Below are 131,922 nucleotides of genomic sequence, written 5' to 3'. Positions count from 1 at the left end.
TTTTTGCCAGACATACGTGACCCTGAATTTTTGTACCAATAAAATATAGAGTCTCCTCAATCACCCTTTTTTCTGATGTTCAATAATGTTATTGGTCATTATAGACACTTGCCTCACTGGTGAGTGTTCCACGAGTGTGTTTATCTCCTACAGCACCGACCGAAATGATACTTGTGCATATTAACTACGTGACTAACGGTTGTATCATTGTGGAGTCGATTGTTAATACCTGTAGAGAGTGGTGATTTGAGTGGTCACCTTTTCCACAGGGTCATGAATAACCTAATCACACAGATTAGGTCATGCTGCAGAAACCATCCTTTGGAGGGAAATGAATGATATTGGATTCACCACAAATCTGGAATAGTTATTCAGTCAGAGCCAGAATGAACTCTGCTACACTCAGTATTGATCTGGAGTAGTTATTTGGCCTAGGAGTGAGTGAGCGCTTGGGGTTTAACGTCGTACTTAGCCATTTTTTAGCCATATGACGACGAAAGAATCCTTAGAGTGCGTGTAATGTGCCTCCTTGTTGCAGGACAAATTTCCACCGCTCTTTGATGTAGTGCTGCTTCACTGAGGACGACTTAACCGGAAGCAAGTAAGGGGATCCTCCCGAGCCAATATACTTTATATTATAGGATTGACTCTGAATCTACCGCTCCCGAAGCGGACGCTGTACCAACTGAGCTAGCGGGGCCGGCGCTACAACTGGGGAAAGTTGGCAGTGACATCCAGTGGCAATCTGGAATAGTTATATTGACTGTGAGCCATATTGAACGCTATTACATTCAGCACGAGTAATGGAGTTGTTGTCTGGTTGATGAGCCATAAGGAACTCTGTTCTTTCGGCACAGGTATGAAGTACATAGTTATCGGCTTAATGACCCTTAAGGAACGTTGATACATCCAGTGCCAGTGTGGAGTAGTTATCTGGTGATTGCCCTTAACGACTTTGATACATCCAGTGCCAATGCGGAGTAGTTATCTGGTCATTGGTTTTCTTTTATGTGCGTACGAAGTTGTTTGATACACGTACGTACGAGAACCGAAGCACCCGAGGTAAACAACAGGCCTTTGACAAATTTATGACGAATTTTTGCCAAGTGTGACTTACAGGCTACATTCAGTGGAAGAACTTGAATAATCATAAACGAAGGTAACATTGCACAAACCGCCAGACGAGAGTTGTTAGTCGCTTATGGTCACCAGTGGCACACGAAGTGTGAGCAGAGGAAGCTATAGAAAGCCCTACTGAAGGCCGGCACGGAGCTCTCGAGTGCCGGCGACGGGCAGTCGGGCATCTCACATTTACAAGAAAAGACAACAAAAAGAACCCAGGGTTATTGTGGAAGAGGCACGAAAACAGACCTAAACGGGCACGGAAATGTTCTGATGTGTGTGGTAACTCCAGAATAAAACAACTTTTAATAAGGAATTCTTACACTCAAAACATTAAAAAATAATCTTCTGTCATATTCAACATATAAACATCCTGTTAGCCTAATAGAATCTTTATGTTAACTTAATAGGATATGTGTGCCAAAATGAACAGAATAATCTGCTGCAATAGCAGAATACATTCTAGCGCCACCCAGACGACAGACTTTCTGTTAAAATAAACAGATTCCTGTCATGCGCCTTGTCAGAGTAACTGGAAACACGATATCATGTCACTAGTACTCCAGGACAAAGGTGCAAAACAGGATTCGGGTGAGGTAAGCGAAAAAAGATGCAGCGTCGGGATATAGAAGTGAATCTTGATTGGATAAAATTGGTGACGCTTTTGATTGGCCTAAATGTGCGTGATTTTGCTTACCTTAAATTAGCTTGAATCTGGGTTGTACAACATTCAGATAAAAAGTTATGCTTTTTAAACTTCTTGTGAGATACTTCATCGATGCATATATACATTTTGTGTGGTGTTGTCTCTGTTTTAAGCCAGGCCGCGTTCCCAATCGCATTTAAGTTGAACCTAATTTATTGTCATTTCCATAGAAAAGATTAACTGATGAATAATTGGAGCGTGTCACTGCATAACTTCACCGCGACCCTGTAAGTTCAACCCTTTCAAATTCATGTCAGCTTTGAGGAGCCCAGTTACTCAGGATGCTGGAAGTGAAAAGTTCACCCTAGCAAGTATGCCATGACGTCGTCCTGAGAAATTGATAATAACCATCTCGGCTGTTTAGACGAAATGTGCGACAGTCAGCCAAGTTGAAAAAGCACACCCCTTGTGATTCTTTCACAAGCCGAAAGTAGAATAAAAAAATGAATGATAATGGCTTTGACCGACAATAGAAGGATTATCCATGTACTTTTTGTAAGCATAAACGTCTATGTGAGGCGACGAAGTTGAAGGAGAAGGTTAGCGGGGCTTTAGAGTAATCAAACATGGAGATCATGCTTATTGTGTGTTTGTCCTTTCCTTGCTCTAAAACAGTTGCGACCACGTGTACATTTTGTCCTGGTTCTGGCGCTTACCTGAATGTTTTGTGCATGTCCGAGAGTTCTTTCTGGCCATGCTTATTTGCCTTGTGCAGTAATGAATGGATGGGTGTATCGCCACATTTGTAATGTTCCAGATGTATTTGGAGACGGATATTCCGTGCATAAGTTCGCACGATGTTGTAAGAGTTCATGGTCATGCGCCGGGCGAGATTTTCACGGTGTTATGCCCATACGCCAATTTTGGTCCGTGCACCATTTTGACCGCTCATCTCAGGGGCGCAAATTTTAGACTATGTGACTACTAGGAAACTTGTAAGCGCATTGTCCACGACGTAGAACGTGCTGTAATCGGACCGGAAACGGGCCATATCGTGTTGAATAAGATTGTTGAACATATGAGCAGTTGCAATAAAAGTTTAAATGAGATATGGTCCAGGGTTTTGATACTGAGTTGAAATCTATTGACTTCTCTTATCATGAGTCCATCCTACTCTCTAACTTTATATACTGTCTTAGTTCCTTGGTGGTTTGTGTTCAAAATTGCTTTAGAAATTGGCCTTGCGATTATTGACCTCGAACGTCCATTATTGTTGCCGGCTGGAATACCAATGTACATTTCGACGCCTAGATTTACTGTATATTTTAGAGACTTAACGGGTAAAACTGCATGTAATCTTATTCCAGCAGTAATCAACAAATTGAGGTTTGAGGAAACTTCAACCGGAAACGATTCTAGTTAATTGTTTTTGAAAATTATGTGTGAAAAAAACTCTATGTTAGCTTGAAAGGTAATTTGCCACACAGAAAATTTCAGCATAGCCTGGATGTTCTTTGCTGTGGCAGGTTACATGAGATTACCAAGCATATTAATAGTACAAGCAACTACGGCATGACGAAAAAAAGCGAGAGCATCGACAACAGTATGCTTCCAGACAAAATGGTCACGCGTAACCGGTGAATTAAGTACGGCTTGTTAGTATACTACACTTGGAATCTTGTTTTATTGAAGTATTAACTTCCTCTCCGGTCGTTCGTGGGAAGGTCTGCCAGCAACCTACAGCAACATTAACATGACAGCACTACGAAAGGGAGCGGCGAGCGCAATTAACAGCATTCCGCTTTATGCAGGACTTTTGCCAAGAAGTCAACTTTAATAATTTATAAATTTAATCTATTACAGTATAATACAGTAATAAATTATTATACCGTTTCATTAATTCATAATTTCATATTTTATGTTTATTACATATATTTAAGAGCTTTGCTTAACTGCATAATTAAAGTATGTATAAACATGCTTCCTGGAACAACTGGTTTCACAGTTGTGAATGATGTTATCAGAGACGAAAAGGCTTAATAGTTTCAACATATGTGTGATGTCATATTAGTGACTTAATAGTTTGGCCCAATGCCTGTTTCGCGATATCATTTGCCTGGTTAGTCACAGGTACCTGGAAGAAGGCAAGAACAGTTTAATTTCTATTATAAAAGGCGTATGTTATGTGGGTCAGAAACATTCAACAGAGCCTGGAATGAAATTAGACATCATGCTATCCAGCTGAGCCACCAGGACGATGACTTGGCAGCCCTGTTTCTGAGAACATAAAATAGAGAGACTGGCCAAGACATTCCAGTAAAACTGAGGTCACAGTAATAAGCTACAGGTCCATTCCAAGAACACACAGCCATTTATAGTAGTATGCCAATAAAGCTGTAAACGACAGGTGACTCGGCGCATGTATACTTGTACACATTGTTTACCAATAACCATGTTTACATTCACCTCTTCCTCTACATACACTTTTGTTGACATTACGCTGTTCACATTGTTTACCAATAACCATGTTAACATTCACGTCTTCGTCTACTTACACTTTTGTTCACATTACGCTGTTCAAACAATTTACCAATAGCCATGTTTACATTCACGTCTTCCTATACATACACCTTTGTTGACATTACGCTGTTCACTTATTTACCAATAACAATCTTTACATCACATTTTTCCTTTTTCACCTTTTTTACATTACGCTGGTCACACCGTTTGCCATTAACGATGTTTACATGTTTACATTACACTGTTCACGTATAAGCATATTTTGCTGGCTGTGAGTTCAAGTCCAGCTCATGCTGGCTTCCTCTCCGGTCGTAAGTGGGAAGGTCATCAGCAAACTGCGGATGGATACAGGCTTTATCCAGGGTGTTAAGTGAACGTGATTATCCCTTGCCTGGCTGAAAGAGGCGCACTCGGCCTAGCGGGAAACGCTGCTACTGTTAAAACTCAAGTGACGGCTGCATGTTTAGATCACGTCTTCCTTTACTTACACTTTTTGCGACCCAGGAACCTCTCACCAATGCGGTCACTGGGAGTTCAAGTCCAGCTCATGCTGGCTTCCTCTCCGGTCGTAAGTGGGAAGGTCAGTCATCAACCTGCGGATGGCGAAACCGGCGTAAAACACCAATCAAATAAATAACTAAATAAATACTTACACTTTTGTTTACTGACAACCCTATGTTTCTCACAATGTATACCATTTATACCGCACAAACTTTTGCTTTCAATACAGTGGTCACACTGTCATACAATGGTCACACTGTTACACAATGGTCACATGATGGTCACACGGTTATACAGTGTAGCTAGCTACCTGATTATTGTGAAGCGTTTTCCTAAATACACATGTTTTACGTCGTTCTCAAGATTTTTTCACGTATACGATGGTGGCCAGCTTCACGGTGGGAGGAAACCTGATAGAGCCCGATGGAAACCCATGACCATCTGCTGGCTGCTGCTGTCTAGATAAAAGGACACCAGTTAACTTTCCACGTAAAACGTCTGCTCTGTATTACACAGCTTCTCAAATGTCACAGTTTTCCGTAACCCGGCCAGTTGGAGGTTTTTATGAATCCAGCTTCCTGGAATTGTAAATCAGGCTTTATCCAGGGTGTTAAGTGAACGTGATTATCCCTTGCCTGCCTGAAAGAGGCGCACTCGGTCTAGCGGGAAACGCTGCTACCGTTAAAACTCTTCTCGGAAAGGCAAGACCCTCAAGTGACGGCTACAGTCGTCGAGTCGTTCCAGTCTAATTTCCAGTCTAGTGTACCGGGTGAAATGACTCTGACCTTGCCTTCCTGTTAGACATAGAATGTTTTCAGAATGTCGACGAAATCAAATACCGCCCTAGATTTATCGTCTTCGTGTAAAATGTGCATGCTCACACAGAACATTTTCGGGGGTTTTGGTGGGGGAATGGCTGCTCATAATCCCAGTAAACCTTCTCAGTACAGCTTTGGCTCTGCACTTTTAAGTGATAGACTGATCATTATCGGATGGAGTGATGCTGCCAGCAATAGTCAAAGGCTGGGGCTGCAATAATGACCAGGTGATTCCTTATAGGACTAGCAAGTTTCAACTTGGTTGATTGACAGCGCCTAGCTTTATATAGCTTCATTGCGGCAGATCATATATATTAGTCTGTAAAAGTGTGTTTTTGTTGTTGCGTGTTCTGACCAGCAGTTTTGTTATGCTTGTCTTGCCGGGCGTTAATATTTATCCGTGAATTTATCGAGATCCCTAGAATCACAACTTGTTTGTGAAACTTGTTTGTGTTGAAATCAGGACGAGTGTCTTTAATCATTACAGTGTCGGTGGGACGAGAAAATGTCACACGTAGATCTATACCATTTGAAATTGACCATGATTACAGTCTGCCTCTCTTCCAGTAGACCTCTGATTATAACCGACCCATGTGACTATTCCGGTGACCCACAATATCTGACATGCAATAAAAACCTTGTTGTTGCTAGAACCTGTATCATTGAATATTCATCTAACGGCGATATACCCTTCTCTTGGAAAATTAGCGAGAAAAGTGTGGTCATAGTTAATAAAACTCAAAATGCTTGTGGCATACTAGCTTGTGACGGAGTGCAGTTTGATAGGTAGCTACTAGTAATTAGAAAAATAGTTATGGGCTAACAAGCATTGCTTGTCAGAAATTATATCCGGTTTCCTGATATGTTGGCATAAAACAACAATATGGCATCAAATGAATAAAAAATATAACTAATGCTTTATTACAACCTCTCACATCACATTATTCTGGCATAAACGATACTCGCATTTGTGCTCTTCCCGTTATGACACCTCATTGGAGCACGTTGCTCTGGGAAAGGAGATACTCGTATTTGTGCTGCTCTCACAATGACACCGGTTATGACATCTCATTGGAGCATGTTGCTCTGGTAAAGGAGATACTCGTATTTGTGCTGTTCTTACAATGACACTGGTTATGACACATCACTGGAGCACGTTGCTCTGGTAAAGGAGATACTCATATTTGTGCTGTTCTGACAATGACACTGGTTATGACACCTCATTAGAGCACGTTGTTCTGGTAAAGGAGATACTCGTATTTGTGCTGTTCTTACAATGGTACTGGTTATGACACCTCATTGGAGCACATTGCTCTGGTGAAGGAGATACTCGTATTTGTGCTGTTCTTACTATGGCACTGGTTATGACACATCACTGGAGCACGTTGCTCTGGTAAAGGAGATACTCGTATTTGTGCTGTTCTCACAGTGACACTGGTTATGACACCTCATTGGAGCACATTGCTCTGGCGAAGGAAATACTCGTATTTGTGCTTTTCTCGCAATGACACCGGTTATGACACCTCATTAGAGCACCTTAGTCTATTGTTCGCCATTTAGCGCGAGTGAGTTTAAACGTTCTGCAATTCTGCCAAACAGACAGAGACATGTCTTTCTTACCTGTTTGACACACTATAAGACCACATTATTCTGTTACACGTACCTCACCACATTATTCTGTTACACGTCCCTCACCACATTATTCTGTTACACGTACCTCACCACATTATTCTGTTACACGTCCCTCACCACATTATTTTGGCACACAGTTATGACACATCTCTTGCTTTGTTTCCGCATTAGTAACCGTTCTCTGGCTAAAACGAACTTCAGACTCACTACAGCACTGCTCTCGAAGTATCATTCTACCGTATCATACGGCATTTTTTGGAAATTCGACCAATTTGAAAATATGTACGCTCGGTCTTCATCTTTGTGCCGCTTATAACTTGTAGCACATCGGTAAGATTTATTTGTAAGTGTGTCTGTTCTCTTTTCCGCACGCACGGATGCCAGACGTCCACCGTGCAGATGCCAGACAACCTTAACTGGTTAAGGTCATATCTGCAAAGAGTAAAGACAATGCATGAGTAATATAGACTATTTAAACTCGAACACTTGCGTTCTCAACAAATAATTCTTCTATGAATAAAAAAAATCCCAAATTGCATTACCTGATATGTGAATTAAACGCTGTGGAAAATAACAGCTGTATAGCGCACAGTAGGTCCTATCGTCCAGCAGGTTAACAGTGACAGAAAAACATTATTGTTCAAGCTCATTTTATGTATAATCTACATCTTATTCAGAAGAAAATGTATGATTTTGACGGTACAGTTCCTTTCCCCAGAGCTATTCCCACCCTAGATGTTATGGCTTGGCCCTATGTTTAAATATTTGAGGTACTTTAATTAGAAAAGGTCACCAATACAAATGGTCGCCGATAAAATGGCTTAACTGCGTCAGTGACCTCAGCACGTAGTCACGTGATTATAAATAGTTTTAGGTATGCCACGGAGTCAACGACTTCGGAGAGGACACGGGCCTGACAAGTATGTAATGTCAGTCACGTGATCTGTCGCTAACCGCCTACCTAAGCCTACAGTTAGGCTTATTGAATAGGTGGTTACAAAGGCGTGTCCTCAAATAAAATGTACAATTCAGGAATTTATACCCCTCTCTGCTTTTCCGCCAGGTTAGTTCTAGGTGTATAACCTCACAGCTTAACTGTTACACCCCGTCCATCCTCTTCCACCTGGTTAACGGTGAGGGTTCTTGGAAAGATGAGACATACAGTCACATGATTCAGTGGCTACAACCCTCTCCCGCCGCCCTCCCTTCAGCAGGCGGATGGGAAGGGGTTTGGGGCACACGGGACTTATAAACAATCTTTTTTTCAACGATCCCATCCCCGCTCCCACCATCCCACTCCGCAATCCCACAGGAGGCGATTGTTGAGGAGTTTCTGAACAAACAATTCTGGTTTGAGAAGTAATTTTGCGGAAAGCTGATTTGTTCTAAAAAAGACCAGGCTGGTCGCCTTACAGACAGTGATTTTCCTGAACTATTGGCTAGCCATAACACAGAAAGCACCAAGCTGCTGGCCACAAATACATACCGGTGCAGCATGAAAATTAATTTTTCACATTATCTCCCAATGTTCAGAGAGTTGAATGGCATCCTCCTGCTGATTCAAATTTGCATTAAATTTGGTAATATGGGGTTTACATGCATTTGTAACTTACACTGTATCGGAGTTGTATGTATCACGTGTATTGTATATATAGTGGTTGCCTTTAGCCCAGTTGGATGCAAGCTTCAGTTTGGTCACAGAATTCTATACTCTTATGTACATAAAGAGTAGCGTGTCCTCGAGGCGTATGCAGAAGATTTCCTGATATTAAAATCAGCTAATTAACAAACTCAATTAAAATTTATGTTATTGTGTGGTTTCTGGTACAGTGGGCGAATTTGACGTTGAAAATGTGAGGTCTCTTCCGTTTACCTTAATACTTGAAGCATATCTTTCCTGCCAATCATACCCACGTGGCACTGCAGCTCGCCCTCTGCTCTGTATACGGCTTCTGGTTTCTGACCTGCTGCACCTGTGAAGCGGAAAATGAATAATTACAGTCTCATAATATCCATCAAGTACTGATGTAAACATTTTATTTATCAAACGATTTTAATAATCAACCCTGACTACCATGCTCTTCTAATAGGGTGTTAATAATAATAATAATAAGAGGAGATAATAATCAGTCTAAACGGGAACTGTACGCAATGTGCCTGAAGCAATAAACACCACAACATTTTAACTTAATTTAACTTGCATAAACAATGCGCGATTAAGTGTCACCTGTAGGTGGATGACATCTGGAAAATGTCACTTACAAGTGTGTCACACAGCACGGTACTTCCGCGACCTCACCCTTGACTATCAGTGAGTCAGGGTGTATACAAAATAGAACATGGGCTTCCCAGAACGAGACTCATGTAATAAAAATAACAAGTAACACCCTATTGCATGGATCAGATATACAAGACATCATTTAATTTTTTATAATAAACCAAGCCAAAGAATACTTAAATGCTTTTTATTAATTCAGAGTGAAATGATACATTCTACTACAAATCTAACTGAAGTTCAGTTTACAAAAATATGTAGATTATTCGTTATTTTGAAATATGAAAAATGTTTTTCGAATGACATCCGTTAAATTGGATTCCGAGTAAAACAACAATTACAATACTCCTTCAGGATCTTGACTTCTTGCAAAGATGGCCGTAGTCAGACAGAGGACTGGGTCATGTTTTATTTTTGCTTTCAGTGTTAAATATATATCCAATATATCCTTTCTTCTGCAAAAATAAACTACTCTAAACTTTGGAGTAAAGTTGTAGGTAATGATTAATATTTGTTCACTGGTGGATTATATGGGATTATCTAGGCACAGGTACGCCAATACAACATCATGAAGACTTCAGAGCAACCTGCTATGTACAACTCAATTAGGGACCAATCTCATGCATGCATTTCATTTCAAGAGCTAGATGTCCTTTTGTGAATCTACCTCCTCTCCCGCCATGCGTTGGAAGATCTGCCATCCCACTATAACGCTTTACGTCGTCGAATAAGAGAAATATGTTAGAGTACGGCGTAAAGCACCAATCAAATAAATGAAGTAAGCCTTGTGAAGCCATTATTCGCGAGAAACCGCTAATACACATGAAACCAGTTGTCACCAGGTGATAACTGCAAGGGTTTTCCGAGAAGCGTGTACATTGTCTGAATATCTCTCAGTGGTTACAGTGATCAGGTTTTCCGGGAAGCGCGTATATTGTTTGAAGATCTCTCATTGGTTACAGTGATCAGGTTTTCCGGGAAGCGTGTGCATTGTTTGAAGATCTCTCAGTGGTTACAGTGATCAGGTTTTCCGGGAAGCGTGTATATTGTCTGAATATCTCTCAGTGGTTACAGTGATCAGGTTTTCCGGGAAGCGCGTATATTGTCTGAAGATCTCTCAGTGGTTACAGTGATCAGGTTTTCCGGGAAGCGTGTATATTGTTTGAAGATCTCTCAGTGGTTACAGTGATCAGGTTTTCCGGGAAGTGTGTATATTGTTTGAAGATCTCTCAGTGGTTACAGTGATCAGGTTTTCCGGGAAGCGTGTATATTGTTTGAAGATCTCTCAGTCGTTACAGTGATCAGGTTTTCCGGGAAGCGTGTATATTGTTTGAAGATCTCTCAGTGGTTACAGTGATCAGGTTTTCCGGGAAGCGTGTACATTGTTTGAAGATCTCTCAGTGGTTACAGTGATCAGGTTTTCCGGGAAGCGTGTACATTGTTTGAAGATCTCTCAGCGGCTACAGTGATAATCCTGGTAAACATCCATTTTAATGGAGGAACATTTTCTCAGGTAACTACGCAGAAAAGACCCAGCCATCTGCTGTCAGCACATTCAACTACGACCATATAACTTTGTGTGAAACAAAATATGGGGAAATTACTTATGTAAGGAAATAATCTGAAATGAAACAAAATAAACAACACAGACAATGAAAAACAGAAATCGAGGAAGATGTTTTGACCTTTCAAGAATTCTTGCATGCTTTGTCAGTTTGCCATTTCAAATTAAATGTGTAGTGTAAAGACTAGACTGCTGCCAAGCCACTGCAGACATCGAGCATGTTAAGCTATTACAGACATCGGTCAAACCAAGCTATTACAGACACCGATGATGCAACCTATTACAGATATCGATAATGCCAATCTATTACAGACATTGGTCATTTTACAGATGAACGTTCCAACGCCTTATGTACAAATATACATGTCATGTTGGTGACCTTCAATGAACGTTAGAAAAGTGTCGTCGACTGCTCCTCAGTATTACGATACATCATGGTCAACTCTATATTCCAGTATTCTTTGTGGTAGACAAAAATGCGGATAAAACAATTGTTTAGTTGCTTTATCTCCATTCTGAAAATATAATATGAAATAAAGCAAATACTACAATACGTTTTGTTGGCGGGACAATTTTGACTTATGAGCAACACAGATCATTTAACGGCTTTATGGGGCTTTTTGAGTTAGAAATGCATGGTTTTCTCTTCGGCTGAATGCTGGGTTACATTTCACAATCTAGCAAATTACAACTTTGTTTTTCAGTTTGCATTTTTCTACTTCAAAAGTATCGTGGAAGGTGGGGGAGACGCAAAGCTGCACACACTTTTGAAAGTTCGGGAGATGTCGCTCATGCATGCCAAAGACCCCAGGGAAAATGCTTTTGTATAAGTTTAGCTGTACTTTGGAAGCTTTCGATGCAAAGAGTACAAAATTATTCCGTCATTACCCGAGATGAAACCATCATCCAATTTAATGAAACATTTTTTGTGTAAAAAAATTTAATGAGATTTAATACATTGACGGCCAGAACATGATTTTTAACTAAAAAAACATGCAACTCACCTCAAAAATGTGCTCGAGTGCGGTGTAAAACGCCATTCAAATAATTAAATCAAATAATTACACGCTGAACCAGTCACCCCCACGGTAACCTATGTATGTTACAAACTGGGCTAATCACCTGCAAGACAACGTATGTATGTTACAAACTGGGCCAGTCAACCCGAGATGACGTACATGTATGTATGTTACAAGCTGGGCCAATCACCCGCAAGGCAACCTATGTATGTTACAAGCTAAGCTAGTCACCCGCAAGATAACGTATGTTTGTTACAAACTGGGCCAATCACCCATAAGATAACGTATGTATGTTACAAACTGGGCCAGTCAGCCGCAAGATAACGTATGTGTGTTACAAACTGGACCAGTCACCCCCAAGGTAACCTATGTATGTTACAAGAAGAAACAGACACATCCTAGGTACCTATGTATGTTACAAACTGAACCAGTTACCCTCAAGTTAAGCTATGTATCTTACGTGTGTTACAAGCTGATCCAGTCACTGTTGCAAACTTCGATATAACTCATGTCTTTCAAATGCAGAGCCAGTCTTCAAGATGCCAAATATGTGTTAGAAGCGATTCCATCCACGGTGACATAGCAATCACCAGGGAGAGAGCGCTATGGCCGAGTGGTTCAAATTGCTTGCTTTTCAATTACTAGAAAACAAGAGGTGTGGATTTAACTGAGTTTGTAGGGCGCTCTGTCTACAAATCTCGACTGTGGACTGGGTCGGGTCATACCAAAGACTTTGAAAAAGCACCTCTTACAAGTATGGTAATTACATATAACGTACACAGTCTCCAACATTACACATCCCTGTCTGTATCTGTTTGTTTAACTAATTATGGCCAACACCATACTTAGTATAATTTTTCTCTTATGTGGGTTTATAGGTGGAGGAAACAGGTGCCAATCACCGCCTTTCACCAAATACCTCAAGTGTACGTCGTGACTTACGGCCGGAACCGAAGCTGATAAAGCTGGATTTGAACACCTATCAACTGTATCAGCAACGTCCGCGTTACATGCATGGAACAAACATGGAACAGTAGCTCGACAGGCATACATATATGCCGACTACATATTAGATACATCTAGAATGTGCTGTCACACTTAACTACCAGGGGCATAGAGCTACTTAGACTCTATGCAGAACCCATAAAGCAGCTGTGTTTTCCTCCCTGATATTATTAGCCCATGAGTTTGTAAAGGTGCGTGTTCAAGATACATAGGCGTATTTAAACAGGCCGTTGACTTCATAATATCAGTATGGTATTTGAACTCAGGGTGTGGTTTTAATGTAAGTATAATATCCAGTCAGCAAAATCTTTAAGTTTAACCTGCCTAACCATTAGACTGTATTTGTTGATTGGTGATGGGATAGGGATGGTGATGGGATAAGGATGGTGATGGGATAGGGATGGTGATGGGATAGGGATGGTGATGGGAAAGGGATGTATTTAAGGCACAGAAGCCCCGGGACAGAAGCCTGGATGCATTCACTGGATAGGGGAAAGTGTCACAGATATATTAGTTTTATATAAAATTGGCAGACGGTGGAGATTTAACTATTTAACTTGGTTATTTTTACAAAAATAGAGCTGACGTGTTTGTCTAATATCCAGCTGGCTTTGTACCTTCACACGAACCAAACTGTTGGCCTACAATTTACCATAAAAGGGAAACTCTTTATCTCAACCTTGCAAGTGGGACTACGCATACGTTGAGAAAACATTAGATTTCTTCACTGTTTGTCTGTCTAGTTTGAAAAGATGAAGCATTGCCGCGAAGTCAGTGTCAACATTTCAAGTAGGCCTATATATGGCCAGAGGTTTCGTGTACATGGCGACGAGCCTTACAAAACCGGTTCTCTGACAATGTCACGTGACATGTCTCAACCTCTTTCAATAATGTTTTGCAAACATGTTCTGTAGGTTGAAGAGCTTCACCATGACAAGTTATAAATGAAGTTCGAGTTTCGGACACCTATGTCCTAACAAAGTTTACGAGAACCTAGTATTGAATTGGAGCTTGGCGCACTCCTTTGTCCAGTTTAGTCAACATTATGGCCTTTTTTGTACAAACATTTTCCCAGATTGTTTCAAAACGTTTCATCAAGACGAAGTAAACATGGAACATGGTTTCACCTTATCTAGCTACAGATCATTCCGGAGTTGCAGATCCCTGCGTCCAGTTTGGACACATTTTGTCCAAAGAGTTTTCCTGACATTTTCTCAAAACTGTCCATCATATAGAAATACAATTTTGTACATGACTTTACCATACCAAGTTACAGATCAAGTTCGATGTCCGACCCTTACGTCCAGTTTACATACCGCATGACAGTGTCAGTCAGGTAAACGTAAGCATGGCTGCATTGCAGTGTCAGATAGGTAAAGGTAAACATGGCTGAGTCGCGGTGTCAGTCAGGTAAACGTAAGCAGGACCGCATCGCAATGTCAGTCAGGCAGACGTACGCATAGCTGCATCGCAGTGTCAGTCAGGTAAACGTAAGCATACCGCATGACAGTGTCAATCAGGTAAACGTAAGCACGGCTGCATCGCAGTGTCAGTCAGGTAAACATAAGCATGGCCGCATTGAGGTGCCAGCCAGGCAAACATAAATATAGCCGCATCGCAGTATCAGTCAGGTAAACGTAAGGATAGCCGCATGGCTGTGTCAGTCAGGTAAACGTAAGCTTGGCTGCATCGCAGTGTCTGTCAGGTAAAAGTAAGCATGGCCGGATTGCAGTGTCAGTCAGGCAGACCATAGAATGGCTGCATCGCAGTGTCAGTCTGGTAAACATAAGCATGGCCGCATGGCAGCGTAAATCAGGTAAACGTAAGCATGGCCGCATGACAGTATCAGTCAGGTAAACGTACGCATAGCCGCATGGCCGTGTCAGTCAGGTAAACGTACGCATAGCCGCATGGCCGTGTCAGTCAGGTAAACATAAGTATGGCCGGATTGCAGTGTCAGTCTGGTAAACGTAAATGTGGCGACATCACACGGTCAGACAGGTAAACGTAAGTATGGCGACATCACAGGGTCAGTCAGGTAAACGTAAGTATAGCGACATCACAGTGTCAGTCAGGTAAACGTAAGTATAGAGACATCACAGTGTCAGTCAGGTAGTGGCATCACAGTGTACATCACAGTGTTAAACTTTTGTAACGGAATAATTATTTCAAGAAACATTATTTCAATATGTTTACCAGACTGACACTGCGAGGCGGTCATGCTTACGTTTACCTGACTGACACAGCCATGCGGCTATGCTTACATTTACTTGACTGACACAGCCATGCGGCTATGCTTACGTTTACCTGACTGACACTGCCACGCTTACGTTTACCTGACACTGCCATGCGGCCATGCTTATGTTTACCTGACTGACACTGCGATGTGGTTATACTTACGTTTACCTGACTGACACCTCGAGGCAGCCATACTTACGTTTACCTGACTGACACTGCTTCGCGGCTATGCTTACGTTTACCTGACTGAAACTGCGATGTGGCTATATGTTGTAATGTAATGCGATGCACTGTAATGCCAGCATCTGATATGTGAAAGTAAACAGTTTATGATTATTTCTTGTGTTTGTGTTCAATTTTTTTGACAGAAATTTGCTTCAGGCATGCACAGAGTATGTGCACAGAGACGTTCAGATTCAGAAAAGAAAACTGAAGCTTTTTGCATCAAACTGTTGAGCTTGTGTACCCTTGTCTGCACCGGCTGTAACACCTTGAGAATCCGGAGTTATTCTACTTGTGTTTTCCTGAATGACACTGGCGGGACATAAGCAACATAGTGGGTCATTAAATCATGTGGATCATTTCTTCACATTTCAGCACACATGTTTCTGGCAACTGAATTACCATAATAAATGTGCATGTCATGTTAGCAACGAAGCAAAGAGCAGGCGCCGACGCTGTCGGGAGAACGGGTCTGAGTTATGACGCTCAAACCCCATTTCACCATTCGTTTACCCAATTTGCTTCTTCTGCCAGAGAAGAAAGGGTTAGCTGGGATGGGTTTGAAAAGGAGGGGGTGGGGGGTTATAGGGGCTTGTGAGTGCACCCTAATTAGAACGGGATGTGCTTGTGCACAGCGTCTCATCAGATATAATCCTATTCAACAAATAACTTTACCAAACGCAAATCTTCAGAATTCTGTCAGATTCGGTACGTTACCCCTTATGGGAAGGACAACAAAACACGCTACAGCAGACTTTACAAATACATTATAACAGGCGCTTCCATGGGTATGGTTGTGTGACGGATATATCTAGGGCTGGGACATGCCTGCAATAAGCAGCACTGGTAACCTCGAGCGGATCCACAGAGGAAGAGCACCAACTTTTCACCAATACAGGAGTTCCATCAACATGAGGTGGTGACTTGTCAAGTATAGCCTACATTTGTATATCTCAGCACAAGATCAGTATAACGTGGTGACTTGCCACGCGTACATCGGTGTATATCAGTACATCAACATGACGTGGTGACTTGTCACGTGTACATCTGTATGTCTCAGCACAGCATTGGTATAAAGTGGTGACTAGCCACGTGTACATCTATATATCTCAGCACAACATGTACACGTGTACACCTGTATGTCTCAGCACGGCAGCTACATGGCGTGGTGACTAGTCACGTGTACATCTGTATATCTTACTACAATAGCTACATTTATATGCACATCTACATGATCTGATGATCGCTTCTGTGACCTAATGGTTACAGCATCCACCTCTAAATCCGAAGACCCCCGAATCAGGCCCTTTGTCCAGTTTTCTCCCACCGTAATGCTGGCCGTCGTCGTATAAGTGAAATATTACTGAGTACGGCGTAAAACACCAAGCAAATAAAAGCATACATACATGACGCGGTGACAAGGCCCACATTTAACTGCAAATTGTAAATTCGGCTGTAAACAAGGTATAATGTCTTAAAATTGTAAACTCAACGACAGCATACAAAAAGCAAAAGTGTTCACGAAAAGGTAAAAGACAACTAGCAATCCCGTACACACACACACACAAAAGCAACATAACTTGTAGAACTGTAAATCCAAAAACATCTCATAACTACCGAGACAGTAAGCTCACAAAAACGCAACTAGTAAAACCGAAAAGCGATTGTGGGGCCAACGTGGCCACGGTGGTTAGCGTGCCAGAACTTCGCAATGACAAGTCCGGGTCGTGCTGGCTTCCACTACCGCCGTTCGTGGGAAGGTCTGTCAGCCATCTGCGGAGTGTAGAGGGAGTATAGAGTAACACACGATTAGACAAACTGCAAGTACATTGTACAAAGAGCACACAGCTGACTATCCTGTCAACACAAATATAACATACGCACAGCTAATAAAACTGTTAAGGAAAGGGTAACGATAATAGTAAAAGTGTAAAGGCAAGGGTAACGATAATAGTAAAAGTGTAAAGGCAAGGGTAACAATAATAGTAAAACTGTAAAGGCAAGGGTAACGATAATAGTAAAACTGTACATTCAACGCAGCACACAAATAGTAAAACTACAAACGCAACATGAAATCTCAAAACACAGAAATAGCAAAACTGAAAAGCAAAATAAACATAGAGTTAGTAAAACTTTAAACACAAAGGCAACGCATAAACACTGTAAAGTATAGAAATTGAGAGCGCAAAGGTAGCTCGTTACTAGTAACGCTGCAAGCACAAAGGCAAGGCACAACTGATAAAACTGCAAACTGTACAGGTAATTTCTATACGTTTAGGCCTACTGCAAACTAATATGTTCACCTCATGACTACATTAGTAGTAAAACTGTAGTCTACCTATAAAGAAAATAAACTATGGGTCAGTTGAAATTTCTTCCGAATAGGAAATGGCGTCCAAAAACTGTACAATGAGCTACTTCAAATTGTACCTGTAAACGCAACATCGATAACTGTAGCGTATGGCAGATTAAAGTGTCTGACAATACTTAGTTTACAAATAAGAATGACTGAAGGCTCGGTTGAGCAATACATGCTCAGATAACCGTACACTGATCTACGCCTACATACGTCAAGTGTGCACTTAACCTAGAAATGTATTCATGCATAACATATATATACCGGTACACCAGGCGGCATCCTTCCACGTTATACAATCGTAACAGTTGTAGTTCTGACAAAGGCATTGCCCCGTGAGTACTCAGAAACCTATATACAACATTCCGGTATCACAAAACATTACAAAAGAACATACATATACTTTACTTATACAGTCCAAACTCTAGCCTAACTGCTTACTTAGCCCAAATCCTAGCCTTGAACACCAGACTAACTTACACACATACAGGTTTAATCAAACTGATCGTAAGCCTATTGTTTCATTTTGCATATATGTATATATATACAGCGTACATATGTATGTGCATGTACGTGTACCCCTATCACAGACGCACATAGTGTTAGCGCAGGTGACGTGTGTATTATGAAACGCTTGTATTGCCCCCACATAAAAGTACATAGGCCTACTGACTTATAAAGTTTACGTATATGGAAGTGAACTGAATGGGTAAGATACATAACAATGTAGACAGAATGGCATTTCCAGGAATGATTACCCCGTCCGAATATACAGAGGTACATGTGCTGCATTAGTACTTGTCATGGGAGAGTAGATTTACATGCTTGATCAGGTTTAATTCTACCTGCCTATACATGACATATATATAAACAGTAGATTTCCTGTAATTTAGGGGCTTCCGTGGCTCAGTCGGTTAGCGCGCTAGCGCAGCGTAATGACCCAGGAGCCTCTCACCAATGCGGTCGCTGTGAGTTCAAGTCCAGCTCATGCTGGCTTCCTCTCCGGCCGTAAGTGGGAAGGTCTGCCAGCAACCTGCAGATGGTCGTGGGTTTCCCCCGGGATCTGTATTAAATAGGCTACCTTATAAGGTCACGTCATTTAAGACTACGAATGAAACAAATTGTGAAAAGGTTTTCCGAAAGTGTCCAAGTAACAGAATTCCTGGGACAGAATTCACAAATTCATTTTGGTCCAAAGTTCAGAATACTAATCTTCTTACAAAACAAAATATTTGAAGCTGGATGCTCGAGCTCGGCTATGGTTGTACTACCACCGCATTTCATGAGTAGTAAAAAATGTAATCGATTTGCTGCATATGTAAGTTTTATTTGGGTTACAACTTTAGGCTAGACCCTGAAATCGCCAAAATGCCACCCACAGACTGGTTAACGACAAATCCTGTTAAACACACGCCTTTACACGCTTCATGTGTATGTACTCAAACGCGGTCATCTGCGTTAACAATACTTCAGTAGGCCTACGGAAGAAAACAATATAGTTAATCAAATAAACGCATATATAATATTTTCCACAAAGCACTAACAATACGCCAACGGGCGTGTTTGCGAGAGTTGCTACTTTCTTCTGACGTATGGGTGTATTTGTCAGAGAATGTGGTTTTCCTAGGAATATTCCCTGTGTATCCCGTGCGGCGAATGAGGCCATATATAGTGTTCAATGTTACCATGTAATAAAACACAAAACCGCTTCACTGCTGAAGGCGATCGACCAATCAGAAAGGTTTCAATTTTGTTAAGGCGTTAACTAGACTGGCCCGCATATAAGATGATGTAATGAATGGTTGTAAGAATGCGTACACAGCATAGTCACATCTGGAGTGACGTCGGATAAGGGATAGGCCTCTGTGAATATCATTGTTATGTTGCACCAGGTGACAGCCACTTGATAAGTGCTTAACTGGGGCTTTCCCTTGTGTTTACCACACTACCATATATGTAATCATGACACCCAAATTTATGCTGTAGCCTAATACTTAATGTATATCATTTTTTCATATCACTTCCGCCATTTTATTGGAAATAGTTCCGTAAGAGCACAGCGATTGACATCCGTATATGCACACGTCAGAGCCGGTTTAATGCACGATGGCGCACATATTGCTACTAACTAAAGTATAGAGCCACTCCAGATTGACTTGAAGAAGAGACGTCTGTCTATAGACTAGGAACAGGGTCCAGATGTGGCCAATCACCGGTTTCTCGGACACATTGGCTACCATGGCTACCATGTCTACCATGGCTACCTCAGTCAATGACATTTGTTTTACAGATTTTTACGCCACAGTCAATTGTCCCCACTACTCTTAACGGCACGAGCACGAAATATGTGTTGACATTTGCAAACGCCTTTTCTCCTGTATATGAACAGTTTGAAGGTGCCGAGCAATCATACAATCAGCTGACGAGTATATGAGTAACACCGCCCAAAATAATAGTAGGCTACTAGGCCCTAATAATAATAGCAAAGTATCATAACCACGCCTTTTTAAGGGTGGGGTGGAGCCAAAAAACATGTCGTTTCGTCATTTTGTTTTTAAAAAGATGAAGCTAACCTAACATAAAGTGTAAATACTCTTTGACAACATGTCATTACATTAAATATAGTGTTACATATACACAAGAAAACTGTATGCGTCGTCTCCAATGCCCTCCTCTCCATCTAAATCCTAACACGACATACAGAGGGTGATGTGTAATATAATTCTCTGCCCCACCCCCGTCACTGACATACCACATACACTCGCATCTTCAACCAGCGCCCGTGTACACATCAGGAAAGGATCAGCTGACAAAATGTTTCTCTTGTTTTTGGTCTATGCCTTATACATAGCAGGGTTTGACAGCACTGTTGTTTCATCCGCGTGTTCTTAACTTTACGTACAACCGTCCTGTGACCGTGAAATTGTCAAGGAACTGCCCTTTTAACGCGGGACTTTGTCTTCATGTACAGCCGACCCTTGATCGTAAACTTTGTCTTCGTATACAACCGATCATCTACCGTAAAACTTTGCTTTCGTCGACAACCGGCGTTTAAGAGAAAAACTTTGTCTTCGTTGAGAACCATCTTTTAGCGTGAAACTTTGTCTTCATGTACAACAGTCCCTCGAACGTCAAACTTTGTCTTCATATAAATTTGACCACTACGACACCACAGCAAACTTATTCAAATATATTTTATTTTTAAAAAATGATTAAAGCCTTCTCTACACACCACACCATCCCTTCCAGCCTTCTATGCACACTACACAATCCCCTCTCTTCCCAGTCTTCTCTAAACACAACGCCATCCCTTTTAGCCAGGCCTTGTCTATGCACCACACCATCGATCCCAGCCTAACGTACACATCGCACCATCCCTCCCACCCTTGCCTACATTCCACGCCATCCCTTTTAGCCAGGTCGGGACCGGTAGATCCAGGATCAATCCTTGATCGAGTCACACCTAAGACTTTAAAAGAGGAAGTTGTAACTTCCTCGCTTGGCGTTCAGCATGAAGGGGATAGTGCAACGACTGGTTGACCCGTATCAGTATAATGGCTCGGGCGGGGCGTCTTACTTGCCTTCGGTAAGTCGTCTCAGTGAAGCAGCACTAAATAAAAGAGCGGTGGAAATCCGTCCTGCATCAAGGAGGCACATTACACGTACATGCACCCTAATGATTCCTTCGTCGTCATATGACTGAAAAATTGTTGAGTACGACGTTAAACCCCAAGCACTCACTCACTCACCCCCTTTTAGCCAGGTCTTGTCTATGCACCATAGCATCCCTCTCAACAAGGTCTTGTCTATGCACCGCACCATCCATCCCAGAAATGTCTACACGCCAAACCATCTCTTCCAGACTTGTCTATGCACGACACCATCCCTCCCAGCCTTGTCTGTGTAATCATACAGGAGAACTGAGCACTACCAAACTTCCTTGTCTGTGTAATCATACAGGAGAACTGAGCACCACCAAACTCCCTTGTCTGTGTAATCATACACTAGAACTGAGCACAACCAAACTCTCATGTCTGGTTAGCCATATCAGAGAACTTGGCACAACCAAACTCTCGTGTCTGGTTAGCCATATCAGAAAACTTGGCACAACCAAACTCTCATGTCTGGGTAGCCATATCAGCGAATTTGGCACAACCAAACTCTCGTGTCTGGGTAGCCATATCAGAGAACTTGACTCAACCAAACTCTCATGTCTGGATAACCATATCAGAAAACTTGGCACAACCAAACTCTCATGTCTGGGTAACCATATCAGAGAGCTTGGCAGAACCAAACTCTCATGTCTGGGTAATGAAATCCGAGAATGGCACAACCAAACTCTTGTGCCTGGGTAACGAAATCCAAGAATGGCACAACCTAACTCTCATGTGTGAGTAACCATATCAGACAATGGCACAACCAAACTCTAATGTCTGGGTAACCATATCAGAGAACTTGGTACAACCAAACTCTCATGTCTGAGTAACCATATCAGAGAACTTGGCACAACCAAACTCTCGTCTCTGCTTAGCCATATCAGAGAACTTGGCACAACCAAACTCTTGTGTCTGGGTAACCATATCAGAGAACGGTACAACCAAACTCTCATGTCTGGGTAACCATATCAGAGACTGGCACAACCAAACTCTCATGTCTGGGTAATCATATCAGAGAATGGCACAACCAAACTCTCATGTCTGGGTAATCATATCAGAGAAACGGCACAACCAAACCCTCATGTCTGGGTAACCATATCAGAGACTGGCACAACCAAACTCTCATGTCTGGGTAACCATATCAGAGAACCTGGCACAAAATCTCATGTCTATGTATCATACAAGAGAACACGTACATATATACTTGAACTGAGCACTACTAAAGTCAAATATTTGTGTCATAATATATTAGAATGGGGTTCTACCAAAGTCACATATTTGTGTAATAATATATTACAACTGGGTACCACCAAAGTCACATATTTGTGTAATAATATATTACAACTGGGTACCACCAAAGTCACATATTTGTGTAATAATATATTACAACTGGGTACCACCAAAGTCACATATTTGTGTAATAATAGTTTAGAACTGGGCACTACTGTACCTAAGCTTGGCACTACTAAAACATGCAAGGCCAAACATTTAGGAGAACTTTGCACTACATAATTCCCATGTATGGCCAAGCATATAGGACAACTTGGCACTACTTAATTCCCATGTATGGCCAAGCATATAAGACAACTTGGCACTACTTAATTCCCATGTATGGCCAAGCATATAGGACAACTTGGCATAATTCCCATGTATGGCCAAGCATATAGGACAACTTGGCATAATTCCCATGTATGGCCAAGCATATAGGAGAGCTTGGCACTACTTAATTCCCATGTATGGCCAAGCATATAGGACAACTTGGCATAATTCCCATGTATGGCCAAGCATATAGGAGAGCTTGGCACTACTTAATTCTCATGTATGGCCAAACATATAGGACAACTTGGCATAATTCCCATGTATGGCCAAGCATATAGGAGAGCTTGGCACTACTTAATTCTCATGTATGGCCAAACATATAGGACAACTTGGCATAATTCCCATGTATGGCCAAGCATATAGGACAACTTGACACTACTTAATTCCCATGTATGGTCAAGGATATAGGACAACTTGGCACTACCTATTTCCAATGTATGTGGATGCATACACAAGAACTTGGCTCTACGCTCCCTTTAAGAATCATTAAATTCAAGTACAAACCTTGATAGTTGGAGATTAATGGATGTTTTGTTTGGTAATGTATTTATTTGGCTCAATTCTTGTGGGTTAACGAGGGTTCCCCCCCCCCCACCCCTCCCGGGTTAAGCTGGCTAGTCTCCCACCATAATGCTCTCTGTCATTATGTAAAGGAAATGAGTACACCAGTCAAATAAATATCAGTTCATTTCAAACATATTAATGCAACAAGATATTTAGCATTGAAAAATCAAGTACTTTCAAGGACTTATCCTGAAATAAAATCTTTCTCAAGGACTTTCAAGGCCTCTTAGCTCTTTCAACAAAATCCAAGCACTTTCACAGACATCAAGGGCCATTCTACAGCTGAGATTGTGCGTGCTTGAGGAGATGTTCCTGTTTGTTTGCCCTCAGTGCTGTGTAATGTGGAACCCATTGGACATAGGAAATAGAGTATAAATCCTGTCACATACAGACAGAAATCTGTTCCCTATTAAATAATAAGGGAACTAATAAATTGTTAATATGACTTGTAACTCATCCTTGCAAGGCGTTCTTTTAGACTGTTGAAGTGCTGGGCAGCTCAGTGCACCTGACAATCCCTTTACCTACAACATGGCAGGTTTGATTTCAGCTCTACCTGCTGTGATCAACAGTGCCTGTTTGTCAGTACTTCACTCTGTGTACTCACTAAATCCACAACCCTGACTACTCTCATACATGTAACATGGGAAATATCCTCCAGTGTGGGCTTACACACCAATCAAATAAATAAACAAGTACATTACTTTTTTTTCCAGCATTAAACATCTGTGTCATGAAAATGAAACACTGGCATCAGAAAAAATACACTGCACGCTGAAATCCATGGCTTGGCAGACACTATTTACATATGGGCCTACTTGTTACATATGTAGTGTTATTCCCCTAGGGGTAACAGAACAGTTACAGATATTGTACCATTACACCACAACACAGGGGTCAGCTGTAGCACAATCAAACCCTGGTTCAATGCCAGCCTTGCAGGAAAGGTCACTTAAAAATGACAGAAGTTATTAAAGTCATTAAAGTTATTACTGTCACTTGACCGAGACCTATCTATAACTTGTTTCTCTGCACACTGAGCCTCCCATAGCATTCAACACTGAGAGGTTACAGTAAGGAAACAGGACTGGTTGGCTCGGTGTCCGTACGTGACTGCATGGGATGTCATGTCTGGTGTCTTCGTCATAATACTTCATTGGTGGCAGCACCTTGGCACCATGGACTCGCCCTGCCACAAGAAGATGCAGTGTATGTACACACACATAATAACTCCTTGTCGTCATGTGACTTTAACTCATGGGAAGGTCTGGCAGCAACCTGTGGATGGCCTCTGCCCGGCTTCCACCCACCATAATGCTGGCAGCCATCATATAGGTGAAATATTCTTCAGCACAGCGTAAAAACCAATCAGATAAATGTGACTGAAATGTATTAAGTATGACATTAAAACCTAAGCAAACATATATGTTCCTATAAGGGAAAGACAGGTCAGCATCATCGGATTATGATCTGACTGCAGGACAGGATTCGCCGCAAGGAAGAAAAAAGTACAGACACTGAATTGAAATGCAAGTTAGCTGCTTTTAAAACAACTGGTTGAATACATTCACTGTTATTTAAGTACATGTAGATAAACTAGATAGAACAAAATATGGCAGGTAATTCTACATGGCCATCATCAGAAAGTGTTGTCAGTTTGCATGTACATTACAAGTACATGTAGCCATCTATAAGTCAATACAGACACCCTGAGAATCTGGCTTACCAGAAATAAAATAGGTATTATAAATAAATACACTTTATTAGAGGTCATAGGTCATGAATTTGAGGCAGCAATCTGCACCTCAGTTATATCACATGTTGTGCTCATATTATCTAATAACTGTCTTGCCTGTTGTGATGTGTCCCAATATGAGAACCCAGATAGTAAGCCAATCCTGTCACAAAGAAGCTCATACAGTTTGTATAACACAGACTTCACACAGGTCTATAACACTGGAACCTCACACAATTCTATAACACTGGAACCTCACACAATTCTATAACACTGGAACCTCACACAATTCTATAACACAGATCACGCATTCATGTACTTGTATAACACACTGTTATACAAATATAGCTCAGGCATGGTTATCACACATAAGTACATGTTACACGTGGGATTTGACCTGCTCAGTGTCTGTATGGGTACTCTGACAGGTAACGCTTGAGACTATTAGGTAAGGGAAGTTCATGCAGTTTACCCACTGATGGCACCACAGTGTTTACTGTTACTCTACACAAATGTTGTAATGAGGGAGGCGACAACATCCTAGGTCTGGTCAGTTTGACTGGTACGTCCCGCCTCCCTGAGCTCTCCAACCAGCGACACTGTTTAGAGGCTTCACTTTGACTAAGCTTCACATAATGATCAATCAGCTGCATCACTGTCATGAAGCGGGGCATTTTACTACGTAATCGATCTTCACAATCTAAACGAAATGTTCCGTGGGAATATTCTATCCTGACACTGGTAGTACCTCGTTCTGTCTTCAGGCTCAATGAGTACAGGTATTTGGGGTCAGAGCTGTCACGTATTAAGAAGGTGCCCACTTTGGAATGGTGCAGTAACAGCTTTGCCTGAGGACTACTCAAACCACCATAATAGTAACAACACATGTTCAGCTCCTCCCAGTTACTGGTAATCCTTTCGATGTCTTTATCTGTGGTGTACTGATGATATGAATCATCTGACTGATCTGTCCGAACACACTGACCAGAGGATGGTAAAGGCGAGCCCAGCATCCTTAACGGATCACCCCGCCCACTCTTTGGCTCCTCACAATCCCCAGGGACGGGCCGATAGAAGGCGGTGACGACAACAACAACAGGCGTAAGTTTACAAGGGCACCCCTCTCCCCAGTGCGACTGGTCCTGAACACACATATGGAAGCAGGGAGGGAACCTTCGAGCTGCTAACTTCCACTGACTCTGACCCCCCGGGCAATGGCCACATGGATCATGTGATATCTCCACAAATGTACAGCTGGTCCCTTCTAATTGTTACGTTCAGTCACCAACTCATGTCCATCGGCTTGGCAGTGCAAAATTTCGTTGTAAACTTCTATGCTCTAATGGTCTTGAACATTCCATCACGGAGGTTACCGACAGAACTGCCTGTGTACTACTGCTCGCCCACTTATAAACCTTAATCATGTTTTGCTTTTCTACGAACTCCCATTCCTGGAACCAGGCGGTGTTGTTAACGGTAATAGCCTACATACTGAGCACCTAGCCTAGGCAGTTCCGAGAAATGAAAGCCAGTGACACAGAAATCGAACGCGTGACCGACTTTATTTTCGGGGAATCCCCCTACTGGTCATGTGACGTACTTGCATATTACTTCTATGACGCGGTATCTCTGATGGGCCAATTGTGCGAACGGCCCGTTGAAGCCACGTAGAGACTTGCGTAAGTTCTTACCTGGCGTGATGAACAGAAGAAAAAAAAAAGACACGTGGCATTAACTCCATTCATATGTTCACGGAGATGAATAAGTTCAATATCTCAAGTACATTGGCTTTGGCCTATATACCAGAATGATCACATATATTTATTTGTTTTAAGCCTTTGACGTTTTTCACTGAACTTACATATAGGCTGTAACATGTCTGTTACTGTACGAGAAATAAAGTGTCTGAAAACGTAATTATTCTCTCCATATGATTATATGGGTAAAATATAAATCCTTCGTGGTGTGATTGAGCGGTATGTTAAATAAAACCAAAGTGGTTGTTATCGATAAAGGCCTACCAGTTTGTTGAAAACGGCTCACTGTACATTTCAGGACGTTAACCCTTATAAAAATCACCAAAGTTTATTTCAATTTACACACATATATAAGGATGGAAATACTGATATTTTCAAGAAATATTACGCGCCTGTACAGTACGTACTTTATGCAATCATAACATAACTTGTATGTATCCAATTTAACAAAAGCAGAAGATTTCCACAATTAAATATGTCAACATTTTCAGACGGGATTTCTTGAACTCGGCCTATACGTACGCAGTTCCTTACTTTTTTGCGTAATTAAAGGAAAGTTTTTTTTGGGGGGGGGAGGGGGGGGGTGAATTTATCCGTTTTTTTTGTTTGGTATGCGTGCATGATAAAATGTCACATTTTCATTTTGATGTCACTCCCAACAACTTATAGCGGATGTAGGTCTATAAAACCTTCTTTCCGTGATTTTTCTAGTTTCCGCATGTACTTGTAAAGATAGATTCAAGTTACCTGATTACGTTTATTTCTTCAAAACACTGAACAGATCAGAAATGAAAGCTAATGTTAAAGCACGGTAACCAGTAATATTCACTTCCTATGGATCCTTATATAGATATAAAACTGACTTCTCAGTTATACACCCTTGTTTCTGCACATGCGGGATGAAGGATTGCCCCGTACAGGCACCCCGCTATTTACACACATATCCGATTTTCGAAATTCGTAGAATTTTTTTTCTTTTTTTTTTGTTGTTGTGGTTTTTCTTTAAATTTCCGATGGATCACCATTTTTTTCATTTTTATCACTAAATTATTTCGCAACAGGTCTCATTGCTTTTTCCTTTCAGAAAAGTAGAACCGCATAAAGGGAAGCGAGGTGTGGCCTTGCATCCTTAACTGTTCGCCTTTACACTTATCAAGCCAATAGTAAATTTTAATGTGAATTAAATTACTAGTATAACCGATATACATACATACATAACTTCTACCATGGCATTTAGAAGATGTGTGGAGGACAAACATTTTATGTAGAGCCATTATAAAGACAATATAACGTGATGACTAAGCCTGTGTAGGACTCGGCTTTATATGTCCATGTAATTACAAGCAGAGGCATTGAAACATCCCATTAATACATAAAGAAGTGGTCATATACAAAGTTAATCAAGTTTTTTCTCGTGATTTAACATGTATGTGGAGTATATAAGCATTTGTATACACAGTTAATAGGCCTACCGGTAATAGGCCTGTGGACTTTCCGGGTTATTAATTTCAAGACAAAGGACATTATCAAAATTCAGAGATTAAATCTGCATTGAGTAGATACAGTAGTTAAAGCAAGTACTTTCGATTTTCACAATTACCAGAATCAGATCAACCTACACTATTGCTGGGAATTTCTGATACGTGGCTCTTCGACCTATTATTCGTACCGTTAGAAGGCCTACTTGGCGTTAACGGACATGTGTCGTCCTGTGTCTGGCTATACCTCAGGTACAGAGGAACTGAACGTGCAGGGTTTTTCATGTCAAACGAGTTAACAGGAACAGGGAAGATAGGAAATCACGCCTGCACTCAAAATCAGCGGCACCAGTAGGCCTATAAAGATATATATATACTGCTCTTTATAAATACAATTCCGAAGATGCACAAATGTAGCCTAAACACAGTCCTACATGTAGCTTCCAAGGAAGGGGGTTTACTCTCAAAACATAGTCGTTGAATTTAACAGAAAGTCTTTTGTTTGAGTATTGCTAGAATATACTCTGCTATCGCAACATATTAATCTGTGATTGCTGCATATTAGGTCTAGTTTGTCAAGTAGGCTATACAAAGTACACATATTCTTTAAATTCAACAGAAATATTGTATTATACTAAAATAGAATATGTCCAATATCACACAGTCCTTATGTTATAATATATATTCTAGCACCACACAGACAACAGATTAACTTTCTGTTCAAATGAACACATTATAATCTTCGTGACTAATATATATATATATATATATAAACATTCTAAAAATAGATACAAGTATATAATAGACAAAAATAAAGATTTTTTTACAATTTTTCAAACCGAAAGTGAAACAGCTTTGGTCTGGTTATTTCTTCGAAATAACCTACTAACCTGGGAATGTCTTGTGTCGTTCCAAACTCATTAAATATGCAGGCAGACAAATATTAGCTGAGCTATAAATCGCCGTTAATACAGTGAAACTATCCACATATAGGTCTACCGACAGCTCCCAGTAGTACAACAGAACTGAGAAAACATAATTATTTTCCGGGGCGTACATACACTGAAAGAATAGTAATGCTTAAACCTAATTCGGTATGCAAATTTTTCTCAAAAGCATACGTGTTTAACACAAGTAACAGTTTACTGAGGGCTTCCAGGTTGGCTTGTCCATGTACAGCCATTCCTGTATAGTAATCCTGTTTATAGGCTTTACCCATTCAGTGAGATATATAGTAAGTATATCCGTGTACTTCTGTAGTGTGCGAAAAGTTTAACCCTGTCCAGAAGATGTCTATACGTACACTTATTCTAATTACCGAGTAATTATCAGTGAAATAATGCTGATGTGTCGCAAAGCTGTTATCATCCATTCTATTGAAAAGACAATGTTCAGGACAACTTTGTAACGAACAAAATTCCCTGAAAGTTAGTACAAGTGCGGTTTGTACAAAGACACACTGGCACCCAAATATGGCTTTTTGGTCAGCCGGTATCTCGAAATACAGCCAACCAATCATTCCTCACGGTCCTGCATGGAAACCGAATATAATATCCGCATTGCATATCCTTGAGAATTGGGGCAAGGCGATATCGTACACGGATTGCAGGGAGTGTGTTGCATGACGCTCCCAGAAGCGGAACAAAGCGGTAACTGGTACTATCAATGCGTAGATATCGGACCAGCTGCTCAGTGAATGACCATGTACTGCGTCACATAATAGACTGTCTAACACATGTCATTTCTTGTTTGTTCAATGAACTAAAGGGGGGTGAAGTAAATTCTTTTCTATACATGTATATAACCCGCCCAGTTCATGATACTTTATTTTACTGATGTATTACGGCCATATAATCAGTTTTACATTTCTACTATGGTTGTCAGTTTTATGAGTGGTGATAACCAGAGCGTCCGGGGGTTAACCATGCACCGACGTTTGGGTATTTACTTAGAAAAGATATGCACACCATATCGGCGTCGGACAAGTGGTCTTCAACGAACGTCATGCTTCGGAAGACACCACGAACGGTAAAAGGAGAATCCGTGCTTCGCGTGTCTTTGCGATTGAACACAAAGCAGTTTTAACCACTCGGCCAACACCCGCTCCCTTCCCCATAATTAATGCCCAACCTGCACCATTCCCATTGATAGAAGTGTGAATTTGGGGGGGAGGGGGGGGGGGGGGCAGTAAAAGAGCACAACAAATGTATCGTATACGATTTCCACTCAGTGGTAATTTATTTTCTCCTGCATTGTCGGTAAATCTGCACGAATTACCAGTAATAGAACATTCACGAGAATACATACATACATATAATATATATATATATATATATATTTGTGTGTGTGTGTGTTGTTATGTAAAACTTGAGTGGACGATTCATGATAACCTGGTGTGACTTAATTCCCTGAAATGAACGGTGTAACGACCAGTAAAATTCCTTACTCTTCTGCGAAATCACAATACGGCATTTCAGGAACAAGCATGAAGCCTTATACAGTGACGTTAATGATTACACCATATTGACAAATAAATACTCAGGCTATCAATATTATATAGGATACAACCAAACAAATCGCAGAAAATAGTTAAGATGAAGTAAAATACAACGTAAATTATATACTTTTATGTAACAAACCTTATTGTGTCATGTCACTTGACTTTTCACATCCTGAATTAATGGAATACATTGTGCAAATCCCGACACAAACAGGACTGCCAGGGGTAACCCATACACCAGGGTGTACTGTGTGCTGGCGTTTTATAGACACGTACATATCTGCGTAGAATACAGTGCAAATAAACTTTGGAGAGATCACTGAACCCCAAGGTGTGTGCATGCACAACACAAGCACTATACTGATATGTAGTCCTGTCAATTAAAATAGCCGCCTTCAGCTCACACAAATATATCAGTCAGCCATCCCTTTGCCATCACAGAAGGATAATGAAAGTCACGTCGGTGTCTGACCTGATCAGTGGTCACACAGGTGTATCATCTGACCAGTGGTCACACAGGTGTATCATCTGACCATTGCTCACATAGGTGTGTGTGATCTGATCAGTGGTCGTCAGGTACATGTACATCATCTGATCAGTGGTCACACAGGTGTATCATCTGACCAGTGGTCACACAGGTGTATCATCTGACCATTGCTCACATAGGTGTGTGTGATCTGATCAGTGGTCGTCAGGTACATGTACATCATCTGATCAGTGGTCACACAGGTGTATCATCTGACCAGTGGTCACACAGGTGTGTGTGATCTGATCAGTGGTCGTCAGGTACATGTACATCATCTGACCAGTGGTCACACAGGTGTATCATCTGACCAGTGGTCACACAGGTGTATCATCTGACCATTGCTCACACAGGTGTGTGTGATCTGATCAGTGGTCGTCAGGTACATGTACATCATCTGACCAGTGGTCACGGAAGTGTGTCACTGGACTAGTGGTCACACAAGTGTATGGTCTGACCAGTGCTCATACAGGTGTGTGTGTTATCTGATCAGTGGTCGTCAGGTACATCTGACCAATGGTCACACAGGTGTGTCATCTGACCAGTGCCCACACAGGTGTGTGATGTTATCAGTGGCTGTCAGGTACATGTATATCATCTGACCAGTGGTCACGCAAGTGAATCATTGGACCAGTGGACACACAAGTGTGTCATCTGACCAGTGGTCATACAGGTGTGTCATCTGACCAGAGGTCACACAAATGTACCATCTGACCAGCTGTTGCACAGGTGTGTTATCCAACCAGCCGTTACACAAGTAAGTTAGTTGACCAATGCCCACACTCCTGTTTCACCTGACCAGTGGTCTTTTACCTGGGTCCACTTTCAAGAAACTTTGTGAATCATTTTAGTAAGATTTTTTGCACATCATGCTGCCTATTGGCGCTTTAACCCACAGACTTTTCCAATTACACAAAAGTTAGCAGAAATCTGAGTAACCAAGTTCTATGAAAGCAGCCCCAAAGCACATCTTAAATTAAACAAAAATTCAAATTTCGAACACAGATGTCGCAATGCAAGTGTATAAACATATTTTTGATATTGCAAGGGTCAATTAAAATATCAAATCAGAATCACATTTTTCAACTAAATCTCCTTGTCAAAATAATATTGTTCATTTCTCATAAATATCACTTAGTAATATCATAATTGATCAATTAAAAACTTACTCATAAACTGTCATGACTGTCATAACAGATCAATTCTAATACCGTTCCAGGATTGATTACCACTTCCCTGTCATATCTGGCTGTAAATTCCACCCCCCCCCCTCCCACAAAAAAAATCCTGCATTTATAACTACACATTCTGTACCCCCTTCGGGTTACTGGCTGCCAACACCAGCTGCATTTCCTGGTCTCTGAGCTGATAACGCCGTTATCTACAGCATCTACAGCCCATGATTCCCAGAGAACAGTTTCAAGAACATGATATCAAAATCACGTACAAGGGACAATATTGATAAAAATCTGGTAAATCACTGTTAAAAAATAATCCTGGGGAGTTTTGTTCTTAACAAATACATCATTAAGAACTAAAATTCATAAAACTCTTTTGTATCATTCAAAGATAGCGCAACCACTTCGCCCACACCTACAAAATATAACTTTGATTTTCTTATTGCATTTACACATTAATAAAAGGCAATATCTAAAAAAAGAGCATTTGAGAGTGTGTCTCATTTTGTGGACACAAATTTCAAGAGAAATTTGTCCACCAACAGTGGAACAACTTTTTAAAAGAAAGTAACATTCATTTCACATATTAAGAACCCATTTACATCAGAAATTTGACTGGCTCATTAATATGAGGTAACTTTAGCCCCATTTCTCAGTAATCATTGACTGATTAATACCCTAAGCCATTATCAGGTACTCAGGTGTTTTAAAATCACAAAATCTGGCTTACATGTGCTCGTTTGTAGGTATTATAGACCTCTTGGTAACAAATGATTACAAGAGACCTACAAACAGCAGACCTTATGCAACAGCATACTTGCAGTCATGTGTAATCATACAATAAAACCACAACTACATATAAATGTAAGTGAATGCATAAATAAATACATGTAGATAACAATCAGATCTACATATGTGGACCATATGAGTCATGGTAAAACGACAGCACAATGCTGGACATGTGTAAACACAGTGAACGAATCAGATCCAACTTGAGTGCATCCAACATGGCACTCCTGACAAACTAGGTGTTAATGTATTAACAACTCGCAAAATATAAACAACTGATAAAACACAGGGGGCAAATACAGGTTTAGAATTTGAATACCAGGCTAAGGTCCATTTTCTTCACTCAATTTGCAACAAAAACACCATTGACCTTACATACAAAAGGGAGTTCCTGCAGAAGCCCGTTATCTCTCCCAAATGCCCAACATTAAAACACTCATAACAACATTATTGTGACATCAGATTTGTGAACATCTCTTTGGATAAAACCTTTGGCTACAAGACTGGATAAAAAAAATACATACAGAATATGTATATGTATATGCATATAAAATGAAAAGTGGTCTATAACAAAGAATTGGAAATAGTTTAAAGTAACATGAAATATAAAACATGTACAATGAAAATATATCACACATAGCTGTCATGTTGTCAGTGAGGATCACATCTGATCATCAGGCAGACTACCAGGTAGTTCATGGATCTCTGCTGTCCCTGTACCGATCCATAGCTGTCATGTTGTCAGTGAGGATCACATCTGATCATCAGGCAGACTACCAGGTAGTTCATGGATCTCTACTGTCCCTGTACTGATCCATAGTTGTCATGTTGTCAGTGAGGATCACATCTGATCATCAGGCAGACTACCAGGTAGTTCATGGATCTCTGCTGTCCCTGTACTGATCCATAGCTGTCATGTTGTCAGTGAGGATCACATCTGATCATCAGGCAGACTACCAGGTAGTTCATGGATCTCTACTGTCCCTGTACTGATCCATAGTTGTCATGTTGTCAGTGAGGATCACATCTGATCATCAGGCAGACTACCAGGTAGTTCATGGATCTCTACTGTCCCTGTACTGGCAGACTGTTGGGGTGTTGTCCAGCCCGTTTGTTGACCTCCTGAAGGTTGTCTGGACATACTGACCAGCAGAGTTAGTACACTGTCCAGTCTCTCAGATTGTATGTTCAGCTGATCACTGACCTGGTTCACTCGTCTACTCAGCTTCCCAATTTCTTCTTGAACCCTGGGATGCTCAACACTGTCAAAAATGTCAACAAACGCAATCAGAAAAAACACAAGCTTTAAAGCTTTACTCGGGGTTTCCATTCTACTATCAAGAAGCTATATTTAGAAAAATGGCCAAAAACAAATTTTCCTAACTGGATTACCTCATCTTGTCATATAGACATCAGGGATGTTCAATAACTGCAAAGGTCAAACACAGTATTTATTTTCTAATTAAGCAGCTAACCATGTAACTTCCGTTCTGCTGTAAATATATTGTTGGGAATTATGAATACTTATAATACATTACTGATAGAAGGAAAGTTAAGTTTGGTTTACTAGATTTATAATTCGCTTTTAGCCTGTTATATTGTTTCCACAAGTGAACGTTGCATTGAGAGAATCTTTGTGCTGCCTCATTTACGTGGTATCTTGTAAGGCGGACAGCTTAGACCAGTGAGGGATTTCTCCATTCAATTCTTTTAATTAAGATTTTTTGGAAAATATTTGCCAAAGGTGTTTAGTTAGGAGTCAAATGCTACTCATTTTTGTATTTAGCTGAACTAACCAAAAAATTCTGAATTTCTTTCCGCAACATGTGCCTTTAACAAAAAACCCCCATATATGTAGTCAGGAGATACACAAAACATGTAGTCAGAAGAAACAGCAACTGTCAGCGTGTTTCAGCATATCAATGGCAGCTCTTCTTAAAGTAAGATTCAAAACAAGGAAAAAATCAACTTGAAGCCCATCTAACTTTTGCCGATGATTTTTTTAAAAATAGCTCTGACAAAGGGGTATGAAAAGGTATTGAACAGTTGACTAAGATGTCAAACTTAATCAAAAACAATGTTCAACCTGGATGACATGTTGTCTATACAATTCTACAGTGATAAATGTATTTCAGTCTACAGAATTGCACATATGCCTTGAAAGCACAGCATCAAAGGGAACTTCATAAGTACACCCAACGGCTACTATTCCAACCTATACCACACTCTTCTCCCTTCTTCATTTAGTAACCCCACATCCAGGCTCTTCCCTACTCTGCCACTCAACCACACACCCACACTCACCTGTTCAGAGCAGGCACCTCCACAGGTTGGGCGTCTTCCTCTCGCTCACCACTCTCCTGAAGCACCTGGTCCTTGATACTCTCCAGTTCAACCATCACCTGTTCAAGTCTGCAGTAAAGGAAGTATAATCACCAGGAGTTAGTTTTGGAGTAATATTAATACAATTCAATATGCATCACAGCTACAACAGTAAATACCAGTCAACTATAGCCCAATATCATTAACGGTACAATTAATTATAGGTCTACACCTCTGTGACCATACTCGGGCTTGTTATGCTTGGTGATAGATATCAAATCTATGGAGTACACAAAATTTAGACCTCAAGTCCATCCTAAATGTCCTGATAATTTTCGACAGCAACACAAATCCAAGATGGCCGTTGCGGCAAGCAGGAAAAATTACATTATGGATCTGAGCGCCTAGAATATTCTCCCTGCACTCTAACTGTGCCATCTCCCACACAACTGGTCCTCTACCTGCACTCTAACTGTGCCATCGCCTATTCACCTGGTCCTCTACCTACATTCTAACTGTGCCATCGCCTACTCACCTGGTCCTCTACCTGCACTCTAACTGTGCCATCCCTTACTCACCTGGTCCTCTACCTGCACTCTAACTGTGCCATCGCCTACTCACCTGTTCCTCTACCTGCACTCTAACTGTGCCATCCCTTACTCACCTGGTCCTCTACCTGCACTCTAACTGTGCCATCCCTTACTCACCTGGTCCTCTACCTGCACTCTAACTGTGCCATCCCCCACACAACTGGTCCTCTACCTGCGCTCTAACTGTGTCATCGTCTACTCACCTGGTCCTCTACCTGCACTCTAACTGTGCCATCCCCCACACAACTGGTCCTCTACCTGCACTCTAACTGTGCCATCCCTTACTCACCTGGTCCTCTACCTGCACTCTAACTGTGCCATCGTCTACTCACCTGGTCCTCTACCTGCACTCTAACTGTGCCATCCCCCCACACAACTGGTCCTCTACCTGCACTCTAACTGTGCCATCCCTTACTCACCTGGTCCTCTACCTGCACTCTAACTGGGCCATCCCTTACTCACCTGGTCCTCTACCTGTACTCTAACTGTGCCATCCCTTACTCACCTGGTCCTCTACCTACATCCTAACAGTGCCATTGTCTACTCACCTAATCCTCTACCTGCAATCTAACTGTGCCATCTCCTACACAACTGGTCCTCTACCTCACCTGGTCCTCTACTTACACTCTAACGGTGCCACCTCTCCTACACAACTGATCCTCTACCTGCACTCAAACTGTGCCATCCCCTACACAACTGGTCCTCTATCTACACTCTAACTATGCCATCGCCTATTCACCTGGTCCTCTACCTACACTCTAACTGTGCCATCCCCTACACAACTGGTCCTCTACCTGCACTCTAACTGTGCCATCGCCTATTCACCTGGTCCTCTACCTGTACTCTAACTGTGCAATCCCCTACACAACTGGTCCTCTGCCTACATTCTAACTGTGCCATCATCTACTCACTTGGTCCTCTACCTACATTCTAACTGTGCCATTCGTTACTCACCTGGTCTTCTATACCTACACTCTAACTGTGCCATTCATTACTGGTCCTCTACCTACATTCTAACTGTGCCATCGTCTACTCACCTGGTCCTCTACCTACACTCTAACTGTGCCATTCGTTACTCACCTGGTCTTCTATACCTACACTCTAACTGTGCCATTCTTTACTCACCTGCTCCTCTACCTACATTCTAACTGTGCCATCGTCTACTCACCTGGTCCTCTACCTACACTCTAACTGTGCCATTCCTTACTCACCTGGTCCTCTACCTACATTCTAACTGTACCATCGTCTACTCACCTGGTCCTCTACCTGCACTCTAACTGTGCCATCTCCCACACAACTGATCCTCTACCTGCACTCTAAATGTGCCATCGTCTACTCATCTGGTCCTCTACCTACATTCTAACTGTGCCACTGCCTACTCATCTGGTCATCTACCTACATTCTAACTGTGCCATCGTCTACTCACCTGGTCCTCTACCTGCACTCTAACTGTGCCATCGTCTACTCGCCTAGTCCTCTACCTGCACTCTAACTGTGCCATCTCCTACACACCTGGTCCTCTACCTGCACTCTAACTGTGCTATCCCCTACTCAACTGGTCCTCTACCTGCACTCTAACTGTGCCATCGCCTACTCACCTGGTCCTCTACCAACATTCTAACAGTGCCATCGTCTACTCCCCTGGTCCTCTACCTACATTCTAACAGTGCCATCGCCTACTCACCTGGTCCTCTACCTACACTCTAACTGTGCCATTCCTTACTCACCTGGTCCTCTACCTACATTCTAAATGTATTATCCTCTACTCACCTGGTCCTCCACCTGCAATCTAACTGTGCCATCCCCTACACAACTGATCCTCTACCTGCACTCTAACTGTGCAATCGTCTACTCACCTGGTCCTCTACCTACATTCTAACTGTGCCATCGCCTACTCACCTGGTCCTCTACCTACATTCTAACTGTGCCATCGTCTACTCACCTGGTCCTCTACCTACACTCTAACTGTGCCATCGCCTATTCACCTGGTCCTCTACCTACACTCTAACTGTGCCATCGCCTACTCACCTGGTCCTCTACCTACATTCTAACAGTGCCATCGTCTACTCACCTGGTCCTCTACCTACATTCTAACTGTGCCAACGCCTACTCACCTGGTCCTCTATCTACATTCTAACTGTGCCATCGTCTACTTGCCTTGTCCTCTACCTACATTCTAACTGTGCCATTCGTTACTCACCTGGTCTTCTATACCTACACTCTAACTGTGCCATTCATTACTCACCTGGTCATCTACCTACACTCTAACTGTGCCATCGTCTACTCGCCTGGTCCTCTACCTACATTCTAACAGTGCCATCGTCTACTCACCTGGTCCTCTACCTACATTCTAACTGTGCCATTCGTTACTCACCTGGTCTTCTATACCTACATTCTAACTGTGCCATTCGTTACTCACCTGGTCTTCTATACCTACACTCTAACTGTGCCATTCATTACTCACCTGGTCATCTACCTACACTCTAACTGTGCCATCGTCTACTCGCCTGGTCCTCTACCTACATTCTAACAGTGCCATCGTCTACTCACCTGGTCCTCTACCTACACTCTAACTGTGCCATTCGTTACTCACCTGGTCTTCTATACCTACATTCTAACTGTGCCATTCGTTACTCACCTGGTCTTCTATACCTACACTCTAACTGTGCCATTCGTTACTCACCTGGTCTTCTATACCTACATTCTAACTGTGCCATTCGTTACTCACCTGGTCTTCTATACCTACACTCTAACTGTGCCATTCATTACTCACCTGGTCATCTATCTACACTCTAACTGTGCCACCCCTACTTACCTATCTGCAGTACTCTGAACCATATAATCCATCTTCTCCCTCTCAAACAGCAAGGTTTTGGTTGTAAACTTTTCCACTGCTGCCCTCTCTAAAGCTGTGTACCTCTGATTGTCATCACGACTGAATATCCGCCCTGAAATATCGGAGTCACACCATACATGCAGTTACAATCTAATGCATGGCAAGTCCAAACTACACAAATGTAATCATTGCAGGAAAACAATCACAATTTACATGTACCTAGTACAAAGACAGATAAGTAGAACAGTTAGGACTTACTAAAAGCATCTGCCTTCTTGGGAGAACTGTTCTGTCTCTTGACGAGGAACTTCACAGCCCTGAACAGATGGGTTAGTATGATGAGGGGAGGCACAAATGATGGTCGGTCGTAGTACTCAAAGATCAGAGAGTATCGGTAATACCGCCACACCTTCTCAGAGTTTTCCTGGACACGTTCAAATGTGTAACTGGGAAAAGAGCAAAACATCAGTGAAATACCATCAAACAATAATTAAGTATTCAGAAAGTATTGATTTTGTAAACATGTCTTAGACTGAAAGATTCATGATAACTTTCATAAATGGTCTAAATTGGCTGGAACTGAAAACTAATATGGAGCTTCTTGTGGTGGAATCCAGTACCACACTGCAATTCTGTATGATGAAAAGTGATAATAAAAATGTCTGAAAACTGATGTCAGAAGGACTGATGGAACAGTCAATTCTAGGTATCAGCTGGGGACTCATTACACCATACTACTATGTGTTATTGTACATGAACATTTGTCCATTAAAACAAGCCAATACTATGCAAACATGTGTGTATACATGTATACGTTGGTCTTGAAGCAGTTATACAATGGAAGGTTTACAGGCCATCTTTGAATTAATGTAACATCTGAAAATGGCAATTACATGTAGCACACTGACCAACAGAATGTGTACCTGCTGACTGTATAATACTGTGGCTCACCTGAGCATGGCAATTAGCAGGTTAACCAGCAGAATGTTTACCTGCTGTCTGTGTATCACTGTAGCTCACCTGAGCACAGCAATTAGAAGGTACAAGTAAACCATCAGAATGTTTACCTGCTGTCTGTGTATCACTGTGGCTCACCTGAGCACAGCAATTAGAAGGTACATGTAAACCATCACAATGTTTACCTGTTGTCTGTGTATTATTGTGGCTCACCTGAGCACAGCAATTAGCAGGTTAACCAGCAGAATGTTTACCTGCTGTCTGTGTATCACTGTAGCTCACCTGAGCACAGCAATTAGCATGTTAACCATCAGAATGTTTACCTGCTGTCTGTGTATCACTGTAGCTCACCTGAGCACAGCAATTAGAAGGTACAAGTAAACCATCAGAATGTTTACCTGCTGTCTGTGTATTATTGTGGCTCACCTGAGCACAGCAATTAGCAGGTTAACCAGCAGAATGTTTACCTGCTGTCTGTGTATCACTGTGGCTCACCTGAGCACAGCAATTAGCATGTTACCCATCAGAATGTTTACCTGCTGTCTGTGTATCACTGTGGCTCACCTGAGCACAGCAATTAGAAGGTACAAGTAAACCATCAGAATGTTTACCTGCTGTCTATCACTGTGGCTCACCTGAGCACAGCAATTAGAAGGTACAAGTAAACCATCAGAATGTTTACCTGCTGTCTGTGTATTATTGTAGCTCACCTGAGCACAGCAATTAGAAGGTACAAGTAAACCATCACAATGTTTACCTGCTGTCTGTGTATCACTGTAGCTCACCTGAGCACAGCAATTAGAAGGTACAAGTAAACCATCAGAATGTTTACCTGCTGTCTGTGTATCACTGTGGCTCACCTGAGCACAGCAATTAGCATGTTAACCATCAGAATGTTTACCTGCTGTCTGTGTATCACTGTGGCTCACCTGAGCACAGCAATTAGAAGGTACAAGTCAACCATCACAATGTTTACCTGCTGTCTGTGTATCACTGTGGCTCACCTGAGCACAGCAATTAGAAGGTACAAGTAAACCATCACAATGTTTACTTGCTGTCTGTGTATTATTGTAGCTCACCTGAGCACAGCAATTAGAAGGTACAAGTAAACCATCAGAATGTTTACCTGCTGTCTGTGTATCACTGTGGCTCACCTGAGCACAGCAATTAGAAGGTACAAGTAAACCATCACAATGTTTACTTGCTGCCTGTGTATTATTGTAGCTCACCTGAGCACAGCAATTAGAAGGTACAAGTAAACCATCACAATGTTTACCTGCTGTCTGTGTATCACTGTGGCTCACCTGAGCACAGCAATTAGAAGGTACAAGTAAACCATCACAATGTTTACTTGCTGTCTGTGTATTATTGTAGCTCACCTGAGCACAGCAATTAGAAGGTACAAGTAAACCATCACAATGTTTACCTGCTGTCTGTGTATCACTGTGGCTCACCTGAGCACAGCAATTAGAAGGTACAAGTAAACCATCACAATGTTTATCTGCTGTCTGTGTATCACTGTGGCTCACCTGAGCACAGCAATTAGAAGGTACAAGTAAACCATCAGAATGTTTACCTGCTGTCTGTGTATCACTGTGGCTCACCTGAGCACAGCAATTAGAAGGTACAAGTAAACCATCAGAATGTTTACCTGCTGTCTGTGTATTATTGTGGCTCACCTGAGCACAGCAATTAGCAGGTTAACCATCACAATGTTTACTTGCTGTCTGTGTATTATTGTAGCTCACCTGAGCACAGCAATTAGAAGGTACAAGTAAACCATCACAATGTTTACCTGCTGTCTGTGTATCACTGTGGCTCACCTGAGCACAGCAATTAGAAGGTACAAGTAAACCATCAGAATGTTTACCTGCTGTCTGTGTATTACTGTGGCTCACCTGAGCACAGCAATTAGCAGGTTAACCAGCAGAATGTTTACCTGCTGTCTGTGTATCACTGTGGCTCACCTGAGCACAGCAATTAGCATGTTAACCAGCAGAATGTTTACCTGCTGTCTGTGTATCACTGTAGCTCACCTGAGCACAGCAATTAGAAGGTACAAGTAAACCATCAGAATGTTTACCTGCTGTCTGTGTATTATTGTGGCTCACCTGAGCACAGCAATTAGAAGGTACATGTAAACCATCACAATGTTTACCTGCTGTCTGTGTATTACTATGGCTCACCTGAACATAGCAATTAGCAGGTTAACCAGCAGAATGTTGGTGAGAAGCAGGTATATTGCAGCTAGGACTGGGACGATCCAGGTTTTCTGTGGACACCTTTCTATGTCCTCATCAGAGTGGTAGATCGTGGAATTGTATGAGCATGAACCATCAGGCATGTCACCTGAAAACACAATGGGCTACAGTCAATGGGCTACAGTCACTTGAACATTTCATAATAATTTGAAAAATTTGACCGGAGCTAATGCATACTCAAGAACATTTCACTTATATGGTGGTGGCCAGTATTATGGAAGGAGGAGCAAGGGGATTGGGGAGGAAACCAACAACCATCTGCAGGATGAATGAGGAAGACAGCATGAACTGGACTTGAACTCACAGTGGCTGCATTGCTGTGAGGCTCCTGAGTGGCTGTGATGTGCTCACATGCACGTACATGTATGCTACACTCAGCTGTTTCAATAGTGTTAGCAATTCAGAAAACTTCGAGGAGTATGTAAGTTATATGGCTTCAAACATTTAAAGCATCAGAAACAGAATTTTCCAACTCTTCATGACAATTCTGACAATTCATGACGACTGCATGTATGCATTAGTGTTGTCTCCTTATTAAGCAGCGGTATCAATTCAGTTTTCTTTATAACTGGGTGGAATTGCTGTGGTGGAAGGTTCAACATGCACCAAGCCTGTTTGGGGAAAACGTGCCCATGCTGGCTCTGCTGGTTATTAACAAGGGGAGGCAAGGGAGCTTAGACCGTACCTTCTACATCCTCGAGGAAGAGTTCTCCATACATCTGCCAGTAGGGGAGGTAAACCACGTTCTTTAGCACATTCCAGGAGAGTTCAGAGTTGGGATAGAGGTTGGCCGTGTAGGCAACACCAAAACTGACGACAAACACGATGAGAATGAAGAAGAAAAACATCAGGTCTGTCAACTGCAAGAGGAACAGAAACAAACCAGAGGAATAAGCAGTGGAGAAAAGGTGAGAATCAATTCACCCATGTGTACATACGTATGTCATGTCTATTTTTTCAGTCATATGGTGATGAGGAGTCATTCAGTGCGTGTACAAATACTGTGTCTTCTTGTGGCAGGGCGAGTCCATGCCACAAGACATGGCACCCCATTGAGTCACACTATACTGACACCAGGCCAATCAGTCCTGTTTCCTTGATCTGACCTCTCAGTGCTGAGTGCCATGAAAGGCAGCATCAAGTACCATTTTTAAAGTCTTTGGCAATTCACACATAATAATGTAAAATTAATTATCCTGTGAAAATTTAACGTCACAAAACTATATAGACAGTAGTTACTGGTACATGTATATTCAGTATATGCTCCAAAAATATCTCACTGACATGGTAAAACATGAATGCCTATCAGTGCACCCAAATATCTCACTGACAAATGGTAAAACATGAATGCCTATCAGTGCACCCAAACGTCTCACTGACAAATGGTAAAACATGAATGCCTATCAGTGCACCCAAATATCTCACTGACAAATGGTAAAACATGAATGCCTATCAGTGCACCCAAATATCTCACTGACAAATGGTACAACATGAATGCCTATCAGTGCACCCAAATATCTCCCTGACAAATGGTACAACATGAATGCCTATCAGTGCACCCAAATATCTCACTGACAAATGGTAAAACATGAATGCCTATCAGTGCACCCAAATATCTCACTGACAAATGGTAAAACATGAATGCCTATCAGTGCACCCAAACGTCTCACTGACAAATGGTAAAACATGAATGCCTATCAGTGCACCCAAATATCTCACTGACAAATGGTAAAATATGAATGCCTATCAGTGCACCAAAAAATATCTCACTGACAAATGGTAAAACATGCATACCTATCAGTGCACCCAAATATCTCACTGACAACTGGTAAAACATGAAAGCCTATTGGTGCACCCAAATATCTCACTGACAAATGGTAAAAAATGAATGCCTATCAGTACAACCAAATATCTCACTGACAAATGGTAAAACATGAATGCCTATCAGTACACCCAAATATCTCCCTGACAAATGGTAAAGCATGAATGCCTATCAGTACGACCAAATATCTCACTGCCAAATGGTAAAACATGAATGCCTATCAGTACGACCAAATATCTCACTGACAAATGGTAAAACATGAATGCCTATCAGTGCACCCAAATATCTCACTGACAAATGGTAAAACATGAATGCCCATCAGTGCACCCAAAACATCTTCCTTACAGTATCTATACATAGCTTCTTCTCCAGAAAAATTAACCCCAAATCTCATTACAAATTATGTAATGCACATTTTAAAAAATTAACTGAAAGATATTTCTTCAACTCCATGGACAAATGGCAGGGTTTCCACAGATATTTCAAAACAAAAATCCATGACTTTTTTTTATACAAATTCCTGACTGTTCATGTTTTTTCACGACTGTGACAATCCTAAAAATGTGTTGTATACACTGTACGTCTTAACCACATACCATCTTTTTGATCATGATGACTTTTGGCCCCATGTTTTTGTTGACGTAGAAATACTGCATGGAGCGTAGGAAAAAGAGGGTGATGGTGATAGTGTAGGTAAGGCGTGCCCAAAAAAACGCGCTGCCCCTCAGCACCAGGCGCAGAATAATGGAGAGGATGAGGAATAGGTACATCACCAGGTCAAGGCGATTCCACTCACTCCCAAACCAGCTGGCAATCTTATACTTCAGAGAGCGTGGGTCTCGCGTGAAAATCTGAAACATACATAGCACTCTGTACTGGAATGTCCTGGCTGGTAGGGAACAGAGGCCCAGTGTGAAAATCTAAGACAAACATAACATACTGATCTCTATAACCAACTTACCTGACCCCCTCTATAACAATCTTACCTGTCTGATCTCTATATAAACAGCCTATCTGTCTGATCACAACGACCATCTTACCTGCGTGATCTCTGCAACCATCTCTATAACCATTGTACGTCTGATATCTACAACCTGCTTACCTGTCTAATCCTATAATCACTGGACATGTCTGATCTCTACGACCAGCTTACCTGTCTGATCTCTACAACCAGCTTGCCTGATCTCTATAACCTGCTCACCTGTCTGATCTCTAACCAGCCTACATGAATCTGTCTGATCTCCACAACCAGCTCCCATGTCTGATCTTAATAAATGGTCCATCTGTCTGATGTCCTCTATAACCATCTTACCTGCCTGATCTCCTCTATAACCACCTTACCTGTCTGATCTCCTCTATAACGAGTGTACCTGTCTCACCTCTATAAGCAGCTTACCTGCAGCTGTCTGATCTGGTTTATCAGCTAACATATTTGATCTCTGTAATCAGTTTACCTGTCTGACCCCTATAACCAGCTTACCTGTCTCATCTCTGTAATCAGTTTACCTGTCTGATCTCTATAACCAGCTTACCTGTCTGATCTCCTCTATAACAAGTTTACCTGTCTCACCTCTATAACCAGCTTACCTGCAGCTGTCTGATCTGGTTTATCAGCTAACATATTTGATCTCTGTAATCAGCTTACCTGTCTGACCTCTATAACCAGCTTACCTGTCTCATCTCTGTAATCAGTTTACCTGTCTGATCTCTATAACCAGCTTACCTGTCTGATCTCCTCTACAGCCAATGTGGCTGACCAGCCCCAGGTAATGTACTCCAGTATGGAGGGAGATTGGCTTTCGGTCACTGGCCTCAAGTCAGTAAGAATGAACACAGAGAAGATCCCCAGGAAAGTCAGGTAGGACACCTGTAACAGCAACAACAATGCCATATCAAACAAAGGATGCCACAACGTTGCATAGAAGCAATACAATACTACATATATAACAATACAATAATGGAATAAGTAAGACTTGGTGAAGGGGTTATGTAGAAATAGTACACAGTTTACACAGACTTGAATACCAAGTTACAGTAACACTTGATGACGGGCTGTGCAGAAGTTGTATATAGTGTTTACACAAACATACCAGGTTACAGTCAAACTTGGTCACAGATGCCGTGTAGAATTAATACATAGTGTTTACACAGACGTACGAGGTTACAGTAAAGCTCGGTTACAGAGGCCTTATAGAATTAATACAGTGTTCACACAGGCTTGGTCACAGGGGCCACATAAAATTAGTACAGTGTTTACACAAACATACCACGTTACAGTAAAGCTTGGTCAAAGGGGCCGTCTAGAATTAGTACATCACGTTTACACAGACTTACCAGGTTACAATACAGCTTGGTCAAAGGGGCCGTCTAGAATTAGTACATCACGTTTACACAGACTTACCAGGTTACAATACAGCTTGGTCAAAGGGGCCGTCTAGAATTAGTACATCACGTTTACACAGACTTACCAGGTTACAATACAGCTTGGTCAAAGGGGCCGTCTAGAATTAGTACATAGTGTATACACAGACTTACCAGGTTACAGTAAAGCTGGGTCACAGGGGCCGTGTAGAATTAATACACAGGGTGTACACAGACTTACCAGGTTACAGTTAAGCTTGGCCACAGGAGCCATGTAGAAGTAGTACATAGTGTTTACACAGACTTACCAGGTTACAGTAAAGCTTGGTCACAGGAGCCGTGTAGAAGTAGTACATAGTGTTTACACAGACTTACCAGGTTACAGTAAAGCTGGGTCGCAGAGGCCGTGTAGAATTAGTACATAGTGTGTACACAGACTTACCAGGTTACAGTACAGCTTGGTCACAGGAGCTGTGTAGAAGTAGCACATTGTGTTTACACAGACTCACCAGGTTACAATAAAGCTGGGTCAAAGGGGCCGTGTAGAATTAGTACATAGTGTATACACAGACTTACCAGGTTACAGTAAAGCTTGGTCACAGGGGTCGTCTAGAATTAATACATAGTGTTTACACAGGCTTACCAGGTTACAGTAAAGCTGGGTCACAGGGGCCGTGTAGAATTAGTACATAGTGTATACACAGGCTTACCAGGTTACAGTAAAGCTGGGTCACAGGGGTCGTCTAGAATTAGTACATAGTGTATACACAGACTTACCAGGTTACAGTAAAGCTGGGTCACTGGGGTCGTCTAGAATTAGTACATAGTGTATACACAGACTTACCAGGTTACAGTACAGCTTGGTCACTGGGGTCGTGTAGAATTAGCACATTATGTTTACACAGACATACCAGGTTACAGTACAGCTTGGTCACAGGAGCTGTGTAGAAGTAGCACATTATGTTTACACAGACATACCAGGTTACAGTAAAGCTGGGTCACAGAGGCCGTGTAGAATTAGTACATAGTGTATACACAGGCTTACCAGGTTACAGTACAGCTTGGTCACAGGAGCTGTGTAGCACATTGTGTTTACACAGACTTACCAGGTTACAGTAAAGCTGGGTCAAAGGGGCCGTGTAGAATTAGTACATAGTGTATACACAGACTTACCAGGTTACAGTAAAGCTGGGTCACAGGGGCCGTGTAGAATTAGTACATAGTGTATACACAGACTTACCAGGTTACAGTAAAGCTGGGTCACAGGGGCCGTGTAGAATTAGTACATAGTGTATACACAGACTTACCAGGTTACAGTAAAGCTGGGTCACAGAGGCCGTGTAGAATTAGTACATAGTGTATACACAGACTTACCAGGTTACAGTACAGCTTGGTCACAGGAGCTGTGTAGAAGAAGCACATTGTGTTTACACAGACTTACCAGGTTACAATAAAGCTGGGTCAAAGGGGCCGTGTAGAATTAGTACATAGTGTGTACACAGACTTACCAGGTTACAGTAAAGCTGGGTCACAGGGGTCGTCTAGAATTAGTACATAGTGTATACACAGGCTTACCAGGTTACAGTAAAGCTTGGTCACTGGGGTCGTCTAGAATTAGTACATAGTGTTTACACAGACTTACCAGGTTACAGTAAAGCTTGGTCACTGGGGTCGTCTAGAATTAGAACATAGTGTATACACAGACTTACCAGGTTACAATAAAGCTGGGTCAAAGGGGCCGTGTAGAATTAGTACATAGTGTATACACAGACTTACCAGGTTACAGTAAAGCTTGGTCACTGGGGTCGTCTAGAATTAGTACATAGTGTATACACAGGCTTACCAGGTTACAGTAAAGCTTGGTCAAAGGGGCCGTGTAGAATTAGTACATAGTGTATACACAGACTTACCAGGTTACAGTAAAGCTGGGTCAAAGGGGCTGTGTAGAATTAGTACATAGTGTATACACAGACTTACCAGGTTACAGTAAAGCTTGGTCACTGGGGTCGTCTAGAATTAGTACATAGTGTTTACACAGACTTACCAGGTTACAGTAAAGCTGGGTCACAGGGGCTGTGTAGAATTAGTACATAGTGTATACACAGACTTAACAGGTTACAGTAAAGCTTGGTCACTGGGGTCGTCTAGAATTAGTAATAGTGTATACACAGGCTTACCAGGTTACAGTAAAGCTGGGTCACTGGGGTCGTCTAGAATTAGTACATAGTGTATACACAGACTTACCAGGTTACAGTAAAGCTTGGTCACAGAGGCGTGTAGAATTAGTACATAGTGTATACACAGACTTACCAGGTTACAGTAAAGCTGGGTCACAGAGCCCGTGTAGAATTAGTACATAGTGTATACACAGACTTACCAGGTTACAGTAAAGCTGGGTCACAGAGGCCGTGTAGAATTAGTACATAGTGTATACACAGACTTACCAGGTTACAGTACAGCTTGGTCACAGGAGCTGTGTAGAAGTAGCACATTGTGTTTACACAGACTTACCAGGTTACAATAAAGCTGGGTCAAAGGGGCCGTGTAGAATTAGTACATAGTGTATACACAGACTTACCAGGTTACAGTAAAGCTTGGTCACAGGGGTCGTCTAGAATTAGTACATAGTGTATACACAGGCTTACCAGGTTACAGTAAAGCTTGGTCACTGGGGTCGTCTAGAATTAGTACATAGTGTTTACACAGACTTACCAGGTTACAGTAAAGCTTGGTCACTGGGGTCGTCTAGAATTAGAACATAGTGTATACACAGGCTTACCAAGGTTACAGTAAAGCTTGGTCACAGGGGCCGTGTAGAATAGTACATAGTGTATACACAGACTTACCAGGTTACAGTAAAGCTGGGTCACAGGGGCTGTGTAGAATTAGTAACATAGTGTATACACAGGCTTACCAGGTTACAGTAAAGCTTGGTCACTGGGGTCGTCTAGAATTAGTACATAGTGTTTACACAGACTTACCAGGTTACAGTAAAGCTGGGTCACAGTGGCCGTGTAGAATTAGTACATAGTGTATACACAGACTTAACAGGTTACAGTAAAGCTTGGTCACTGGGGTCGTCTAGAATTAGTACATAGTGTATACACAGGCTTACCAGGTTACAGTAAAGCTTGGTCACTGGGGTCGTCTAGAATTAGTACATAGTGTATACACAGACTTACCAGGTTTACAGTAAAGCTTGGTCACAGAGGCCGTGTAGAATTAGTACATAGTGTATACACAGACTTATCAGGTTACAGTAAAGCTGGGTCACAGAGCCCGTGTAGAATAGTACATAGTGTATACACAGACTTACCAGGTTACAGTAAAGCTGGGTCCACAGGGGCCGTGTAGAATTAGTACATAGTGTATACACAGACTTACCAGGTTACAGTAAAGCTGGGTCACTGGGGTCGTCTAGAATTAGTACATAGTGTATACACAGACTTACCAGGTTACAGTAAAGCTGGGTCACAGGGATCGTCTAGAATTAATACATAGTGTTTACATAGGCTTACCAGGTTACAGTAAAGCTGGGTCACAGGGGTCATCTAGAATTAGTACATAGTGTGTACACAGACTTACCAGGTTACAGTAAAGCTGGGTCACAGGGGCCGTGTAGAATTAGTACATAGTGTATACACAGACTTACCAGGTTACAGTAAAGCTTGGTCACTGGGGTCGTCTAGAATTAGTACATAGTGTATACACAGACTTACCAGGTTACGGTAAAGCTGGGTCACAGGGGCCGTGTAGAATTAGTACATAGTGTATACACAGACTTACCAGGTTACAGTAAAGCTTGGTCACTGGGGTCGTGTAGAATTAGTACATAGTGTATACACAGACTTACCAGGTTACAGTAAAGCTTGGTCACTGGGGTCGTCTAGAATTAGTACATAGTGTTTACACAGGCTTACCAGGTTACAGTAAAGCTGGGTCACAGGGGCCGTGTAGAATTAGTACATAGTGTACACACAGACTTACCAGGTTACAGTAAAGCTTGGTTACAGGGGCCGTGTAGAATTTAGTACATAGTGTTTACACAGACTTACCAGGTTACAGTAAAACTTGGTCACAGGAGCCGTGTAGAAGTAGTACACAGCACTGATGAGACTGATCCCATTGTTGCCATTCTCACCATCACCACCTGGAGTCCCACATGGAAGAACCTCTTCCGCTTGCGCTGCTTACTCCTGGACTTTGACATGGGCAAACTCAACATCGTCCTGAAGGTCATTGGGTGCGACCTTGTTGCAGTGGTGACACTTAACTGAGTGACCCTTGGGTCGGTGTCTATCACCTCTTCCTGAGGCTCATCATCAGGGACATCTTCATCATCATCCAGGTCCTCCATCGGGGAATCGTTGTCAGTGAACTTGATGGCCGGCACAAGCAATGGCATAAACATAGCCACAATGATCTGAAATCACAACCAATCAGGGCGTGGGATACATGCTGCCATGAAGAAAAGGAGATACTATACCCAGAAGAAGACTCCTCAGGTGACCCATATTCAAAGTCATAAAATTTTCTGTAAATCAATTGGCAATCTACATCATGCATTTCATGTGAAATGAACTGTAACATGTTTGGGTCCCATAAAATCTGCATATTTAACTTTTACAACTGCAGAAGTTGTATTATAATTGTATCATAATTAAATGTTTTCAAAATGAAGTACCAATCTTGAAACTTGTGGCCATGCATTCATCATTTATATGGGTTAAAATAATAAGATTCACTACACATAGAAATTTAATTTTGATTAATGCTTTCGCAATAACCATCGATGTGGGAATGTACTGACCTTCCCTAAGGAAGGGTGCTGACATCCATTATGGAATGTACAGACAGTCCATGAAGGAGTGTACTGACTTTTTATGAAAATGTGTAGGCCTACTGACTTTCCATGAGGGAGTGCACTGACCTTCCATGAGGGAGTGTACTGGGCCATACAGCCCTTCCAGATCATGTTGAGTTTGGTCTGGCAGCTGGTGTGCTCCATGAAGTCCATGAGCATTCCCGAGTCAGCGAGGGAGAATAGCGTGGTCTTCCCCCATGAGTCTAGTTCTCGCACCAGTAACATGTGAGCCATACGCTTATCCTTGTTATAGCACTCAGACAAGACGGCCACGGCCAGGGACTCAAAGTGGACTGAAACATAACAATACGCAAAGCCACGATGAACTATCAACTAATGATGTTTGTAGGTAACAGGGGTCTGTTTCCAACTGACTGTGTAATACCATACTCAAGAAGTTTTCACCTCTGCACTGGTAGCCAGTTTTATTGACGGAGGACTCTAGAGTACCTGGGACCTATGGCAAGTTCCCTGAGTAAACAAAATGTGGTCTTACTTGGCATGATCCATGAGGTCCAGAGCCAGCTCTATCTCCTCTTCATCGTCAGCTGCTTTAGACATGTTCTTGAGGAGCGAGGGCCGCCAGTAATGCTCCCCCTGTGGTCAGGTAAGATATACACACATCAAAATGTGACTGAATAGGTTACAGCATTAATATCTCTGTCAGTACAACTGTTGGAAAATCAAACACTGTTCAGATTAAGACCAAGAGTAAAAAAGCCAAAACATTTCTTCATCACTGTTTGAAAAATTAATTGTTCAGACAAAAATTGTTCTAAACTTCAGTTTTTTTCCAGCAGGATATCATCCTGCATTCAAACAAACCCCCAAACACCTTCAAAAGATAAACAGAGCTCTCAGAGTGAGGCAATATGGGTAACTTGGTCATGGATGAAATCTTATGTCATTTACCATTTCCAGGTTCATTACATCAGCCGTTGGCTAGGTCTGCCATCTCTGAAGGAAGATTGATACAGCCTTACCAATGTGATCTTTGCCAAGCTTCCAGAAGAGATTCGCTAACTTCCTGCGATTCAATAATATGGCCCAGATAAACAATTCTCTCTCTGCAAACTCAAAGTCTAGCTTCTGCTTTTTTTTCCCCTGTTTCCTTCGACTGGCATTATGTCGAGAGAAATTACCTGGCGGGAACAAAATAGATCATCATTACAGCAAGAGGAAATATTTGATGGGAACAAATAGATCACCACTATAGCAAGAGGAAATACTTGATGGGAACAAATAGATCACCACTATAGCAAGAGGAAATACTAGACGGAACAAATAGATCACCACTACAGCAAGAGGAAATACTTGATGGGAACAAATAGATCACCGCTATAGCAAGAGGAAATACTTGACGGGAACAAATAGATCACCACTATAGCAAGAGGAAATACTTCACGGGAACAAATAGATCACCACTACAGCAAGAGGAAATACTGGACCGGGAACAAATAGATCACCGCTATAGCAAGAGGAAATACTTCACGGGAACAAATAGATCACCACTATAGCAAGAGGAAATACTTGACAGGAACAAATAGATCACCACTACAGCAAGAGGAAATATTTGATGGGAACAAATACATCACCACTATAGCAAGAGGAAATACTTGACAGAAACAAATAGATCACCACTACAGCAAGAGGAAATACTAGACGGGAACAAATAGATCCACCATTACAGCAAGAGGAAATACTACACGGGAACAAATAGATCACCACTACAGCAAGAGGAAATACTTGACAGGAACAAATAGATCACCACTATAGCAAGAGGAAATATTTGATGGGAACAAATAGATCACCACTATAGCAAGAGGAAATACTTGACGGGAACAAATAGATCACCACTACAGCAAGAGGGAATACTTGACAGGAACAAATAGATCACCACTATAGCAAGAGGAAATACTTCACGGGAACAAATAGATCACCACTACAGCAAGAGGGAATACTTGACAGGAACAAATAGATCACCACTATAGCAAGAGGAAATATTTGATGGGAACAAATAGATCACCACTATAGCAAGAGGAAATACTTGACGGGAACAAATAGATCACCACTACAGCAAGAGGAAATACTAGACGGGAACAAATAGATCACCGCTATAGCAAGAGGAAATACTTCACGGGAACAAATAGATCACCACTATAGCAAGAGGAAATACTTGACAGGAACAAATAGATCACCACTACAGCAAGAGGAAATACTACACGGGAACAAATAGATCACCACTATAGCAAGAGGAAATACTTGACAGGAACAAATAGATCACCACTATAGCAAGAGGAAATATTTGATGGGAACAAATACATCACCACTATAGCAAGAGGAAATACTTGACAGAAACAAATAGATCACCACTACAGCAAGAGGGAATACTTGACGGGAACAAATAGATCACCGCTATAGCAAGAGGAAATACTTGATGGGAACAAATAGATCACCACTACAGCAAGAGGAAATACTAGACGGGAACAAATAGATCACCACTACAGCAAGAGGAAATACTACACGGGAACAAATAGATCACCACTACAGCAAGAGGAAATACTTGACAGGAACAAATAGATCACCACTATAGCAAGAGGAAATATTTGATGGGAACAAATAGATCACCACTATAGCAAGAGGAAATACTTGACGAAAACAAATAGATCACCACTACAGCAAGAGGGAATACTTGACAGGAACAAATAGATCACCACTATAGCAAGAGGAAATATTTGATGGGAACAAATAGATCACCACTATAGCAAGAGGAAATACTTGACGAAAACAAATAGATCACCACTATAGCAAGAGGGAATACTTGATGGGAACAAATAGATCACCACTACAGCAAGAGGAAATACTTGACGGGAACAAATAGATCACCGCTATAGCAAGAGGGAATACTTGACGGGAACAAATAGATCACCACTACAGCAAGAGGAAATACTTGATGGGAACAAATAGATCACCGCTATAGCAAGAGGGAATACTTGACGGGAACAAATAGATCACCACTATAGCAAGAGGAAATACTTGACAGGAACAAATAGATCACCGCTATAGCAAGAGGAAATACTACACGGGAACAAATAGATCACCACTATAGCAAGAGGAAATATTTGATGGGAACAAATAGATCACCACTATAGCAAGAGGAAATACTTGACGAAAACAAATAGATCACCACTACAGCAAGAGGAAATACTTGATGGGAACAAATAGATCACCACTATAGCAAGAGGAAATACTTGAAGGGAACAAATAGATCACCGCTATAGCAAGAGGGAATACTTGACGGGAACAAATAGATCACCACTACAGCAAGAGGAAATACTTGACGGGAACAAATAGATCACCGCTATAGCAAGAGGGAATACTTGACGGGAACAAATAGATCACCACTACAGCAAGAGGAAATACTTGACAGGAACAAATAGATCACCGCTATAGCAAGAGGAAATACTACAAGGGAACAAATAGATCACCACTATAGCAAGAGGAAATATTTGATGGGAACAAATAGATCACCACTATAGCAAGAGGAAATACTTGACGAAAACAAATAGATCACCACTACAGCAAGAGGAAATACTTGATGGGAACAAATAGATCACCACTACAGCAAGAGGAAATACTAGACGGGAACAAATAGATCACCGCTATAGCAAGAGGGAATACTTGACGGGAACAAATAGATCACCACTACAGCAAGAGGAAATACTAGACGGGAACAAATAGATCACCGCTATAGCAAGAGGAAATACTTCAGGGGAACAAATAGATCACCACTATAGCAAAAGGAAATACTTGACAGGAACAAATAGATCACCACTATAGCAAGAGGAAATACTAGACGGGAACAAATAGATCACCACTATAGCAAGAGGAAATACTTGATGGGAACAAATAGATCACCACTATAGCAAGAGGAAATACTTGATGAAAACAAATAGATCACCACTACAGCAAGAGGAAATACTTGATGGGAACAAATAGATCACCACTACAGCAAGAGGAAATACTTGATGGGAACAAATAGATCACCGCTATAGCAAGAGGGAATACTTGACAGGAACAAATAGATCACCACTATAGCAAGAGGAAATACCTGACGGGAACAAATAGATCACCACTACAGCAAGAGGAAATACTAGACGGGAACAAATAGATCACCGCTATAGCAAGAGGAAATACTTCACGGGAACAAATAGATCACCACTATAGCAAGAGGAAATACTTGACAGGAACAAATAGATCACCACTACAGCAAGAGGAAATACTAGACGGGAACAAATAGATCACCACTATAGCAAGAGGAAATATTTGATGGGAACAAATAGATCACCACTATAGCAAGAGGAAATACTTGACGAAAACAAATAGATCACCACTACAGCAAGAGGAAATACTTGATGGGAACAAACAGATCACCACTACAGCAAGAGGAAATACTTGACGGGAACAAATAGATCACCGCTATAGCAAGAGGGAATACTTGACGGGAACAAATAGATCACCACTACAGCAAGAGGAAATACTTGACGGGAACAAATAGATCACCACTATAGCAAGAGGAAATACTTGACGGGAACAAATAGATCACCACTATAGCAAGAGGAAATACTTGATGGGAACAAATAGATCACCACTACAGCAAGAGGGAATACTTGAGGGGAACAAATAGATCACCACTACAGCAAGAGGAAATACTTGACGGGAACAAATAGATCACCGCTATAGCAAGAGGGAATACTTGACGCGAACAAATAGATCACCACTATAGCAAGAGGAAATACTTGACGGGAACAAACTGATCCTCATAACAGTAAGAGAAAACACCATATTGGCCCAAGAAGAGACTAGATGAAAGCATTAAGAGAAAATATGTAGTGGGAGCAGTTGTGTGTAACAAGACCTGAATCTCATCAGAAGTACATATACAGCTATATTTACATTGTATTCCACAATACCAAAAAAATTGTGCCATTGAGAGGTGGAAATGCTACCCCATGAGGCACAAGGCATCAACTGGGTTATCATATCTACCTTTCACAAAACCTTTTTACAGTTTTAATGCTAATGCAATATAGGAATTTACGTAAATTAAGCCTATGAAGAATTTCTACCTCTTTTTTTTGGCAATCTTTACATTAAAAGGAAAAATTTCATTTTACATTAAAGGCAAGGTCAACTGTGAGCCATGGTTCAAGGTCTCCAGCAGGGTAACAGCAAAATGTAATAACAAAAGTGATATCATTTTTATCAGTGAATACTGGGATTTCATTGATGTATAAATAATAAAACCCAAATGTACACAGATCACTACACAAATGATAGGACAAAGGCAAACCAATATTCGACACACACTTTTTACCACCAAAAAGTTTACCTACATCTAGTTAAGTGCTATCAGTGACGGCATTTGTTTATACATATAAATGGGAAAATTATTGTTAAATTATGGTCAATGTATTTGTTGGCATATGACTGTATTCCTTAATAGTGAGTCAGTGCTCAAGGTTTAATGTCGTACTCAACAATTTTTCATATGACGACGAAAATTTGTTTATAAATGGCGGCACTTTCAGACAAAACCAAAAGGTAACTTACCACCATCAGTAGCATCACCTGCGCGTTTTCCTTCCCACTTCAACGAGGGCTTGTGAGAAGAGGTAGTAACAAGAAATCTTCTGCCTGCACAAAGTAACACATTTAAAAAACCTTAAAAAGTATTCTACACTCCGTGTAAAACCAACAACACAATAAAGCCTTAAAGCAGCTTGTAACAGCGTGTGTATGTACATGTAACTTCCCATCAAGTTGGGCGCATCTGTAATTTGCCCGGCAGTTGACATTGTATTCCACAGGTCAAACACTGAACTGACAGATTGGTATGCCACTGCCAGATGGGTATGCCACTGACAGATGGGTATGCCACTGACAGAAGGCACGTCACTGACAGATGGGTATGCCACTGACAGATGGGTATGCCACTGCCAGAAGGCACGCCACTGACAGATGGGTATGCCACTGACAGATGGGTATGCCACTGCCAGATGGGTATGCCACTGACAGATTAGTATGCCACTGACAGATTGGTATGTCACTGCCAGATGGGTATGCCACTGACAGATGGGTATGCCACTGACAGATGGGTATGCCACTGACAGATGGGTATGCCACTGCCAGAAGGCACGCCACTGACAGATGGGTATGCCACTGACAGATTGGTATGCCACTGCCAGATGGGTATGCCACTGACAGATGGGTATGCCACTGACAGATGGGTATGCCACTGACAGATTAGTATGCCACTGACAGATTGGTATGCCACTGACAGATGGGTATGCCACTGCCAGATGGGTATGCCACTGACAGATGGGTATGCCACTGCCAGATGGGTATGCCACTGACAGATTGGTATGCCACTGACAGATGGGTATGCCACTGATAGATTGGTATGCCACTGACAGATTGGTATGCCACTGACAGATGGGTATGCCACTGACAGATGGGTATGCCACTGACAGATGGGTATGTCACGTACAAAAACAGGCTAATCTTGCACTCAAGCAGGACCCTCTTTAAGTACCATGTAAAAATATACCACAGGTTATAAATCAAAATGCATTTTGCACTCACATCAGATAAAGAAGTAGTATAGTAGACATACTATTATTCAATGTTGATAATTAAGCAAATCTCAAGTGTGTGTGTATGTGTATGTGTGTGTGTGTGTGTGTGTGTGTGTGTGTATAATAATTTATACAGGTTACACACATGTATGTACATACATATAATTTGGTTATGAGCATGACAGTCACGTTACCTCCGTATATATTACTGGCCTGTTCTCCCAACAGCTGCTGGATGACTTTACCCACGTCTGCCAGAAGGTCCTTCCCAAACTTTGGCTTTTCTGCAACTCTGCAGCACAGGTAGTCATTCCAACTTTGCTGTTAAAATAAGAAGATCCAAAACAATCAGAGCCATGAGGAATTAGTCCAGGTTGTTTTCTGGACTATTGCTTCTAATTTTTCGGACAGATATTTATAGTGGTGCTTAAAGTAAAGAATTACATTTTAATATCTCCCAGCTTTTCAGAAAAGCAAAGATATGAATATGTTGTTCACTAGATGGACTAACCCTGTGAAAACTAAAAACTAAATGAAACCTAAGAACTAAATGTTCCTGCTACAGTTACACGTATATGTATATTAGCTAAAGAGAGCAGACCACATGTCCCAAGAATTAGGCTATCTGTAATTCTAAAAGTATGGCTTATGCACAAGAAGTTATTATTATTTCTGCCAACATAAAAAGGCTTAAACCATATCTTGGGTAACAGACTAACTCAGCAAAGAGATGTTTTGTTTGCTAAGCAAATGATAAACAAAGTCTGCAGTGGAAAGTCCTGACAAAAGACTTATGTTGTAGTAGGAGATATAAACAGACTTTCATTGTAGTAGGAGATACAAACAGATTTACATTGTAGTAGGAGATACAAACAGATTTACATTGTAGTAGGAGATATAAACAGACTTTCATTGTAGTAGGAGATACAAACAGATTTACATTGTAGTAGGAGATATATAAACAGACTTACATTGTAGTAGGAGATATATAAACAGATTTACACTGTAGTAGGAGATATATAAACAGACTTTCATTGTAGTAGGAGATACAAACAGATTTACATTGTAGTAGGAGATATATAAACAGACTTACATTGTAGTAGGAGATATATAAACAGACTTACATTGTAGTAGGAAATCCAGATGATCAAAAGTTGAGCACAGTTATTTGGGGGGTCCTTCACTGCCTGCAAATTTAATCAGTGATGTAATTTAATCAGTGATCGTCCGATTTAAATCCAGTGACCACTAACACTAAGGTATCACAAAAAGTCATAATCTGTATGTCTGATGCAGCCATTAGCCGGTTTTACTTTTACAAGTCAATTTTTTGCCCCCTCCTTAAAACCATCTCTCTTTATATAACAGCAGCAAGGTTTACACTAACAATGTATTTGTCTGTTTCAGTGGTGTTTTATGCCGTACTCAAGTATATCTCTCTTGGCTGCCAGCATTATGGTGGGACGAAACTGGGCAGACTCTTGGAAAAACCCATGACCATCCACAGATCTTGCTGGCAGATCTTCCCACGTACGTCCAGAGAGAAAGCCAGCATGCACTGGACATGAACTTACAGCAACCGCACTGGTGGGAGGCATTGGGCCGCAATAGCGTGCTAAGCCTCACAGCCACAGAGGCCCCTACCAGATTTGTGAGTTGAGGAATTGGGCAGAGGACAACAACCAGAGTTGTGCTTGAAACCTAGTGAGAATAACAGGCCAATCAATCTGGAAAACAACAGTCAGGGTTTGTTGCTGCTTACCAAAATGAAAAGGGTATATAGCAAAAGAATAGGAAAACATATTTTATACTAGTCAAAATATGAAAACTGTGGAAATGGTGCTGTCTGGCAGGGAGTACCAACTGCAAACAGTCCACGTTCCTATAGAATCCTCTATTGTATACAACAGTGTTATTATGTTAATGTAATACCGTGACAATGGACAGTCAATTTGCTATTTCAATTTAGCATATTTTAAAGAAAATGTTGTGACATGAGAATTCAACAATCCATCTGAAGTCCTGCACCTGCATCTGAAGGCTTGAAACGTGAAATGTCTTTGAATATACTTCGCTTATACAGCAGTTGTCAGCATTATGGTGGAAGGAAACCCTGCAGAGAGTTCACACAGGACACTACCACTGCAGACTAGTATACTTACATTAGCGTACAGGTTCCACAGTGTCACGATGGAGAGACGCTTGAGGTCAACACCATGGTCAATGAACAGCTGCACAAACTCCAAACGGTCCTGCACCAGTGCAGTGAACATTGCATCGTACAGGTTCAGTTTCTACAACAACAACAATCCAAAAACCTGAATCTTTCATCCTTCACAATATGTTCATTTTCAACTTCCCCACCCTACACACATGTGTATCCAACCTAACAAGTTAATCGGATGGCAGGTCATCAAAAGAAAATGTGAAAATCTGGTGTTTCATTAGGCACCAGAACCAGGACAGTGGGACCTGTGAATCTGTCTGGAGATCTTTCCCATATCCTATTGTCAACATGTGTGAAGCTTGAAGATATACAGGTGTGTGACAGGAGACCACTGTATAGGTGTGACATGGGCCGTTGTACAGGTGGATGACAAGAGACTTGTACAGAAGTGTGAAAAGAGACCAATGTACGGGTGTGTGACAGGAGACCTTTGTACGGGTGTGTGACAGGAGACCACTGTACAGGTGTATGACAGGAGACTTGCACAGAAGTGTGACATGAGAACGTTGTACAGGTGTGTGACAGAAGACTTGTACAGAAGTGTGCAAGGAGACCGTTGTACAGGTGTGTAAGACAAGACTGTTGTACAGAGGAGACTGTTGGACAGGTGTTAGAGGAGACTGTTGTATATGTGCATCTGGGTACTGTTGTACAGGTGTTAGAGGAGACGGTTGTACAGGTGTGTTACAGGAGACTGTCATTCAAAAGTTGTCACAAAATAGGTCAATGTAAGGAAGGTGGGACACAGGACACTAAAGCACATACATGTGTCACTGGTAACCTACCTGCCACTGAGCTCGGTTGCCATGGGTGAAGATTTTCTGTCTGGCAATGTCAGACCTATTCCAGGCGAGAGCTAGAGCTAGCTGAGACTGAGGGTTGGCCTTGTTTGCTGAGAAGTAAACCCATTGATATACAGGAGCATCAAAATTCACTAAACACCTTGGTGGCACAGAAGCAACAAACATTAACATTATTATTAATAACAAGTAATTACAATTTAAACACACCTCATTTCAACTGTGTCACAACAGATCCAATCACATTAATATAATAGGTGAAAATGTAATGGTTGTAATATGTTCCAGCTGAAGGAGTGAGTGCTTGGGGTTTAGCATTGTACTTAACTTTTCAGTCATATGACGCGATCCTGATGAAAGAAGTATATAAACTACCCTTGAGCAGAGTGTAAACATTACCTTTGAGCAGAGCATAGAGGATGCACTTGTCAATATCCTTAGAATCAGCATCATCTATATCAAAAACATTGATCTGGGGAGTAAAACAGAAAGTCTATGTCAAACACATTGATATGGGGAGTAAAACAGAACTGTCAATATTAAACACATTGATCTGGAGAGTAAAACAGAAAGTCTATGTCAAACACATTGATATGGGGAGTAAAACAGAACTGTCAATATTAAACACATTGATCTGGAGAGAAAAACAGAACTGTCTACATCAAACACATTGATCAGGGCAGTAAAACAGAAAGTCTATGTCAAACACATTGATATGGGGAGTAAAACAGAGAGTCTATGTCAAACACATTGATATGGAGAGTAAAACAGAACTGTCAATATTAAACACATTGATCTGGAGAGTAAAACAGAACTGTTTATATCAAACACCTTGATCTAGGGAGTAAAACAGGACTGTCTATAACAAATACATTGATCTGGGAAAAAAAATAGACCTGTCTATATCAAACACCTTGATCTGGGGAGCAAAATACAACTGTCTACATCAAACACATTGATCTGGGCAGTAAAACAGAAAGTCTATGTCAAACACATTGATATGGGGAGTAAAACAGAACTGTTAATATTAAACACATTGATCTGGGGAGTAAAACAGAGAGTCTATGTCAAACACATTGATATGGGGAGTAAAACAGAACTGTCAATATTAAACACATTGATCTGGAGAGTAAAACAGAACTGTTTATATCAAACACCTTGATCTAGGGAGTAAAACAGGACTGTCTATAACAAATACATTGATCTGGGGAAAAAAATAGACCTGTCTATATCAAACACCTTGATCTGGGGAGCAAAATACAACTGTCTACATCAAACAACATGATCTGGGGAGTAAAACAGGACTGTTTCTAACAAACATTTATCTGGGAGTAAAACAGTATTGTTGATGGTACACATCTTGATTTGGGGAGCAGAAAGTACTGTGTACATCAAATGGATTCGTCTGGGGAGTAAAACAGTGTTACAGGAATATATAGGAGAAATACTGATTTGGAGAACCTGAGTTTTAGAAATAATGAGGATCAAAAACATGAGGACAATGCTGATAACAATGAATATACTGAATGGTTTTCTCTGATTAGGCAGTACTCCTAAGATATAAGCCAGTACTCCTCTGCTAAAATTTGGAGGAGAACAGTACTGCCATGAAAATATATTTATCTGGAGCACTGCCCACCCCCAAAATACCCATCTCTCGAGAACACATACTGACCAGATGTCGGTCTTTTAATATCTCCGTCAGTTGTTTGACACATTCACCTGCTTCACGCTCTATTGTGGCATCATCTAGATTACCCCACACAAAGTCACGCTTTGTCCGTGCCATGGAAAGTCTTTTAAATGAGGCTGGGAAATGCGACTCATCCTCACTGCAACAAGAACATATGCAAATAGAACACTTCTTCACTGCTGCAACGAGAACATATGCAAATAGAACACTTCTTCACTGCTGCAACAAGAACACATGCAAATAGAACACTTCCTCAATGCAACAAAAACATATGCAAACACAACACTTCCTCACTGCTGCAACAAGAACATATGCAAATAGAACACTTCTTCACAGCTTCAACAAGAACATATCCAAACACAACACTTCCTCACTGCTGCAACAAGAACATATGCAAATAGAACACTTCTTCAGTGCTGCAACAAGAACATATCCAAACACAACACTTCCTCACTGCTGCAACAAGAACATATTTAAATAGAACACTTCTTCACTGCTGCAACAAGAACATATCCAAACACAACACTTCCTCACTACTGCAACAAGAACATATCCAAACACAACACTTCCTCACTGCAATAAGAACATATCCAAACACGACACTTCCTCACTGCAACAAAAACATATCCAAACAGATCACTTCCTCACTGCAACAAGAACATATCCAAACACAACACTTCCTCACTGCAATAAGAACATATCCAAACACAACACTTCCTCACTGCAACAAGAACATATCCAAGTAAAAAGTCTTCTCACATGTATTCTGTGATAATAATCAATGATCTGAGAGTTGATGTCACTTAAAAAAAATGATGGGATGAAAGAATTCATCCCACATCTCTGTGAGAAGGAAGTGATGTCATTTTACAGAGATGAGATATTAAGACAGAATGAAGGACTATGGCTTAATGCCACATCAGAAATATTGCAGCTGTATTGTGGGAAGAGAAGTGAAGATGTAACTACATCAACCATCATTTGTTGCTTTCATTAAAAAAAAATCCAATATTAGATCAACGTAAAATGAATAAAATGGACTTTAATAGGGTAAAAATTAGACAATCTAAGCTATGTTCTATCCTGCAGTGCAGTGGATATATACATGTATCTATTATGTTTTCTGAAGGAGCATAACTTAGATGAAAATACATCTGCTACACTGAAATTACTTTGCTTCTGTATTTTCTACATAGTAAGATCATCCTTAAGATTTAAATATGGACATTTTATATCAGTCATAGAATCATTTTTCACACATCAGCCCTCCATCAGCATTGGCCTGTGGCCCTCTGGCTGATGTGGCTTTGACCGTTACATGTAGCTTCTAAATAACAGAGCCCATGGGAGAGCGCACTCACTTGGAGGGGTTCTTGGTGAGTCTGTATCCCTGGGCTATGATATCAGCAGCCCTGCCGGAGCCCTGGATGACCACTACTGGGGTTTTACGCTGAACAGACTCCCAGACAGTCTTGAGCGTGTTCTGTCCTCCCTCTAGAACCAGCAGTACCACTGGGACATTCACACCTGTAACATACAGCCATGTCATTACTGGTGTCTGTGGTGATTCATAGGGTGGGCAGGATAGACAGGGGGTTTGCATGAAGAGCATACAGCCAGGGCTATTTTGGTCAGTGGGGAAACATACATGTATTATGATTTGGTACATTTGTTTACTAAGATTTACACCTGAAACTTATTGTTACCATATTTCAATTCCTGAACATATTTTATACACTTGAGTCTCTACACTTCAGAGACATTTACATTACCATACAGCTCTAAAATTTCTGTGTTTAATATATGTTATATCTAAAACTATATTAAATCCTATCTTGTTAATGCCACTGTTAATCTCAATGGCACGCTTTAAAAAGAATATAAAGAATTGCAATGTAGAGTGTTATATAATATACTGTATGCTTTATATCATATAAATACACCAAATCTGTTTACAATGAAATGAATAAAGCAGGTCATTGGTTTGGAGAAATCAAGAGTTGAAGTTTGTGGACATCTGGTAACAAAAACTTTTGAATAAGACACCCAAGGCAAAGGTAAGACACTCACTCTGCCCCTCTGCCACACCGGTTTCCACACGGTTACTGATGAAATCCTCCAGTGCTGAGCGGAACTTGATCTCCTGACCAAACTTCCCTTCTGTGCCATTGTCCAAAAGAAGGAAGTGGGTGTGGTTGTGATCCAGGGGAGCCATCCTCCCACGCTCCTTCATATCCTCTATGTTATACACTGCGGGAAACAAGCCCCGGTCCTACAACATAATCATGTCCTCTACATTACATACTGCGAGAAACAAGCCCCAATAATCATATCCTCTATGTTAAACAATGTGGGAATCAAGGTCCGGTCCTACAACAGAATCACATCCTCTACATTACACAATGTGGGAATCAAGCCCCGGTCCTACAACATAATCACACACTTTATGTTACACACTATGGGGAAAAAGCCCCAGTCCTACAACATAATCACATCCTCTATGTTACACAATGTGGGGAACAAGCCCCAGTCCTACAACATAATCACATCCTCTATGTTACACAATGTGGAAAACAAGCCCCGCACCTACAACATAATCACATCCTCTATGTTACATACTGTGGGAAGCAAGCCCCAGTCCTACAACATAATCATGCCCTTTGCGTTACACAATGTATGAAGCAAGCCCCGGTCCTACAACATAATCACACACTTTATGTTACACACTATGGGGAAAAAGCCCCAGTCCTACAACATAATCACATCCTCTATGTTACACAATGTGGGGAACAAGCCCCAGTCCTACAACATAATCACATCCTCTATGTTACACAATGTGGAAAACAAGCCCCGGACCTACAACATAATCACATCCTCTATGTTACATACTGTGGGAAGCAAGCCCCAGTCCTACAACATAATCATGCCCTTTGCGTTACACAATGTATGAAGCAAGGCCCGGTTCTACAACATAATCACATCCTCTACGTTACAAACTGTGGGAATCAAGCCCCGGACCTACAACATAATCACATCCTCTATGTTACACACTGTGGGAATCAAGCCCCAGTCCTACAACATAATCACATCCTCTATGTTACAAACTGTGGGAATCAAGCCCAGGACCTACAACACAATCACATCCTTTATGTTACACACTGTGGGAATCAAGCCCCAGTCCTACAATATAATCACATCCTCTATGTTACACAATGTGGAAAACAAGCCCCGAACCTACAACATAATCACATCCTTTATGTTACACACTGTGGGAATCAAGCCCCAGTCCTACAACATAATCACATCCTCTATGTTACACAATGTGGGGAACAAGCCCCAGTCCTACAACATAATCACATCCTCTATGTTACACAATGTGGAAAACAAGGCCCGGTTCTACAACATAATCACATCCTCTATGTTACATACTGTGGGAAACAAGCCCCAGTCCTACAACATAATCATGCCCTTTGCGTTACACAATGTATGAAGCAAGGCCCGGTTCTACAACATAATCACATCCTCTACGTTACAAACTGTGGGAATCAAGCCCCGGACCTACAACATAATCACATCCTCTATGTTACACACTGTGGAAAACAAGGCCCGTTTCTATAACATAATCACATCCTTTATGTTACACAATGTGGGAAACAAGCCCCAGTCCTACAACATAATCACATCCTTTATGTTACACACTGTGAAAACAAGGCCCGTTTCTATAACATAATCACATCCTTTATGTTACACAATGTGGGAAACAAGCCCCAGTCCTACAACATAATCACATCCTTTATGTTACACAATGTGGAAAACAAGGCCCGGTTCTACAACATAATCACATCCTTTATGTTACACACCGTGGGAAACAAGGCTAGGTTCAATAACATAATCACATCCTCTACATTTCACACTGCGGGAATCAAGCCCCTGTCCTACAAACAGAATCACATCCTTTATGTTACACACTGTGGGAAACAAGCCCCAGTCCTACAACATAATCACATCCTCTATGTTACACACTGTGGAAAACAAGGCCCGTTTCTATAACATAATCACATCCTTTATGTTACACAATGTGGGAAACAAGCCCCAGTCCTACAACATAATCACATCCTTTATGTTACACAATGTGGAAAACAAGCCCCGGACCTACAACATAATCACATCCTCTATGTTACATACTGTGGGAATCAAGCCCCGCACCTACAACATAATCACATCCTTTATGTTACATACTGTGGGAATCAAGCCCCAGTCCTACAACATAATCACATCCTTATGTTACACAATGTGGAAATCAAGGCTCGGTTCTATAACATAATCACATCCTCTACATTTCACACTGCGGGAAACAAGCCCCAGTCCTACAACATAATCACATCCTTTATGTTACACAATGTGGAAAACAAGGCCCGGTTCTACAACATATCACATCCTTTATGTTACACACCGTGGGAAACAAGGCTCGGTTCTATAACATAATCACATCCTCTACATTTCACACTGCGGGAAACAAGCCCCAGTCCTACAACATAATCACATCCTTTATGTTACACACTATGGGGAAAAAAGCCCCAGTCCTACAACATAATCACATCCTCTATGTTACACAATGTGGGGAACAAGCCCCGGACCTACAACATAATCACGTCCTCTATGTTACACACTGTGGGAAACAAGCCCCAGTCCTACAACATAATCACATCCTCTGTGTTACACACTGTGGAAAACAAGGCCCGTTTCTATAACATAATCACATCCTTTATGTTACACAATGTGGAAAACAAGCCCCGGACCTACAACATAATCACATCCTCTATGTTACATACTGTGGGAATCAAGCCCCGCACCTACAACATAATCACATCCTTTATGTTACATACTGTGGGAATCAAGCCCCAGTCCTACAACATAATCACATCCTTTATGTTACACAATGTGGAAAACAAGGCTCGGTTCTATAACATAATCACATCCTCTATGTTACACAATGTGGAAACAAGCCCCAGTCCTACAACATAATCACATCCTTTATGTTACACAATGTGAAAACAAGCCCCGGACCTACAACATAATCACATCCTCTATGTTACATACTGTGGGAATCAAGCCCCGGACCTACAACATAATCACATCCTCTATGTTACATACTGTGGGAATCAAGCCCCAGTCCTACAACATAATCACATCCTCTATGTTACATACTGTGGGAATCAAGCCCCAGTCCTACAACATAATCACATCCTTTATGTTACACAATGTGGAAAACAAGGCTCGGTTCTATAACATAATCACATCCTCTACATTTCACACTGCGGGAAACAAGCCCCAGTCCTACAACATAATCACATCCTTTATGTTACACAATGTGGAAAACAAGGCCGGTTCTACAACATAATCACATCCTTTATGTTACACACCGTGGGAAACAAGGCTCGGTTCTATAACATAATCACATCCTCTACATTTCACACTGCGGGAAACAAGCCCCAGTCCTACAACATAATCACATCCTCTATGTTACACACTATGGGGAAAAAGCCCCAGTCCTACAACATAATCACATCCTCTATGTTACACAATGTGGGGAACAAGCCCCAGTCCTACAACATAATCACATCCTCTATGTTACACAATGTGGGAAACAAGGGCCGGTTCTACAACATAATCACATCCTTTATGTTACACACTTTGGGAATCAAGCCCTGGACCTACAACATAATCACATCCTCTACGTTAAACGCTGTGGGAAACAAGCCCCGGACCTACAACACAAATCATAACAATCCTCTATGTTACACACTACAGGAATCATGCCCTGGGCCTACAACATAATCTCATCCTCTGTTATGCACTATTTGAAACAAGTGCCTGTCCTGCAACATACATTGTATTCACATCCTATATGTTATGCACTGCAGGAAACAAACCACGTCCAACAAGACAATCAAATCCTCTATCTTACAGATTACGAGAAACTCACCCCCTCCCCATCCAAGGCATCCTTGTTAGCGACAACACCCCAGGACACAATGCCCAGGGCTACTAGCTTGGCTTGTTCTGTGGTGTCTGCGGTCAGCAGGTAGTCCCTGACTGCTTCTCCGACCATCTTCATCACACCGGCATTCGTCCCTCCCGTGATGATCCATGCTCCTGACAACAGGTACAACATAGACGTGTGATTTATTTCATTACAGTTAATAAACACATTATTATAATCAATCAAAACTTATTACTGTGTCCTATGAGTTGGCATCCTTACAGTACCTGGGCTGGTCACAATGATTGAATTACCTGTGCCGATTTGTAGTGTGATCAGTAATGACTACATTACCTGTCTTAATTGCTGTGTGGATCAGTAATGACTACATTACCTGTCTTAATTGCTGTGTGGATCAGTAATGACTACATTACCTGTCTTAATTGTTGTGTGGATCAGTAATGACTACATTACCTGTCTTAATTGTAGTGTGGATCAGTAATGACTACATTACCTGTCTTAATTGTAGTGTGTATCAGTAATGACTACATTACCTGTCTTAATTGTAGTGTGGATCAGTAATGACTACATTACCTGTCTTAATTGCTGTGTGGATCAGTAATGATTAAATTACCTATGCTGGCTGTAATGTGGATCAGTAATGATTAAATTACCTATGTTGGCTGTAATGTGGATCAGTAAATATAAATTACCTATGCTGGCTGTAGAGTGGATCAGTAATAATAAATTTCCTAAGCTGGCTGTAGTGTGGATCAGTAATAATAAATTTCCTGTGCTGGCTGACGTGTGGATCAGTAATAAGAAATTACCTGTGCTGGCTGTAGTGTAGATCAGTAATAATGAATTACCTATGCTGGCTGTAGTGTAGATCAGTAATAAGAAATTACCTATGCTGGCTGTAGTGTGGATCAGTAATAATAAATTACATATGCTGGCTGTAATTTGGATCAGTAATACTGAATTACCTATGCTGGCTGTAGTGTAGATCTGTAATAATAAATTACCTAAGCTGGCTGTAGTTTGGATCAGTAATAATGAATTACCTATGCTGGCTGTAGTTTGGATCAGTAATAATGAATTACCTTTGCTGGCTATAGTGTAGATCAGTAATAATAAATTACCTATGCTGGCTGTAGTGTAGATCAGTAATAATGAATTACCTATGCTGGCTGTAGTGTAGATCAGTAATAATAAATTACCTATGCTGGCTGTAGTTTGGATCAGTAATAATGAATTACCTAGGCTGGCTGTAGTGTGGATCAGTAATAATAAATTACCTGTGCTGGTTGCAGCATGTATAAGCCATGCTGGAACACAGTCTGCATGCGAGATTTGAGGTTAAGAGTCTGTGCCCCGCCGGTCACAGATATGAGCAAGGTGGGGTAGGGCAGCATCCAATAGTTGGTCAGCACTGTCCAGACTTTGTCCAGGTCTGTGGAAGGGTCAAGTCTCAGGTACTGTAAACACAACACCAACTCTACATGTACTATCATTGCCGGACCATGGAATGAAACAACCACAGTGAGTGACATCAAAATCCATTTAAACTTTATCTGATGTCCTTCTAAATATGAGAAAAGGCACACGATAACCAGTGTTGATCTACATTTTTTCCCTCTACACAATCTAGCCTTAAGTTTAATCACTGGAAATAATTCTTGAAAATTGCAATAAATACCAAATTAACTAAAAAATTAACTGAACAAATAAATAAAGTCAAGTGAGTAAGAGCCATGTTTGCACTATTAAAATCACGGCTAATCTTGGGGATTCCTAGAAAAAAAAATTGTTTGTCATTGTTTTGTACTTCAATGGAGTTCAACATCACTCTTAAGAATTCTCACTTATTATACGAGAGTAGTATAAAGGTTTAGAAATAAAAAAATGTAACTTTGGTTTCTTAACAGAAAGTGATTTTGACAAGAGAGAGATTCAAAATGTCTTACCGGTGACTCTTTGCTCTCATTCCCAAATCCCTGGAAGCAAATCTCCCCGAATGAGTCGCACGGTATTTTCTCGGTGTGATTCTGTGGATGCCAAAACTCCTTGTGAGAGTTCATGTCCACAGGTAAACCCCTCTCTAGATGCCACGTCATGGCACGTCCGCACTTACAGGAGTCTCTGCAGTCAACAACATCCCAACATTTGTTACGACACTCACTTGTATTGAAGTATTTGTAAATACCACATGTAAAAAATAGGAAGAGCACTTAATATTACTTAGTGAAACAAAAGTTAAACCATGATGAAATTTTACGCCCTTGATTTTTGTACAGGTTACCATACACTACACACATGATCTGAATGACTGTATATCATTAATCAATATGAGAGAAAGAATTTTGCTACCCTTAAGGGCCTTACCTGCCATTCTTGTCTGAGGTCTTGACATAATGGTTACATTCACACTGGAAAATGTTGGACGTCACAAATTCAGCTAAAGCTTTCTGAAACACAGACAAAAAAACACACCAGTCATTTCAATTGTTGAAAACAAAGACATCAAGTATATTGGCACCAAATGTTAATAGGTATTAAATTATATGCATAAGGTGAAACATTCTTGTTCTTGAACGGTGGGTATTAAAATATACTTCACCTCTTGGTAGGGCATCTGTAAGGTGGAAGCTTTTGGTTGTTAATCTGCTGGGCTCAGTTTTCACCAAGCAGTATACAGAATTTTTGTTGAACATTTGTCATAAAGTATTTTGTATGTCACTAATACTACATCATTGTCATACATGAGCAATTATTGTACATCTACGACATATTTAAGAAGTCAAGCCCTGGTTCTAATGCAAAAATTACCAACAGAGAGTTGCATGCGGATAACACTTCAAATTACCAAAACTAACTTGCAATAATACCTAGGCGGACAGGCCACTTGGTTATAATGTTCCATAATCCTCCAAGCCTCACGACATTCAGGTGAAAAGAAAAATATAACAGCTGAACAAATCACTGATTGACACCAACTCTCAGAGCTACTGAATGTTTTTGGCAACACATTATTATTCTGCTGTACAGCTGAAGTGTGAGCGCAGCCTGGTACAGACTTGGATCAAATAAGGCAAAGGCCGTAAATCTGGAGATCGTAAAAATGACAGAGGGTAGAATTCTTTAAGGCACTTTATAAGCAGACATCTCCATAAAAAGCTGAAAACTTTATGTGGTAACAAATTCCTGTCTAACCTAACAACGGCACATATGCCTGTGCTCTACTTCAGTTTACGTACAGCTTGAACAACTACATGTCTATACAGGCATGTATACTACCAAATGTCGAATAAAAAATGTATGTGGTATACATGATGTGAAGTGTCAAGTTTGATCGCTTAACACACCATTCATGTCACTCAAAACAAGAAGTAAATCTGAACTACTCCTTCCCACAAAAACAATACAAACCTAAAGTATATTCATATATGTATAAACCACACTGAATATGACTGGTGACAGAAAATGTCAACTGTCACATTGAAGATAACTGATGTACAATTTACACCTGTACAGTGTCTTTCAGATGTCAAAGCTTCTGTTCGTATAATTACCTGGTTCTGACTGGATTTGACAGCTGACAGCCCTGTGTTGGCCCGGCTCAGCTCTCTCGGAGACTTTTTTTCTTCTTCTTCCATGGAGCTGAGAGGCGAGACATGGAGCTCAGACTTAGCAGCTGAGCACAGCGAGTCACTGCGCGGCACTGTGTATGTCCCGTTACTTTTCACAGATTCGCACTCCAGGCTGTCGGACTTCTCTACAGGGCACATCTGAGTGACGTTTGTGTTTCTTGCGTTTCTTGGAGTGAGACCCACTCAAGGGTTTGCCTGTGGGCTCTGCCTCACAGGCAGAGTTCTCATAGGTCCCAGGCCCCTCTACAACGGTGTAGGTCTCTGTGCTGGCTCCTGTTCCTGGTACAGTTGTCTCTAACTTACTGGCTCTCTTCTTCTTCCTCTTGTTTCTGTGTGTCCTGATGTCTGTGGGAGGCTGTGCTTTGCTCGCCTCTGTATTATCTACTCCATTTCCATCCTCTGTTTGCGCCCTGCTACGACGCAATGCAACTTTCCCTTCACGGCCATCATATGATTCAAGGACACAGATCTGTTCAGACTTACAAGTTTTTTCTTCCAGAGGGAACATACTCTCCCTGAAAGGGGTCCATAGGTGACCATTTGTCAAGCATCTCTTCGTAGTTACTATGACGGCTGACATACCTGGGTGTGCGCACTTCACTTGTCCTGCGCTTGCCCTGCAGCATGGGTGGGCTCCTTTTCTTCCTGCCTCGGGGCGCTACTATCTCTGCTGTCCAGGTTAGGCTCGGTCCTGCCCTCACTGAGTGCCGTGGTTACTGTAGAGTATGTCTCCACATTGTCCACAGGTGAGCTCTGGAACTCTATTCCCCACTGACTCATTTGATGCCTACGCTGGCCTGGCGGGCCGTCAGCTCATTCATCTGTACATGGTCGGAGCTGCTGTGAGACTTGGGCGAGCTTCTCTGAGGAGTTTGGCCAGGGCTAGCCATCATCTCCTCCACTGTGTACAAGGTCGGTCAGCAGTCTGGATCCCAGTCAAGCTGTCCAAGCCCCTCTCTGAGGCCACGTCTAGCTTCCTTCTGTAGTACTGGTCATCACGGACATGACATTTACCAGTCCCTCTTTTCAGCCTAAATCACCGGCAAACAAAATAAAATAAGGAAATCAGACACAAGAAAAAAGTTTACTGAAAATTACTTAAAGGATTAGTGTCCAGATTCAGCTAGTGATCGTAATTATAAAGATTATACTCCCTTTAAACAATTTGTTTCCTGGAGAAATAATGACTTTAAATCCACCAAAAAAATAGCTTTACTGCCCTAGCTGATCCCCAGTGGTCCACGTGGTAAGACTCAGCGGGTGATGTCCCAGGTGGCCAACCCAAATCTAGCCAGCCTACATAACTGGGGAATTTGTATCAAAACGATGTCATTTTCGAGATGGGTTTTAGCCACCCAGAAGCAAATATACTGGCGCATTAATCTGAACCCATGGTGGACGACATTGAAGTTCTGATTTATTATACTGACATCTCTGGCCAGACTTAAGATTCCGCGTTCTCAGATGATGAATTTGATCTTTGTTCAGGTATTTCCAATTGCACTGGCTATAAGGACAGGTATAAGTTATAGCTTTATCCTGTGTTACACTGTGCATTTCGCTTTAATATTCACTTACTATTCTTTAGATCATTCTATTCCCAAAAGGATTCTAGATACCTATATGCAATGACAATGACCGTAAGATGTTATTGTCAGCATTCCATGTAGGGGCCCATAGTTGTGTACAGTATACATGTAAATACATGTATGATATGGACACCAGCATTAGTCTACAGAGATTTACTATTTATTAGTTTTCAGTTCAATTAACAGTATTTTATAACTACTGTGTGCAGGTGCCATTGTGGAAATTCATCTGTATTCCTCTCCTGCCTTTCAGCTACATAACAGTGAAAGCAGATACAGCTGTTCATGGTGGATGCAAAATCCTCCCGTCTTGTGCCGTAAATCCACTCCTTCCTGAGGACCAAATCTTCTGGGAACTTGAAATAACTAACCCTTGTGTTCGTAGATGACATGTTTTTACAACTGTGTGCAGAACATCAAACCATTCTGTGGAGAAATGCGATATGCTTGTTGTCACTGCTGTAGCTTTTTATAACATTGACCTAAATGGTGAAGCTCTGACAGCTGGTAAAGGTTGGACTTGTATGATGTAATTCAGTGGAGACTTCAAAGTGTTGGTGGAAAAAATGCATAAAACCAGCCTCATTATCTAGTGACTTTGAGTGCCAAATAACTCAAGATTAAGGTACCCCTTATCAATATTTTTTACACTGAATTTAATTATATATACAGCAGTACCAAATTTTAAATAAATAGTAAATCTGGGCATTAATCCTTTAAGTTAAACTGAAAAGTCACCTTACACTTATTCTCCCTTTACACTGGACATTTATCTTGAGTCAAGACTTATCTTAACATTACACTTATCCTAAATTTACACTTATCCTAATTTTACACTTGCCCCCACCTTACACTTATCCTCACATTTAGCTTACACTTATCCTTACCTTACGCTTATCTTCCTTTTGCTGTAGTAAAACACTGCTGTGGCTTCAGTACAAATTTTATCTCTTGTGTCTGGTATCCTCCCCTAAAATTATGTCCAACTGATCAAATATCATCACTATACTTCACAGCTTATTGCTCTGGGAATTGATCAAATATCATCACTATACTTCACAACTTATTGCTCTGGGAATTGATCAAATATCATCACTATACTTCACAGCTTATTGCTCTGGGAATTGATCAAATACCATCACTATACTTCACAGCTTATTGCTCTGGGAATTGATCAAATATCATCACTATACTTCACAACTTATTGCTCTGGGAATTGATCAAATATCATCACTATACTTCACAGCTTATTGCTCTGGGAATTGATCAAATATCATCACTATACTTCACAGCTTATTGCTCTGGGTATTGATCAAATATCATCACTATACTTCACAACTTATTGCTCTGGGAATTGATCAAATATCATCACTATACTTCACAACTTATTGCTCTGGGAACTGATCAAATATCATCACTATACTTCACAACTTATTGCTCTGGGAATTGATCAAATATCATCACTATACTTCACAACTTATTGCTCTGGGAATTGATCAAATATCATCACTATACTTCACAGCTTATTGCTCTGGGAATTGATCAAATACCATCACTATACTTCACAGCTTATTGCTCTGGGAATTGATCAAATACCATCACTATACTTCACAACTTATTGCTCTGGGAATTGATCAAATACCATCACTATACTTCACAGCTTATTGCTCTGGGAATTGATCAAATATCATCACTATACTTCACAGCTTATTGCTCTGGGAATTGATCAAATACCATCACTATACTTCACAGCTTATTGCTCTGGGAATTGATCAAATACCATCACTATACTTCACAGCTTATTGCTCTGGGAATTGATCAAATATCATCACTATACTTCACAGCTTATTGCTCTGGAAATTGATCAAATATCATCACTATACTTCACAACTTATTGCTCTGGGAATTGATCAAATACCATCACTATACTTCACAGCTTATTGCTCTGGGAATTGATCAAATATCATCATTATACTTAACAGCTTATTGCTCTGGGAATTGATCAAATATCATCACTATACTTCACAACTTATTGCTCTGGGAATTGATCAAATATCATCACTATACTTCACAACTTATTGCTCTGGGAATTGATCAAATATCATCACTATACTTCACAACTTATTGCTCTGGGAATTGATCAAATATCATCACTATACTTCACAACTTATTGCTCTGGGAATTGATTTCATAGTTAAACACTGTTTATGGGCAGTGTGAAATATTTGAAAGTGACTGTTAAAACACAGGGGGATAAAAATTTGAACTGAAGCAGGTGCAGCATCTTGGTGCAAACCACAGCTTTGTTTGGACAGCTAAATATCAAAATAATGCTTTTTGCCTATAAATAAATAGCCATTTTAATGGAACAGTGCAAGTGGCTCAATGCAAACTCGCTTTCCACTCTACTGAAGGATAGGGTGGTCGCAATTGTCAGAGTATTCTGTAAATTTGAGACGGCACACTTTCTTGCGACAGCGGCTAAGTGATGAAGCGGCAAAAGATACCACAAGAAGGTACAGGGAAATGAACAATAATGGATATTTTGAGAGCTACCTGGAATCCATGAAAATAAGCAGAATTACAGAATGCTGGACAATGCTTAAATAAACTGTAAATGTCAATAAGGTGTAGCTTTGGACAGTGAAACAGAGTTTTGTATAAATGTCCATGTTATTTAGACAATAATTTCACCCCCATAGCTTTGCAGGGAAATACGCAATGTCTGACTGTGGTCTCAACTGTATGCTGTAGTTAAACACTAATCCGAGGCCGCTAACATCCGGGCACTTCACTCGTATGAGGTGCCGACAAGCAGACCATGAGGTAGAGATAACATGATAACAGGTATAGGGAAAAGAGTGAGTGAGTGAGTGCTTGGGGTTTAACGTCGTTCTCAACAATTTTTCAGTCATATGACGACGAAGGAATCATTAGGGTGCATGTACGTGTAATGTGCCTCCTTGTTGCAGGACGGATTTCCACCGCTCTTTTATTTAGTGCTGCCTCACTGAGACGACTTACCGAAGGCAAGCAAGCCGCCCCGCCCGAGCCATTATACTGATACAGGTCAACCAGTCGTTGCACTATCCTCTTCATGCTGAACGCCAAGCGAGGAAGTTACAACTTCCTCTTTTAAAGTCTTAGGTGTGACTCGATCAAGGATTGATCCTGGATCTACCAGTCCCGAAGTGGACGCTCTACCGACTGTGCTATCCGGGCCAGTTATATAGGGAAAAGAGCACTGCATTATATTCCCGAATACAATACTGTACCCAGGCCAGAGTCTCTGGTGTACGAACATACACACTCCTACACAATGATAGGCTATGGTAATAATTATAATGACTGAGCTAGAAAGGTCAAAAACTAGAATTTATCAAAATGTGGTGTAACAGATAGCCAGAAGCCATCATGTAGGCCTACATGAACCTAAATTATTAAGTTGTGACAGGCCTCTGGTGTCAACGGAGAATATTCAACAAATCCACAAAGGCTATTTTTCCCATGTTACATTACATTACCCTATTCCTGCACATTCTGCAGTGGGGGGTAAGCTTAACAGCTCTGCAGCCCTGTCACAGCACGCGGATTCGTGTTGTCAAGTTCCACAAAATACTCGGCAGACACCAATGTCTGTCCTCTAGTAACACGTTACGTAAGTCTCATAACCGATCAAATTACCAGAACCAAAACGCCCCTGTATGCTATACGTGTCCCCGAGTTTGGATACATGCCTGACACAATTTGCAAACTGAACACCTACTGGAATAGCGTCAAGGGGTACCAGCTCATCGTTGTTTGTTGATCACCAACCATGCTGTATCTCGGCGCACAGCACACCACGCGGCAAACAGGTGAACTGATCTTTCAAGTGGGATAACTCTTGCCGACGAAGACCATACAGGCTGGTCACTGTGCAATCATGATTACTGCAACTTGATTTATTACTATAGTTAAAGTACAGGAATATGAAAAATGTTGATAGCCCTACGAATGTATCACTTTTCGATTATTATACAATGTATGTGTTTAAGCGTAACAAAGAAAGATAAAAGCAGAATAGCAGTTCAATTTTCTCAAAACCATGATGACTTTTATTTACACTTGATAGCTGATGCCAGATGGTACATGTACATGCCAAACAATTACCAGAGTGACAAAAAAAGACCACTGTTTAAACACTGCACTACAATTCTGACAGAAAATGTGAGACTCTGAAACCTCCGAAACATGTGAATTAACACTGGATAAATTCAGACTTCTGGAATTATAGATGACCAAGCCTTGCTTGTGGTCAGAAATTCTGAAAATACATTCTGAACACTGTCTGCATTAGCTATTACAAATAACAACTGTAATTGCATTCTGAAATTCTGATACCAATGTGTAGTACAATTACACTTAGTGATACACCATACTGAACATCACTGTGACTAATTTCATTGCTGCTCAACGCAATACACAAGAATTTTCACTTTAAGCCTGGTTCTCATACACCTAGTGGATGAGCACTGGTAACCTGCAGCTGTCCACTAGAACCAACGACTTGAGTGCTCTCATACACCCAGTGGATGAGCACTGGTGGCCTGTAGATTGCTAGAACCAGCAACTTCAGTGCTCTCATAGAACTAGTGGATGAGTACTGATGGCCTGCGTTTGTCAGCTAGAACCAGCAACTTGAGTGCTCTCATAGAACTAGTGGATGAGCACTGGTGGCCTGTAGTTTGCTAGAACCAACGACTTGAGTGCTCTCATACACCCAGTGGATGAGCACTGGTGGCCTGTAGTTTGCTAGAACCAGTGACTTGAGTGCTCTCATAGAACTAGTGGATGAGTACTGATGGCCTGCGTTTGTCAGCTAGAACCAGCGACTTGAGTGCTCTAACAGAACTAGTGGATGAGTACGGGTGGCCTGCAGTTGTCAGCTAGAACCAGCGACTTGAGTGCTCTCATAGAACTAGTGGATGAGTACTAGTGGCCTGCAGTTGTCAGCTAGAACCAGAGACTTGAGTGCTCTAATAGAACTAGTGGATGAGTACTGGTGGCCTGCAGTTGTCAGCTAGAACCAGCGACTTGAGTGTTCTCATAGAACTAGTGGATGAGTACTAGTGGCCTGCAGTTGTCAGCTAGAACCAACGACTTGAGTGCTCTAATAGAACTAGTGGATGAGCACTGGTGGCCTGTAGTTTGCTAGAACCAGCGACTTGAGTGCTCTCATAGAACTAGTGGATGAGTACTGGTGGCCTGCGTTTGTCAGCTAGAGCCAGCAACTTGAGTGCTCTCATAGAACTAGTGGATGAGCACTGGTGGCCTGCAGTTGTCAGCTAGAACCAACGACTTGAGTGCTCTCATACACCCAGTGGATGAGCACTGGTGGCCTGTAGTTTGCTAGAACCAGTGACTTGAGTGCTCTCATAGAACTAGTGGATGAGTACTGATGGCCTGCGTTTGTCAGCTAGAACCAGCGACTTGAGTGCTCTAATAGAACTAGTGGATGAGTACGGGTGGCCTGCAGTTGTCAGCTAGAACCAGCGACTTGAGTGCTCTCATAGAACTAGTGGATGAGTACTGGTGGCCTGCGTTTGTCAGCTAGAACCAGAGACTTGAGTGCTCTAATAGAACTAGTGGATGAGTACTGGTGACCTGCGGTTGTCAGCTAGAACCAGCGACTTGAGTGCTCTAATAGAACTAGTGGATGAGTACTGGTGACCTGCGGTTGTCAGCTAGAACCAGCGACTTGAGTGCTCTAATAGAACTAGTGGATGAGTACTGGTGGCCTGCGTTTGTCAGCTCGAACCAGCGACTTGAGTGCTCTAATAGAACTAGTGGATGAGTACTGGTGGCCTGCGTTTGTCAGCTAGAACCAACGACTTGAGTGCTCTCATAGAACTAGTGGATGAGTACTGGTGGCCTGCAGTTGTCAGCTAGAACCAACGACTTGAGTGCTCTCATACACCCAGTGGATGAGCACTGGTGGCCTGTAGTTTGCTAGAACCAGCGACTTGAGTGCTCTCATAGAACTAGTGGATGAGCACTGGTGGCCTGCGTTTGTCAGCTAGAACCAGCAACTTGAGTGCTCTCATAGAACTAGTGGATGAGCACTGGTGGCCTGTAGTTTGCTAGAACCAACGACTTGAGTGCTCTCATACACCCAGTGGATGAGCACTGGTGGCCTGTAGTTTGCTAGAACCAGTGACTTGAGTGCTCTCATAGAACTAGTGGATGAGTACTGATGGCCTGCGTTTGTCAGCTAGAACCAGCGACTTGAGTGCTCTAATAGAACTAGTGGATGAGTACGGGTGGCCTGCAGTTGTCAGCTAGAACCAGCGACTCGAGTGCTCTAATAGAACTAGTGGATGAGTACTGGTGGCCTGCAGTTGTCAGCTAGAACCAGAGACTTGAGTGCTCTCATAGTTAGTGGATGAGTACTGGTGACCTACGTTTGTCAGCTAGAACCAGCGACTTGAGTGCTCTAATAGAACTAGTGGATGAGTACTAGTGGCCTGCAGTTGTCAGCTAGAACCAACGACTTGAGTGCTCTCATACACCCAGTGGATGAGCACTGGTGGCCTGTAGTTTGCGAGAACCAGCGACTTGAGTGCTCTCATAGAACTAGTGGATGAGTACTGGTGGCCTGCAGTTGTCAGCTAGAACCAGCGACTTGAGTGCTCTCATAGAACTAGTGGATGAGTACTGGTGGCCTGCAGTTGTCAGCTAGAACCAGCGACTTGAGTGCTCTCATAGAACTAGTGGATGAGTACTGATGGCCTGCAGTTGTCAGCTAGAACCAGTGACTTGAGTGCTCTCATAGAACTAGTGGATGAGTACTGATGGCCTGCGGTTGTCAGCTAGAACCAGCGACTTGAGTGCTCTAATAGAACTAGTGGACGAGTACTAGTGGCCTGCAGTTGTCAGCTAGAACCAGCAACTTGAGTGCTCTCATGGCATTGCATACTGCCGGTGACTGGGTGAGTTGAGCACATTTCAACTTCACTGGTGCTGCCCTGCTAAATTATCTTCAGCGGTAGAATTAGGCTTAATACCATTGCAGCCAGTTTTATGCGTGAAGTAAACCAGAGTGCCCAGAGTAAGTCACTGATCACACGTGAGGTACAGATAAGCACACCCAATTGGTTCAAAATGGGTTGTCTGAACACTGCATGCCAAAACCAACTACATGACCACAGTCAACTGCTTATTTGTCACCATGGCCCACAAGCACTGAGAGCGAGGGAATCTACAAATTCCCCTGTCCAAGACCAGGTTTAACCAACACCTCATGTGGGCATAGAAAGGCAAGCCCATGGCCAATACACACTGCCAGTAATACAACTAAGACCTGTGATATGTATATATGTACGTATGTTTGGATTTTGATGTCATCCTTAGAAATTTTTCAATAATATGATGAGGAGGAGTGTATGTAAACATACGTGTTCTTGTGGCATGGTGAGTCCATGTCACTAAAGTGCTGCAGCCACAGAAGTATCATGCCGAAGACTCCACACATGACACCCCACCCAGTCACATTATTCTGACACCAGGTCAACCAGTCATGTTTCCTTGATCTAACCTCTGAGTGCTAAGCGCCAAGCAAGGCAGCAACAAGTACCACTTTTAATGTCTTTGGTAAGACCCGATCTGGGTTTCATCCTGGGTATCCCTAATGACATTGTGACATAACATTACACAAGATGAGTCATACAATTACATTCTTTTATACTTTACAACATTATACATGATCTTACACACAAGAATACAAACTGTGAATAGTATAATGAAAGACTGTGACATATTATACATGCTATGTGCAAAAGGAAAAACTGTCACAGCTGTGTCAAAAAGTGATGCAGAATTAGACAACAGCATCTGGTAAGATTGTAACAACATCTGTGGCTCTGATGTGGCAAATACATAGTGTAGTCCTAACAAAAGCATAAGACCCACTGTTAGCCAATTATTTCTAATGACCCTTTGGCACGTTTCAAACAAAATAAGTACTGTACATGCAAGATCAGCATATCACAACAGACGATTCACATATTTTGCTTGAAAACGAATAATTATCACAATCAGTATGATTGCTTTCTAAGCTTTTTTCATGAGAAACTATGGATAAATTAAAAATGGTCTAAATATTTAAGCAGTTATATGGTTTCTCCTTTGGCATTAACTTCAGAAGACCATTCTGTTAAATTTCACATTGGCATGCTTCAGAATATGAGCAAAACTGTAGTCCAGTTGTGTGGACTGTAACTTTTGGCTGGACACAACAGCTTATATTACACAAATGCACACAATTAACATCTAAAACTCAGAGAGATAGCAGATGTCCATGAAGCAGAACTGTGTCTCATTTCTAACATTATTTGGCCAATTTTTCCATCTCTTTCCTAGTTTCCGCACCACTCTCCTTTGCTTCCTTCACCATGTTATCATATGTTTTTGTCTGAAGTGCAAAAGAAAAGAAAAAAAGAAATTACGAGTACAATATCTTGTGGAGGACCGAATACTTTGGAATGATAAACAACCTCAAAATGGGAGATAATTTAACAAATATAACAAACATACAAACTCCACCACAGTATCTTCTGACAGTAGAGGGGAACTGAAATGAATGGAAAGAAATACTTGCCCTTCTAAAATCAAACACACATGTACATGAACAGGTTTTGCTTTGGTGAAACACCACAGAATCAGCCTTCCATGACCACTAATGCTTCCCAGCAAGAGCCATGTTTGTAAACCTCTTTTCGGGCCCTAATTTGAACAGGCAAAAGATTTTTGAAACATGTCTGCAGAGCAGACATGAATTCTTGGTATCCTCTGACAATACACTGTCACCAAATCTAATTCAGTTCTGTCACCTGAATCTGGTCCACCATTAATCTCACACACAAGCGATCGGCATTTTTCTCTTACAGTCACATGTGCCTTTAAAGCTTGAACAACTGAATGACCATTTAAAACATTAACCAGACACGGAGATCTACTCACTACATTTTCTGACCAATCTGCTGAGTGAGTTTGTCACACTGGATTATGGTATTGATTCATTTATGTGATAGGTGTTTTTATGTCACTCTCAAGAATGTTTCACTTTTATGACGGCAGCCAGCATTATGGTTGGAGGAAACCAGGCAGAGTCCGCAGGAAACCCACAACCATCCCCAGCTGCCAGACCTATACAGGCTCTTGGGTCACTGTGCCGCGCCAGCATGTGAACAACTAGGCCACGGAGGCCCCATTACGTATTTGAAAGTTCATGCCACCTAAATTATTGAAAATAACTTACAGCATATATTTTTTGTATTGCAACTGTTAAGTGTAAAAAGTCCTCCACTGGTAATTTTTCTACAGGTTTGTCATAGTTCAGAAATGGACAGGATGGAGAGTGGCTCTTGTGCTCTTTCCTGAAATAACATCAAAACAAGCCTGGAAAATAAGCAGCCAGACAAAGACAGTGTCCTGCACCAAACAGTATTTTGACAGGGGCCAAATGTTTGATACAGGACAAAACTGCCATGTTAATAACATTGTAACTTTTTAATAAACGTTGCAGCTGGAAAATTTGCCAGTTATTTCCAGTGCCAACTGTATTTTTAGACTTGTACAAGAACACTTCATTTTACAGTCTTGTTTGTGGTAAAAATATTTTGATTTATTTATTATGCAAGCCTGACTGAAATGCTGTGGTTATGTAAATGCACCTGAGCTGACTTTAAACATAAAGGGTGTACAGACTCTTCAATGAATTTTCCAACGTACAGCTGTTATGGCATTCCCAAACCTTACATTGGAGTCAGTCTTTCTTGATTCAACTATTAACATGCAAAAAGACAAATGCACCAACCAAGAAAGTACAATATCACAGTATATTATATATCTTTTTGAGTTTTCTCACACCTCTATGGGCATAAAGATTAAAATTAAAAACAGGACAGCATAAAGCATAGCTACCAAGGGTCATCGTCAGGTTCCCAGCCATCCAATTCTTTTCCACACACAAAACATTTGACAGCATCAGGTTCCTGCTCTGTTGGGCAATGGAAAAAGCCAGCCTCTGCCATCTGCAATAGTATACAATAGCAAGTCTAGATCAAACAAGAACGGTGGTAGCTTTGGGTGAAAAGTAATATACTTTGTACAGATAATGTTGCGGGTATTGCGTTAATCTTGAAGTAGGTACATATCCTGACAAGCAGTCAGGAGAATCCTGAGATCCAACGTATATGTATCACATGGAAGACGATCCTATGAATGAGATTTAAAAAATGCTTTCTCCTGATAATGTATAAATAAAGTGTCATGGATAATGCAGTGTTTATTCATGTTGCAACCAATCTGTTCATCGATACTAATCCGAATATTTCTCAATGTACCGGTCAGTGTACTCGGACTATAAACTGAACGATCACATTCGGCAGCCAATGCGTAAACAAGTTTGACACCCGTTTCCTGGCCGTGGCAAGGGAAAAATTAAGCGTAGTTGTTGTTGCTACATATCCGAACGAATGTCAAAAACTGGTAGAAGTTGACACTAACCTTGTCTGGAGTACAAGAGCAGCCTTCCTGATATGGCCAATTATGAAAGGACGCTAGTCGCTTCTCCGTTAAATGCATAAAATAATCTTCCATTGTTGTCATTCTGCAGTCCAATTCTGAAAACTTTATGCTGTGTTTTTTCAAATCCTGGCGGGATGTCACGCGCCTGCGACCAATTTAGAAGAGTGTGTTAAGGGGACGTCACTCTAGATGTAGAACTCGTAGATGACAGCATGTACTTATTTATTTGATTGGTGTTTTTCACTTATATTGTGTCGGCCAGCATCATGGTACGAAGAACCGGGCAGACCCCAGAGGGGAAGCCAGCATGAGCATGTGCCCTGTTTATGGTCAGGGAACACCATAACAAGTATCTTATCAACTTGTGCCCTTGTTTATGGTTAGTGGTCAGGGAACACCCATCATACCATAACAAGTACCTGATCAACATGTACCCTTGTTCATGGTTATTGGTCAGGGATCACCCATTATACCATAATAAGTACCTGATCAACATGTACCCTTGTTTATGATTAGTGGTCAGGGAACACCCATCATACCATAACAAGTACCTGATCAACATGTACCCTTGTTTATGGTTATTGGTCAGGGATCACCCATTATACCATAATAAGTACCTGATCAACATGTACCCTTGTTTATGGTTATTGGTCAGGGAACACCCATCATACCATAATAAGTACCTGATCAACATGTACCCTTGTTTATGGTTATTGGTCAGGGGTCACCCATCATACCATAACAAGTACCTGATCAACTTGTACCCTTGTTTATGGTTAGTGGTCAGGAAACACACATCATACCATAATAAGTATCTGACCAACTTATGCCCTTGTTTATGGTTAGTGGTCAGGGAACACCCATCATACCATAACAAGTACCTGATCAACATGTACCCTTGTTTATGGTTATTGGTCAGGGATCACCCATCATACCATAATAAGTACCTGATCAACATGTACCCTTGTTTATGATTAGTGGTCAGGGAACACCCATCATACCATAACAAGTACCTGATCAACATGTGCCCTTGTTTCTGGTTAGTGGTCAGGGAACATACATCGTACCATAATAAGTACCTGATCAACATGTACCCTTGTTTATGGTTATTGGTCAGGGGTCACCCATCATACCATAACAAGTACCTGATCAACATGTACCCTTGTTTATGATTAGTGGTCAGGGAACACCCATCATACCATAACAAGTACCTGATCAACATGTACCCTTGTTTATGGTTAGTGGTCAGGAAACACACATCATACCATAATAAGTATCTGACCAACTTATGCCCTTGTTTATGGTTAGTGGTCAGGGAACACCCATCATACCATAACAAACAGCTGATCGACATGTGCCCTTGTTCATGGTTACTGGTCAGGGATCACCCGTCATGCCATAACGAATACTTAATCAAGATGTGTCCCTGTTTATGGTTTATTATATAGTAGGTCAGGGTACACCTATCATACCATAACCAGTACCTGATCAACACGTGTTCTTGTTTACGGTTAGTGACAAGGAAACACCCATCATACCATAACAAGTACCTGATCAACTTGCGCCCTTGTTTATGGTCAGTGGTTGTGGGACACCCATCATACCATAACAAGGACCTGATCAACATGTACCCTTGTTTATGGTTTGTGGTCAGGGAACACATATCATACCATAATAAGTACCTGATCAACTTGTGCCCTTGTTTATGGTCAGTGGTTGTGGGACACCCATCATACCATAACAAATAGCTGATCGACACTGTATATGTAGAGTGCTTTTTGGCCCTGGTATCTAATACAGGAATTTTTGGCCCTGGAATCAAATACAAGACTTTTTGGCCTATAGGATGATGAAGGAAGCAGGAGCGTGTGGAATAAAGCATCTAGCCCTTTGGCATATTACTGATGGCCACACAAGTACTGCTTATTTTCACCAAGGCCCTGGTATGTAATACTTCCTGGTCCAAAAGCCTAGATTAAAGCCGAAACTTGTGTGCATTCTAGCCAGGAGTTGTGTACCTTACTCAATGAGCTACACCCCTAACACCAGACAGGGTTTTTCCTGCATGATTCGGAAGAGATGGAACTCTGTCCAGAAGACTATTGTTCCTTGGCTCTGTGAATTGGTCATTTCTGGTAATCATGGTAAATATTTTTAAAACAAGACACAATTTGGTCCTAATAAAATATTATTTATGTACTGTTACACAGACTGAAATGAATCAGGTTTATAGAAGCCCCCATACACATGGAGCAGTACAGTCATTATTGGTCTTTCGCTAACCTGACACAGATAATGTTCTTTCCATTGTTTATCATATCCCATGTGCAGAATATAACATTGTATAATTCTTATCAAAAAATTTTATAACTATTTGTTTGGGGGTTTGTGTCAGCATTGCGTACATTCCAAAACAAGCAATAAAAAGACAGTTGTTGCTGTTTTTGAGAGTTCTAGCAAGTCCCATTCTTCATCACCTCATATGCAGCGACGGTCTGGCTGGCAGATTGGATTTCCTCAGGTGTTTGTTACATGATGCAGTCAGGCGATTGTCAGGTTGTACTATACTGGTGTGTCGCCTCAACAACCCAGTGGACATGGCATTTCTGGATGGTGCAGGAGCAAACTTTGTCTGACCTTTGGATAATATAGTTTCCCACTTAAAGAACTGACAGCCTGCAGACTTTTTACTCTGTACCAAATCTGGCCTTCTGCCGGAAGGACAGCTGTAAAAACATCGTCCTTGGTTTGGTCCTGGTGACTGGACAAGGCGCCGCTTGGACCGCTTCCCACAGAGGCACAGCGGTGGGGTGATGCTAGCAGAGCTCCAGCATTTGAGTGACTCGCCCAGAGGCCTTGTGGCAGCCACTGGGGTGACCATACCCATCTGATGAGCCTTGTACAGAGGACTTGGAGTCCTGTTTCTGTTAACAGAAGTCGAGTTGACACAAGATGGGCTTGGTTGTTTAAGGCTTGGTACCTGATTTTCCTTGTCAAGCTCTAGGCAGGATGTAGAGCCTGAAGTCTTACATCCAGGAGTATTTACCAATTTTGCATTCAACAACATGTTCTTGGATTTCAAATCCGCTACTGACCTTGGTTCAGAGTATTGTTTTGTTATCCTGTTGAGGAGTACATTGTCGCTACCAGATGTATTTGAAACTGGTGCTTTATTTGTGAATATTTTGTTTCCTGATCTACTTGATACAGCACATGCTGGTTTAGCGAATACTGTTTCCCCTGATCTATTTGACATGGAACATGCTGGTTTTTTGAATACTGCATTCTCTGATCTACTCAGCACAGTGCTTGCTGGTTTAGTGAAAACTGCATTAACTGATCTACTTGACACAGCGTTTGCTGGTTTAGAGAATGCTGCATTTTCTGAACACCTAGGCACAGAGCTTGACACAGTACTTGCTTGTTTAGTGAATACCGCATTCCCGGATCTACTTGACATGGCACTTGCTGGTTTAGTGAATACCGTATTATCGGGCCTGTGTAACACTGTACTAGTTGTCTTAGTGAATGGCATGTTAACGGGTTTGCTGGATACAGGAGATTTGGGTTTTTTGAAGACTGTACTTTCAGATATTCTGGACTCTTCTGAAGATAGTGTTGATACCGTGAACCTGCCAATTTCTGCACGTCTATCACATTTGACTGATGTAGCTCCGATGTCGGAGTCTGTCGAAGATTTTGACAAAGAGTTTGGTATGACTCTGGGCTGTTTTCGTACTGGGGATCTGAGAGATGGGGAGGTTAGACAGGAGGTAACTGGGGGTAATGGCCTTTTGAACAGCTGCAGTACTGAGGTATCCTGCATGTCGTCAGCTGGCTGCAAGTCACTGGTTCTGCCTGGACTCTTTTCCTGTGCGCTCACTGACAACCCCACACTGGACCCTCTGCCCAGCTCCTGAAGAAAGAGTAATAAAACTGAGTAAACAAACAACTCTTACATCCTTGATAAAAGTGGTTTATTACAAGAATTTTTACATCCATAAAGCACCATCAGATGAGTACAAAAAGTGTTTGCTAAGTTTAAGTTTGTGATAATATCAGGTAAAACAATATAAGCTATTTTATTTCTAACAATGACACAGCACAAAGTATTAAAGGTTAACTGAGGAAATAAAGTTATAAAGATGATTGCTCAAGATGGTATTCACCCCATGTACACAAAACATGACAAGTTTGTACATATCACAGTGCTGTAGAACTACATTTCTGTTCATGTCTAACAACAAAAGTAGCACAATAAATAACTGTAGTCACGGCAGACAGTTTGCGAGACTATCTCCTCTGGTTGGCTAGCAAAGCTTCCTTTGATGTATTACCACCTTTGCTATCCTACCTTTATAGTTTTCTGGTTGGCTAGCAAAGCTTCCTTTGATGTATTACCACCTTTGCTATCCTACCTTTATAGTTTTCTGGTTGGCTAGCAAAGCTTCCTTTGATGTATTACCACCTTTGCTATCCTACCTTTATAGTTCTCTGGTTGGCTAGCAAAGCTTCCTTTGATGTATTACCACCTTTGCTATCCTACCTTTATAGTTCTCTGGTTGGCTAGCAAAGCTTCCTTTGATGTATTACCACCTTTGCTATCCTACCTTTATAGTTCTCTGGTTGGCTAGCAAAGCTTCCTTTGATGTATTACCACCTTTGCTATCCTACCTTTATAGTTTTAGTGACATTCAGGATGCAGCCATCACGCATCATGCGCCAGGCAAGGTGTGCTGTGTTTCGAGCATCGTCTACACCTACAAAACATGACATACTTACTGTACTCGTAACAAATATCTTCTTTGGTCATAAAAAATCTCAATGAAAAATGCATAACCTTTGGAAAACAATTAAATAATTTCTTTCGTGAGACATATTATTGGTGTAGGCTTTTTCAACAATGATGGACAGTAAAAATAAGATACAAAGAATTTCAACAGATTCAGTTTTCGGCTCTCTTCCAAATGACCACATTGTAGATGCAAAAATAAACAAAAGGGACATTATTTTTTTTTTTACTGCAGTCGAGGAATGAAGTTTACCAGATTACATGCAACAACAACAGACGGCTTGTTGGCATACTGAAGTACAGACACATATTGAAGACAGACAGAAGATGGCCCCAAACCTGAGTGCTGCCTTCCTGAAAACTCAATCCCCAAGTCCTGCAGGGCTCCATTCAATCCATTTGGTTTACGGCTGTAGAAATTCTGATAACATACATTGAAACCTCTGTGTATTACAGATTTGCTGCTGGGCTTCAATGACAAACACAGAATAATACTACTCAATAGTCAGCTAAGAACTATTTATAAGCACATAACCACGTATTTGTTTTCAAATTCTGATCATCATGCTCCATACACCATACATGCACCATTTAGTATACATGCACCACGTACTATTCATGCTCCATTTACTAGACATGCACCATTTAGTATACATGCACCACGTACTATTCATGCTCCATACACCATACATGCACCATTTAGTATACATGCACCACGTACTATTCATGCTCCATTTACTAGACATGCACCATTTAGTATACATGCACCACGTACTATTCATGCTCCATACACCATACACGCACCATTTAGTATACATGCACCACGTACTATTCATGCTCCATTTACTAGACATGCACCATTTAGTATACATGCACCACGTACTATTCGTACTCCATTTACTAGACATGCAACATTTAGTATACATGCACCATTTAATGTCGGCACATTGTTTCCTTTTTCAAAGTTTACTCTGCTTCACAATATTCAACCAGAAAACAATCCTACACAGAATTCAAATAAAATAGTCTGTGCACTTTAACAAAAACTGGAAAAAAACAAAACAGATTGCAACAGCAGATCTCACTTTAGGCAAATGTCCTATAAGTTCGTTCGCATGTTGCAGCCCAGTCATTTTCATATTGAAATTTGATAAAGCACTGTTAATGCAAGTCTGTTGCCTTGTAATCAAGTTCGTTGTTTTAAAACTTTCAGGCTTCTATTACATGTTCAGTCATTGTTATGTTGAAATTACATGTAGAAAACACACTGTTAACACGTCTGTCACATTGTCATCAAATTAGTTACTGGATACATTAAAACCTTGTGCTTTCTTGCACTAAGCTGAGGAGATGGGTGGTCTGTTATTTCTCAATTACCTCTAAGTCTTTAATATCATATGCTACACCCTGGTCTTAATATGTTAGCACCACAAATAAAGAACAAACTAATATAATCCAGTTTAGAGGTCAGTAATTAATCCTCAAAGGATTGACATTAATGGGATTAAGGTGGATTAAGGCAGATTAGGGCATGCTAAATCCTGCAGGTGAGTACTTATCTAACAGTACATTATCCTCTAGCCTAATCCCCCCCTCCCCTTCCCCATTAACTCCCACCCCCACCCAACCCAAGCAGACCAGGAAATACTATCCTGATCTCTACTCAGGCCTAAAATCCCCCCTGCTGAATGTCATGACCAGTATATAAGCCACAGGACAAGTCATCTGCTACATTTTCCCTGACACACCAAACAATTACTTAGTAGTCATGGAGAACCACAGCCTAGAGGATCAGCTACACAAAGCTGAGCTCCGCTTCAACCATGCCTATGCCCAGATCGTATGTCTCAACCAGAAGCTGGATGTCTATGAGAATAGCTTCAGTACAGCCTGCCCTAAGACACAGAAGTCATTTCGTTACAATCTCCGTCTGCAGGCTGGCGTGACACTAGGGGTGAGGGGGCTACTTATAGAATACGCTTGTACCATGGCTGACCTGGTGGCTGATCTAAGGTATCAGCTTTATGGAATTGAAGCTCTGGAGGACATGCTAACTGCCTAGCAACAACAAATAGCCTGCAGAAGTGGACCACAATGGCTCTTCTAAGAGCCAACCTCAACCTGCCGAAAGGGCACTTTCTAAGAGCACCAAAAGAACTTGGAGCCAAACTAAAAGAACTTGGAGCCAAATAGGGCATCTTTATGGATTGAGGAATTGCCTAATTTTGTCTTCTTTAATCAAACAAATCAGAATCTATCAGAGAATAATTCAGTACTCTTACAATACAGATAACCAGTCTCAGGAGAAACTCTGAGTGAAATCTCGCCCACAGTTACCAACCTTACCCTGTATGTGGCTCTCAGGTCAATCCAGCTGTTCAGATAGGCAGGTTTCATTATCTGCTTCCTCTTACACTCATACTGTAAACATACGCTGAGATCCCAGTCTGTAACATCAGATACACCAGGACACTGGCTTTTGTTACTGAACACTTACTTTACTTATTTACGTACTTATTATAATGTTCCACCTATATTACAACTGTCAGTTTTATGGTGGAAGAAACCAGAGTGCCTCAGGGGAGACCATTGGTAAGTTACTGGTGTTTTTCCATTCCCATAGAAAACAGGGCAATAGAGGAGTTCTGAGATCAGATTCTTTTGTCATTTCAGATAAAAAAAGTCCTATTGAGTCATACAACTTGTCAAAAGAGTTACTGATCCTCTGTCCTGGGGTGTTTGGCAGGCACAAATGACAACCCTTTTCCATCAGGAACTTTATACAAGTAATTCACCAACATTCCGCTCCTCAATTTTCTTCATCGTTCATCTACTCCAAAACATTTTCATGAAACATCAGTCTCCAATGTTACACTAGGATTTCTATAACTTTTAGCAATAAAAGAATTCAAACTCGAAACTCATCCACTCTGGGATGAAACCATCACACCATGAAACAGTTCCTGATATACCTGCTTTCAACTCGTTTTGGATACAGTTTATAGCTGGCTACCCTTCTCTCAAGATGACACCAGGTACCACAGAGCATGTCAGTTTGCTTGACTAGCATGTAACATCTGAATGTTTTTTTTAAATAGCTTACCTGACCAGGTAACAAATGTCCCCTTCACAGGATGAGGTGTCCCAGGGTTAAACAACACATTCTTCTCTCGGTTCAGTTTCTCTATCCAATGCCCAAACTTCTTCATACACAAAGACAGAGGAATACCATCCTCAACCTGGGCCTGATCAGGTATGAGAACAAGATTATAAGTCAAATACCAGTATATAACACCCGACTCTCTCGACTTTCCACATGTAGTCCCGTTAAAACTGGGAACCACATAGCATTTTTTCTCTTCATCAATTCCTGCACATTGAAATTTTGATTATTTATCCACCTTATTGCTACATGTATTCAAACTCCATGCACATGAATGTACATTTGAAATACTTCTCAAGTGATGTAAAGCCATCATGTCGTGACATTCTTTATAGGATGGAGTTCAGATTATGTATGAATGGAAGTAATCAAGAGGCCCACACTAAAGAAAGACTTTCAACAAGTAAAAGACAAGATTTCTAATATGTGACACAGATATTTACATCTGCAGGTTATGTGATTTCTAACATGTGACACAGATATTTACATCTGCAGGTTATGTGATCTCTAACATGTGACACAGATATTTACATCTGCAGGTTATGTGATTTCTAACATGTGACACAGATATTTACATCTGCAGGTTATGTGATTTCTAACATGAGACACAGATATTTACATCTGCAGGTTATGTGGTTTCTAACATGTGACACAGATATTTACATCTGCAGGTTATGTGGTTTCTAACATGTGACACAGATATGTACATCCACAGGTTATGTGATTTCTAACATATAACAGAGATATGTACATCTGCAGGTTATGTGAGTTCTAACATGTGAAACAGATATGTACATTCACAGGTTATGTGATTTCTAACATGTGGCAGATATTTACATCTGCAGGTTATGTGATCTCCCAAAAACTTCATGTAACACCTCACCTTAGTCTTATAAGCATTGTTGACTACTTCCTTTCAAGCCAAGGAACTCTCAAGTATCAAAATTTTGTAGTGTCATTTACTGATGCCTTGTTCCTTTGTACTTTCTCACTGTTTACAGAAGTCACTCAGCACACAGACCTTACCTGGGTGATACCAGTCAGGTACTTACAGAAGTCACTCAGCACACAGACCTTACCTGGGTGATGCCAGTCAGGTACTTACAGAAGTTACTAAGCACACAGATCTTACCTGGGTGATGCCAGTCAGGTACTTACAGAAGTCACAACACACAGACCTTACCTGGGTGATGCCAGTCAGGTACTTACAGAAGTCACTAAGTGCACAGACCTTACCTGGGTGATGCCTGTCAGCTGCTTACAGAAGTCACTCAGCACACAGACCTTACCTGGGTGATGCTAGTCAGGTACTTACAGAAGTTACTAAGCACACAGACCTTACCTGGGCGATGCCTGTCAGGTACTTACAGAAGTCACTAAGTGCACAGATCTTACCTGGGTGATGCCTGTCAGCTGCTTACAGAAGTCACTCAGCACACAGACCTTACCTGGGCGATGCCAGTAAGGTACTTACAGAAGTCACTAAGTGCACAGATCTTACCTGGGTGATGCCTGTCAGCTGCTTACAGAAGTCACTCAGCACACAGAACTTACCTGGGCGATGCCAGTCAGGTACTTACAGAAGTCACTCAGCACACAGACCTTACCTGGGTAATGCCAGTCAGGTACTTACAGAAGTTACTAAGCACACAGACCTTACCTGGGTGATGCCAGTCAGGTACTTACAGAAGTCACTCAGCACACAGACCTTACCTGGGTGATGCCAGTCAGGTACTTACAGAAGTCACTAAGCACACAGGCCTTATCTGGGCGATGCCAGTAAGGTACTTACAGAAGTCACTAAGCACACAGATCTTACCTGGGGGATGCCAGTCAGGTACTTACAGAAGTCATTAAAAACACACAGGCCTTACCTGGGCGATGCCAGTCAGGTACTTACAGAAGTCACTCAGCACACAGACCTTACCTGGGTGATGCCAGTCAGGTACTTACAGAAGTCACTCAGCACACAGGCCTTACCTGGGTGATGCCAGTCAGGTACTTACAGAAGTCACTCAGCACACAGACCTTACCTGGGTAATGCCAGTCAGGTACTTACAGAAGTTACTAAGCACACAGACCTTACCTGGGTGATGCCAGTCAGGTACTTACAGAAGTCACTCAGCACACAGACCTTACCTGGGTGATGCCAGTCAGGTACTTACAGAAGTCACTAAGCACACAGGCCTTATCTGGGCGATGCCAGTAAGGTACTTACAGAAGTCACTAAGCACACAGATCTTACCTGGGGGATGCCAGTCAGGTACTTACAGAAGTCACTCAGCACACAGGCCTTACCTGGGTGATGCCAGTCAGGTACTTACAGAAGTCACTCAGCACACAGACCTTACCTGGGTGATGCCAGTCAGGTACTTACAGAAGTCACTCAGCACACAGACCTTACCTGGGTGATGCCAGTCAGGTACTTACAGAAGTCACTCAGCACACAGACCTTACCTGGGTGATGCCAGTCAGGTACTTACAGAAGTCACTCAGCACACAGGCCTTACCTGGGCGATGCCAGTCAGGTACTTACAGAAGTCACTAAGCACACAGATCTTACCTGGGGGATGCCAGTCAGGTACTTACAGAAGTCACTCAGCACACAGACCTTACCTGGGTGATGCCAGTCAGGTACTTACAGAAGTCACTCAGCACACAGACCTTACCTGGGTGATGCCAGTCAGGTACTTACAGAAGTCACTCAGCACACAGGCCTTACCTGGGCGATGCCAGTCAGGTACTTACAGAAGTCACTCAGCACACAGACCTTACCTGGGTGATGCCTGTCAGCTGCTTACAGAAGTCACTCAGCACACAGGCCTTACCTGGGTAATGCCAGTCAGGTACTTACAGAAGTCACTAAGCACACAGATCTTACCTGGGTGATGCCAGTCAGGTACTTACAGAAGTCACTCAGCACACAGGCCTTACCTGGGCAATGCCAGTCAGGTACTTACAGAAGTCACTAAGCACACAGACCTTACCTGGGTGATACCTGTCAGTTACTTACAGAAGTCACTCAGCACACAGACCTTACCTGGGGGATGCCAGTCAGGTACTTACAGAAGTCACTCAGCACACAGGCCTTACCTGGGCGATGCCTGTCAGGTACTTACAGAAGTCACTCAGCACACAGACCTTACCTGGATGATGCCTGTCAGGTACTTACAGAAGTCACTCAGCACACAGATCTTACCTGGGCGATGCCTGTCAGCTGCTTACAGAAGTCACTCAGCACACAGGCCTTACCTGGGCGATGCCAGTCAGGTACTTACAGAAGTCACTCAGCACACAGACCTTACCTGGGTGATGCCAGTCAGGTACTTACAGAAGTCACTCAGCACAAAGGCCTTACCTGGGCGATGCCAGTCAGGTACTTACAGAAGTCACTCAGCACACAGACCTTACCTGGATGATGCCTGTCAGGTACTTACAGAAGTCACTCAGCACACAGGCCTTACCTGGGCGATGCCAGTCAGGTACTTACAGAAGTCACTCAGCACACAGATCTTACCTGGGTGATGCCAGTCAGGTACTTACAGAAGTCACTCAGCACACAGACCTTACCTGGGTGATGCCTGTCAGCTGCTTACAGAAGTCACTCAGCACACAGGCCTTACCTGGGTAATGCCAGTCAGGTACTTACAGAAGTCACTCAGCACACAGATCTTACCTGGGCAACGCCAGTCAGGTACTTACAGAAGTCACTCAGCACACAGACCTTACCTTGGCGATGCCTGTCAGGTACTTACAGAAGTCACTCAGCACACAGATCTTACCTGGGCGATGCCAGTCAGGTACTTACAGAAGTCACTCAGCACACAGATCTTACCTGGGTGATGCCAGTCAGGTACTTACAGAAGTCACTCAGCACACAGATCTTACCTGGGCGATGCCAGTAAGGTACTTACAGAAGTCACTCAGCACACAGACCTTACCTGGGTGATGCCAGTCAGGTACTTACAGAAGTCACTCAGCACACAGACCTTACCTGGGTGATGCCAGTCAGGTACTTACAGAAGTTACTCAGCACACAGACCTTACCTGGGTAATGCCAGTCAGCTGCTTACAGAAGTCACTCAGCACAGGTTGTTCACAAGGCTGTACGTAGAAGTGGAATTCTGACTCGCAAATTCCAGAAGAAGTGTTCAGTAACACAGCCGGGAATTCAACTGGGGGAACAGGACGTTACAAATTAATTACACATACTCTAGGCCTCACCAAAAGAAAGTGTCAATGATTAAAAGATTCTGCACAAGTATTTCTTATAAAATACAAAACTGACATATGATATCTGGCTTAGAGATATGTATTAGACAAACACAGGGCAGGTTTTACTACAATGATACTTCCATCACTAGAAGATCTTTACATGTATGTGCTGATTTGATTTCAGTTTCTTCGAACACAATAACTGAAACCATGTGTGGTGATAACTTACTAATTTCCTGAGTGCGGAATTTTTGATCCTTCCAGCAAGTTGATTCAAAATCTATCACAACCAAGTATTGAAAAAGCTGTCCTAAAATATAGTAACAGAGCACAGCATTAATAATGTAAACAGTATCATCTGCCTTCATTTACCAGTACAACATAAAAACATGTTAATACATGTACAATCCAGTATTCTCAAATACAAACAAGTTCTTTAATCATTTACTTTTTTTCCTCACACAAAAGAAAATCATTGATATCAGAATATAAACAAGTTAATTACGACCAGAAACTTTGAAGGAGTACTGCTTAACTGACTGTTACCAATACCTAAAGCAACAAATAAGTTGTGACAGAGGAGGCATTGCTTAGCTCACTGTTAACATCTACATGAACTGTGTAACGGGTTCATTCTGACAAACTCTGCTTAACTCACTGTTACCAACACAGCCTCTCACCGCAGGACCCTCAGCTTTTGATCGTCGGCGCAACAGCCCCATTTCTCTGTAACAAACAAAAAAAAAAGGCTGGTCAAGTCCTTTATCTATTCGTATTACAGACACATATATGAAACAGGGAATGTTTACAAGTGACATACAGACATCAAGGAAAGATGAGCTCTGAAGTGAGTGGTAAATACACTGTATATTTGCTTCAGGCTATTTGTCTACAAATCTGTCTGTTCCGGAGACATCCAGGATTTTCACATTCCGATAGCAAACGCAGCATGTTTCATTCTACAAGACGGTCAGGGATTGTTGTTGTTGAATGCCATACTCAAGACTTTTCTCTTACATACAGTTCGTGATGGCCCCCAGTTTTTTGAGTGGGGAAAACTGGAGTGCCCAGCGTAAAGTGCAGACCTTTTCAATTTAATGGAAAACTTTCCTGAGTATGAAGTACAAATACGCATATTATAAGAAGCTGAAGACTAGGTGGTGGCAGGAGGGAGCCCGGAGGCACGTGGTGAGCTAAGTCAGGCAACGCACTGATCTGTGATAAGTTTGTGTCAGATATACGGTACCTGGCTAGTTCCTTTGTTGTCTTCATCCTTATCTTCACTGTGACACACCACACGTAAGACTGCCACAGGGAAAAACCAACATCAGTTCATGAAACCTCCAAATTCTGCCTACCTTCCAGGACTCATTGTTTCATGCATTAAACTCAACTCTTGGAAAAAAAAAAATCATTTCCAATCATACCTTAGACATGAATACTTATCAAACAAAGTATTCTGACAGTTGTTTTCCCAAGTACTTCATTGAGAGCAAATGTGAGTGGTTCATATCTTGACAGAGGCATTACTTATGGATAACAATTCCTGGATTTATTGTGTTGGTGACGTTTCGATGTAGGTTCTTACATCGTTATCAAACCATATGAACATACAGAGATACAAGACAACATATAAACAGTAAGAGAGTGAGTGGTGTCAACAACAGGCTACAATGTAACATAGATAGTAACTTCAGGGTAATGGCTTCAGGGTTTAAGGCGGTCACTGTCTAATCCAATGAGGTCATTGTAGGCGCTAGGAAATCCAGGAATTGTTATCGTTATTGTTAAAAGTAATGCCTGTCAATCTATACCATCCCAATTCCTAAATGCCTCTGAAAGAAGCCATAGGTTCATATCTTGTTCATCTGTTCATGTAGAATGAGTTCAGTAAGGAAGGGAGGATATGGATACAAGCCCCATCTTACACAGTAAATGTCCCAAACAGATGACAAACCCCTTTTGAACCCATTAACTGGCATTTAACACCATACCTAAGAAAGCTTTTTGATGACTATCAGTCTCATGGGTGATTGAATACGGATTACCAGTATCCTCAGTAAACCACCAAACCTTTGGTAAGTAATGGACAAACTCAGTGAAACTCCCCGACCTGCCATGTGCAGATTTTTATCCACAGAGCAAGTTCGCTGTGGGCAAGTAATCTCCAACAATTTTCAGTTAAGATAGAATAAATGGTCCTATGATGAATGTTGTTGATCTCTTATTGTCAAAACAGTCCCCAGATCAGTGAAAGCAGGAAGGCAGGGGTAAGGCAAACACAAGGCTGTTGTCTGTCTTGGGACATTGAGTCACTTCTCAGATACTCACTGTCAAAGAAGATTCTTCAATGAATAGATGTCACTCTAGCACACGACAGTAGTTTGAACTTTACAAATCCAAAACATTTTGTTGTCTGCGGCAGTTGTAAAAACTAGGCCGACGGTTTTGTTGGTCACTAACCCAGTCACCCACTTCTCTGATGATCACTGTACAACGGAGACTCTTCAATGAATTAAATCACTCTACCACGTGACAGCCACCTAGTCTTTAAAATAGCCCCTTTGTGGTTTGAATTGTTAGCCCGTTCAGTGCTTGAATGATTATGACTTAACACCACATTATCAATATATATCAGCCATATCATGGCCATTCATAGCCCTGGATGCCTATGTTCTCTTCTTTCAGAGGCATTTAGGAATTGGGATGGTATAGACTGACAGAGGCATTACTTATGGATAACAATTCCTGGATTTATTGTGTTGGTGACATTTCGATGTAGGTTCTTACATCGTTATCAAACTAGATGGAAAATCAGCCCTCAGTGACCACATCAGAGCCCATCCAGAACACCAACTCCAATGGAACACAGTTCAAACCTTACAAAACAACCAGTCAGACTATAAAAGAAGGAAACTGCTGGAAGCCATCATGATCCGACGACACAATCCACAGCTTAACCGAGACAGCGGGTACCACCTACCGAGCGCCTACAATGACCTCATCGGATTAAACAGTGACCGCCTTAAACCCTGAAGCCATTACCCTGAAGTTACTATCTATGTTACATTGTTGTCTGTTGTTGACATCACCCACTCTCTTACTGTATATATGTTGTCTTGTATCTCTGTATGTTCATATGGTTTGATAACGATGTAAGAACCTACATCGAAACGTCACCAACACAATAAATCCAGGAATTGTTATCCATAAATAATGCCTCTGTCAGCCTATGTTCTCTGTCGGACTGGCACTTGAGTGTATGCGACAAACTCACAAACATATTTATAGTTTTGAAGTGATGTCATAGCTGCTCTGAGCCAATCATCAGCACATTCTTTAGTCACCTTACTAGAGTACTGGACGGATGGTCGTGGATTTCCGCTCAGCCCGGTTTTCTCCCACCATTATGCTGGCCGCCGTCATATAGGTGAAATATTCTTCAGTAAGGACTTAGGCATAAAACACCAACCAAATGAATAAATAAATAGAGCACTGGAGGTAAATATAAACCGAAATAAACCCAGGCCTTGAATATTATTTTAGCATGGATAATGAAAAACAAAGCGTTTAGGTAGGAATTTTTTCTGGGATGGTACCGGTAATCCCAATGTGCCTATAACCTTCAAATATGATACAGTTTCATTGTCCTGCAGTAACCTACGTTAAACTTAAATCAGCATTACTCCCATTTAGCTCCTTGTTATTTATCAACTCCTGGTCCTTGTGAGGAAGCCAGACCCTCAAAGCTATGAACATGCGAGCGCCAGGCCACACAAAAAATCGAAAACATTTATCCACGGCTAGAGAGCGATCAGGTTACACTGCAGGCCTGTAATACACAGCGACAGGAGAGTTTGTACTCCAAACATCAACAACATATGAAAGAACGTAAGGAGACCTTGCGGTGGGCGCATATGGTGACACCAGTATCGACAGTACAGGTCAACAGAACATGTTTCTGTTTTCTGTACCGGTACGTAAACTCAAAAGCATAAATGCTCAACTTACTTCAAGTTGAACAACGCGCTCAGAGTGCACGTCATGTCAAAAGTGTAAAACGTATATAATTACGGAAATCTGAAATGTATATTCACTAAACAGAATGTTTATGGAAATTTCTGTATATGAAAATGACATAAGTTAACCAGAATTGCTAAAATTTTAAATGCATTTAAACATCATAATTTAAAGTTTTGAATTTCTGTGCATATTCGCCTGTTTAGTTTCTGAAGCTTGCCGTATCTGTATGCCGTTATATTGTTGTAATGACTGCAAAGAAAACATGGCTGCGCCCATGTGTGTTAGATGAATGGATTTTACTTTCTTGTTAACTTGACATATAGACGGTAAATTTGGCTGACACTTACTCATACAATAACCAGAACACTTTAAAGGGTGCTTGGTTGACTGATGATATATTCAGGGAATCGACATTCCATTTCAGTCTGGTGAGTTTTCTCCATGGTGCGGGACCTCTGTGCCCAAGGCATAGGACACACGAGGTGTTAGTTCAGACATCTCGTTCAGTCACAACTTCTGACACGGAACTTCTTCTACTGTTTTCAGGGGATGGGTAGAGTCCGAAGTTTTCTGACAAACTTACAGCTGATAATGACGTGTCAGACGGTGTGCTGTACTTGGCCTGCTAACAATCCATTTGTCCATATCGATGAACTCAGTGCGCAATTTTAAAATTCTGACATTCCACGAAACTGAGTGGTAACATGAATGTCAGATTTATATAATAGCAAAAACATTAATGTGGGTTGTTGACATTTGGACTATGTGTGGGTTGTCGACATTTGGGCTATGTGTGGGTTGTCAACATTTGGGCTATGTGTGGGTAGTCGACATTTGGGCTATGTGTGGGTTGTCGACGTTTGGGCTGTGTGTGGATTGTTGACATTTGGGCTATATGTAGGTTGTCGAAATTTGGGCTATGTGTGGGTAGTCGACATTTGGGCTATGTGTAGGTTATTGACATTTGGGCTATGTGTGGGTTGCTGACATTTGGCCTGTATGTGGGCTGTGGACATTTGGGCCATGTGTGGGTTATGGACATTTGGGCTGTATGTGGGTTGTGGACATTTGGGCCATGTGTGGGTGGTCGACATTTGGGCTGTGTGTGGGTTGTCAACATTTGGGCTATGTGTGGGTTGTCAACATGTGGGCTATGTGTGGGTTGTCCACAGCATTTTTGAATCCAGTAAGTAGGTCTTACATGAAGATAGTTGGAAATTATTTTCTGTCAATGGCCCGAAATATGAAATGTTGTTTAAAGCCGTATCATATACTCTGTAATACAAAATGAAAACAATCCTTTGGTGTATCATTTTTAAAGGATTACAAAAAAAAATAAACAAAAAAAAAAACACTGAAGGAGCAATTTAATCATATCGCTAAAACACAACCTGTACTTTACATCCACAGAAGATCACTCTGCCAACAGGACTTTTATCCAAAGTTGATCATTATAATCATCTTACAAATTTCTGTGATGCACAGCTCCCACTAACCATGAGTTATGTGTTGTGCATCTCGGCACTGAGATCTCATTGATATGAGACTTCAGAAAGAGCTCTGTTGCAAAGAGAAATCTTCCATGCATGAAACCTGCAGTGTTTTAATTAGTTACCTGTACTCGTGAGGATTTTCATCTGTCAAAGCGACAACGCACTACCAGCAGACACTTCATGTATAGAAGTAATTTCAATCAATTTGGATCACCAAAAACGCAAAAAATCTCATTAATGTATATCAGACTAGCGTAGTGAATTCTACCAATGTAGGACTCACTTTGAACTTATTCTGCTGGCAAATATCTGCATGAATAACGACTGAGGTAATTGTGGCTGTGGACAATTTTAACTGTTGAGAGTGGAGCTGCAATACCACTATAATAGAAATCAACTACCTGAGACCATGACTTGGCTTGCATGCGCTCACTTTGATTTATCAAACACAAATTGATCTGTAGTTGATCTGAAAAAGGTTAAATTATCTGATATTTTAAACTTTATGTACCCGTATCCAGAGAATAACAGTAATACAGAAAGAATTAGCTTACATTTACAGTTATTTTACAGTTATTTTTTTTATTTATTTTTTTTATTATTATTATTTTTTTTTTTACACAGATAATGTAACCAGGATGATTTGAAGGTATTGAAACTGAAGAAACGTGAAATTATTAACCATGTCAAAGAAAGCTCAACGCCTGGAATCAAAGAAAAGAAAAGCAGTTGCCTTTCTACAGCTTGTACAGGACAAAGAAAAGGTATGAATCTGGGGTTGCAGGTTATGTAAATAAAGATTTTGAAAAATAATGTGTATAATAGCTTCTCTCCAGACATTAATATAAATCAGTAGAAGGCAAAGGACCAGTGAGCCTACATGTAAATGCTTGCAATCTTCAGACAAAAGACACAACTTGCTGTACCCCTGACAAGCAGGCCAGGACTGAGGAAGTCAGTAACCATGGTAACAAGTCTGCTGAGATGGACGAAGAAACAAGGGCACGAATTAGGGCTGTTCGTGAGTGGAAGAAGGCCTCTATGGTAAGGCATATGTTTGAGCGTAGCAAACTGTTTTGATAAGCCTTATGGATTTTAAGTTTATAACTCTGGCAGAAATTGCTCATCTAATTATTTTGAACCCAATGCACATCGTGCCAGTTTTCTGTTCTGTTTATTCTTGCCATTCACAGTGTGATTGACTGATGAGATACAGTAAAACAGCTTACTACAATCCTTATTCACAACAGTTAAGTATGAAAACATTACGGCCATTCATGCTCATGGGAGACAACTCTTACTGGTCATTCACTAGCATGGACTTACATAACTTCAGTACATACACGGGGTACGTATAGCTCGATAGACTAGTGATGTTTAACAAAAATATGAGTAATTACGGGCTTTGCACTTACAACTTAGTCTTCACAGAATTAACTGCATAGAAATCAATACTTAAATGAAATAACATGCCGTTTTTCTAGACTTTGCTGGAGCTGAGTGAACAGTGTGGTTATAGATGGAAGCACACCATGTTACCACATGACTGTCAAAATCTTACACAGAAATCTCCGTTGAATCAAAAGAATGAAAACAAAGCTAAACATCTGGCCGCTACAAAGGTCATTTTGTGGACACCAGAGGATTTTCTTAGTTTTGGGAATAAAAGCACATATACCCGGTAAGAAATAGGGAACAAATATTTTATAGATCAATTTTGTCAGGAAAACAAAAATTTCAGATATCAGCTTTGTCAGGAAAACACAGCCTGCAAGAATGGGAAACGTTTCTCATGGAAGTGGTGGGTGCCAGGAAAACATGGCCTGCAGAAATGGAAACGTTTATCATGGAAGGAAAGGGGGTGAAGAAGATGTGTCTTGCTTGAATGGGAAACATTCATGCAGGGAGGGGAGAGGAGGGGAGGGTGGGTGTTGGCTTGCTTTGTTTGCTGTCTTACACTAACCATGACGTCCATCACTTTTTGTTTCCTAGAGGCCACCTAGTATCTACACTGGAGAATCTTCCAGGTTACTTTTTGTTTCTGTTTTACTATTTACCAGGCAAGTATTTGATATTACTTGAATGCCTTATTTTTAAATGCCGCAGGAGAGGCCAAAGTTGTATTTGACCTTGGATGACCTTGATGATGATGGGGTACGCCCACCATTGTTTGTTCAAGACCTTCAACATCTAATTTTGTTCGGACTAGAAGGAAACATAACAAGTTTCAAACCCAGGTACAGTATGTAGTACATGTAATACTGTCTGATTTTTAACGGCAGAACTATGGTTGTCCAGCTTGATCGTACAAAAACCAAATGTTTACTTTCGGCCTTTGTTACTGATAAACTTTTGAGTTCATTCACAAATAACATGCTTTGGTGTAGTGTAAACAATATGGCGTAAAGTGCAATATTATTGAGGGGTGGGAGGTGGATACAGCTGTATTTTGCTTTGTCCCTACATCTTCCGTGATTCTTGATTGCCATTGGCTGATCAGGCAGGTTAAAATGTTGACATACCCTTGTCAGAGCAGCAGGCCATACCCACAAGGGACGTATGAGATTTAAACCCTAAACAGCTAAATTACAGCGCAGACTGACTTCATTTTTCTCTGTGATGCTAGATTTATACCCTGTGCAGCTAAGGTACTTCGCAGACTGATTTTTCTTTATGACACTGCAGCACAAGGCACGACATTGTGACGTCACACCACTATACCAAAGCTGTCTGCAGTCGACATAGCTAGCGTGATTTTTTCTTAGTTCAGCTTTACATGTACTAGACAATATCGTTTGTCCCTACGGCCTGCGGCCCAGGTTTAAAATTTCACACCAAGGGCTTAAATCCCATGTACCCTTCTAAACATGCGGATAACTTACAATAGTACAAGCTTTAGTTTCACATCTGGGGACATTGTCACTTTTTGTGGCACAGAGCTTTCTATTACATTTTGTGGAAAATTGTGTGACTCTTTATTGACATATTTCATTTTCACTTCCCCATGCTTTGCCTTATAGCATTAGTGTCCAGATTTTGCTACTGGTCCTGGTCATTAAGATTATAACCTGTTCAACCTTGTATGACAGAATTTGACAGAAACTAAACAGTATTGGTGGGGAAAAGGTGTAAAATCAGCCTCATTATCTGGTGATTTTATATGCCATATTACTCAGAATATTGTGCCCTTTCGTAATAGTTTTATAAAGTCAATTTAATAAAATACTCAGGGGTAACTAATTATGAGTAAATAATAAAATCCTTTAAGTCACTAAACATAAGACTGCTGTGAAGGCAATGCTGTATCCAGTTGAGCCCTCAAAGACCAAAGTTGTGGATTAAAGTGATTTGAAAGTAACATTTGATGTTGTTAAAGATGGTGCAAGTTACTGCGATGTACAAAGGTCTCTGGTGTTGTTGTTGTGGTGCTGAATGATGTAGGCCAGTCAGACTATGAAGCATACAAGGATTCTTTCTCCCATCTGGATGCTCTTTTTGACATGGTAAGAGTCCGTACGGGTAATGTAGCTCTATATGCATTTGGAATTTAAATTTAGAGTTAAATAATTTCATACGTTCACTTGAAGTCAAAATATTTATTTCAAAACAGTACTTGTATTTCTGTTCAGTTGAGCGCCATTTGATATGTAGATAAGTGATACATAATATACCATTCTCCAGTTTTTGATTAAAAATAAATACCCACAAAAAATACTTTTTCTGTGCAGTGAATGACTAAACACCACTTTCATTTTCCCAGTGCATATCACTGACCTCCCCATCCCAGTATGGCAGCACGGTGGATCAGGAAATGTTCAATTTACCTGTCAGTATTTCTGAACTGCTTAGAAGAAATGGTTTGTGCAACTCTTTTTTTTTTTCATTAAATAAGTCAGTGTTTGGAACAACTTGTTCTTTATGTTTATACATGTAAAATGCCAGTTTATGCATGCAAAATACCAGTTTATACATGTAAAATACCAGTTAATATAAATTCTTAAGTAATAAGTAAGTTTTGATTAAACTCCTCATAAAGATGCAAAGAAGTTATCATCATTGGTTTCATTTCTAGTCAGAATAATGTGACATGTATACAGACGTTACACATTGATTTTATTCCAGTTCCTTTAAAGAATGCCAAGGAGATATCATATGGGGCCACACCTCAATACATTCAAAAGTTAATTACGATCAATCATAAAATCGCTGAGTTACCCGATGAAGATGTGTTTCCAAGGACCCACCTCTTGCTGAGCAGTAGCCAGATGTCAGCTGAGAAATACCCCTTACCTCTGGAGAGTCAGTCAGGTAACATTTAGTAGTCACTAGAGTAGTCATCAAATGTCAGGTGAGAAATTCCTGTCACCTCTGGATAGTCAGTCGGGTAACAGCAGTTGTTGGCAGAGTAGTCATCAAATGTCAGGTGAGAAATTCCTGTCACCTCTGGATAGTCAGTCGGGTAACAGCAGTTGTTGGCAGAGTAGTTATCAAATGTCAGGTGAGAAATTCCTGTTACCTCTGGATAGTCAGTCGGGTAACAGCAGTTGTTGGCAGAGTAGTCATCAAATGTCAGGTGAGAAATTCCTGTTACCTCTGGATAGTCAGTCGGGTAACAGCAGTTGTTGGCAGAGTAGTCATCAAATGTCAGGTGAGAAATTCCTGTTACCTCTGGAGAGTCAGTCGGGTAACAGCAGTTGTTGGCAGAGTATGGCAGAGTAGTCATCAAATGTCAGGTGAGAAATTCCTGTTACCTCTGGATAGTCAGTCGGGTAACAGCAGTTGTTGGCAGAGTAGTCATCAAATGTCAGGTGAGAAATTCCTGTTACCTCTGGATAGTCAGTCGGGTAACAGCAGTTGTTGGCAGAGTAGTCATCAAATGTCAGGTGAGAAATTCCTGTTACCTCTGGATAGTCAGTCGGGTAACAGCAGTTGTTGGCAGAGTAGTTATCAAATGTCAGGTGAGAAATTCCTGTTACCTCTGGAGAGTCAGTCGGGTAACAGCAGTTGTTGGCAGAGTATGGCAGAGTAGTCATCAAATGTCAGGTGAGAAATTCCTGTTACCTCTGGATAGTCAGTCGGGTAACAGCAGTTGTTGGCAGAGTAGTCATCAAATGTCAGGTGAGAAATTCCTGTTACCTCTGGATAGTCAGTCGGGTAACAGCAGTTGTTGGCAGAGTAGTCATCAAATGTCAGGTGAGAAATTCCTGTTACCTCTGGATAGTCAGTCGGGTAACAGCAGTTGTTGGCAGAGTAGTTATCAAATGTCAGGTGAGAAATTCCTGTTACCTCTGGATAGTCAGTCGGGTAACAGCAGTTGTTGGCAGAGTAGTCATCAAATGTCAGGTGAGAAATTCCCTGTTACCTCTGGATAGTCAGTCGGGTAACAGCAGTAGTTAATAGGGCATTAATCTGATGTCCTGAGAAATACCCCTTACCTCTGGACAGTCAGCCAGGTAACATTTAGTAGTTAGCCGAGCAGTAGTCAAATGGTGGGGGAAAAATACCCCTTACCTTTGGACAGTCAGCCAGGTAACATTTAGTAGTTAGCCGAGCAGTAGTCAAATGGTGGGGGAAAAATACCCCTTACCTTTGGACAGTCAGCCAGGTAACATTTAGTAGTTAACAGAGAAGTAGTTAAATGTCAGGTGAAAAATACCCCTTACTTCTGGGCAGTCAGCCAGGTAACATTTAGTAGTTAGCCGAGCAGTAGTCAAATGGTGGGGGAAAAATAACCCTTACCTCTGGGCAGTCAGCCAGGTAACATTTAGTAGTTAACAGAGAAGTAGTTAAATGTCAGGTGAGAAATACCCCTTACCTTTGGACAGTCAACCAGGTAACATTTAGTAGTTAACACAGTAGTAAGCAAATGTCAGCTACGTTTTGGTACCCTAATTCCTCAACCTTTTCACATATAAAAGGGCAACTTTCAGTGCAATTTATGCACATTTATAATTTGATTTTGGAAACAGAACTACATTGGTTGGATTGACCAATTTCACAAAAAGTACAATTTTATCAGTCAACACAGAATAATGCCTTCAAAATATGTCTGATTAAACAAACATGCGAAGAGGTTGGAGAATTACAGTAGCATTGCTTGAATTATTTTCTCCTCTATCACCCTTGATTTGAATTTCAGGACTAACCAACAGCTTACATGAAAACTTAAGTCTTTCATAAATGTTTTGGAAATGAGCTGAAGATGTGCTTATTAGGTTGCAATGCATCATTTGTCAAAGGGTCATAACAGCTTTATTGTTGGTGGGACAGGGGAAATATGTCACCTTCTGGTCATACTTGTTTACGTGTACGGTAGTTAGCTACATGTGTCAGTTTCTGACTACTATCCAGGGTTTCTTGATTTTGGTGGGTTTTGTGTTTTTTTTGGACTGTTTAAGAATTGTTGTAAGCTGATCACAAAAATGAACTCTGTATGACGAAGTATTAAAGCAGTTACATCAGTATGTAATAGTACATGTATGACAAATGAAGAAAACCTTCAAAAACTTTTGTTTTGTTTGTAGATAAGTTGAAAGACTTTGTGTTTACCTGTGATAAGTATGAGGAAGTGACGGCTAGCAGTCCAATGTTTGCTGTGGATTGTGAGATGGTAAGCCATAAAGAGGACATGTACCATAGGCATCAGGACTCGGGTAGGGGGCCCTCGGACCCCCTATGTCTGTACCATGGGAAAGTGGAGGGTGATAAAGGAAGGTCTTTTACTCATCCTCTGTGTATTAAAGAGGCCTTGGTTTAGACAGGACTTGTAAATTGGACATCAGGCAATACTACATGTTCATGTTCTATCCCATCAGTGTATTATGCCACAGGGCTTACATACATGCTGTGATGATGTATGTTTGTCTGTCTGTGTTGCATTATGGGGCATAATGTAAACAAGATAGAAGTCAGACCAGATTGGGGTTTCTTTTCAGCACATGTAACCCCATATCTCGTGCTAAACCACACTCTTTATGTTTTAAACTACATTGCCAAATCATTCATTCACTAAACTCCATAACTCCTTGATTTCTTAACTGTCTGTGACACATTGCAAATTGTAATACACAAGATGTTTATTTTCTCAAAAAGAAGAAGCTTAAAAATTAAATGAAAGTGAAACTGCTATTGTTCAGATTACATGAATGATTATTGTTAACTCAATTTTGGCAATGTTGCAACCATATTGTGGCAGCCTTTTTTTTGGCAGGTTGGGAAAGGTTAGGATGATGCCATGATTGCTTCTGTACTGTACTGCCTGGTTTGATGCTCAGAGAAAAGGCCATGCATATGTCAGTTTGTGACGTGCCGCTCATATGGCAATGCATTCATGTAGCATTATAAATATGTTGGTGTTCTGACCCACCTGTTACAAGACTTGGTGGATAAATGTCAAAAGAGACATTAAATGTTAACCAAATAAATAGTATTGCCCATCTCATTATTTGACATGGGATGATGATATAGAATGAACTTCCTTGAGGGTGACAAGTGGAGCTTGCCTTTGACTTTGACTTTGATGTATTTCTGGTTTCAGTGTAAAACCTCGGAGAAGACATCAGAGCTGACTTGGGTCTCTCTTGTGAATGAGGATTTGGAGGTGTTGTACGAGACACTGGTGAAACCATACACTAGAATCACCAACTACCTGACCAGGTAAGATCAGAAACACACCTGATAGACACCATATGATACAAAGGCAAGACACTGGTGAAACCATATACTAAAATCACCAACTACCTGACCAAGACCAGAAGCACACCTGATGGTGTTGTATGAATCACTGAGGAAACCATACACTAAAATCACTACCTGGAATCAGCACATGCTGTCTTACACACACACACACAGACCTACCTGGAGTTAGAGCATTGTACAAAGTTTTTTCATGCCTTTCTCTTGTGCAGGTATTCTGGTGTCTCAGAGAAAATGCTATCAACCATAACAACCCGCTTGGAAGATGTACAAAGGCACATACAGAAGATTCTTCCTCCGGATGCGATTTTGTGTGGACAGTCACTGAATGCTGATCTCATGGCTCTCAGGGTGTGTGTTTGGTAACTTTTTCTGCTGCACACTGTCAAAGTGTGTCTTTGGTAACTTGTTCTACTACACACTAAGACCATCAAGATGTGTGTATGGTAACACTAAGACCCTCAAGGCTTGTGTTTGGTAACTTGTTCTACTACACACTGAGACCCCCAAAGTTTGTGTTTGGTAACTTGTTCTACTACACAGCGAGACTCTTAAGGTTTGTGTTTGGTAACACTAAGACCCTCAAGGCTTGTGTTTGGTAACTTGTTCTACTACACACCGAGACCCCCAAGGTTTGTTGGTAACGTGTTCTTCCCCACATTGAGACCCTCAGGGTTTGTGTTTGGGAACGTGTTCTACTACACACTGAGACCTCCAAAGTTTGTGTTCGGTAACTTGTTCTACTACACAGAGACCCTCAAGGTTGTGTTTGGTGACTTGTTCTACTACACAGTGAGACTCCTAAGGTTTGTGTTTGGTAACGTATTCTACTACACACTGAGACCCCCAAAGTTTATGTTTGGTAACTTGTTCTACTTCATACTGAGACCCTCAAGGTTGTGTTTGGTAACTTGTTCTACTACACAGAGACCCTCAAAGTTTGTGTTTGGTAACATGTTCTAAGACACACTGAGACCCTCAAGGTTTGTGTTTGGTAATGTGTTCTTCTACACACTGAGACCCCCAAAGTTTGTGTTTAGTAACATGTTCTACTACACTTGAGGGTCTCAGTGTGTAGTAGAACATGTTACCAAACATGCTCTACTACACATGTTACACTGAGAACCTCGAGGTTTGTGTTTGGTAATGTGTTCTTATACACACTGAGACCCCCAAAGGTTGTGTTTGGTGACATGTTCTACTACACTTGAGGGTCTCAGTGTGTAGTAGAACATGTTACCAAACATGCTCTACTACACATGTTACACTGAGAACCTCGAGGTTTGTGTTGGGTAACATGTTCTTATACACACTGAGACCACCAAAGGTTGTGTTTGGTGACATGTTCTACTACACACTGAGAACCCCAAAGTTTGTGCTTGGTAACTTGTTCTACTACACACTGAGACCCCCAAGGTTTGTGTTTGATAACATGCTCTACTACACACTTAGTCCCTTTAGGTTTGTGTTTGGTAACATGTTCTACTAAACACCGAGACCCCCAAGGTTTGTGTTTGGTGACTTGTTCTGCTACTCGCTGAAACCCTCAAGGTTTGTGTTTGGTAACTTGTTCTACTACACACTGAAAACCTCAAGGTTTGTGTTTCGTAACATGTTCTCTTACACACTGAAACCCTCAAGGTTTGTGTTTGGTAACTTGTTCTACTACACCGAGTCCCTCAAGGTTTGTGTTTGGTGACTTGTTCTACTACACAATGAGTCCCTCAAAGTTTGTGTTTGGTAACACGTTCTACTACAAACTGAAACCCTCAAGGTTTGTATTTGGTAACTTGTTCTACTACACACTGAAACCCTCAAGGTTTGTGTTTGGTAACTTGTTCTACTACACATCGAGTCCTTCAAGGTTTGTGTTTGGTAACATGTTCTCTTACACACTGAAACCCTCAAGGTTTGTGTTTGGTAACTTGTTCTACTACACACTAAGACTTTCAGGGTTTGTGTTTCGTAACATGTTCTTATACACACTAAAACCCTCAAGGTTTGTGTTTCGTAACATGTTCTATTACACACTGAGTCCCTCAAAGTTTGTGTTTGGTAACATGTTCTACTACACACTGACTCCCTCAAGGTTTGTGTTTGGTAACATGTTTTCTTACACACTGAAACCCTCAAGGTTTGTGTTTGGTATGTTCTCTTACACAGTGAGTCCCTCAAAGTTTGTGTTTGGTAACATGTTCCACTACACAGTGAAACCCTCAAGGGTTGTGTTTGGTAACATGTTCTACTGCACACTTAAACCTCAAGGTTTGTGTTTGGTAACTTGTTCTACTACACACTAAGACCCTCAGGGTTTTTGTTTTGTAACGTGTTAGCTTGCATGTGCAACAGTGCTTTATGGCTTGAGCTGAAGGTTTACATTCATGTGTCTCCTAAAGGCAAGGATTTGGTTGCCTTACTACCAATTCTGGATTGAGTGTAAAAAATTTACATATGTTTTGATGTGTGTACAGTTACTTCAATCCCAACCATACACGGGAAATTTTCAGATTTAGTCAGAATTTGAAAAAAAGATGTCTCCTAGTTTTTCTCCTATTTTTCCTATATCTGCCATGTTAATTTTGTCAGAAAAAAGTTTCTCCAAGAAAGTGAGACACCTTCCTGGGAAAATTTATGTGGTCAACGGCTGTTTGTTCTGTCTCATCCAGTGAGGACCACTTGTCTTCCATCAGTATGGCTATACCGTGTGGTTTTTAAACTGGTGGTTTGTTCAAGCCCACTACACAAAACAGACTGCCATGAACTGAGTAAAAACTTGTTGAGTATGTCTATAAACCAAATGAAATCAATACTTGGATTCGAATCGAGAATTTGACACTTTCTAAATGAAAAAAACTGTGGATGACATTCCCTGTATCTGTTATTTTCATACAGGCCTAGTATTGACACTAGTGTTGACAGCAGTATGGTTTAGTTTTGACATGACAGTCATACTGTGCTTTTTCATCCTTACAGATGTTCCACCCCTATGTGATTGACACAAGTGTGATATACAACCTGACGGGCTTGTCAAATGTCAAACCCAGTCTGCGAAAGCTTTCAAGCATCTTCCTGGGGTAAGCAAAATGTTCTTGTACTTTCATAACAAAAAAAAATAGAAAGAAGAAGTAATAACATTAATCAAAGTTTTGTATATGTTTGTAAGAGATGTTTATGATAAGTATTGTGTCCGATATGAAGGATACAGGTAGCATAAAACAAAGAGTACATGTATGGTTTAAAGGAAAATGAAAGATGATATGCCAAAAAAAATTTAATTTTTTTTTTTTCATTTTCTTGGCCTATTTTGTATTTCCTAATAACCGTTCTATTTTATGCATATTTACCAATCAGGCTCTCTATGGGTCAATCTCATCCTAAGCTACCATCATTCGAAGGAAGTACTGAAATGATCTTCAGACCAGCATGAAACACAATCCATAAATTAAGTAAATAAATAAATGTAATTATCTGTTTCAGTAAGCTGATTCAAGACGGCCAGTCAGGGCACAACCCATCTGAGGATGCTATAGCCACCATGGAGCTGGTCAAGCTTAAGTTAAGACAAGGTGATTATTAACTCTCCCTACTCACACGCAGTATTTAGTTGAACCCTATGATATATTATGAATTTTTTCTTTATGTTGTCATTGCTCACCTCCCCCCGCTTTCCTACATTCATGCCCAGAGCTGTGAGAAAAACATTCTTGTTTCTAAAATCATCTCTTTGTGGTTTCTATTTCCAAGAAAGGAACGAGAAAACATTACTGATGTACAGTGACTACCTGCAACAGTTATGCATTACAAATGTGCCCCACAATTAAGATCAAAGATCATTCCCACAACAACAGCCAATCATCATGGCTGTTATTTATCCATTAACAAGGATGTAAGTGAAGTGATGTTGTAATGATGTCAAACAATCAGGCTCAGGAGTTATGTCCGATTCATTTATCTGTGTGTTGTAGGGTTGCATTATGGGGACGTCAGGATGGGGAACATCAACTTTCCACAGCAGGTCAGTAGACAGCCTGACCAACAAGATGCATCTGAGGGGTGTGGAACCACTGCCAAGACTGCAGCTGTAGAGGATGAGAGTAATGGGTGTCAGAACACCTCCGAGAAAAGCAATCAGATATCAGAAACTGTCAACAGAGAGAGTGAGAAGACAGTCACCACCAAATCAGCAGTCCCGTCTGACAGTCATCACACAAAGTCTATCCCTGACATTCCCCACATGATTGAGAAAAGGAAAAACTTCTTTGAACACCTGGGCTATAACTTCAATAACTCATTCTTTGAGAAGTTGAAAAAGTGCAACAAGAAGGGTGAGTATGTGTAGATCAGTTGAGGTGGAGTGGCGATACTGGTACTTAGTGAGGTGCAGTGGTGATTCTTGGACCTCATGAGGTGTAATGTTTACTCTAGTGAGGTGCAGTGGTCTCTCTGGTACCTGGTGAGGTGCAGTGATGCCTGGTACATGGTGAGGAGCAGTGATGTCTGGTACCTGGTGAGGTGCAGTTCTCTTTCAGGTACCTCGTGAGCTGCATTACTGTACTTTTGCCAGTACTTGTAGATTGTGAGGTTGAATGGCTCTAGGTAACCGGTGATATGCAGTAGTACTACCAATAAACTTGACCTAATCTACACTTTAGTGCACTGTAAAATACCAGTCAGATATTCAAACAAATATGTTATATGAAATTCTTTCATTCCTCGTCTCTCCACAATATGACTGAAATATTGCTGATGTGGTGCTAAGCCATAATCATTAAATCATTCCCCGTTGATGTTTAATCTACACTTTCCCCTTTACTTTTCATGTTTTCTAGGATAGGCTCACAATCTTATACCAGTTTGATCATCATTAATGTATACAATGTATGTATTTCTGTGTTCTAGCGGCAATGATAGACTGTGCCGAGGTGTTGGAGAGGTACAAGGTTATTGATGAGACATTACAGCGTGTTGAGACAAGCTCAGACAAGACAAGCAAGTCAGAAGCCAAAGAGTGCGTGAAGAGCAAGGAGTTTGTCTGGACTCAGCTACATGCTTACAACAGACTTCTGGAAAGCAACACCAACATCACTGATGAGGACAGAATGGTGCGTACAGCTCAGGCAGCACAGTTACAACACTGTACTCACTACCAGGAGTTCGCTATAATACAACACTGTACTCACTACCAGGAGTTCACCGTAATACAACAGTGTACTCACTACCAGGAGTTCACTGTAACACAACACTGTACTCACCACCTGGAGTTCACTGTAATACAACAGTGTGCTCACTACCTGGAGTTCACTGTAACACAACACTGTACTCACCACCTGGAGTTCACTGTAATACAACAGTGTGCTCACTACCAGGAGTTCACTGTAATACAACACTGTACTCACTACCAGGAGTTCGCTGTAATACAACACTGTACTCACTGCCAGGAGTTCGTTGTAATACAACGCTGTACTCCCCACCTGGAGTTCACTGTAATACAACAGTGTGCTCACTACCTGGAGTTCACTGTAATACAACACTGTACTCACTACCAGGAGTTCACTGTAATACAACACTGTACTCAATACCAGGAGTTCACTGTAATACAACACTGTACTCACTACCAGGAGTTCACTGTAATACAACAGTGTGCTCACTACCAGGAGTTCACTATAATACAACACTGTACTCACTACCAGGAGTTCACTGTAATACAACAGTGTGCTCACTACCAGGAGTTCACTGTAATACAACACTGTACTCACTACCAGGAGTTCACTGTAATACAACACTGTACTCACTACCAGGAGTTCACTGTAATACAACAGTGTGCTCACTACCTGGAGTTTACTGTAATACAACACTGTACTCACTGCCAGGAGTTCACTGTAATACAACACTGTACTCACTACCAGGAGTTCGCTGTAATACAATGCTGTACTCACTACCTGGAGTTCACTGTAATACAACGCTGTACTCCCTACCAGGAGTTCACTGTAATACAACACTAGTACAGCACTAATATTAGAGAAAGTTAATGAAAGATGTGTTTTCTTACATTTGCCTATTTTTTTCTTACATTGGCCTAGGTTTTTCTTCACTAGTTCCATAAGCCAAGTAATGCAAATGCCACTGGGTGTAGTATTACTCTGAAATCGATGTCATGATGTATTCTAAATCTACCCGTGTTATTTATTTCAGTCCTGCCTCAAGAAGCTTGATAGGAGGATGTCTAAAATATTGCGAGCCGTTTCTCCAAATTCGGTGTGTGTAGTTGTGATGACCGGGCGGACAGATGGAAATACAGTGAACAATGCCATGGGCTTTGTCAGAATTAAAATTTGAGAGGAGATTTTCCGTCATACTAACCAGCTGTGCCATTCAACCTTGTGCTAGTTTGTGTCATAACATCTTCTAAGCTTCAGTAGCACAGCAGTCATCATGGCTCAAAATGAACACTCATCCGCTGGTCGGATCTTATACCAGAAAGTTTTCCGTTAGGCCAGGAGTTAAACAAGCATTGCTCTGACTGGACTGTAAACAGTCAACATTTGATTCAGTTACCAGTGATCTTACCTGCATTTATCATTTAGAACAGGGCTTCTTTAAATGCCATATATTTTGGTCAAAATAAATGGTAGAACAATTTGATGTTGTTTTTAGGATCTGCATGAAGGGCATATATAGAGTCACTCGAGCCTGAGCCAATAGGATGGGCAGCAATATACCGATATATTTGATTGCATAAGACCAAGTCATCCTCTGAAACTTGTTTGACTGTCAATGTTTATCACACTGGGCAGTGTGAGCTAAAGACTGACCCCCAACCCTCCTTTATTCTCCTTCAAATTTAAATTAAAACAACTAACAGGATAGCTATTAAGATTGTTTACATCTGCAGTAGAAGGTTGTTTTTATTCAAGGTATGACGACAGTGCCTTCTGTCAGCCAATACAAATCTCAGCAGGTTGGCGCCCAGTGCTGAGAGGTTAGCGCAAGGAAACAGGACTGCTTGACCCCGATGTCAGTATAATGTGACTGGGAAGGGTGCCATGTCTGGTGTCTTCAGCATGATACTTCAGTGGCAGTAGCACTTTGGTGGCATGGACTCGCCCTGTCACAAGATGACAAAGTGTATGTACACACACGTACATGATTTGACTGAAAAGTTTTGTTAAGTACAACATTAAACCCCAAGCATTCATTCATTCATTCTGTCTGAGGGTACCCACATGTCTGTCATCAACCAGCATAAGATAAGCAGGACACAGCCCATGTCATCACAATAAAACTGGTCTAGAAGTGTCAGGGTTCTGTATGCATATCCCCTCCTGTCCCAAGGTGCACATTTGTCTGTTGTCAACCAGCATGGGATAAGCAGAATACAGCTCGTCATCATGAATAGACTGGTCTAGAAGTGTCGGGGCTCTGTATGCATATCCCCTCCTGTCCCAAGGTGCACATTTGTCTGTTGTCAACCAGCATGGGATAAGCAGAATACAGCTCGTCATCATGAATAGACTGGTCTAGAAGTATCAGGGTTCTGTATGCATATCCCCTCCTGTCCCAAGGTGCACATTTGTCTGTTGTCAACCAGCATGGGATAAGCAGAATACAGCTCGTCATCATGAATAGGCTGGTCTAGAAGTGTCGGGGCTCTGTATGCATATCCCCTCCTGTCCCAAGGTACACATTTGTCTGTTGTCAACCAGCATGGGATAAGCAGAATACAGCTCATCATCATGAATAGACTGGTCTAGAAGTGTCAGGGTTCTGTATGCATATCCCCTCCTGTCCCAAGGTGCACATTTGTCTGTTGTCAACCAGCATGGGATAAGCAGAATACAGCTTGTCATCATGAATAGACTGGTCTAGAAGTGTCAGGGTTCTGTATGCATATCCCCTCCTGTCCCAAGGTGCACATTTGTCTGTTGTCAACCAGCATGGGATAAGCAGAATACAGCTCGTCATCATGAATAGACTGGTCTAGAAGTGTCGGGGCTCTGTATGCATATCCCCTCCTGTCCCAAGGTACACATTTGTCTGTTGTCAACCAGCATGGGATAAGCAGAATACAGCTCGTCATCATGAATAGACTGGTCTAGAAGTATCAGGGTTCTGTATGCATATCCCCTCCTGTCCCAAGGTGCACATTTGTCTGTTGTCAACCAGCATGGGATAAGCAGAATACAGCTCGTCATCATGAATAGACTGGTCTAGAAGTGAAGTATAACATGAAACTCGCCTTTCGACATGGGCTTGTCAGATGCGTGACACATTTGCATGTTACTGGCCTGTCAACTGGGGCTTGTCAGATGCGTGACACATTTGCGTGTTACTGGCCTGTCAACTGGGGCTTGTCAGATGCGTGACACATTTGCGTGTTACTGGCCTGTCAACTGGGGCTTGTCAGATGCGTGACACATTTGCATGTTACTGGCCTGTCAACTGGGGCTTGTCAGATGCGTGACACATTTGCATGTTACTGGCCTGTCAACTGGGGCTTGTCAGATGCGTGACACATTTGCGTGTTACTGGCCTGTCAACTGGGGCTTGTCAGATGCGTGACACATTTGCATGTTACTGGCCTGTCAACTGGGGCTTGTCAGATGTATGACACATTTGCGTGTTACTGGCCTGTCAACGTGGGCTTGTCAGATGCGTGACACATTTGCGTGTGACTGGCCTGTCAACTGGGGCTTGTCAGATGCATGACATATTTGCGTGTTACTGGCCTGTCAACGTGGGCTTGTCAGATGCGTGACACATTTGCATGTTACTGGCCTGTCCACGTGGGTTTGTGAGAAGCCTGACACATTTGCATGTTACTCCCCTGTCAAGGTGGATTTGTCACAGGCCTGACACATTTGAGTGCTACCTGCCTGTCAACGTGGGCTTGTCAGATGCGTGACACATTTGCATGTTACTGGCCTGTCAACGTGGGCTTGTCAGATGCATGACATATTTGCGTGTTACTGGCCTGTCAACGTGGGCTTGTCAGATGCGTGACACATTTGCATGTTACTGGCCTGTCCACGTGGGTTTGTGAGAAGCCTGACACATTTGCATGTTACTCCCCTGTCAAGGTGGATTTGTCACAGGCCTGACACATTTGAGTGCTACCTGCCTGTCAACGTGGGCTTGTCAGATGCGTGACACATTTGCATGTTACTGGCCTGTCAACGTGGGCTTGTCAGATGCATGACATATTTGCGTGTTACTGGCCTGTCAACTTGGGCTTGTCAGATGCGTGACACATTTGCGTGTTACTGGCCTGTCAACTTGGGCTTGTCAGATGCATGACATATTTGCGTGTTACTGGCCTGTCAACTTGGGCTTGTCAGATGCGTGACACATTTGCGTGTTACTGGCCTGTCAGCATGGGCTTGTCAGATGCATGACACATTTGTGTGTTACTCGCCTGTCAAGGTGGGCATGTCAAATGGGTGACACATTTGCGTATTACCTGTCAACGTGGGCTTGTCAGATGCATGACATATTTGCGTGCTGCTGGCCTGTCAACGTGAATTTGTGCGATGTGTAACACATTTGCATGTTACTCACCTGTCAGCGTGAGTTTGTGCGATGTGTAACACATTTGCATGTAACTCGGCCGTCAATGCTGATTCATGAAACCTGTAATACATATGCATTTCTCTAATACAAACAGTGATCCACTTTTGTATATTTCTTCTTTTTTATTTGGAAGTAAATATAATACTTTTATTACAAGAAGTTTTGATGATGTGTTTTGATTCAATCTGGTTTCCTGTCACCTTTTCAATGTAACAAGTTATATACATGGTTACTGTGAAATGTAGCATAGTGTAAAATTTACCACAACTTTGCTACAGGTGATGTACAGATATAACCAACATATAGGTGTCAGAAACTGGTGTGTCTGTGTAAAGCTGCAGACCTGTGGTAAATTACTGACCAACTTTACCACAGGTGATGTACAGATATAGCCAGCATATAAGGGGAAGACAAGTGGTCCTCAACAAAGTGAAGACTAGACAAATGGCCACATGAGCGTTGTTAGCTGTTTTTCTCACAAGCAGTGAGAGCTGGTTGATTCCACAAGCAGTGAGAGTTGGTGGATTCCACAAGCAGTGAGAGTTGGTGGATTCTACAAGCAGTGAGAGCTGGTGGATTCCACAAGTAGTGAGAGCTGGTGGATTCCACAAGCAGTGAGAGTTGGTGGATTCTACAAGGAGTGAGAGCTGGTGGATTCCACAAGCAGTGAGAGTTGGTGGATTCCACAAGCAGTGAGAGCTGGTGGATTCCACAAGCAGTGAGAACTGGTGGATTCCACAAGCAGTGAGAGCTGGTGGATTCTACAAGCAGTGAGAGCTGGTGGATTCCACAAGCAGTGAGAGTTGGTGGATTCTACAAGCAGTGAGAGCTGGTGGATTCCACAAGCAGTGAGAGTTGGTGGATTCCACAAGCAGTGAGAGTTGGTGGATTCTACAAGCAGTGAGAACTGGTGGGTTTTACAAGCAGTGAGAGTTGGTGGATTCCACAAGCAGTGAGAGTTGGTGGATTCCACAAGCAGTGAGAGCTGGTGGATTCCACAAGCAGTGAGAGTTGGTGGATTCTACAAGCAGGGAGAGCTGGTGGATTCCACAAGCAGTGAGAGTTGGTGGATTCTACAAGCAGTGAGAGTTGGTGGATTTCACAAGCAGTGAGAGCTGGTGGATTCTGCAAGCATTGAGAGTTGGTGGATTCCACAAGCAGGGAGAGTTGGTGGATTCCACAAGCAGTGAGAGCTGGTGGATTCTACAAATTCCCTGTCCAAGGCCAGTTTGGAACCTGCACTAAGGGATATGTGCAGGTTCCTGTCTGTATTATCATATTTAGCAAAATCTACACTCTGGTTGATTGCACTAGTGAGCTAGTCTGAAGTGCATGTTGTAAATCTACACTCAGGTTGATGGCACTAGTGAGTTGGTCCTACATGCTTGTTGTAGAGCTACACAAGAGATGATTACACTTGTGAGCTTATCCTAGGTGCATGTTGTAGATCTACACTCCCGTTGATTGCACTAGTGAGCTGATCCTACATGTGTGTTGTAGATCTACACTCATGTTGATTGCACTAGTGAGCTGATCCTACATGTGTGTCGTAGATCTTCACTCGGGTTGACTGCACTATAGAGCTTTTCTTAGATGCGTGTTGTAGATCTACACTCAGGTTGATTGCACTCTAGAGCTTTTCATAGGTGCATGTTGTAGATCTACACTCATGTTGATTGCACTAGTGAGCTGATCCTACATGTGTGTTGTAGATCTACACTCACGTTGATTACACTAGTGAGCTGATCCTACATGTGTGTTGTAGATCTACACTCACGTTGATTGCACTAGTGAGCTGATCCTACATGTGTGTTGTAGATCTACACTCACATTGATTGCACTAGTGAGCTGATCCTACATGTGTGTTGTAGATCTACACTCACGTTGATTACACTAGTGAGCTGATCCTACATGTGTGTTGTAGATCACACTCAGGTTGATTGCACTAGTGAGCTGATCCTACATGTGTGTTGTAGATCTACACTCACGTTGATTGCACTATTGAGCTGATCCTACATGTGTGTTGTAGATCTACACTCACGTTGATTGCACTAGTGAGCTGATCCTACATGTGTTTTGTAGATCTACACTCACGTTGATTACACTAGTGAGCTGATCCTACAGGCATGTTGTAGATCTACACTCACGTTGATTGTACTAGTGAGCTGATCCTACATGTGTGTTGGAGATCTACACTCACGTTGATTGCACTAGTGAGCTAATCCTACATGTGTGTTGTAGATCTACACTCACGTTGATTACACTAGTGAGCTGATCCTACACGTGTGTTGTAGATCTACTCTCGGGTTGATTGCACTAGTGAGCTGATCCTACATGTGTGTTGTAGATCTACACTCACGTTGATTGCACTAGTGAGCTGATCCTACATGTGTGTTGTAGATCTACACTTACGTTGATTGCACTATTGAGCTGATCCTACATGTGTGTTGTAGATCTACATTCACGTTGATTACACTAGTGAGCTGATCCTACATGTGTGTTGTAGATCTACACTCACGTTGATTACACTAGTGAGCTGATCATACATGCATGTTGTAGATCTACACTCGGGTTGATTGCACTAGTGAGCTGATCCTACATGTGTGTTGTAGATCTACACTCACGTTGATTGCACTAGTGAGCTGATCCTACATGCATGTTTTAGATCTACACTCGTGGTTGATCAGTCATTCATGGTTAACTTTCAGATCAAGGACTGGTGGGCATTTTGTTTCTGTTTCTGCCACTGTCTGGTACCGGACTAAAATAGGCTGAAAATATGTAGAATTAATTAAGACTCTTCTGCTACAGATCTCTTACATCACCCACTTTGCCAGAGTTGTATTTTATGGTTGACTGGTTGATTGATTGATTGGTTTTGATTGCCAATAAATTATAGGTCCATAAGATGGTTATGGAAAGCTAGGATTAGTACTTTAACAATCTGTGCCAGTGAGGGAGACTTCTATGTAGGGTTATTCATTTATTTATTGTATTGGTGTTTTAGCCCATACTTGAGAATATTTCACTTATACAACCACAGCAAGCTTTGTGATGAGAGGAAAAAGAAAGAGAGATCTGTTTAAATTCTTGGCCATCAACAGGTTGCTGGAAGTCCATCACACGTACGTTCTACGTAAGGTATTCATGAGATCCTTTTTGCGTCAAGTAAATGACAATTGATGAAAACTTTTGGAATGACTAATAAGATGATTCAATCCACCACACTCCACAACTATTGCTGATGCATACAATTGACATAGGCTTCTTAGACTGAGGATATATCTACACTTATAACCAGTACGCATACACATTTAACTCTGTCAAAATAAACGTCTTCGTTACGCAGTCAGAGTAATCATTTGAATTCAGAATCAGCTTAATTTAAACAAGAATATCACTAACGAATTTGGTGACTGTTGCCTTAGTTGTTATTGAATAGCATTTGCTTTCGAAAACTTGCCCTCGGCAACCTTTCATGTTGTCTTTTGACAATGCAATGGGGTTATCGCCCCTGATCCATTTGCGGTACAAACCATCTGCTGGGGTGAAGTTAGCAACTCGCTCCAGCAATTATCTCCCCCTTAGTCCGAGAGGGTAGTAATGGCGGCGAAAACATGAGTGGTTTGATTTGATTTTGATTTGCGGTACAGTGATCGATGGTAAGCCTAGCAGCGCTTGTGATGTTTGAATTTGGTACCTAGAAGAGGATGTGGAGTTATGATTGTGTACCACTGACGACGCATCCTTCTGTTGATCAGTAGCCTTCCTGGTTAAGTGTTGGTGTTACCAAGTACAACAACAACAACACATACAGTGACACAATGTGTGAAAACGTCCCCAATGCAACCAGACTAGTTAAAAAGTGGTGTGCGAAGTTGTGACATTTCACTGCTGAGATCTCAGGTATTAGGATCTTTCAGCAACAGGTTTGGCAACAGATTCACTGATTGTGTGCAGACTGGAGACTGCCCAAATTCACTCCATCTAAGTTGGCCCAAAGCTAAGGTGAACCCAACATTCTGCTTACAGAGCATGCGAATTTTCAAAAGGAATGTTGGATTAAATTTTCACAATGCAACACCTTGCCCAAAGTTGAAAACGAAATCCAAACATGGCAGACGTTGATTTGATTTGTTGGATTTGAAAACTAAAACAGGTGTATTACTGTTGAAAGAAGATTTACCAATGCTGGCTTTGACAGTTACATGTCAGGCATTTTAGGCAGTTGGTGGATAGTAAAAATAAGGTAGTATTTGAGCAGGTTTTTTGAGTGAAATTGTCTGCGTGGAAGTCTGTATAAAGCTGGGCGTTATGGTAGGAATATCCAGCTTAGCTTTTGGCTACGTCTAAGCCACCTAAACTTATCATAGCCAATCCTTGTTGCAGATTTGTAATGCTGATTTAAGAGTACAGTTTGAACACTTTTTGATGTGTCGTAGTTGTGTAGTATTTGAAGAATAGTTTTGGCAGTATCGGCCTTTATGCTATAACTTGTCTTGATCTGAGCATGAAAATATACACATAGACTTTCACTGATAGTACATATTTAGTAAGGGACAAGATGTCATGAAAATTAATTTTGATTCTTCTGATGTAAGATTCTTCATGGACATAACCTCCATGGGTATCAAGTCACTTGCAGGGTTAGCCCTGAAAGACTCCAACTTCTTTTCTTAATATACTGCAACCCTCAGTTTCTATACTCGTCCGGTCGTCCGTGACAACCCATCGGGCAACCAAAACCACCACATGTGGTAGTCCGTCGGCAACCCCCAAAATCCATTACCACACCTTTCATTGGTAATTATCCAAAGCCTAACAAATTTAAGAGGAAGCTTATGTGCAATTTACATCACTTTATGCTGGATCTAAATGGCCCGTGAGCCTATAAAACGGTGGCGGTGAAAAACGTGTAAGCCGCTAAGCCAGCTGTTCATGTGGCCAGCCGACTCCCAACAGACCGGTCACAGAGCCCATGACAGCTGTGTTTACGCGCTTCCACCAGACACTGGTTATCAAGCTTTTGTCTTTCAAGCGCATCATGTGAAACATCTCAATTAGTTTGAGATAAGAGGAAAACAATCAGCAAAAATAATTACTTATCACTTCCATAAAAACCTAACGCATTTAGGATTTCTTGCAACTGTCAATCTCACTGGCTGCATGAGGAGGTACTTGCGCAATGATACAGCTTTGGCTCCTTTGTGCATCTGTTGCGTGCACAAAACTGGGAGTTTTGACAGTTTCGACGGCATCTCAAGATTTGTACAAATTCCGACACAGCTTATCGTCATTCTGCCCAACGCAAATTCCGCCAAACATGTGGCGATATCTCAACAACGTCAAAGAGTCAGCGAAAAAGAAACGAAAGACCGATGTCAAAAAATTAGCAGCAAGAAAAGTTTACGAAAAAACGCAAAGAGTCAGGTCTTTCCAGCAATGTTTGAGCCTTGGCTTCGGTACGATATAGAGAGAAAATTAATGTTTTGCAAAGGATGCGAAAAGCATTATTCAGGGACAGATTAAAATTTTGTTAAAGGCTGCAAGGAGGACAACCAAAAGTCTGGAGGGGCAACCTGAATCTAGGGTCATGATTGCTCTGCAAACAACCTCCAGAAATCCCTAAAATTTGAGGGCTGTACTGGCCTAGCTGATTGCCTTTGTTATTGACCTGCTTTCCTCACCCACCGCACCGCCACCATACGTCCCTACGTGATTTGGAATAGATTTATGAAAGCCATGAAAGCTTCCACGGTATACGCTCTTCAGTGAATGCGCCATCTTCCTACTCCACTTTGAAGTAGAACATGGGTGTAGCTGCTCAACATGGCGGCATTCGCCCACTTCGAATATTTGTAAAATAATCTTCACAGGCAGTGTGATATGTGTGTGTTTAATGAACTGTTATTTCCGTAATCCTGACAAGAGTACAGGTAATTGAAATTTAGACTGAAAAAATACCGTTATTGTTGAGGCTGTGTCAGCGAGTGAAGTAATTGTCTAATATTCCCAGGAATGCTGAAGACTGTTGGAGAGCTATGGGAGACATTGTTAAGTCTTTGAAATTCCTGGAGTTTCCGGAGTGTACAAAACAAGCGTTGAAGTTCTTGGCCACAAGCTTATCCAGTACAAGTGCTGGTGATGGGAAATATATTTCTGATGTGTGCCAGGACTACATCCTCTTCAGGAGATCTTCTCATAGGGTAGGTTGGGATTAGAGTGATGAGGATACAGGTAAAATCATCCCAAGAGTAAAGAAACTCTTGAATTCTTGAATACAGCATAAAATAAGTAACAGAATCAGTTTAGCTCCTGTCCTTTTTGGTTGCAGATTTCTTCTATCTACAACTGCAGTGATAACCCCCATTAACGTAAATCATGTAGAGTTTAGCCGAAAATTTCTGGCCATAGAGTTTAGCCGATTTGAGTAGTCGGAAGAGATGACAAGGGATAGTTATTAATCCTCGTTGATGGTCTGACTGTTGGCCCTCACCACATGGGGTAAACTTCCCAGGTATGGACTGAGAGAAAGGTGATCATACACACAAAAGTCCATTTAGACTGTCGTTATAAAGTAGTTTCTGGTGGGTAAGAAACCATTCATTTTTCTCAAGGTTCAGTCGGTTGTCGGCAGGTGTTTTGGTACGACTTGCTCTTGCAGACCATACGTTAAACAGGCATTCTAGTAGTACATACGCAGAGATGGCACTAGAGCTAACATTTCGCTGCTCAGTGAAGTGTGAGCGTGTTTATTCATTTTGTCACATGTATGCAAAGTCTCGTGAGCACACTCGTCTTTCTCCACTGCCCCTCGCTGTGGCCAATTACCAAGAATCACAACCATACGCAAGGAATCATGGGATATACTTAGCAGAATAATTGGCTGAACTATACGTGAAATATGGTATTTGGAGCAAAAATAATTTCAAGAGGCTTGATAGATTATATCTGATGTTGGAAGACTGCCTTAGCAAGGCTTAGGTTTGACAGATTGTATTTCTTTTTTAATGATGTTTACTGTGTAATGATTATTACTGTGTAATGACTTCTACCTTGTGCTGTCTTAATATCACAGTGACTTAATGATGTTGTAGAAACAGCTGAATGCGATTCAGGAGCTGCAGCTGTTGGAGCTGCTGTGTGATTTCCTGGAGAAGCTGCGAGATGGGGTGAGAATAGCAGCCTTCGCCTTCATCTTTGGGGGAAGGGTCAACTCCAGTAAGGTGGAACTTCTCACAAAGCTGGTATCCATGGGGATATCTGTACACTCCAAGGCTGTCCTGGACAGCGTCGCAGACTGGATGCAGGTAAAACTTAACCCTTGGAAAGTGTCCTAAGACTTGTCTAGTTACAGGATCACTGGTGAGACAGTGGATATGTCAATTTGTTACTGATATTTCTTATTGCAGGACCATGGCTCAGACAGTGAGCATGTGCTGGCAGTCACTCGAACCCTTGTACAGGATCACTGCCGACTTTTCCCAGATATGACCTCTGCATTCAGAACACTGCCGACGATCTCCCCACTCCTCGCCTGTAACATCATGTCAGCTGTCACTTGTGTCTATTCCTACACCGGTGAGAGTTTGTGTTAGTCTGATCAGTATAACAAAATAGAATAGTTTCAGATAAGTTTACTAGTGGAGATGCTCTCAGGTACCCTTCCTTGGTTGCTAATGTCAAAATGTTTTATCATATCTCCCTTGTAAGCATGTTGTTATCCAAATATGACAGATTTCCAACATGGCAACCAATAAATCAGTAAAATAAACTTGATCTTAAAGAGAACTGTTTGAGATGTCATCTTTGTGTGCATGTTGTATTTCAGACCGAGAGAGTGCCCCTCCCCAGCTGTTGGTGAAGTACATCACACAGTGGATTTCTGACGACCCGTCTCTATGTGCCACATCAGTGTTAACCTTCTCCTCACCTCACATGATGCGTGAAGGTTCTGAGAAATATTGTCCTCTAGCGGGCCTACTTAAGTGGTGTGCCGTGGGCCCTCTAGTGGAGGACACAGTGTCAGCCAGGGGAGGTAACTGTGTGAGTCCTGACGGTCACGAGAACAGCTCCATGATATCAGTGTTCTCAACTCTCCACTGGGCTCTCCTACAAACTCTACTACAGTTCAGCCATGAGCACTGCACTCTGCTGACACTGAGAAACTTAGAGGCTGTAGTGGTCAGTTTTCAGAAGATGTGTAAATCAGCGTCTAGGAAGCCTGAGGAAGACCTCATACAGTTCTCTGTGGAGCGGTTAGGTCAGGCAATTCAAGTGGCATTAGCCTCTGGAAATCTGCGGTGCTCAAAAAGTAGGTTCAAACTTTGTTGTGTCTTACATGTGTGTCCTGAGCTGTATGGCTGACCAGTAAACAAACACACAAGATTCTAGTTACGACAGCTGATGAAACAGTGAAGCCATGTGTAAATGTTCCAAAAAAGCAAGTGAAACAGTGAAGCCATGTGTAAATGTTACAAAAAAAGCAAAAGAAAACATTGTCAGTTGCTGACTCTGCTAAAATTCTAAAAATTAATCAGTTTCAAAATAAGTTTGGAAAGAAAGGCACTCTAGATTCTATTGAGAAAAACTTTATTTATTTCCTATACACATTTGTTAACCATAATTACTAGTATAAGCATTTACCCTGAAAAGTGGCACATGTAGAATAACCAGAGATGTTGTCTATATAATCTACAGTTCTTTGTGTTCATTAGCCCATTTTTTTTATTGACAGTTAAGCAACATTTAAGTTGTATGTATATTTATTTATTTATTTGGTTGTTGTTTTACGCCGTTCTCAAGACTATTTCATTTATACAACGGCGGCCAGCACTATGGTGGGAGGAAACCAGGCAATGCCCTGGGAAACCCACGACCATCCATAGGTTGCTGACAGACCTGCCCACGTATGGCCGGCAAGCCAGCATGAGCTGGACTTGAACCCACACTGACGGCATTGGTGAGAGGCTCCTGGGTCATTATGCTGCACTAGCGCGCTAACCAACTGAGCCACAGAGACCCTGTTGTGTGTATAAATTTTGTTGGCTTGTCTTGACATTTGGTGGAGTTCTCCTGAAAATTGATTCTAGGTAGTGTGCATAATTCTCTCCTTAACAGATTCAACAATTTTAGATTGGCCAGTCAAAATAAATAACCAAATTTAATAATTAATGCTTCATTCCAGGATTTGTGCCTTCTCAGTACACAGTGGAGTGTTATGTGTGATAAACTCCTTCTGCCATTTCAGTGTGGTAGCTTTGGTACCATCCAGCTATTAGGACAACCTGATATCATGTGACGTATGTGTAGGTAATGTCAACAAAGAAGAAACCATGGCCATCTCAGTAGTTCTGTTACAATGTTGGAAAGGTGTCCATCATAGAATTGCTTACTGGTGTCATTTGTCTGTTCTGTTTGCAGATGAACTGTCAAAGATGGTTGAAATATTATTGCCCAACAGGTATTGTATACCGTTGTAATATATTGATTCCATGTTAATACAGGGGCCAGTAGTTCAAAAGTGTATTTGGTGTTTATAAGATATAGATTCACTTTAGTTTGCATTAGAATGACCTAGTTTGTATTGGGATGAGCCTGGTATTGAGAGGTAGATAAAACTGATTGACAATCGTATGAGTGGAAAAATTTTTGAGGATCGTGTCAGACAACAAGCAAATAAATATATCTCCTCATGCCATGTGGAAGTGACATCTATATTTCAGGTATCTTGTCATTTCTCATGTTTGCTCATTGAAACCACTTGGTTCAGCCACGTTGTAGTGTAAAGAAGCTTGCAGATATGAGGATAGCCCTTGGCATTGGAGAAACAATAACCATAGACTGTCTGATCACATTTCAGATTGCTGGAGCTTGTTTTGAAACAGCATGGAGTCCTCTCTGATGCACCCATGGATTTATCCTGATGTCATGATGTGGATGGGAGGATATATACATGTAGAGGATGTTTGAGGCCTCAGCAGTTCTCCATAAACATTTGGCAAGGTTTTAACAGTTCTGAGAAAGGGTATGATGAAATCACCAGAGGTGAAATGTCACAGGATCAAAGGAAGGATGCTTGCAACAGTTGAGAGGGAAGGAACCCTGAGATCGCAGCTCTTTTGAAGGTCGACGTGAGATGACCACAATTCTTGTGAAGGAGCTCTTCTGAAGGTTGACATGAGATCACTGTGGTTCTTATGGAAAGGGTTTATCGGTCTAATCTGTAGTTGAAATCATGTGATTCTATGTACAGATTGTGGGATTATGAGTATCCTCATACAGTGTCCTTGCCTGTACGCTGATGGACGATGTGACGATATTGACCCTTTGGAGTAGAACAAGGAATATCTGACAACTCCACATGTGTATATATGTATGTATGTATGCTTGAGGTTTAACCCACTTGTGTATAGAGACCCTCAAGGTGTATAGGCACTATTCAAGGAAGTCTCTTTAACCTGACTGGACATTCTCAGATCTCAGTTCTAATTGGTGTGATTGGGTCATATGATGAAAGTGTTCGTCATTGGTGTTATGAACAAAATGTTGACAGTGAGCGAAGCATATAGAACAGACTTCAGTAGCTGTTGTGTCTTCACAGATTGATACTCTGATATGTTAATGTGGGCATGTAAATTCTCTAATGTGTTCAAGATGCTAGAGTATAATAAACTGACCATTCAGGTGGCATAGAATAAACCCTTCATGCTCTTGTTACTTGTACTCAGTTTGTTTTCATGCTGCCTATAAATTGGCTCTTAAAAGTTTAGATTTATGCCAAAGTAAACGGTAAGGATTTCTCCTTCAGTTTATGTGAGTGATTCTATAGGGTGCACTCAATACTGTATATACATATACAATACATTGTCACTGCCTGGAACCTCTGTGGCTCAGTTGGTTAGCGCACTAGTGCAGCGTAATGACCCAGTAGCCTCTCACCAATGGGGTCGCTGTGAGTTCAGCTTATGCTGCCTTTCTCTCTCGCCTTATGTGGGAATGTCTTCCAGCAACCTGCAGATGGTAGTGGGTTTCCCCTGGACTCTGCTCGGTTTCCTCCCACCATAATGCTGCCCGCCCTTGTATAAATGAAATGTTCTTGAGTACGGCGTAAAACACAAATCAAATAAATAAATAAATGTCACTGCTTATTATCATTACAACGATGCAGTTAACCTTGTTCGTCATCTTCCATGAAGTGTATAAATGCATGCAGTACAGTTGAGTAATACTAACCTCGACACAGTTCTTCTCTTGACGATTCCTCCAGTACAGTTAGGATTGTCAGCCAGTGCGTAAGACCTGTCAGTCACTGTCCAGGCCTGCCAGTCAGGGTCCGCAAGGCCTGTCGGTCACTGTCCACATGGCCTATCAGTCACTGTGCACAAGACTTGTCGGTCACTGTGCACATGGCTTGTCAGTTACTGTGCACAAAGCTTGTCGGTCACTGCACGGTCATTCGCCATGAGACTTAACTTAGCATACTAATTACAGTCCACCAGGTCAGTGACAACCTTCTGCATAGTAACTGTATACACTTATCTGTTGTGTAGACGTGTCTGGTGTATAAACTTTCTGGTGTATAGACTTGTCTGGTGTATAGACTTGTCTGGTGTATAGACTTGTCTGGTGTATAGACTTGTCTGGTGTATTTGGCGTTAGAAGCTGACGAAACAAGAATTGTCTGTAAGTACCATAACACCTTGCCGTTTGCACCTAAACAATGTCAAACTTGAGGATTGTTTTTTTTTTTTTTTTTTTTTGTACTTTAGACACGAGAAACACTGGCCATTCTTATAAATCAGGTCCACAAAAGACTCCTTAATTAGGACCCACGCTGACTGACTAAAATTTGGCGCTTGACCAGTACAGTGGTGCGACTGAATCATGATCTTCGGTTTCGGCATTAAGTCTACACTACTAAACGGCAAAATGCGTTACAGGACGACAAAATGCATTACAGGACAACAAAATGCATAACAGGGCGGCGCAATACAGCTCAATTCGACGAAATGCGTTACAGGACGACAAAATGCATCACAGTACGGCGAAATGCATTACAGGACGACAAAATGAATGGCAAGACAAAATGCGTTGGACTGAAAACTGTCTAACG

At 41.5% G+C, this 131,922-nt stretch overlaps 6 protein-coding genes across 15 annotated transcripts; 2 read left to right on the top strand and 4 right to left on the bottom strand.

Moving 5' to 3' along the window:
- Positions 1–25,873: 25,873 nt before the first annotated feature.
- LOC135462078 (suppressor of cytokine signaling 2-like) lies at positions 25,874–26,626 on the bottom strand. The gene has a single exon (XM_064739429.1). The coding sequence runs from the start codon at positions 26,624–26,626 to the stop codon at positions 25,874–25,876; it is 753 nt and encodes a 250-aa protein (XP_064595499.1).
- A 6,382-nt stretch (positions 26,627–33,008) lies between these two features.
- LOC135462076 (transient receptor potential cation channel subfamily M member 2-like) lies at positions 33,009–78,108 on the bottom strand. The gene is given in 33 exon segments (XM_064739427.1): positions 33,009–34,959; positions 36,002–36,109; positions 39,425–39,557; positions 39,704–39,891; positions 42,589–42,751; positions 43,349–43,523; positions 45,082–45,336; positions 46,209–46,352; positions 50,902–51,022; positions 51,025–51,269; positions 51,777–52,003; positions 52,065–52,084; positions 52,207–52,286; positions 52,288–52,307; positions 52,694–52,852; positions 57,324–57,407; positions 58,543–58,669; positions 59,473–59,535; positions 60,511–60,642; positions 61,361–61,467; positions 61,775–61,847; positions 63,051–63,207; positions 64,430–64,595; positions 65,139–65,340; positions 69,055–69,224; positions 70,350–70,370; positions 70,373–70,529; positions 71,019–71,193; positions 71,437–71,519; positions 72,624–72,867; positions 73,001–73,216; positions 73,604–73,732; positions 78,057–78,108. Coding segments are annotated over 33 exon segments (4,614 nt in total). The 5' UTR covers positions 78,086–78,108; the 3' UTR covers positions 33,009–34,718.
- Positions 78,109–81,992: 3,884 nt separating this feature from the next.
- LOC135461450 (baculoviral IAP repeat-containing protein 5-like) lies at positions 81,993–84,992 on the bottom strand. The gene is made up of 4 exons (XM_064738558.1): positions 84,839–84,992; positions 84,254–84,363; positions 83,589–83,706; positions 81,993–82,742 (listed from the first exon to the last, which is right to left on the bottom strand). The coding sequence occupies exons 1-4, from the start codon at positions 84,938–84,940 to the stop codon at positions 82,659–82,661; spliced, it is 414 nt and encodes a 137-aa protein (XP_064594628.1). The 5' UTR covers positions 84,941–84,992; the 3' UTR covers positions 81,993–82,658.
- A 2,045-nt stretch (positions 84,993–87,037) lies between these two features.
- LOC135481775 (ERI1 exoribonuclease 2-like) lies at positions 87,038–101,051 on the bottom strand. 9 transcript variants are annotated; one of them, XM_064761473.1, is made up of 10 exons: positions 100,931–101,051; positions 98,276–98,424; positions 97,688–97,755; positions 97,259–97,339; positions 96,862–96,989; positions 92,755–92,896; positions 91,998–92,098; positions 89,991–90,072; positions 89,534–89,619; positions 87,038–88,775 (listed from the first exon to the last, which is right to left on the bottom strand). In XM_064761473.1, exons 2-10 carry the CDS (start codon positions 98,299–98,301, stop codon positions 87,333–87,335), a joined length of 2,157 nt encoding a protein of 718 aa, XP_064617543.1. In that variant the 5' UTR covers positions 98,302–98,424; positions 100,931–101,051; the 3' UTR covers positions 87,038–87,332. The 9 variants fall into 9 exon arrangements, with proteins under 9 accessions (XP_064617543.1, XP_064617545.1, XP_064617544.1 ...); XM_064761475.1 differs by having other exon boundaries at positions 101,041–101,051; XM_064761474.1 differs by having other exon boundaries at positions 98,276–98,334; positions 100,377–101,043.
- A 258-nt stretch (positions 101,052–101,309) lies between these two features.
- Positions 101,310–117,650, top strand: LOC135481777 (uncharacterized). 2 transcript variants are annotated; one of them, XM_064761478.1, is made up of 15 exons: positions 101,310–101,378; positions 103,170–103,309; positions 103,449–103,589; positions 104,652–104,782; positions 105,922–106,048; positions 106,306–106,402; positions 106,668–106,853; positions 109,070–109,155; positions 110,083–110,201; positions 110,453–110,591; positions 113,214–113,314; positions 113,718–113,806; positions 114,206–114,565; positions 115,140–115,342; positions 116,433–117,650. In XM_064761478.1, the coding sequence occupies exons 2-15, from the start codon at positions 103,229–103,231 to the stop codon at positions 116,574–116,576; spliced, it is 2,004 nt and encodes a 667-aa protein (XP_064617548.1). In that variant the 5' UTR covers positions 101,310–101,378; positions 103,170–103,228; the 3' UTR covers positions 116,577–117,650. The 2 variants fall into 2 exon arrangements, with proteins under 2 accessions (XP_064617548.1, XP_064617547.1); XM_064761477.1 differs by having other exon boundaries at positions 101,313–101,480.
- A 5,750-nt stretch (positions 117,651–123,400) lies between these two features.
- On the top strand, positions 123,401–130,010 carry LOC135482095 (integrator complex subunit 15-like). Its single transcript, XM_064761933.1, has 7 exons — positions 123,401–123,469; positions 125,824–126,013; positions 126,905–127,117; positions 127,220–127,388; positions 127,639–128,121; positions 129,231–129,270; positions 129,670–130,010. The coding sequence occupies exons 2-7, from the start codon at positions 125,849–125,851 to the stop codon at positions 129,731–129,733; spliced, it is 1,134 nt and encodes a 377-aa protein (XP_064618003.1). The 5' UTR covers positions 123,401–123,469; positions 125,824–125,848; the 3' UTR covers positions 129,734–130,010.
- Positions 130,011–131,922: the final 1,912 nt, after the last annotated feature.

This window comes from Liolophura sinensis, chromosome 1 (genome assembly GCF_032854445.1).
Source record: "Liolophura sinensis isolate JHLJ2023 chromosome 1, CUHK_Ljap_v2, whole genome shotgun sequence".
In the NCBI taxonomy this organism is placed as follows: domain Eukaryota; kingdom Metazoa; phylum Mollusca; class Polyplacophora; order Chitonida; family Chitonidae; genus Liolophura; species Liolophura sinensis.
This window is presented reverse-complemented; position numbering and strand designations above follow the sequence as displayed.

Excerpts from the sequence above, each read along its gene's own strand:
- LOC135481777 (XM_064761478.1), top strand. The coding sequence starts at position 103,229 with ATGTCAAAGAAAGCTCAACGCCTGGAATCAAAGAAAAGAAAAGCAGTT. Across the intron at positions 106,049-106,305 it reads TGGATGCTCTTTTTGACATG|TGCATATCACTGACCTCCCC; the intron begins GTAAGAGTCCGT and ends TCATTTTCCCAG. Across the intron at positions 110,202-110,452 it reads ATCACCAACTACCTGACCAG|GTATTCTGGTGTCTCAGAGA; the intron begins GTAAGATCAGAA and ends TCTCTTGTGCAG.
- LOC135462078 (XM_064739429.1), bottom strand. The coding sequence starts at position 26,626 with ATGTGTGTTCAGGACCAGTCGCACTGGGGAGAGGGGTGCCCTTGTAAA.
- LOC135481775 (XM_064761468.1), bottom strand. The coding sequence starts at position 97,847 with ATGTCACTTGTAAACATTCCCTGTTTCATATATGTGTCTGTAATACGA. Across the intron at positions 92,897-96,861 it reads AGCTGACTGGCATTACCCAG|GCCCAGGTTGAGGATGGTAT; the intron begins GTAAGGTCTGTG and ends ATACCTGATCAG. Across the intron at positions 89,620-89,990 it reads TTCAGGAAGGCAGCACTCAG|GTGTAGACGATGCTCGAAAC; the intron begins GTTTGGGGCCAT and ends CATGTTTTGTAG.
- LOC135461450 (XM_064738558.1), bottom strand. The coding sequence starts at position 84,940 with ATGACAACAATGGAAGATTATTTTATGCATTTAACGGAGAAGCGACTA. Across the intron at positions 84,364-84,838 it reads GCTCTTGTACTCCAGACAAG|ATGGCAGAGGCTGGCTTTTT; the intron begins GTTAGTGTCAAC and ends ATACTATTGCAG. Across the intron at positions 82,743-83,588 it reads CAATACAAAAAATATATGCT|ACAAAAACATATGATAACAT; the intron begins GTAAGTTATTTT and ends TTTGCACTTCAG.
- LOC135482095 (XM_064761933.1), top strand. The coding sequence starts at position 125,849 with ATGGGAGACATTGTTAAGTCTTTGAAATTCCTGGAGTTTCCGGAGTGT. Across the intron at positions 127,118-127,219 it reads GCGTCGCAGACTGGATGCAG|GACCATGGCTCAGACAGTGA; the intron begins GTAAAACTTAAC and ends TTCTTATTGCAG. Across the intron at positions 129,271-129,669 it reads GAAATATTATTGCCCAACAG|ATTGCTGGAGCTTGTTTTGA; the intron begins GTATTGTATACC and ends ATCACATTTCAG.